The sequence below is a fragment of the Squalius cephalus genome, assembly GCF_949319135.1.
Source record: "Squalius cephalus genome assembly, chromosome: 7".
NCBI lineage: Eukaryota > Metazoa > Chordata > Actinopteri > Cypriniformes > Leuciscidae > Squalius > Squalius cephalus.
Genome location: NC_137128.1, coordinates 29879051 through 30023229, shown reverse-complemented (window position 1 = coordinate 30023229; position 144179 = coordinate 29879051). Strand labels below are relative to the sequence as shown.

The 144179-nt window shown below is 37.1% G+C and overlaps 8 protein-coding genes across 17 annotated transcripts in view; 2 read left to right on the top strand and 6 right to left on the bottom strand.

Moving 5' to 3' along the window:
• lpin2 (lipin 2) overlaps positions 1–23756 on the bottom strand; it is a 28320-nt gene extending 4564 nt beyond the window's left edge. Inside the window, exons 1-17 of one of the 2 annotated variants that reach the window (XM_079875630.1) lie at positions 23387–23756; positions 17497–17697; positions 15288–15383; positions 14824–15128; positions 14636–14743; positions 14338–14464; positions 13624–13963; positions 13208–13307; positions 12894–13081; positions 11472–11565; positions 11299–11368; positions 11098–11190; positions 10448–10533; positions 9288–9438; positions 8446–8594; positions 7392–7478; positions 7117–7269 (exon numbers count right to left, since the gene is read on the bottom strand). In XM_079875630.1, coding sequence (XP_079731756.1) covers positions 7117–7269; positions 7392–7478; positions 8446–8594; positions 9288–9438; positions 10448–10533; positions 11098–11190; positions 11299–11368; positions 11472–11565; positions 12894–13081; positions 13208–13307; positions 13624–13963; positions 14338–14464; positions 14636–14743; positions 14824–15128; positions 15288–15383; positions 17497–17688 — 2339 coding nt within the window. In that variant the 5' untranslated portion in view covers positions 17689–17697; positions 23387–23756. Of the gene's footprint in view, positions 1–7116; positions 7270–7391; positions 7479–8445; positions 8595–9287; positions 9439–10447; positions 10534–11097; positions 11191–11298; positions 11369–11471; positions 11566–12893; positions 13082–13207; positions 13308–13623; positions 13964–14337; positions 14465–14635; positions 14744–14823; positions 15129–15287; positions 15384–17496; positions 17698–20293; positions 20572–23386 lie in introns of those variants that run through there. The other variant, XM_079875629.1, reaches the window with a different exon arrangement.
• A 620-nt stretch (positions 23757–24376) lies between these two features.
• myom1a (myomesin 1a (skelemin)) lies at positions 24377–47316 on the bottom strand. 2 transcript variants are annotated; one of them, XM_079876268.1, is made up of 37 exons: positions 47143–47316; positions 46272–46459; positions 43449–43574; positions 42776–42953; positions 42414–42571; positions 42225–42317; positions 41960–42048; positions 41365–41400; positions 41014–41175; positions 40676–40837; positions 39771–39912; positions 39498–39697; positions 39340–39396; positions 37783–37907; positions 37513–37696; positions 36777–36951; positions 36465–36586; positions 34468–34664; positions 34144–34270; positions 33289–33464; positions 32935–33049; positions 32678–32834; positions 32258–32364; positions 31937–31981; positions 31664–31800; positions 31410–31554; positions 30678–30737; positions 30530–30597; positions 30310–30435; positions 28059–28146; positions 27372–27410; positions 27119–27224; positions 26741–26904; positions 26031–26067; positions 25760–25782; positions 25455–25510; positions 24377–25367 (listed from the first exon to the last, which is right to left on the bottom strand). In XM_079876268.1, exons 2-37 carry the CDS (start codon positions 46403–46405, stop codon positions 25110–25112), a joined length of 4374 nt encoding a protein of 1457 aa, XP_079732394.1. In that variant the 5' UTR covers positions 46406–46459; positions 47143–47316; the 3' UTR covers positions 24377–25109. The 2 variants fall into 2 exon arrangements, with proteins under 2 accessions (XP_079732394.1, XP_079732395.1); XM_079876269.1 differs by lacking the exons at positions 24377–25367; positions 25455–25510; positions 25760–25782; ... (3 more) ...; positions 27372–27410; positions 28059–28146 and adding an exon at positions 28353–28460 and having other exon boundaries at positions 47143–47302.
• Positions 47317–48213: 897 nt separating this feature from the next.
• Positions 48214–51611, top strand: myl12.2 (myosin, light chain 12-2). Its single transcript, XM_079877422.1, has 4 exons — positions 48214–48293; positions 48875–49082; positions 50390–50551; positions 50669–51611. Exons 2-4 carry the CDS (start codon positions 48899–48901, stop codon positions 50839–50841), a joined length of 519 nt encoding a protein of 172 aa, XP_079733548.1. The 5' UTR covers positions 48214–48293; positions 48875–48898; the 3' UTR covers positions 50842–51611.
• An 82-nt stretch (positions 51612–51693) lies between these two features.
• Positions 51694–55313, bottom strand: bag1 (BCL2 associated athanogene 1). The gene is made up of 7 exons (XM_079877421.1): positions 55204–55313; positions 54755–54880; positions 54411–54493; positions 54224–54337; positions 53732–53839; positions 53450–53512; positions 51694–53326 (listed from the first exon to the last, which is right to left on the bottom strand). The coding sequence occupies exons 1-7, from the start codon at positions 55238–55240 to the stop codon at positions 53237–53239; spliced, it is 621 nt and encodes a 206-aa protein (XP_079733547.1). The 5' UTR covers positions 55241–55313; the 3' UTR covers positions 51694–53236.
• A 294-nt stretch (positions 55314–55607) lies between these two features.
• chmp5a (charged multivesicular body protein 5a) lies at positions 55608–58847 on the bottom strand. Of its 2 annotated transcripts, XR_013821864.1 has the most exons (9): positions 58590–58742; positions 58366–58470; positions 57590–57636; positions 57350–57443; positions 56942–57013; positions 56724–56832; positions 56537–56652; positions 56289–56397; positions 55608–55903 (listed from the first exon to the last, which is right to left on the bottom strand). XR_013821864.1 is itself a non-coding variant. In XM_079877224.1 (8 exons), exons 1-8 carry the CDS (start codon positions 58653–58655, stop codon positions 56347–56349), a joined length of 660 nt encoding a protein of 219 aa, XP_079733350.1. In that variant the 5' UTR covers positions 58656–58847; the 3' UTR covers positions 55608–56346. The 2 variants fall into 2 exon arrangements, 1 of the variants encoding a protein (XP_079733350.1); XM_079877224.1 differs by having other exon boundaries at positions 55608–56397; positions 58590–58847.
• Positions 58848–66211: 7364 nt separating this feature from the next.
• oprk1 (opioid receptor, kappa 1) lies at positions 66212–71115 on the bottom strand. Its single transcript, XM_079875250.1, has 4 exons — positions 70958–71115; positions 70469–70716; positions 69409–69761; positions 66212–68345 (listed from the first exon to the last, which is right to left on the bottom strand). Exons 2-4 carry the CDS (start codon positions 70711–70713, stop codon positions 67810–67812), a joined length of 1134 nt encoding a protein of 377 aa, XP_079731376.1. The 5' UTR covers positions 70714–70716; positions 70958–71115; the 3' UTR covers positions 66212–67809.
• A 10738-nt stretch (positions 71116–81853) lies between these two features.
• atp6v1h (ATPase H+ transporting V1 subunit H) lies at positions 81854–122725 on the bottom strand. Of its 2 annotated transcripts, XM_079876402.1 has the most exons (14): positions 122646–122725; positions 121942–122075; positions 118090–118189; positions 117720–117809; positions 116000–116113; positions 114833–114937; positions 108203–108256; positions 107068–107165; positions 105612–105804; positions 97936–98114; positions 97729–97854; positions 94767–94868; positions 90566–90679; positions 81854–82207 (listed from the first exon to the last, which is right to left on the bottom strand). In XM_079876402.1, the coding sequence occupies exons 2-14, from the start codon at positions 122043–122045 to the stop codon at positions 82141–82143; spliced, it is 1446 nt and encodes a 481-aa protein (XP_079732528.1). In that variant the 5' UTR covers positions 122046–122075; positions 122646–122725; the 3' UTR covers positions 81854–82140. The 2 variants fall into 2 exon arrangements, with proteins under 2 accessions (XP_079732528.1, XP_079732529.1); XM_079876403.1 differs by lacking the exon at positions 108203–108256.
• Positions 122726–128936: 6211 nt separating this feature from the next.
• On the top strand, positions 128937–143830 carry rgs20 (regulator of G protein signaling 20). Of its 6 annotated transcripts, none has more exons than XM_079875840.1 (5): positions 128937–129355; positions 139617–139780; positions 140200–140277; positions 141157–141391; positions 141482–143830. In XM_079875840.1, the coding sequence occupies exons 1-5, from the start codon at positions 129068–129070 to the stop codon at positions 141668–141670; spliced, it is 954 nt and encodes a 317-aa protein (XP_079731966.1). In that variant the 5' UTR covers positions 128937–129067; the 3' UTR covers positions 141671–143830. The 6 variants fall into 6 exon arrangements, with proteins under 6 accessions (XP_079731966.1, XP_079731965.1, XP_079731970.1 ...); XM_079875839.1 differs by having other exon boundaries at positions 140188–140277; XM_079875844.1 differs by lacking the exon at positions 128937–129355 and adding an exon at positions 136991–136998 and having other exon boundaries at positions 140188–140277.
• Positions 143831–144179: the final 349 nt, after the last annotated feature.

Genomic DNA, 144179 nt, shown 5'->3' with positions numbered 1-144179 from the left:
CCTTAAGATTACACTCACCAAATTTGAAGATGATCAGATTAAAACTGTAGGAGGAGTTCGTTAAAGTACGAGGCCTGAAAATGGCAAAAAGTGCACAAAAATCAGAGAGGAAGTTGAAAATGGCTGACTTCCTGTTGTGTTTAGAGCTATGCTCCAAGAGACTTTTTTGTAGGTATTAGGTCATTACACATATGTACCGAATTTCGTACACGTACGTGGAACACAGCGGGAGGCGCACTCTGTTGAACTTTTATAGGTGGCGCTATCGAGCCATTTTGCCCCGCCCAATTCTGAAACCTATATCAGATGTAAATTTTCGCCAGTTCTGACGCGTGTGCAAAGTTTCGTGAGTTTTCGAGCATGTTTAGGCCCTCAAAAATGCAATTAAATGCGGAGAAGAATAATAATAATAATAATTAAAGCTGCAAGCAGCGATGAAAGGGCCCTCGCACCCGTGCCATCAACACTCGGTGGCTTTAGGAAGGCAGAGCATGGTTGGGAAATGTACATTTAAGGAGGTATATATAGTAAGAGTATGTCAAAGTCAGTTACAAAATGTTTTGTATAATGGTGATAATAGCATGCTTCATGACTCAGCTAAGTGTTGCTAGCATGTTCAGTCTGTTTCTAGCATGCTTAGTACACAATAATTATGTGGTTAGTACTGCATTACTGTGTTAACCATGTCAGTTTCTGTTGCCAGTAGGTGGCGTTATGACTATAACTGAATATGAGCATGGATGTGTGTTCAGGACAGAACTCTTATCAAACATGTGAAGTTTGGTGCAAATTGGACATTGCCTTCTTGAGTAACAACAAAGTCATGTTTCATTGAATTAGCATTCTTTAGAACTTAGCTAAGCATTGTTAGCATGTTTTAACATGTTGCTAGAACGGCATCAACGTGTTAAACATGTCACTTCCTGTTGCCAGTTGGTGGCGCTATTACTATAACTGAACATTCTCATGTAGATGTGTTCAGGCCATGACTCTTATCAAAAGTGTGAAGTTTGGGGCAGATTGGACATTCCATGCCTGAGTTACAGCAAATTCCTATTTAATTGCAATAATAGCATGCTTTAGCACTTGGCTAAGAGTTTGCTAGCATGTTTTAGCATGTTTCTAGTATGTTGTTAGCATGTTTAACACTTGCTGGCACTTTTTTATATGTTATTAGGAGTCCACAACAGTGTTAAACATGTCACTTCCTGTTGCCAGCAGGTGGCGCTATGACTGTAACTGAATATAAGCATGGTCATGTGTTCAGGACAGAACGCTTATCAAAAGTGTGAAGTTTGGGGCAGATTGGACATTCCATGCCTGAGTTACAGCAAATTCATATTTAATTGCAGTAATATCATTCTTTAGCACTTAGCTAAGTGTTTGCTATTATGTTTTAGCATGTCTCTAGTATGTTGGTAGGATGTTTAGCACCTACTGGCATTTTTTTATATGTTATTAGGAGTCAAGAACAGTGTTAAACGTCACTTCCTGTTGCCAGCAGGTGGCGCTATGACTATAACTAAATATGAGCATGGACATGTGTTCAAGAGATAACTCTTATCAAACGTGTGACGTTTGGGGTAGATTGTACATTGCCTTCTTGAGTAACAACAAAGTCCTGTTTCATTGAATTAGCATGCTTTAGCACTTAGCTAAGTATTGCTAGCATGTTTTAATATGTTTCTAGCATGTTTAGAACTCAATGGCATTTTTAACATGTTGCTAGAACGGCATCAACGTGTTAAACATGTCACTTCCTGTTGCCAGTAGGTGGCGCTATTACTATAACTGAATTTGAGCATAGGCATGCGTTCAGGCCATGATTCTTATCAAACATGTGAAGTTTGGGGCAGATTGGACGTTCCATGCCTGAGTTACAGCAAATTCCTATTTAATTGCAGTAATAGCATGCTTTATCACTTAGCTAAGTGTTTGCTAGCATGTTTCTAGTATGTTGCTAACCTGTTTAGCACTTGCTGGCTCTTTTATATATGTTATTAGGAGACCACAACAGTGTTAAACATGTCACTTCCTGTTGACAGCAGGTGGCGCTATTACTATAACTGAATATTCTCATGTAGATGTGTTCAGGCCATGACTCTTATCAAACGTGTGAAGTTTGGGGCAGATTGGACATTCCATGCCTGTGTTACAGCAAATTCCTATTTAATTGCAGCAATAGCATGCTTTAGCACTTAGCTAAGTGTTTGCTAGCATGTTTTAGCATGTTTCTAGTATGTTGTTAGCATGTTTAGCACTTGCTGGCACTTTTTTTATATGTTTTTATATGTCCACAACAGTGTTTAACATGTCACTTCCTGTTGCCAGCAGGTGGCACTATGACTGTAACTGAATATGAGCATGGTCATGTGTTCAGGACAGAACGTTTATTAAAAGTGTGAAGTTTGGCGCATATTGGACATTGCCTTCTTGAGTAACAACAACATCCTGTTTCATTGAATTAGCATGCTTTAGCACTTAGCTAAGTATTGCTAGCATGTTTTAACATGTTTCTAGCATGTTTAGACCTCAATGGCATTTTTAACATGTTGCTAGAATGGCATCAACGTGTTAAACATGACACTTCCTGTTGCCAGTAGGTGGCGCTATTACTATAACTGAATATTATCATGTAGATGTGTTCAGGACAGAACGCTTATCAAAAGTGTGAAGTTTGGGGCAGATTGGACATTCCATGCCTGAGTTACAGCAAATTCCTATTTAATTGCAATAATAGCATGCTTTAGCACTTAGCTAAGAGTTTGCTAGCATGTTTTAGCATGCTTCTAGTATGTTGTTAGCATGTTTCGCACTTGCTGGCACTTTTTTATATGTTATTAGGAGTCCATAACAGTGTTAAACATGTCACTTCCTGTTGCCAGCAGGTGGCGCTATGACTATAACTGAATATGAGCATGGCCATGTGTTCAGGACAGAACTCTTATCAAACGTGTGAAGTTTGGGGGAGATTGGACATTCCATGCCTGAGTTACAGCAACTTCCTGTTTCATGGCGAAACATCGAAATTTGTAAGGCCGCCGAGGACCCGCCCTTCGACGAAAACTCAAGATCTTCGCAATTTAACGTCGCAAAGGCCTTAAGATTACACTCACCAAATTTGAAGATGATCAGATTAAAACTGTAGGAGGAGTTCGTTAAAGTACGAGGCCTGAAAATGGCAAAAACTGCACAAAAATCTGAGAGGAAGTTCAAAATGGCTGACTTCCTGTTGTGTTTAGGGCTATGCTCCAAGAGACTTTTTTGTAGGTATTAGGTCATTACACGTATGTACCGAATTTCGTGCACGTACGTGGAACGTTGCAGGAGGCGCACTCCGTTGAACTTTTATAGGTGGCGCTATCGAGCCATTTTGCCCCGTCCAATTCTGAAACCTATATCAGATGTAAATTTTCGCCAGTTCTGACGCGTGTGCAAAGTTTCGTGAGTTTTCGCGCATGTTTAGGCCCTCAAAAATGCAATTCAATGCGGAGAAGAATAATAATAATAATAATAAACAGAGCAATTCCAAGAGGGTCCTCACACCATCGGTGCTCGGGCCCTAATAATTAAAGCTGCAAGCAGCGATGAAAGGGCCCTCGCACCCGTGCCATCAACACTCGGTGGTTTTAGGAAGACAGAGCATGGTTGGGAAATGTACATTTAAGGAGGTATATATAGTAAGAGTATGTCAAAGTCAGTTACAAAATGTTTTGTATAATGGTGATAATAGCATGCTTCATGACTCAGCTAAGTGTTGCTAGCATGTTTAGTCTGTTTCTAGCATGCTCAGTACACAATAATTATGTGGTTAGTACTGCATTACTGTGTTAACCATGTCAGTTTCTGTTGCCAGTAGGTGGCGTTATGACTATAACTGAATATGAGCATGGATGTGTGTTCAGGACAGAACTCTTATCAAACGTGTGAAGTTTGGTGCAAATTGGACATTGCCTTCTTGAGTAACAACAAAGTCATGTTTCATTGAATTAGCATTCTTTAGCACTTAGCTAAGCATTGTTAGCATGTTTTAACATGTTTCTAGCATGTTTAGAACTCAATGGCATTTTTAACATGTTGCTAGAACGGCATCAACGTGTTAAACATGTCACTTCCTGTTGCCAGTAGGTGGCGCTATTACTAGAACTGAACATTCTCATGCAGATGTGTTCAGGCCATGACTCTTATCAAAAGTGTGAAGTTTGGGGCAGATTGGACATTCCATGCCTGAGTTACAGCAAATTCCTATTTAATTGCAATAATAGCATGCTTTAGCACTTAGCTAAGAGTTTGCTAGCATGTTTTAGCATGTTTCTAGTATGTTGTTAGCATGTTTAACACTTGCTGGCACTTTTTTATATGTTATTAGGAGTCCATAACAGTGTTAACATGTCACTTCCTGTTGCCAGCAGGTGGCGCTATGACTGTAACTGAATATAAGCATGGTCATGTGTTCAGGACAGAACGCTTATCAAAAGTGTGAAGTTTGACGCAGATTGGACATTCCATGCCTGAGTTACAGCAAATTCATATTTAATTGCAGTAATATCATTCTTTAGCACTTAGCTAAGTGTTTGCTAGTATGTTTTAACATGTCTCTAGTATGTTGGTAGGATGTTTAGCACCTACTGGCATTTTTTTATATGTTATTAGGAGTCAAGAACAGTGTTAAACGTCACTTCCTGTTGCCAGCAGGTGGCGCTATGACTATAACTAAATATGAGCATGGACATGTGTTCAAGAGATAACTCTTATCAAACGTGTGAAGTTTGGGGTAGATTGTACATTGCCTTCTTGAGTAACAACAAAGTCCTGTTTCATTGAATTAGCATGCTTTAACACTTAGCTAAGTATTGCTAGCATGTTTTAATATGTTTCTAGCATGTTTAGAACTCAATGGCATTTTTAACATGTTGCTAGAACGGCATCAACGTGTTAAACATGTCACTTCCTGTTGCCAGTAGGTGGCGCTATTACTATAACTGAATTTGAGCATAGACGTGTGTTCAGGCCATGATTCTTATCAAACGTGTGAAGTTTGGGGCAGATTGGACATTCCATGCCTGAGTTACAGCAAATTCATATTTAATTGCAGTAATAGCATGCTTTAGCACTTAGCTGAGTGTTTGCTAGCATGTTTCTAGTATGTTGCTAACCTGTTTAGCACTTGCTGGCTCTTTTTTATATGTTATTAGGAGACCACAACAGTGTTAAACATGTCACTTCCTGTTGACAGCAGGTGGCGCTATTACTATAACTGAATTTTAGCATAGACATGTGTTCAGGCCATGACTCTTATCAAACGTGTGAAGTTTGGGGCAGATTGGACATTCCATGCCTGTGTTACAGCAAATTCCTATTTAATTGCAGCAATAGCATGCTTTAGCACTTAGCTAAGTGTTTGCTAGCATGTTTTAGCATGGTTCTAGTATGTTGTTAGCATGTTTAACACTTGATGGCACTTTTTTTATATGTTTTTATATGTCCACAACAGTGTTTAACATGTCACTTCCTGTTGCCAGCAGGTGGCACTATGACTGTAACTGAATATGAGCATGGTCATGTGTTCAGGACAGAACGTTTATTAAAAGTGTGAAGTTTGGTGCAGAATGGACATTGCCTTCTTGCGTAACAACAACATCCTGTTTCATTGAATTAGCATGCTTTAGCACTTAGCTAAGTATTGCTAGCATGTTTTAACATGTTTCTAGCATGTTTAGAAGTCAATGGCATTTTTAACATGTTGCTAGAATGGCATCAACGTGTTAAACATGACACTTCCTGTTACCAGTAGGTGGCGCTATTTCTATAACTGAATATTCTCATGTAGATGTGTTCAGGACAGAACGCTTATCAAAAGTGTGAAGTTTGGGGCAGATTGGACATTCCATGCCTGAGTTACAGCAAATTCCTATTTAATTGCAATAATAGCATGCTTTAGCACTTAGCTAAGAGTTTGCTAGCATGTTTTAGCATGCTTCTAGTATGTTGTTAGCATGTTTAGCACTTGCTGGCACTTTTTTATATGTTATTAGGAGTCCATAACAGTGTTAAACATGTCACTTCCTGTTGCCAGCAGGTGGCGCTATGACTATAACTGAATATGAGCATGGTCATGTGTTCAGGACAGAACTCTTATCAAACGTGTGAAGTTTGGGGCAGATTGGACATTCCATGCCTGAGTTACAGCAACTTCCTGTTTCATGGCGAAACATCGAAATTTGTCAGGCCGCCGAGGACCCGCCCTTCGACGAAAACTCAAGATCTTCGCAATTTAACGTCGCAAAGGCCTTAAGATTACACTCACCAAATTTGAAGATGATCAGATTAAAACTGTAGGAGGAGTTCGTTAAAGTACGAGGCCTGAAAATGGCAAAAACTGCACAAAAATCTGAGAGGAAGTTCAAAATGGCTGACTTCCTGTTGTGTTTAGGGCTATGCTCCAAGAGACTTTTTTGTAGGTATTAGGTCATTACATGTATGTTCCGAATTTCGTGCACGTACGTGGAACGTTGCGGGAGGCGCACTCCGTTGAACTTTTATAGGTGGCGCTATCGAGCCATTTTGCCCCGTCCAATTCTGAAACCTATATCAGATGTAAATTTTCGCCAGTTCTGACGCGTGTGCAAAGTTTTGTGAGTTTTCGAGCATGTTTAGGCCCTCAAAAATGCAATTAAATGCGGAGAAGAATAATAATAATAATAATAAACAGAGCAATTCCAAGAGGGTCCTCACACCATCGGTGCTCGGGCCCTAATAAACAGAGCAATTCCAAGAGGGTCCTCACACCATCGGTGCTCGGGCCCTAATAAATTAAATCAACTACTTGGAACTTGTATATGAATTCTGCTTCATTGTTTTTTTTTATTATTATAATTAATTCTGCTTATTAAAGGGATAGTTCACCCAAAAAGGAAAATTCTGTCATTTACTCATTTACAATTAAAAGATATTTTAAAGAATGTTTTGGTTACCACCTACTTCCACTGTACGGACAAAAAACACTGAGGCATTTCTCAAAATATCTTCTTTTCTGTTCCACAGAAGAAAGTCATACCTGTTTGGAACGAAATGTGGTTGACCTATCACTTAAAAACTAAGAAGTTTGTATAATACCTGTGAAATGCCGAGAAGAGGCTACTAGGAGAGAGCATGAGGGGTCCACGGGGCAGGATAATGCCTCCGTCGTTTACCCACTGCAGATAACCTCGCGTCATGTCTGCCATGCCAATTGCCCTTGCTGAGCAGTACAGGAATTTATATCCATTCCTGGAAAACACAAGCACCCTTTTATCAAAACTAGTGTTTCAAGTCTCTTAGTCGAGCCCTTTTAAAACATGTCTTCGAGGAATGCATTTTCATGGGGTTGAGGATTAAGAATGCAAACTCACTCAGCCACGGAGTGGTAGAGTTTAGCAATGCCCTGGTGCGTCCAGTCCTTCCCAAACTGAGGCAAAATCTGCCCGAACACATCTGATCTGAAAACACATAAACATACGGGTGAACATGGCATCTACTAGCAAAAGGAGCAAAATCCTCTGGCGCATATTTGTTCTACTTAGAAGGAAGTCCAAGTCTCATTCAACTGGGTTCCTAAATATAGCTTCTGACATTCTTTTTATTCTTAGAACTAATAGACTTGCGAAGAAGAGAGATTTTTTTCTCAGCTTGGGCAAAACTCTGTGTCATCTACTAATGAGGATCCTCTCCCCACTTTAGCGTTTTATCTCAGACTCTTTCTGAGTGGCATTAAGAGAGAGCAAGATTTAAATTGGCTCATTACGGTGACATCCTCCTCCTAGTCCAACCCTGGTCTGGGCGCACCCCACAGTCAGCCGCCCTGCTTCACAGACTCACAGAGATGTGTCAGGCAAGCAGGTCAGAGAAATAATAAGCGGCAGTCAATCTGCCCGTTTGATGTTTGCCACCCACCAGCCACTGAGGGCACGAGTCTGGAGGCGGAGAGCATTAGTTTGCATAGATGCGTTTATATTACAGCCGGCTTTGCAGTAATTAAAAACCAAAAATGGCGGACCGGTATCACACTAATACTGGAGCTGTGAACTCCATCAAACAGCCAGAAAAACTCAGGGAGACATTGTCCGTTAAATGGCACATTGTCTTCGTCATTGTAAGCGTTAGTGGAGTGGGTTGCGATGCAAGATCATTATTAGCGGTTCATTATTTGCCACATACCCTGAGTACTTGTTTTTGATGAAACAAGCTCGGCCTTGATCTATAAACCTCTTTTGGTTCTGGCAGTAAAAAACCTGGCAGTGAATGAGTCCTTCTGCAGTAACTAGTGGAAATGTTTATGCACACCTCAGCCTTTCCCCTCATTCATGACTACAGTAAACTATAAAAATGAAGAACAAAGGTGGATTTTCAACAAACAACCCAGCAAATGTTTTTCATTAGTGTGATGCATGTCTGTGGAATACATACTTGGTGATGGTTCCATCAATATCTGAGATGATAACTTTGTCATCCCAGTTCCAAAGGTAGATGGTGCCTTCACAGCGGCACGTGCCCTGGTACTGTGTTGTAATGCTGAATGTCACATCGTTGGGTCCTTCTTTGAGTTTCAAACTAGCCTGTAAGTCAATACCACCTGATCATTGCATCTCTTTAACACCACATAGCATCTTTTCTATCTGTATTACCACAATTGCAACAAATTATGGGTTTAGAATTGTGACGATTATCTGTATAGTTAACTAATATTAATGAACTAATTGATACATAATCCTCTGCACCATACACTTGACTGCTGAATCCTGCGAAATATATAAATAAACATGTGCTTTAATAATTGAATAATAGAAACAAGATTAAAGATTAAAATTAATTTGACCCGAGTCCTGAGACTTAATTTTGCAATACAATCAGTTCATCTACACTACAAAGTCTTCATAAATTTATGAAAAGACATAAGCTTTATTTAATGAAGTAGATTTTCTATTGCATAACTGCTTCTCAAGCTGCCAACAGGGGGCGGTCTAGTGCAAATCAACGTCATGACACTACCCTTTCAGAATGAGTCACAGAGCTTTTACATAAATTCCTGAAGGAAGCTTAAGAGGCAGCTTTAATCAACTGACTCACAGAGAGCAGTTGCACTACAGGCAACAGAACTGAACTGGATATTTCAGTCAAAACCACTTGAGCAAGTGTTGAAGATGCTTATGTAAATAATAGTCACTGTGTAAAGTGACTGTTTTAGCATAGATTATGTCTACAGAACTAAATATTTCCGTCTCCTTCTTCTAACAAAAATGTAGACTCACAATCTGGTCGGAGGAGAGGCGCAGGGACTTGCGGTAGGAGTGAGTGGATGTGTGGCCGTGTGGTTCAGAATGGACCTTGCGCTCCATTGATGATGCGGCAGCGCTCACCTCCTTCCCCTCCTCATCGCTGGATGAGTCCCTGGTGTCCACTCTGTACTCAGAGCAAACAGGGAATCAGTGAACTAAATTTGCAACTACATCCATTCCTAATTTAGATTAAAAGGGCACCACAGAGAATGAGACAAAACAGAAAGTAGGCTGGATCGTCCTGATTCACTTCTTGTGTATTAAAGGGTTAGTTCACCCAAAAATGAAAATTCTGTCAGTAATTACTCACCCTCATGTTGTTCCAACCCCATAAGACTTTCGTTCACCTTCGGAACACAAATCAAGATATTTTTGATGAAATCTGAGAGGAAATTTGATGAAATCCTTCATAGGCTGTTAGGTAATTGATATCTGCCAGCCCAGAAAAGTTAGTAAAGACATTGTTAAAATAATCTACAGTGACTACAGTGGCTCAACCTTAAGTTTATCAAACGACGAGAATACTTTTTGTGTGCAAAAAAATAAAAATAAATAACGACTTTAATCAACTATTCATTTTCTTCTGTGTGGGCCTCTGGGTGATTTCACGTAGTGTAACAGCACAGCGCTTCTGGGTTGTACGTCAGAACGTAGGCTATTAAAACGTTTTTTTTTTTTTTTTTGTGTACATAGTATTCTCGTCGCTTGATAAACTTAAGGTTGAGCCACTGTAGTCACTTGGACTATTTTAACAATGTCTTTACTAACTTTTCTGGGCTGGCAGATAGCAATTATCTTGCAGCCTATGAAGGATTGAGCCAGCTCTCAGATTTCATCAAAAATATCTTAATTTATGTTCCAAAGATGAGTGAAAGTCTTACGGGGTTGGAACAACATGAGGGTGAGTAATTACTGATAGAATTTTCATTTTTGGGTGAACTAACCCTTTAAGGGGGGAAAAACTAGTCAACAATCAATCAGAGCAAGGGTCAATGATAAAACTGATACTTTTATCTTTTACTTGTTTTTGTACAACTAAGCCAGTTAACATAGCTGGTCTATAACCTTCGGCTATATTCAGGGACAACAACCAGTTTCATTATTATCTGCACATATTCCATATTCTGACTCACTTGCGGGCATGACTTTCCATTGACAAAGAGGAGCTGCCATCCTCCATTTGGGACTGCTTCATTTCCAGCTTTCCAGTGCTTTCTGACTGTATAACAAGACAAAAAAAGCATTAGTACATCAAATCACACTGCCACACATTTAAAAACTGCAATAACAAATCTGTGTAAACATGTCACCATTTGCTTTTGTTGTGACATGTTGTGACTGACTACATGACCATTTCATCCTCATGCCTCCAGGTTATTACTAATAGTCTGATGAGCTGCCTGGCCTAATTCTAGGCTGTAAAATTCCACACCGCAAAGTGGTGCTAATTACAGAAGTGCCAGATGAGGGCAGCGAAGGAGCTTGATGTATGAGGCCTGAATGACAGCAGAAGCTCTAGAGAGAAGATCTCAGAGGTAGCACAATTCATCTTCTTTACAACAAAGACGTGCGCTTGTCCTTTTGTTAAGGCAATTAGGTGAATGTTGATGCTTGTGTAATCAGATCTGCTGACAGAAGTCTAAAGACTAGTGCTGGAATGCAGTGGGATTAAAAGAACAGTAACTGCTTAAAGGTTTTGTTCCTACTCCCTGATTATAACTTCATAAAAACCTTTATGTTTAAATGGTATACATATCTAAAGGTCACAACGCTCTGGTCTTACCTGTTTAATAGTGCTGTCTGCTCTCTTTCTCCAGAACCACCAACGGCCCGATTTCTTTGGCATCCTCTCTTTCACCCAAGCTTCCTCTGTAGCCTGAACATATAATTGACAACAGCTATTTGACCTACTATTTAAGAGTACGTCACAGCACTTTTGAAGGGTTTCTGAAGTAAAAATATACTATTAGGGAGAACAAAATACCTTAGGTAAATTCTTCTGAAATGCTTGCAAACTTAAGATCAAAGGGGCAGCCAATGTCCAATTGTAATACCTAAAAAAAAAATAAAGCACAAAAAAGGCAATTTACTTACTGATGTGAGCATTATACAAATATATTTATAATATATTTTTCTTTTATTTAAATCCAAACCAACCTGTTTCCCATTTTAACAACTAAATTTGGATTGTCTATGATAGCTGGATTCTCTGCAAATTCATGGTATGTGATGATATGCTCCATGAATTTTTCTAGAAACAAGCAGAAAGAGACATTTAAATCACTTGAATTATTTTCACTAGTGCAAAAAATGCCCGTGCAAAATCAGTTTTTCTGTGTGTTTTAGTAATTGTTGGTTTGGTGTGTGCTCATTGTTACAATTACACAGCAAAAGTTCAGTGACATTTTTATTTGTGCATGGTAAAAAGCACACAGTGAACTCCGAGAAAACGCTATGCTTGAGCAAACAGTTTGTGAATAGGCAACTACAAATGATGCCCGTGAAAGAGACTGTGAACGCATTGAATAGGATATGTTTAGTTGGTGAATAGCATAGGCTACTATTACACAGTAGCGATAGCGTTAAGCGCACCAGAATGAAATATAATATTCAGAAGTAAACAGCATAGCTGACTTACAGATTCAGTTAACATCCACAAATGAATAAGCACCTCGATTCAGGGAGCAGTGCAAAGTGCCCGTGCAAAATCAGTTTTTGTGAGCTGATCGCCGTCAAAAAAGTTCAGGAGATATTTCTTGCGATGGCAATATGATCAAAAATAACTTTATATTGATTCAATGGATTAATTGCATTTTGAAAAAAAAAAAAAGTCATGAATTTATTGCATTTTTGGGAAAAAATAATCCGTTTTTATAATAAATCTTAAAAAATTCAAATCCAGATTTTGATTTTCAATGTTGTTATAACCTAAAGATGCTATGTGAAAGTTTGAAACAGAAAATAGTGGTTTTCACACATTTAGTGGTTATCTCACATTCGAGAGATATGCGAATAACACACAGACAGACAGACGGACGTTTCTGTAATTTATAGATAGATGGATTTATCACGTTCGGGAACCAAACTATAATATTCAGAAGTAAACAGTGTAGCTGACTGAGTGTTTATGTCAGAATGTTTATTTTTAAACCACAACCTTCTTGGGGCTTCTTTGACCGATACAACTCTCTAATGTCAGAATGTTTATTTTTAAACCACAACCTTCTAAAAATGATATATTTAACGATATATTTTGCATTTCTCATCCAAACAATGTCAAACTTGGCACTGCACTTACTCGTGCCCGTGGCGAGACACCTGTCGAGTTTGAAATCAATCGGACTAACGGTTCGAGAGATATGCGAGGAACAGACACACACACAGACAGACAGACAGACAGACAGACAGACAGACAGACGTTTCTGTAATTTATAGATAGATTTGCAAATCTCTTTGAATAAAAGCACGTGCTAAATCCATTCATTATTATAATGAACAGAATTAACCACATCCACTGTTTCCACAGCTACAGCTGTGATTTCCGCACCATGAATGAACACACCAGAAAGATTCAGATACCTTTCGAAATCTCTCCGTTCTCACTGAGTCCTCCACACAGAGACAGAGTGACATCAGGCAGGTCACTGGCAGAGTCAGACAGACACTCAGTGCCACTGTCGGCCGCAGCACTGCCCACAGACTGTGGGGACTGAGAGCCTGAATGCATCCCAGAATCCATCCAGTGCTTGGAGCCGGAGTCTGAATCACTGCGAATACACATAACACATCAAGGTCACCTGACACCTGATAAACTTGTTATGAACTGCTCCAAGTACCGTAATCTAATCTTAAAAGCAATATACTGTAGGTCAGATGTGTGATTCGCTTTCTACCTCTTAGGAAAGTAACGAGCAGCAACATCAGGCTCCAGAACATTAAGGTCATCCAGGTAGATGTCCTCTGGGCCCTGGTGCTGACTTCTTTTTGGGACGCCTGAACAAATTTGCAGTCAGCATTTTAGGTTTAAATCAGTAATCAGAACAGCAAGCTCTAAAGTGCTAAAACAAGCCCTCTGAACTGAGGAGGCATTATCTTGATAGAACTACATTAGATTGATTTAGGTACACAATTTTTATTTCAAGAACACATTGAATTAGGCTTGTTAAACATGAATCAGCCACAACTTTATTTAAACTTTATCTACTCCCACACTTTCACTATCAAATAAAGATAACAGTCACTGGCAAAATCAGTTTATGGGCAGAATTTCCTTGAAAGTATGAAAGGGAGTGGTGCTTAATAGGCCAACCTTTCTTCTTGGAGGGTGAGTCAGTCTTGGGGCCAACATCTCCCATGTCTGCGCCTACATGAGCAGCAGAGGCAGCAATGGGAGCAGCAGGGAGGATGGATGAAGGAGTGGAGGTCAACATTCGACTAGGTACCGTCTCCAATTCCAACTCCGTGGGAGTTTTGGGGGTCACAGGGGTGCGGGGTTCAGGCTTGACTATGGTACAGCCAGGAGCCCCTAAGGCCCGTTCTCTTTCATCCGTCTCCATGGCCTCTGAGCTGAGGATGACTCTGAAGTGAGTGTTCTCTGAAGGCGTTATGGTCACAGTCTTTGGAAGCTCCATCTTCTCTTTCTTAGAAACCTGGGAATCACATTTTTGAGAGTGGCGATGAGCAGAGATTTATTCATGACCTGTTAACTCAAAATCATAGCATAAAAAAAGTATGATTTTTTTTATTCTATATTAACTTATTACTTTGCCTAGGCAGAATTTGCAGATTTAAAAAAAAAAAAAAATAATAAAAATAAAAAATAAAAATTTGGGGGATGGATTTTCAAGCAGAATGGATTTAAATATGATCAAATTTGTTATTTATTAAACAAACAAACACATCTAGAACATTATGAAGAATAGCCATTCAGATTCTATGGAAATCTGGAGTACTTTTCATGTGAATGATATAAATTTAAACAACATGAATTTCAAAGAAAAGAAGTTTGAGACATTTAATTTACCCTGGTAGATTCTGGAAACTCTCCCCATGTCCACTGCATGTGTGACTCCATTTTGAGCAGGCTCTCTGAGGGCCGAACGACCAGTTCAGAGTCACTCTTGGGAGAAAAGGCCTCTGACATGGCATGACTGCTCAAAATATAATAACAAACAGCAACTCACATAAACTGGTAAAAGCAAAAGGGAAAGTGAAAGTAAAAAAAAAAAACAGAAGAGAGAACGAAGTCTAAAACCATATTTGGGGCAGTCCTCCAATGTTATAAGGATCAACATATTTTGAGGTGTGGCAATATAACAAACCTGTTTGATGGAGACCAGTCTCCATCAGAGTAAGGGTAGTTGTCTAAAGAATGACGGACTGTTGGTATCCTGGGTTCAACTTCTCGAACTGTATTGATTGAAGATGATCTGAAAGAAAGATTTCCTTTAATCACAGATGTCCACAACATCAGATATCAGTAGGTCTGGTGCATCTGTGATTTGGTTACCTGGTGTTGGAAGCAGCATCCTCATCAGAACTCAGTTCCATCTCAAATATGTCTTCTGTTGAAGGGGTAGAGCTGATGTTGGTAGGTGGGGTCAGCTCCTCTCGCCGTGGGTCGCCTTTATGCTTCTTCCTCCGTTTCTTCTTCTTCTTGGCTCCCCCTGTGCTGGCAAAAGGGGGATCAGGAGGGTCCTCGGGGTCCAGTGGATCGTCATCCAGGTTCTGACTTGGCCTGTGATCGCTTCCGATCCAAAACAGGTGACTCTCAGTGGGGATGGGGGAAGTGGCCAGGTGAGCTGGTACAATCTCCTAGAAAAAAAAAAAAAGACACCATTAAATAATGGCAGATAAGCAGTCTTTGCAATGCAAATGTTTTTCAAAACAAAATGCCATTTTCATACTAACATATGAAGATGTTTGGTGCAGTGATTAGTATGAGAGACAGCACCTGTGAACTAGGGGACTTACATTCTGCTCCTCAGTTTCCTGCACAAAGAAGGCTTCTCCATTATCTCCCAGCTTCATGTGAAGATCCACTGGCTCCCCGTTGATCTCTATGTCAATCTGAAGGAAGTGCAGTGGATTCTTTTAAAACAGCCTTAATATGGAAGCCATCAAAAGATGTAGCCTCAAACTTTCAATAAGTTACAACTTATAACTTAAGACCTGTGCTTTTCTAATTGTCTGACACTTTGATTCTAAATCAGATGTCTGACCTTTGAAATGTTCATTTATATTTTCATTAAAAAAAATATCTATGTACGGCATGTGTTTTAGATGACCTTAAAAAGCCAATATCCGTTGACATTTACACTGTGATTCCATTCTCAACTCATGACTTTTCACTCTCCCAGAAGTGCACATCCAAACTTGGACAAACAGAAGGTTTCCTCTCTTGCCCACCCATGCAGTTTTAATTGTTTGCTCACAGGAGACACACTACCCATGGAGGAGGATCTTGCCAGTAGCCACCAAACACAATTAGTGAATATGTGCTGCTCTGAGCCAGATGACCTGCAAAGATGATCACATCACACACCTGATACTGCGACCCAGCACAACGGCAGCCTGACATCGAGCTGTTTGAGTCTCAGATGACATCCAGAGAAACATTATCCTTCAGACAGACCTCCAAGGAAATACAATTTATTCCCCTGTGTCCTGTTTTTTTCTGTTTTCTCAAAATTGTTTCTTCGGGCTCCTCTCATACCAACTTGTTTTGTCTATTTTTAGGCATCTGAGCCTCAGTATCACAGTTGCTGGGTGATTTATGTACCCAGCAACCCTGTTGGGTGCAGAGTAATGGGGCAAAATATTAATGTCAGTATAAATTATGACCCTGAGTAAATCTCGAACAGAGAGCTCTCTTACTTGTGTGCTTATGGACAACAAAATCTGGATTTAATTTCACAGCATAGTGAGAAGAGAGGGACGGATGTTTCTGTGACTCTTAATTTACTGTTTTGTATCAGCAATATAATTTATTTAGTTAAACAACACAGATCTATTTCATAATGGTGGTAAGAGAGCGAGGTCAGCTGTCTTTTATCTGCACTGTGGGCGAATGCGTTACACCACAGTCTCTGACAGAAACTCCAGTGAGAAACTGGGATTAAAAATGGCAAAACTGAGCTTGAAATACCTTTCAAAGGAAGTGAATATCTCCAATCACAGAGGCAACCTTGACAAAACTCTTACTCCTCTGCTTCCATTTCCTATCTCATAGTCATAGTCATTTAGTCATAGAAACCTGTTGCCATAGCGACCACTTCTTTCTAAACCTCTTCACACATCCTGTAGATAGTGAGAAATCTTCCATCCCCCATCTACTGCTGTTGCTCATGCACACTGTTAAATGTTTTATGCTAAACACTAACACATTCTGCCTGTGTACTATAGATTATTGAAAACATCAGAACGGCTTCAATATGACCAGAATGCTTTCAAATGTTATTTATTGCCTACAATCTTGTTATTTACTGCTGGAGATAAACACTTAGAATAGAATGCACAGACTGATTAAGTCTACAGCCCATTTCCTCAACAACTACAACATTTCACTGTGTTTAAATGAGAACAATTGTACACACTGCTTCCGCTCTCACAAGACAATAAATAAATCATGAGTTTCCTGTCTTTCCATTCAAGCATTGATTTAGCCTGATCTGTTAACGCTCACAGAGCCTATAACACATGGAAAACTGCCTGTTAATATGCAGTACCCTCTGCAGGAATCTTCTCATGAACATGCCAGCACAGAAACATGTTTATTGAGCTGGTACAAAGACAGTATTTTCAAATGAGCCATCACAGACAGGCACAGATGAAGGCATATCTGAAGATATCAGAATCATGAAGACTTCTGGCAGATTAAAGCTGAACTTTCTTGATTGTATGTGTGTTTGCTCTTAAATTCAGCCATTTTAGTGCTAGACAATAGTGAGTAATATTATCATAATAGATTCCAGGCTGGAAAGCAGAAAAGCTAATATTGTCCAAAGCTCAGATCAATTATATTGACAGTGACTTGTCTGTGGATTTTTCTTTTTTCTTTGTTATGTAAAGTTTCCAGAAACTCAGTTGCTTGAGAAAAAACTATATGCTTTGGACTTGTTTGATGAGCCCACAATTATTTTATTTATTTTTTAAAACATCCTACTTGCACTGCAGTACTCACCACTTTCTCTTTGGAGCGCAGCACACCCAGTTTGCCGAAGCGCACATGGAAAGGGGAGCACTGGTAGGTGCCATCCTTCTGGCGGACCACCACTACATCGATGCAGCCTGAGAGCGTGGCCTGGTTAATGCCCTTATACAGCTCCTTCATGGTCACCAGCACCTGACCTGCCAACTGCCCCACATAATTCATGGTGCCCGCCTAAAAAAGAGGAACAGAAAGCAAAACACATTTAACCATAAAACAACAAACGCTGCAAAACAAGAACCACTCTTTCTTTTTGTAAATCTTTTCCAATACTGTATTTGTACATGGCAAATGTAGCAAAATCACCCCTTTACTCATGTTGAAAGTGAAAGTCTCATTTCTCTTTGGCTGTCTGCCTTTTTAAAACTCTTATCAGCAGACCTGCAGACGGCTTAATGCTGTTTCATGAGCGGTCGTCTGAATGTGTTTCAAAACCACGGTCAAAAAGGTGATCATAGAGAACAAACTTATCACAAACAACTGTGTCATAAGGACACATGATGAGCAAAGAAAATTTTGTTTTTCTGACATACTTTGAATGTAAATATCAATGTACATTTCCGTTGAATTGCTGCAGGCATACTTCCAGTACCTGTTTAACGAGTATAAAATAACTGGTCTGGATCTGGAACTGACAAGCATGTTTATCTATGACAATGATTTAATTGTAAATAAAACTATTTTAAATTATTTTTAAAAAATCATGTCTAAATTTAAGGTTAATGCCAAGGGTACGAGGCGACATGCTAAATTAATTCCCAGTAGATTGTGTTAGTGAAGTTCACAGAAACACTATTTCTGGAATGTATTATTATGATAATGAAGATGAGTAATTCTGATTTAACAACATGGCTAATTTTAGTTGTTATGAGGTCTAATGATGTGAAAATAGGCTTCTTTTTTTCTACATCAGATCAAGGAAATCACAAGATACTATCACAGCTTGTATAAATGCCAGGGGGGTTAGTGAAAGGCAAATAACAAAAGTAGAGCATTCTCTCTAACCATGGGGCAGCCAGAAAGGTCTTAACAGCCTTTGCACCCATGGCTAACCTACTTTCTCTTTGGCACAACAGTAACTATTAACATAAACCATATAAAGCAGGTTTCTGCACACATGCAGTTGCTTTTATTGAGAGAAAGAAAAGGGATGTGCAAAAAGCTGTGCACAGCATAAGAGTAAATAACACTTGGCCTAATAGGAAGTGCACTTAAAGTAAAATGTATAACATGCTGCACATTACTGTTAAAAAACGTCAGTACATAGAGTATGCTTTCAAATGGCAGACTCTAATATTTCAGAGTATGCTCAAAACAGTACCTTATGTGTTGTGTAGAGGTAAAATTGGCAATACGGGGCAGAAAAAAAGTTGTACTAAATAGACATTTAATTAATTTAACCTTATGAAATACTGTTCAAACGTTTGGGGTTGGTAAGATGTTTTTATGTCTCTTATGCTCACCCTAATTTATACCAATAATAACAACATTTGATCAAAAACACAATAAAAAGTAATATTTTAAAATTTTATTACAATTTAAAATAACTATTTTAATACATTTTAAATTTTAATTTATTCCTGTGATGGAAAAGCTTAATTTTAACAGGCATTACTCCAGCCTTCAGTGTCACATAATCCTTGAAAAAACATTTAAAAAATGCTGATTTAGAATTTATTTAAAATATATTTATTGTAAATGTATTTACTGTCACTTTTAATTAATATAATGGATCCTTGCTGAATAAAAGTATTAATATCTTTAAAAACAAAAATCTTATTGACGTCAAATATTTGAATGGTAGTGTATATGAAAACATTTGTTGAAAAGGGACACTGATTGACAAAAAATTTTGATTCTGCAAAACAGAACAATTGACCCCAGTCTCACAATGTATTTGCAGGGTAATTTATAGAGGACACTGTGAGCATGGATCTTAGCTATGACACTCATATCAGCTATCTCCACTTATCTAAATATGTGATTCTCAGAAAACAGCCTTAAATCAACAGAACAGAACAGAACAGAACAACAAACATATGACACCCATGGTCAAGCTGAGTCTTAAAGACTTACTGTGAAAAGTTAAGAGCAAAACACTTAAAACTTTTAATTGCTTCAACACACCATATGAAACTGAACTGGACATAGTTCAAACAACTATAAAAAAAGATCATTATGTAATACCAATCTCTTTTTATAACTATACTTTTTGAATAATTTCATATCCTAAACATAACAAGCTCCTAATGTAAGCCCAGAAGTTTTTGAAGGCTGTGAATGTTTTAGAATGCAAGCAAATAAAAGGCTGAAAGACTAACACAATTCATTTCATTCAATAATTTTATTGTCAAAATCTGTAACCACTCTAACGAAATCATTTGTAAAATCCATTCGGATGCAATCCCCAGTCACTGACAAATAGCATTACGCTAAAAAACAAACATAAATCTTAGACTAAATAAAAATTAGCTGGAAAACAAAAACTCCACTTATTACAAAAGATTTGAAAATAGGTGTGTCAATCTGTTTTTGCATAAACTGTTTACTTCACCTGATAAAAAAAAAAAGTTTTAGGGCAATTACATGACCTAAAACACTGTCATGTCATTAGGTATAATCAGTGCATGATAAATGCGCACATAAATGCACTCAATGTGCAGTCAATTTTGGTGATAATTGCTGATCAGATAATTAAAGCTTAGCTGGAGTCTTTACTCCACACCCAGCCAGTTATCAATGATCTGTCTAATTTGCATTTCTCACTCACCCATGATGATGCCCTAAGGGATGAGGACTCATCTTGCTCACTGTTGTCCTCAGTGCAGCTGCCAGAGAGTTCAGGTTTTGCCCTAGGATGGAGTCTTTTCATCACCGTTTACCTCAAGAGTTTCCTCCCTTACAAAGAATCCATTTACCTCTGTCACCCTAAACACTATGTCAGGTGGCCCACCAACCTGGTTTGAATGACTGAACTTCTAGGATCTTCTCATAAACAAACTACCGTAACCTTTCTGACAGTCCATACAGTTGAATAACAGAAGCTGTATTTTAGGTTCGTCAAATCACGTCATATTAGAGAAGGCCTGAGAAATCAACCAATTAGGTACAAGAACCTACTCTCTCTAGCCAATGAGGTAAGAGTAAGGGGTCAGCAGTTCTGCAACAGATAAGACTTATTTCCGGCGAGGGGGCCGGAGGGGCTGACCACTGATAAGGGCCTTGAAAAAGGGAGCTGGAGGAAAACAGTAGTTGTATTGCACCCGTCTGTGCAATCACATGAGGAAAACGTCCTCCATGCTGATTCTGACAAACATTCGACTTACTTTAGTTAATGATTCAACTCAGAATATCTTCTATAGCGGCATGGGAGCTCACAGAGACACAATAATGAAACTGATCTCATTCCAATTCTGAGTCTATACTAGGACTGCACTGATATTAAAATTCAGATCGATACTTTTCATGTTACGGCTAACAATTAATTAAATGAAAAATATTATAAATATATCAATTTTGTCAAAAGCAAATAAACAAACAAAATTAAAATTAAATCCGTAGTTTTATATGCTACAACCAAACTTATTCATCACAACATTAAAATGTACAGTATCAAGATAGATAACTTAATTTTGAGATCTAATTAAAATAAAGTCATTATTGATAGAAAAGAGACCTATGGGTGCTATTTAGTCTTTAAAAATCCCTGGTTAAAGAATAGTTATAGGTATAAAATAAAATAAATGGGTTTCTTCAAGTGTAGTCTGAAATTGAGTTGGGTAAACATACAATCTTAGGTATAAATGATTATGTTGAAAATAATAATTATTTGTAGCCTTAAGATTAACACAGAATGTAATAAACAAGATTTACAATACTGCATCAAAACTAAAAGGCATGAAGAATAATCTAGCTATATAGTCTTACACTACACATCCATGTGAAATGCAAAAACATGGACACATGAACAATTTCTTTAATAAAAAAAAAAGAAGTTTATTACACATATTATAGTAAGATTTCAGCTGAGTAAACAAGTCATTAAAATCTAAAAACCAATAATCGACCAATAGCCACTGTGATGCAAATATATATTACATCCTGAATAGTCTCTATTGATTTACAATTTAGTCAAATAAAGCACTCTAACCTAAGATGTCCAAAGGTTTGTATGTTCACCTGCTCTGTTTAACTGGCAAACAATACCTAGACTGGATGCAAGTTGGTCTGTGTACCTGTGGTCTCCAGGAACGCCTCTAATTACAGAGGGCACGTGTATTTGTTAGGTACATGCTATCAGTCCTGCTGCTCATTAGAAAAATATCAGGTGTAGTACGAAATGTCTGTTATTTGCCATGACAGACCAAGTAAGCAAAGGCTGCTGACCTTTAATGATGTGCTATTGCACAGTCATATCTGGCTGCACACAAAAACACAATTACAGTTATTCTTTAGCTAGACTCTCTGTTATTATGAATCAAAGTGATCTCCATAATAAACAAACAAACAAAAACTTGCAAGAACTAAAGGCTATTGGGTGGGGATATCCAAATTATTACTGTGCTGTGCTGCTGACACAAAGGTTGCAAGTTAAGACGTGACCAGGGAAAAAGAGTTAAAAAAGTAATTTAACAAAATCACTTTTGCTCAATGACTTTGAGCAGCACACTTCAGCCCATTCTACTGGTTTTTAATGGTCAAATGATGTAGTCAGAGTCATTATGGATGGAGCATGTACTAAATGGCACCTAACTTTTAAGTTCAACCACCTGCTTGCTTCACATTTTTAGTGTTTTGCTGTGTCATGAGATGTGGGGCCCGGCATGAAGTCGTTATTGCATAAAAATGTTCACTTGCATAACATAAAAAGGTGATCCGGTTCAAGTTCAGTTACAAAGGGCAATCAAGTCAGCTGAAATATACTGTCTTGTGTATTCTTTCTTGCTGTAAAAGAGTAGCCTAATAAAGCCAATATAATTTGAAATGTCAAAAAACACTATTACACAGTTCAGTTCCTCAAATATTTACACACCCTTGAGGTTTAAGGTTTCATTTTCAATTCTTTGACATTCAGTAGTAAACAACATGACTTGGTATCAAGCATATATGAGAACAGCAAAGTCATAAGCTACTAAAATATTGTCGATGGTTATACTACATAACTCTCTACGCTATTAAGGGTAACCTAATATGGATGCAGAGAAAAGTTAACATGGTGTCGTGCATTTAAAGGCTCAATAATACTTAGGCCTAGTTAAAATCAAAAGTGCCTTTGCTCGCAGTTGTAAACAAGTTCAGGCAAGTTTGCCTGTTCAGCTGTTTTTATCAGCCCTAATGCTCACTAATACTAAAGTATGAGCCTGTCATTGCTTAACAGCCCTCATTGTTTGTAGCAGTTATTACAGCAAAACAGTTTTGTAATCGTTCTTATTGAGAAGTCTAAAAATCGCGTTCACTTACACACTTAATGCTCAGTGTGCAAAATTCCAGTTGGCCAATGCAATGACATAATGCTGTTGTTCAGTGAAATTGTCGTATTTTGCATACAACTCAGCATATAAGTGACATTTTATCTCAAAATGTAGCCTTAACCAATTCTAAATAAATAATGAATAAATATATAACATAAATAAAATAAAGACATGTCTTGTTTGGTTTTAACGCGATATTCGGTTTCAGAGGATGTTTCTGTCACAGCATCAGCATTCTGGTTAGCTCGACTAGCCAACCAGCTAAACTGACATTTACATCTCTATACAGTCACATTACAACATGTTTATGTCATTAGAATACATGTTATATACGTTTATATGGTATATTTGAACAAAATGGTTAACTCAGAAATGTCTCGTGTAATGTTTACCTTTCAGTTGCTGTTGTTGTTTCGAAATTGGACGTTATATCGCCGTCTGCTTGTCCGCTGCTCTCTCGCGCCGACGTTATTCATTCATTTCTGAACGAGCACGGCTGACGGCACCGAATATTTACACCTCTCAGCGCCGAACGGATCTCTCCTGTTTTCCTCGTGTATCATAACAGAGGGCAGTTTTTCAGAGGGTCACATCAATGGTACGACCACCGCGAACCGGTCATACAGCGGCTCACACAGCGGCGGCGGGTGGCCGTGACGTGACGCGACACAGCCACTTCAGAAACAGGCCTGTCACGTGACCCGCCAAAGCAGAATTCCCCCATGAGCAGTCTAGAACTCACGAGATAACTATCACGTCCACAACCACTTCCTTTTACTTTTGTGAGTTTGTTTGTTTGTGATTGTTTTGTTCACTTACTATTATGCAAACAACCGGTTTAATTTACGAATCCTGACTGACATGTGTTCATATTCATGCACTTGAAGCAAATGTTTAGGGCAGTTCCAGGGCACTCCAGGTTGGGCAGGTTTTCTAGTCAAACACATTTTCTGCATTGTAACGGGTTTAATTTATTGCATACTGCATAGCACTGACTATTGGTTTTACGATTAAGATCTTTGTCATATGAAATGAGCACAAAACAACAAAAGCTTCTTAACAGTAGCTGTGCCAGTGATATCTGAAAAACAACAGATTAAACTACCTTGCAAAAGTGGCAACTTAATTTACTAGGTTTATGTTTACATATAAAGCCACAATATGCATTAAGCAAAATTAAGCAGACATAACAAATCATATAACCAAAAATGAGACTATTTATCCAGATTTTTTTTTTTTTTTTTTTTTTAAGAGAGAATTTGATTTGCTAAAATTCCATTGGTTTAGCAACCTTTAGCCAACTTTAACATTGTCTACTTTTAAATGTGGATTTTAGGCCATTTTTTAATATGATACATTGTCAAAAAACAGTAAATTCACACTGGAAACTACACCAATTTTAATTAAAATGAGATGACAGTTGAGATACACACTAATTTTGCACTACATTCCAGTTTATGCTTAGAAATAAAGCAAAACCCAAAGCTTTTTAATTCAAAACGTATTTTAAATGTTCATATTGTCTTTATTACCTGCAGCAGGTGCATTGCGATTATATAAAGCAATGAGATGCATATATCTTCAGTTGCTAAATGGGCTTTGAACACTTAAAATTGTTAACCCAGGATTAATAAATGGCCGCATTTTATAAGGTTTATACATTAGAAATTCAGACTGCATACCTTTGGTACTACAATTTGAGGTCAACACCTCAATATGTTAATTTTTCCACATGATTTAATAGATTAGCCTAAGTTAGCAATTCACATGGTACATGTTTGGCATTGGCACCACAATTTGGGGTTGACACTTCTGAAGCAGGGCTTCATAACCTTCCTAACCTCCTTACAAATGTGAAACATTGCTTTACCCAGTAGAGTATAGTTAACCCTGGGTTAAAAAAGATTTTAACCCAGGGTTAAGCATAGTGTGAAAAACCCAGAAATAAATCCAGGCATAACTGGCCCAAATTCCTTCAGTTTTTTAACCACAAACAATTTTATTTAAAGTAAAACCATATCATATTGCACTGTGGGTGTGCATGCTTTGAATTAAAATGCTTTGGAAGGTATACTGGTCATTTGTTAAAACTCTCTCTCCCTCTGTGCGTCTTTACTACTTCTTCTCCACTTCATCATCTGGTATGTAGACACTGACAGTAAATGCTCCTGCCTCTGTGCCGTACTTGTTCTTCACCAGCAGGGCATATTTGCCAGAGTCGGTTGTGGTAACAGCGGAGATGGTGATGCTGGCAAACTTGCCATGCTCAAACTTCAGTGTGTGGTGCTCATCACACACCAGCGGTTTTTCGTTCTTCATCCAGCTGACCTCAGGAACCGGATCACCCCACACGTTGCCAGTGAGGTTGAGGGACTATAAAGGGCGTGGAGGGATAAAATGTTAGATCACATTATCAATAAACTCATTAAGAAATGTGATGCACATGATTGATTGTATTACCTTGCCCTCCTGAATGGTGACTACATCGGGCAGGCCACCTACCACACGGGCACGGTCTATAGATACACAAATCATTTAATAAACTGCAGATTCAAGAAGCTTTTTTAAATGTTATGTTTTCATGATGAAGTAAATCGTTATCTGTTCTCTCTAAAGAAATGAACCGCATTCCTAGCTGTCTGAAATATTTATTTAGGTAAATTTATTACGCCTATTAAACAGAATAATAATTCTGCAAGTGAAATGTTAGATTGGATTGCTTGTATAGCTTGCTTTGATATCTGTACACAAAGACAATCACTTACTTCTCTCTGCTATGGCCGCCGCCCTGAGGAAGGAAAGACAGATAAACACACAGTTATTTAGGTCTTTAAATAGTGTCAGTGACTGCAAAGGTAATGCATGCTTCTCACACTTTTCAATATCAGGAAATGCTTCACTGCACGCACTCATGGGTGGTCTATTTTAGTATTGTGATTGTGACAGCTTATGCAAGAAGGTCTTGAACATGGAAAAAGAGAAAGATAACACATCCTTGTCACATTAATAGAATATGATGGTTTAGTTTAAACTTACTTCAGTCTCTTGAATTCTTCAAATGCTTCCTCCCATACTATGGAGTGGAATGACAGGGAAAATATATATAAAAACTTAAAAAATTATAATAAAAATAAATATAATAAATTATAGTAAACTTAAAAGTAATTTGGCTACCCTAGTGAAAAAAACCTGTACCAAAATGTATTTAAAATACATTATTTCATTCTAAGTATATAACATATTTACTGACATTTCGCTAGAGACTTACTGATATAAATATAATTCAACTTTATTTGGAGCACTTCTTTAAGGCACAATGCACATTTCTTAATATTAAGCCTAAAATGTGTTTTATTATCACTATTAGTAAGGATAGTATGATCTCTGTATAATATCAGTCTGCAAGATATTTAAAGTGTACCTAAAGTATACTTCCAAGAGTTCCACTTTAGCACAATCAAATATACTTAAGTATATCTTTAGTTGGACCTCAGCCCTATTTCCGGATAACTAACGTGCATTAAGTACAAAATTAGTTGTTCCAATTTAGCAGACTAAGTATACCAATTTAGTATACTAAAAGTGCAATTGCAATATTAAGTAAATAGATATGTAAATGTATTTGTAGTATACTTAGCATAAAATAAATGTAATTCAAATACATTTTAATTTTTCACTAGGGTACATCCTCTAATGAATGCAGAAGGACTGCAAGGCCCTGTGTGTTGGAACACCTGAGCTCTTACCTTGTCCTGACAGGTCAAGAACTCTCTTGACGCTGCCTTGGCCATCGAAGATATCAATGGCATATTTGCCCTTATCCTTCTCGGTGGGCTCGTTAATTTTGAGCCACAGCTGTTCTCCAGTGACTCCACACTGCACTCTGTCTGAGTGGGAGATCTTTGATTCTCTGGTACCAGTTAGAAACAAAGGGGAAAACATACAAGGTCATTGGCCATAGTTTCATGTGGTTATATGGTACAGTGAGCAAACAAATTGACAAAACTTTGGACTGGATTGGTTTTTGGAAGAAATTATGTTCTTTTAAGTGTAATGTGACACTGAAGTCACATTAAAAAAAACCACAGACACTAGTGGATAGAGAAGGCGGGCAGTAAGCCTACTTGTGAAGCCAGCCAACACGGAGATCTTCAATATAGTGCACAACAAATGAGTAGAGAATAATTCCATGTTCAGTGCTCATAATCTTGACCTCAGTAGAAGAGTTGGCTACAAGAACAGAGAAACAAATGCATGAAAATTACATGACATTCATTGATTCAATCCAAGTGCTTGAGAGCACATTCGTAATGGAGAATCATGTTACTGTACATTCAATCACACTGAGTGGTGAACGATTGATGGCAGAACACTTACCAATAACTCTAAACACTTCGTTCAGCACTGCTTGATAACCTGTTGAGAAAAAAATCAGATCACAAATCACAAAAAAAGCTAAATATACATTTACTGATTATGACAAACAAGACAATGCAAAGAATAAACAATGATAATTAAATTTGATATATTTTCTAAGGGGTTCTCAGAAGCGGAAGTTGGGTAAACTTCTATAGTGGTGAATGGGAGATGACAGCAAATATCATTTTTGCATTTCCATTTGCTTTAATAGCAGAAGACAAAGTCAGTTACAGACCTTCTATGACTTTCCAAAAGAGGGGAAAACTATAGAGAGATTGCTTATGTTGGTCAGAAGAAAGAATGATGTCAAATTTGCCATCACTCCCTCAGCCATTGTATTTGAATCACGCTTGTAACAGTGTTAATATATATATATATATATATATATATATATATATATATATATATATACACATAGCCCATTTTGTTGCAAGGCTGGACTAATGAAATTCTGTTGTGAGTCTGTGCTGAATTTCTTTGAATTGCAAATGAGTGAATTCCACTTCCTGTCATTCCAATTCAAATTCTAATTTAACATCCTGTGTGATGTGGCCAGTTCGATGCAAATTCCATCTCATGGACTGAAAGGGAGCCAATCCTTAAATTCAGAATTTTTATCAACCCTGGTGACAAAGTAGCTCCTACCTGCATCTGTCAGGTTCAGCAAAGTTTTGTCCTTTCCTCTTTCATCCTTCAGTTTAACCTCATACACTCCTGCATCTTTCTTTGAAATCTGTTAGGGGAATTGAGGGAGCAGTCAGGCATAGATACTGGTCACTAGTTTTATCAATACAAATCAGAAGTTAAAACATATTTGAACAACATTTAAATAAACAAAACAGGAAAGACCGAAAAGCCATGCTTTTCTCCTGCGGAAGATGCTGCAGGCCAACAGAGTAAGAGAGGAAAAGACAGCACCATCACAAATAACAACACAGTGACATTGATGGCAACTTATAAATCAACGCTCCAGACTTTTGGCTTTCTTGGACTTTCTTCGGTTTCAGTTTTCTTTTTCCGTTGTGCCTTTTCACTCTTAATAACAAGCTGTGAATTAAACAAACATTGCAGTTAATGCCAGCGCCCCCTACTGGATTGGCAAGGGAGTTTGCCTCTCTTCTGCAGCATGCACTAAATCCACCCCTCTCTCAGTCCATCTGGACTGGCACCTTATTGGTAGTTGAATTCAGTCAAACTAAGATGGCTTTCAATATTTATAACTAATTAATATTGCAAAATGGAGGTCAGAATGGCACATAATGATAATTTCCATTACTTTACAAACTGCCATCCGAATCTGATTGATTTCAGGAACTGCCTTCCCTTTAAACCAAGGTTCACACACGGAAGAACCATATATTTATGATATATGGACATAAATGTTGATAAATATAATACATAAATGAATAGGTTATGCATCCTGTCTGTTCAAAGTACAGGACATGAAAAACATGATAAAATAATATTGTATCCAACATAGGTGCAATATGTATGGGGATAGAATTGTTGCATTTTTCCAGATAAATATATTGAGACTCACAAATAAATGTAAAGAAATTCACAAAAATGTATAAAATTCACAAATATATAAAATCAGATTTGCAAAAAAAAATAAAAATAATAAAAAAGTACAAATGAGTTTCATGTCACAAACACAACTCTGCCTGGCATTAATTTCTGAATCGCTTCCTGTGCATTTGTAGATCCCCGCACGCATTTGTGGATTTTAAGTAGCTGACCAATGAATAATTAGATTCAACCTCATGATAAACATGCAAGTTTATGTAATAGGTGAAATTACTGTCACACAACAGCCAACAGCGTTTCGTACTTCTTCAGTGAAGCAGTTTTAATGACGCATATGCGCAGCTCCTTGGATCTAACGATCTATAGAGCATTATAATTAGTATTTTAAACATTAACTGCATGTAGTATGAATCCCTTTGTGTGTAGAGAAAATATAGGTGGGTTCTTTTTAAACGTATGGCAGGTTGTTGCATTCCAAAGAGATCATATCATGCATTTAAAAACATAATTTCACTTTTTTCACAAAAAAAAAAAGTTTTTGATTGTAAAAGTTACTTACAGCATCCAAAGTAAAAGCAAAGATGTATTTTTCAGCATTGCAAGATTTTTATTTGCATTATCCATTCACAAAACCCCAGTACAGCTGCAGTGATGCTGAGGCTCGTACGGTTAAATCACTGATGGTCATATTTGGAATTAAACATGATATTATGTCCTATATTTTTCACCACGATTGTGCTTTTAAAGGCAAAATCAACCGTTGTGCCATGTCTTACATCATGTCTACCCTGTGTGAGGCTGTATACACTGGACACGTGCAAATGTGCAAATCATTTGTGTAGTCCTTTACATTTATTTGTGATTCTCAATCTATTTATTTGGAATAGTGCAACAATTCTATCCCCATTCATTTGCCATTTCATATTTACCTGGCTATTTTACTAAATAGTAAAAAGTAGCGGAAAATAGAAGTAAGGCGGAGTAAGTTATTAAATTTGGATAAAAGTTTACAAAGATGAATTTCTGGAAAAAGTATGGATGAATAATGCACAAATTAGACCAGGACCATGTATTCAGAAAGTAAATACGGTAAATTTTCATTTCATGTTGATTTTAAACATTAGCTATTACTTTTCATGAAGGGTAACTTAAATCTCTTTAATTCTAGGAAGAGAACAAATATTCTCCAGTACTATGCAAATATCTCATCATTTATGAATCCGTGTGTCAGAGAGGAGAGTGGTTTTTAGCGTAGCAGAGTCTGTAGCATATGTACTATATAATACTGCATCTAGCAAAAATGCAGTCATTATAAAAATCATATGAATGCTGGAATCCCAGCTCAAAAACAGCCCCATAATAGTCTGACCTTGCCAATGTCAAAGGTCAACACTTCATCAGATTTTCCGATCTTCTTAGCATCCTCATCATCCCCTTCAATCTCAATTCCATCCTTAAACCAGGCAATCTCAGTGGCAGGTTTGATGTTTCCAACCTGTAGCATGAGAAAGAATTTTAACAAGTGTCTTTTCAACCCGAAGCACTGACAGGTGGTTACATGTACCTACCTTTGAATCCTAGAGCCTTACCTTGCATTTCAGATGCACATCACATTCTGGGGTGACCTCGAAACTAAGATACTCAACGAAGTGAGGACCTGTGTGTGGGAGGATATTCTTTAAATCTAAAATTTAAATATGATTTCATACAAAAAAAGACAGTGTAAGGACAGCGTACCTTGCCTTCTGACCCACTCTGCTCTCTCAAACTCAGATTTCTTCTGAAGCTCAGCAAACTCTGTAGAACAGCATTATAAAAATAAATGATCAAAGCATGCAGAAAACAGCTTATTTTGAGTGTCGAATACTGTTTAGAGGCCATTCATAAGCATTTCCCAGAGCTAGAACACAACACATTTGCTGTCACCCCACCTGTTTAGATCATTTGTATTTGGAGCTATAAATGGTACTCTTCTGCCCCCTAAAGGACATACTCAAATAAAGCTCTATTAGGTTGGTGTTCTAGTGAAATTGGTTCATGCTAGGATTGCAGCAAAATTATATTTGATCAGGTAATGACCACAAATATATGGTGGGGCCAAAATATGGGATTCAAGCTAATTAATTAATTAATTAATTAATTAAATTATTTAATAAAAACAAATAAAAAAAAACAGAAAAGTCATGATGTGAAATTAATGAAAAATATAAAAAAAATCTGTATGATTGTCACTTATTTTTCACTTAAGTTGTTCTATAATAAAATATTTATTATATTATATTATATTATATTATATTATATACTAATATTATATATTAGTAGTAGTTATGATTTAGAAATTACGATTTATGTAATGGAAGCATTTGGTCTCAGACATTTGCCTATGGTGTTTTTTTTTTTTTTATTAGTTTGACTTTGTACAATTATGCTATAGGCAAAAAAACAAAACAAATATAGACATGGCCTCACCTTCTCCGATAAGCACTAAGCTGGTGCGACCAGTTGCTTTGCCATCAACAAGGTTGAATGTGAAGGTTCCTTCATCAGTAACCTCTAGTGAGTCCATGAACATCTCAATGATGCCAGTAGTCTTGTTAAAGTTCACTGTGTACTTCTGAAGAGTTTGACAAACAAAAGAACATGTTCATGTATGCTGTACAAGACTGTTTGATAAATAATGTCTGTAAAGTCCATTTGAGCTAAAATGTTCTGATATCTCGTACCTTTCCTTCATGGACAATATTATCATTGAAGACATACTCCACTTGGCAGTTAGAAGTGAACTTGGCAACTTCGGCCCAGAAGCGCACACGGCCCTTCTCCTGTAGCTCAATGGCCATTTCACTTTTGAAGGGAATTACTGAAGAAAATTGCTCACAATTAACCTATAACAATCTACTGAGTGGTAAATGCACACGATAATATATACACACGATAATATATACATATAATATATACAAATCTGCAGCTGGTCTACTACTAGCTAAAACACTTACTGGGGAACTGGTGGTCACGGCTGATGTCCAACAAGCGCTTAAGTCCTACAAAAAGTAAACAACATTTCATATAATCAAGCTTATGTTATGTGCTTTTCTCACTGGACCCTAAGAGAAAATTACTGAGGTGAATTATTTGTTGTGTGGAACCATTTGTTTATTGTTTATGGAAAAGAAATCTGCAGCTGCTGTACACTCCAGCTGACGCTGAGAAGCAGTGATCTCCTTATGTTCCCTTCTTAAGCATGAGTGTCACTCAAAGAAATATAATGGGATGGAATATCACCAGCTGTGATTGTATATTAAAGGAAAGTGACTCACCTTCCTCAGTGAGCGTGTAGCTGGCAGAGACACCGTCAGTGTTGGTCAGCACACAGGAGTAAATGCCCAAATCATCCAATGACGGGTCATTAAAGATGGCTCTGGACCTACATAAAGGAAAATTAATGGATCTGTCAAAAATAATGCATAAAAAAATGACTCGCAGATATAGTTAACCCTAATATTCTGTATATAATGTATATAGTATAATATAAATACAAGGTTAAAGCTTCAGTAATATCTATCTGTTGGATTCTGATTGTAAGAGAAACCTGAACGGGGTATTTGTTGTTGTTGTTTATTATTTTTAAAAGTACAATACTTTCAATGCTCAACTCAAAAAGTTTCAATACTCAACAAAACATTGTGAGTTAATAAAACTTTGCATGACTATATTAGACAGTTCAGAAGTCAACATACTTGCCCCCAGCAGTCTGAATGGTAAGACGAGACGTGTCAGTGAAGGCCTCATAGTTTTTAGACCACACAAACTGGGAGTCTTCTTTAAGATCGGAGCACTCAAAGATCAGAGAGATCACACCATCGTCATCCACATCCACCACAATCTCGTTGGTGCCTGTGTAACCATGTGTAAAGAAATCAGAAGTGCAGGTGGAGAGAGACAGATGTTTTCCTCTATGACACAGCTGTATCCATGTCCTTGAATAAATTCTCACCAGGGCGGGTCTCAGCCAAAATTGCATCAGTTGGCTTTGATGGTCCTCCAACACCTGCCAGATTCTTAGCATGGACGCGCAGCCTGTATGAAACACCCTCTTGTAGACCAGATAACTTTATTTAACAGAGAAAACTATTATGAGTGAGAAGCCCTCTGACATTTTGTTATTTCTGTTCTTATGAATAATAACTAAATGTCTCGACACAAAAAATAAAGGCACATAACAAAAACATAATTAAAACTAAAGCCAGTTGCAGGAAATTGGCTAGCAATTACGCCATGAGAACAGCTCTGTCTCCACAAAAATGAGCTGCATAAAACAAAATGACTTAAGAAATTTCACATTTAATACCTGCATGTAAGTATGTTTTGTGGATCTCTCTTGGAAACATCTCCATTTGCCATTCTCTTCCTTATAGTCCACATAATATCCAGTCACAGGACTGCGGCCATCGAATGTTGGCGGTTCCCACAGAAGCACCATGGAGTCTTTACGCACCTCCTGGACACGGAGGCCACAAGGTGGGCCTGGGTTTGTTGAAAAGTAAAATGCACACAAAGAAACACCTGTCATACATCACTTAAGGTAAAATGGACAAATAATCCTGATCATGTAATTACTGTTGACTAAATTTAGGGAGGATCTCAATCAACTCCCTAGCTTCCTAGGTCATGAATCAGTATATCGTGTACATGAATTCGGGCACTGGTAAGGACAGTAAGGACCCTGGCTCACTACACATTGTGACCCTGATCACCCTCAACAACAACTGTTTGTTTTTCTTTGAAGAAATAATGTTCTAAATGTTTTAAAAAACCTGAATGTACAATTTCACATAGTGTGATTTCTAAACCTGTAAAAATAACTCATATAATTTATTTTATAATGAATATTTTATCAGCTTCTTAGCCAGTAAATCGTGAACATCTGAAAAAGTCATGGGGCGTTTAATATTGGTGTGGATAATAGGAGGCATTGAGAGTCAAAAAGGTTGAGAACCACTGTACTAGAGTAAACTAACTCAAAAAGCCAATTTACACTCCTATAGCTCATATAACATATTGAGCATTACGATTTTTTTCTCCCAATTGTTTTTCTACGAGTGGTCTGTCTTTTCCCCATTATAATCTCTCGCATTTACTGATTTAAACAAGAACGTATGTCTAGAAAAGTGTCATTGCCTAATATAAATGCTGACTGGTTTACCTGGAACAGCAACAGTCCATTCCTTGCACTCCAGGCTGACAGTGGGAATGGAGCCTTCACTAATACCAGCTTGATTAAATGCACGCACCTGGAACTGGTAGAATTTGTTTTCCTTCAGGTCTGTCACCTAAGTCAAAGAGACAGTAGGAGAGAAAGAGGAAAAACAGTTATTCACTACCATCAGTGTTGGTCTTCAATCTTCAGCATCATAAGCATTGTCATCCTAAATTTAATTTCATCAAATTTTAGAAGCAAAAATGTCAAATGTGTTGTTTTCCAAATGTGTTTTTATTTCTTAAATCCAACACTGATATCATGACCTACCTTATAAGATGTGCCAGTGACCGCCTGGAGGTTGAGTTCATGCCACTTGCTTGTGACTCCATCCTTCACTGTTCTGTAGTCCAGGTAGTAACCTCTGATGTCTGCTCCACCAGTATTAGCAGGAGCTTTCCAGCCCAGCACCATGTAATCACGGACCCTCTCCAGAAGGGTCACACCGGTGGGAGGGCTTGGGACGGCTATAGAAGGATAAGACTTAGTTTAGCCCAACAACCCATTCACCCACTGACAGTTTTACATGTGTTACCCCAACAAAGAACTAATGCACATTCTTCCCGAAAGAGCACAAAATCTGTTATGTATCTTCATTGCAGGACATCAGCATTTCAAAGTCTGATGACATTTGAAGTTTAGCTGTTGTGTGCTCTTAAAACAAAATCATATTACTTTATACACACATTCTGCATTTTATTTTCTTTGAACAATGCAGTCAAAATAATAACTTCACAACATTTTCATTCACAACATTCAGTCCAGACGAACATTGCTTGTGATCTTCACAAAATCAGTTAGTCTGTAAGCATGCCGCTCTCGTTATGAAAAAATATTAGAGTTAGATTTAGTTTACATATTGCATTAATAAAATTAAGCCTTTTTCACATTCTCAGTATCCAACTGTAATGTGAAGAAATAGCATTTTCTTAATTGTAATGCAAAAATAAATAAGTAAAATAAGTAACTTTACATATTTAAAAAATGTATTCTGTTAATTATTTAACAAAAATATAATTTATTTCATAGATATTACTATGTGTCCATTTTCATTACTGTAATACAGTTTTCACATTGTAATACAGTGTTCACATTACACTAACAAATTGGGCAAAATATGTGCCTAATTATAATAAAAATAATATAAAAGTGCACATTTTAAATATAATAAATTGTATATTTTTGTATTTTTAAATTTATGACTGAGGATATTCTTTGTGAGATTCCCGCCTGTCCGTTACATATAATGATACACATAGATTTTTCAAAGTCTGAGCAGGTTTATACTTACTGTGCTAAGGTCGCACGATGACCTTCGCTCAACTTGTTGTACCACCCAACTTGCTCATGCATGGGTTTGCATCATCACACACCCTGCAGTTATTCACGAAACATACAGCACAGACACACCTGCATGACAACACACAAGGCACACTGTCCGATTTTCAGTCAACATGTGTTTTACATTCTGGGAAAGTTAACGTAATACCCCTATAGTCTATTTTACATGGCTGCTTTGTTAATCTTAGTACCTGGATGTTTGTGTCACGCAGGATACACTCAGGTAATGCTCCTTAAAGGAGTACTGATAGCAGGGCAGGGCATGCAGAGGCAGGACTTGCTTTAATAAGATCTTCATGCAGCATGCATTTCAGGCTTAGTTTTATGTTTTTTTAGCTTGGCAAAACTAATATGCAAAGTATGAGTAGCACAGTCATTATATATAATGGTGACTTCAGGATAGCATTGAAGGCTAAGCAAGAAGATATTCCACATATAGAGTGAATCTGGAGGATGATTTTGTATGGTACAAGGACTGTATGGTGCTAAGTGCCGGCACAAATCGGGGAAAGAATGAAACACAGAAATTAAATGTTTGTTTTAAAAGTGTTTCTTTCCCAAAGCTACAACAATAGACAACATGATATACATACTGAATGCATTTTAATATAAAACATTACATACATGAAAAAATTTAAACATTTTAAAAAACTTAAACTTTTGTTATTATCAAAATTATTATTAGTAGTAGTAGTAATAATTAATATAGTGTTTTTGTTTAATTTAACCAAAGCTAAAATTTAGCTAAATATTTCATTGTGCCTCAGAGCTCAATTTTAAATGTGAAATAAAACAATTTGGATGGCTTTTCAATGTAAACATCAAAACTGAGTTTGTAAATTATATGCCATGCAACTTTGTACCCTGCTCAGTCTCTATATCCACCAAGGAGTACTTGGCCTGTTACTGGCACCAGCAATACTCACCAATGCTCGCTTGCACAATGCAGGCCTCAGATTCTGCGGTGCTTCCACTGTATCCTGCAGCGTTCACAGCCTTCATCCTAAACACGCATTTGTCCTCAGTGTTCAGTCCATGGCACACAAACCTGCACACCAGAAGAAATTGATAAGTTTCAAGACAAGTTATGACCAGTGACAGAACAATAGCTTGGTATAAATATCTACATTAGATGTTTTATTGTCATTTATTTGAAAAACTTCTCTAATTTTAATAACAATGCAAATTTATAGAAATTTTCTATCTCAGAGCTCCTAGTCAGCCCCTGGTTGGCATACCTAGTGCCTTTGACTGGCTTGTTGTTGCAAGGAACCCACACACCGCTGCCATTGACGCTGACCTCAATGTAATAGCCCACCAGATTCTTAACCTCCTTAGATGCCCCCCAGCGCACAACCACTGAAGTGTCAGTGTTTCTGATGGGAACAACAGGCCCTGGGACAGAGGGCAGGTCTAAAAACAAACAAAACAAGAGAACAGTGTTCATTCAATTTTAAGACATGTCATACTTGCGCTTATATTTACAGGATCATGGCAATCATGGAAAACACTTTTGAAATCATTCTAATATGCAGATTTAGTGCTCAAGAAACATTTCTTAAATTATCAGTGTTGAAAACATTTGTGCTGCTTAATAGTTTTGTGGAAACCATAATAGTTTTTTTCCAGGATTATTTGATATTAAATAATAATAGCATTTATTTGAAATAGAAATCTAAATGTCTTTATTGTCACTTTTGATCAATTTAATGTGTCCTTACTAAATAAAATTATGAATAAAACATTACGGACCGCAATCTTTTGAATAGTTCTTTCCTGAACTGTTACTACTAGTATCGTCCAAAATTCATTGCCATGGGTTGTTTCTGAAGGATTAGAATGTGTATAATATACAAGTGTACAACCTTTGAGGCACTTGTCACAGAAGTACTGAAACATACTATTTATCATGCAATCTAGAACATGTGTCACTAACCTATTTTCTTTTTTCGTGTGTCAAGTGCTAATACTCACCCAATCTGTCTCCCACAGTAGTCGCCCCAGTTTCCTCCGACGATTCTCCAACTCCAGCAGAGTTGCAGCTGCGGACACGGAAGCTGTAGGATTTACCCTCAGAAAGGTCAAACAGGGCAAAACGGGGGGACTTCACTGGCATCCCAGTGTTTACCCTCTGCCATGTGTCTGTACCCACCAAACACTGGGAATAAATGTTAGTCTCAAATGTGATAAACATACAAGGGGAAATACAAGGAAATACTTTAAACTGTTTACATTCTGCCTAACCTTTTCCACATAATACATGACACCCTCGTGTCCTCTCTGGATTGGTGGTTTCCAGCTCAGAACCACGTAACTCTTAGTCGCCTCAGTGACAGCCAGGTCAGTAGGTTGACCAGGGACCACACCCACTGAAAGAAACAAGAGAAATAATGCTTCACACAATCACAGCAAATATCCTATTTTATAACATGAAATCAGATTTGGCCAGGTGTGTTTTCTTAAAGGGGTGGTATAATGCGCTTTTCACAAGATGTAAAATAAGTCTTTGATGTCCCCAGAGTGTGTATGTCAAGTTTTAGCTCAAAATACCCCACAGATATTTTTATATAGCATGTTAAAAGTTGTCACTTCTTGAGGGCGAGCAAAAACGCACCGTTTTTGTGTCTGTCCCTTTAAATGCAAATGAGCTGCTCCCAGCACAGGGGGCGGTGTCCTTTTACCTCACACATTGAAGCACTGATATTTTAAAAACTTTTAGCCTTTTATGTTCAAACCGAAGTCAGACAGATGGAGAGACTCGAGAAGAAGTGACAACATGTAGACAACATTTCTGAATGGTTAGTCTGTGAATTTATGTAGCTTGTGTGTAGTTATCTTCTAGTCATTGATTAGCATATTCTGTCTTGATAATCTATAAATCGTGTTCCCGGGGGCGGGGTTTATGTCAATTTTAGGGTTGGTGATGTCACTAACCCGGGAGGAATGTTGTGTAGTCCCTACCAGACGGTTGTTGTAGTCCTTAAAAAACGATTTCTTTAAAAGAAAATATCTCCCTTTGCTTTGAACTTTGAGCGTCATAACTTAACAGATGTTGTTCATGCTCAAACAGCAACATTACACACTAACTAAAGTTAGAAAAGTGAAATCATATTCAACCACCCCTTTAATATATGCTCCATATTAGAGATGCACAATATAGTGATTATTTATTTAAATAACACAGTACATTTAACACTGTTAAATGTAACATAACAAATCTGTACATTATATTTCTGTGATGCTAAAATTTACTTGTAGCATTTAATACAATTGATTTTAGTTTTCAGCATTTTGTTTTTTTCACTACTGTTCAAAATGTATGGTTAAGATTTTTTTTTAAATAAATTAATACTTTTATTTAGCAAAGGCATATTAAATTGATCAAAAATGATATTTAGATCATTTATAACGTTACAAAACGTGTTCTTTTGAACTTTCTATTCATTAAAGAATTCTGAAAAGTATCATGGTTCACACAAAAATATTAAACAGCAATAAGAATGTTTCTTGAGCATCAAATCAGCATTTTAGAACAATTTCTGAAGGATCATGTGACACTGAAGAAGATAATGATGCTGAAAATTCAACTTTGCCATCAAAGAAATACATTAAAGTTTAGAATAAATAAAATGGAAACAGTTATTTTAAATTGTAATAATATTTCACAATATTACCGTTTTTACAGTATTTTTGATCAAAAAATGCAGCCTTGGTGAGCATAAGAGACTTCTTTCAAAAAAATCTGACCAACCCCAAACTTTTGAACAGTGGTTTAGACAAATTGTGTGTGTAATATTTCACCTGTGGGATCTTCCTCCGTAAATTTGATCATTCCCGTCCATGGAGCCGAAGGGCCAGCTGTGAAAAAAAATAATACTCATAAGCAAAACTGACTGTCTTTGTTATTCAGTTTTTATTCATCGCCATTCAGTCTTTATTCTTTTACATATATCCTTCACCTCTAAGACGGGCCCGGTCTGATGGGTCCATGGCAACTACGGTGTCAGAGGCCCGGGACGGACGGCTCACACCAGCATTATTGAGGGCTCGCACCCTAAAGGTGTAGGAGCGGCCCTCAATAAGCCCAGTGACAGGAAAACGGGCATACTTCACCGGAGTGTCATTACACTGGGTCCAATGATGAGTGCCAACTTCCAACCTGTAAAGAAATATTTAAATAAGGAGCACTGACATGGGCTTTGTGATCCCAATGCTGGTGGCATATGACTCACCTGTCAATGAAGTAGCCCATAATGGAACTGCTGCCTTCCACTGCAGGCTGCTTCCAGGTAACAACCACATAGTCTTTATTAGCATCATGACAACGCACATCAAGAGGAGCAACAGGAACCCCCTCCTCCTCCACATCAGCATCTGAAACACAAATCAGCTTGATTAGCGCCCTGCTGTCATATCTAATTATGGCAAAGTAAGATACACGACAACGCCTCTGCTCTGTGAACACAGCTAGCTAATTTCAGCTCTCTCTTAACTTAGGAAGTATTTTAATGATCTTATCATAAGCTTCAAAAAGATACTTCCTAAAAACATTTGTATAATACTTCTGGAAAAAACACATCCCATTTTTGAGCCAACGACAACTCTAAAATCCACTGAAGTGGATATAATTAGATTTTTATTCATAAATAAATATATAAAAACATTAGACATTAACATTTTATTTCTGTTTTAATTACAATTTAAAATAATGGGTTTTTAGTTTTATCTAATTCTAAAATGTAATTTACTCCTGTGATGGCAAAACCATGATTAAAACAAAGTATAAAACAGCATTTATTTGAAATAGAAATATTTGTATAGTTCTCTTTACGGTAAGAGTTGTTTTAAATCTATTTAATGCATCCTTGCTGAATAAAAGTATATATATATTTTTTTTTTTTATGTGACAGGGCCCAAACTTTTGAACGATAGTGTAACTTGTTCTTCACACTGGCTGTCTTTAGTGCCATCAACCAAAGATAGAAGCAACATTCCCAGAGAGAAACCGAACACTGTAGCAACTCACTTCTTAAAGATACAGTGCACACAACTTGAGCACCGACAATAAGACATTGCCTTTCATAGTGAAATGAGACAACTTAAGATTACTCAGCACAAATGTGCAGATTGGACTCACCTCTGACAAACACATAGGCAGAGTGGGTGTTAAAGCCTGACTTGGTGTTGACACGCAGGGTGTAGAGACCCTCATCTTCTTTGTTCAGATGCACAAGAGTCAAAGTGGCTCGCTCACCACTCCAGTGCATGTGCACCCACTTAGAAGGTGACAAGACGACACCTGATTAAGAAAAGGGATCATTACAGACTGTAAACTGCACTTTAATTAATGGGTACTGCAAATAAATAACACAGAGGACGAAAGTGATTGGGAGATGGTGACTTATGCTTCAGTGAATTCGCAAGTAGCTTTTTAAGATGCTCAATAACTGCATGGTGCAATACGTTCATACCTACCATTTCTGTACCACACTATCTCTGGCTGGTAGCGCTTCACAGTGGGGTAAACAATGACTGTACAGCCCAAACTCATGGTTTGTCCCTCACGGCCAAAAGAAACGTCAAACTTGTCAATGATAGCAGCGTTGAAGGTCACACCATATTCGGGGCTGTAACCATCTGAGCAGAATATGAATAGAAACAACTAAAAGGTCAAAGAATTATATTATTATACATTCAAATAAATATATTATTACAATTTATTGTAAAGACCAAAACATTACATTTGTACTCATATAAAGGTTTATGTACTTTATATGAGTCCAACTGCAAAATTAAAGAAAGAATAAAATTGTATGGGAAACTTACGGGGCCTTTCAATCACCTCTTCTCCTTCTTTGAATCCTTTAAAATGAAAGTGCAAATAAACTTTTGGTGCTTTTAAATGAAACTACTAATGCTGCATTGCAAACAGAACCATCCTTTTCCTTATAAATATTGAAATTGATCTTGCCACACAAATGTTACATCTAACAGTATTAAATAATAAAGATCCAGTCAAGACATTTCATAGCATTAGCCTGTGCAGAGGCAGTGAAAAGACGCTCTAGAATAACACAAGACATACTGAGGTGCTGTAAGAGTCTTAAAATAGAATGTCAAGAGGACAGCAGGTGTAAACCAGACCAGAGTTACACACTAGTGTAGTAGGTACACACAGCACGGTTTCTTCATTCAGTATAATAATGTAGACAAAAAAATGCACGGCAGAATGACCCCTTGATTATGACCTTTATTAACTAAAAATATACATCATTACAGTTTTTCTAAAATAATTTAGGTCAATGAATAATATCGACTTATTATATGAAGCCAAGATCTGAGCCGTCAATCCACACCAGTATGACTTTGAACACATGTGAAAAATGTTTTAAGATTTGAAATGCATTAAAAAAATACTCACTTTTAATAATGACAGAAGCAAACGCAGAGCTTTCTCCCTTCACGTTGAGTGCAGAGATCCCGTACTCAGCAGTGTCGCTAAAATTACAGCTGCAACCCACAAGAATAATTACGATATAATTTCAACAATTCAACAAAATAAAAAATGATGCAGTTTGTAACAGCCGTGCCCTTATTGTTTATCATTTTGCATCCCTATGATATTACTACTAAATTAAATCCCACACATTTAGTGTATTATAATAAAGAATCCCAAAAAACTTTACTTCTTAATTTCCAGAGAATGCATGTTGTACTGGCTCTCTGCAAAGTATTTCTCAGGGTGAGCCTTAGCATCGATTAAAACATTGTTTTTGTACCTGAAAAGCAGAATTAGATGGAGGGAAACAGAACAGGGTTAAATTAAACATTGGTTTAATGACTAATGATTATATCTATCCTGAAGTGTTTCTGACCAGGCCACGCGGGGTTTGGGCCATCCAGCCACAGTGCAGTGCAGCGTCAAACTCTTCCCCTCCCACACGGTCTGGCCACGTGGTTTCACAATGAACTCTGGGGGGTGAGTCAAACTGTCTGGATTCATTTTCTTTTGGAATTCTGCTCTCTCATGTATCTTGAGTAAAAAAAATAATAATGAAGACCCTGGGATAAAACAATCATATTAATACTGACACTGTCAGAAAAATCAGTATGAATAACCTCTGTTACAATAATGCTCAAAATACAGTTCTGACATACAAAAAGTTGCACTAACCTTTTTAACATTTAAAGGCACAATGTTTTACACAAGCATCTTGTTAAACATAGAAGGTCAAACCTTTTTCTTCAGAGTCAGGCGTTCAGCAGACTCTCTCATACTGGTCTCTCTGGTCTTCTTCACAGTTTTCATCTTGAAGTCGGTCTCCCTGGAGAACAGGTTCCTCATGACGACATACCCCACACCCTCTTCCTTCACCTCCTCCTGAGTCTCCATCAGATCCTGGGTGGCCAAATGACTAATCCAGAGGATTAAGTTAATGAGCACAGTCTGGACAAAAATTGACTACTACTGTTTGACAAATGAGTTCCATGTTAGATGCAACTGTTCTAGAGGTACTTATTTCAGCAAGTTGCCAAGATAACATTTCTTTTTTCATTAAGTGTAACTTGATGCACTTGATGTAACTAAAACTGAAATAAAATCATTTAAAATAATTAAATATTTAATTAATAAAAATAATATTTAATTTTTAAAAAATAAATTAAAAATGACAAAAACACCAAATATTACTAAAACTTTAACTAAAATTACATATAAAAACAAAATAATAAAATATATAATAGGATCTATAATATAATAAGTTACATTTAAATTAGCAAATTATAAAGGCATGTCCCCTTTAGCTTGTCAAAATTAATTGATAAAATTAGATGACATTTGCAAGCAAACATTCCACATCAACTACAATAACCAAGTAATTTCAGACAACCTAATTGCACTATGCAATCACCTGCTTCTGAAGACTGGCACAACGTATCCAATGACCTCGTCTTCTGTGTCCACTGCCAGGTGTGAACGCTTTTCTTTTTTGGAGAGCGTGCTCAGTTTCTTCTCCTTCTTCCCTGAGATCTTGTGCCTAAACAACAGTTAACATCAGCAATTTCAAAAAACAAACAGTAGGATTATATGGCAAAAAAACATTAAATCCACTTTTTTGTAAATGGATGAAAATACTTTATTCCATTATTCCATCAAAGAATTTCAGTTGTTTATTTTTCTTCACAGTTTCCTAACGCTAATGGAACAAAATGTTCAATATTTCAGCAGGGTTAATGGAATAGGATGGAATAGAGTCAGTTGAAAGTCAATCTTAGTGCGTTAGAGTAAAGTAAATATTAGCACCACAGACACCCACTAAATTAAGCATTTAAAAAAAAATTTTTTTTTGTAAAAAGCCTGAAATAAGCAGCCCTTTAGAAAAAGCAATTAAACCAATATACACAACAGGTGGCAGAGCAAATTTTCTACTCCATAATAGTTATACGTTACATTGTTCCTCAAAAAAGTTTATCTTAACTTAATTTTTTTTAATGTCCATTTTTGTTGATTGTTGGTAAAAGTATGATCATGACCAGTTGGAAATAAACATACTTGAAATGTCATGTCAGCAGGAGATAAATCGTATATGATCCTGGCACTCATTCATTACTGCCAACAACATTATAGGCTTTGGACTGATTTATAGATAAATCATAGAGCTCTGTCTGTGATCTGAGAGACTTAACCTTTTATCTTTAACACTATAACAAAATATTTTAGGATTATAGCAGCTTCCAGCCTATCAGAATATTGTTTCATAAGAAATACAATAATACAAAGTGCTGTCCTATTTTGCAAATTGTTCTCTTGAACAACTATAGGCTAAACAATACAAGATTATAAGTTGATTAATCAGAAATATTTACATATATTACAACAATTCAGAATTGCTGTCAAGAACATTCGACAAGTTTAAAAAATGAAATTAACCATATCAGAGTAAAGACTGTTTGGTTTGTCATACTTAAAGGAGCACAAATAACAACCATCAGAAACAGTAATACATTGTCATAACTGGTAAAAAAAATATGACAATATCAGATTTCAGAGAGCAATAGTGTTCTGCATCATTTTCTCGGTATTCTGCCTAAAAGGTCACCCAAAAGTGAAAATTTGGTCATTATTTACTCCCCCTCATGTCGTTCCAAACCTGTATGACTTTCTTCTGTGGAACACAAAAGAAGACATTGAAGATTGCTCTGACCAACCAACATTGGACCCCATTGACTTTCATTGTATGGACAAATAAATTCAAAACTTTCTCAAAATATATTTTTGTGTTCTACAGAATTAAGTTTTAGAATGACATGACTGTGAGTAAATTATGACAGAATTTTAATATTTGGATGAACTATCCATTTAAAGCAGCTCAAGCAGCAAAGTGTTGGACAGTTTATGTACAGTTACAGTTCAGCTAAACTACTGTGATTTCAATTTCCAGTGACCAAAAATAATCCTTCAGAGACCATTAATAACTTTGGCCCATTCCCACAGAGGCTCAAATTCTTCCTGCCACAGAGTGCAGTCCTCAATGGCACATATGTTCCTCTAAAACAAAAGTCTCTGACCTAAATATTTATGAACATAGTTCAAATGCTCAGAAATATGGGCATGAAGATAGATTTAATCAACACTTCAAACACTTCTGTAATAGAGCACAACAGCGCCAGCACACTCAGCAAGCTTATTTCTTATAAGTGTTTTCCCATTTATGTTCATATAAGATTTAAGCTATGAGTATGAACCAAACCAACTAGAGAAGAGATGAATCACAACATTACAAACTAATATTAGTGTAAACACTGTCAGTCAGTCACAACAGGCTCAACCAATGAAGTAAGCTCGAGGCAGCACATCTGTTTAACTACACATTCTGATACACAATATACAAGTAGTTTGAGAGTCTCTGAAAAATCTGCAAAGAGTCACAGGAGTGTGCGGTTGCTGCTGAGCACTTTAGAATCAATATTCATTTCCATGGCAGCAGCAACTTCTCTGATTGGTGAAGTGATGTTGAAGTTACAACTTTTTACAAACTATAGCTGAAATTACACTGACGTTAAGCTTCTACAAAAACATATATCATCTCTTAACATTGCTTGAAAGGTTTATAAGTTATCATAAAAAAAATCTATTTATCTATGGAGAAAATGACAGATTTTTGCTTCTGGAACTGTTGCGCACTATATCATCCATATGAAACCACCAATGATTATTTTGCCTACTCAGCAACTAAAAAAAGATGAAAACATGATACATCTCTGCAAATGTCATAGAAAAAGTATTTCTGTAGATGATTAGATTTTTTAGAAACTATGTTGTGATTGGCTTTAGTTGTTGTTTTGTTATTGCGATCACTAAGCACTGATGTCATTTGTGGTCATCACAAAGTGAAGCTGATAACAGATAATGAAAGAAAATGCATTAGCGTACTTAGTTCTTTGTGACATAACATTAGGCTCATAGTTCCCAACACAAAAACCACAAAGATGTTTCTGGAGCTACTGTGCTGCTGATCTGTTTTAAAGCAAACAAACATCATAAGGTTATAATGAAAGGGTTATGGTGTTGTTACTTCATTTGATGCACACATTTTCAAATAAGCAGCATGTAATGTGTTATAAAAGCACTGGTATCTATCTAAAAAGCAGTGCTCGTGAGGGGGTTGCTCTACAGGGACCATTCTTCAGGGCAGCATGAGCACAGGGACACTGTCCCCTATATGTCCTCTTACCCATGGCCGCCCACATAAGCAGCGTAAGACTGGCGGCTAACAGATGACAGGGAGCTTTGGTGATAGCTGCTCTCATAACGCGTCTCAAGGTCCCATTGCTGCTGTTCCTTTTGAAGTTTTAAGGATTCTGACATCCTGAGGTGCTTTTCAGATCGTCCCAAGGACAGCTTTTTCTCTCCGCTTGCAGTCTCAAGTACAATTCCCAATGAATGTTAATTCAAAAGCACAAAAAACAACACCTGACTGCAAACACTTACAATTTTGATAATGAATTTACAGTGTCAGAAAAAAGTGATGCGTGCAACAGCTTGTCACTGGGGCAGTACCCTTAAAGGGGCATCTTTGTACCTTAGAGTAGTGATACGAACCCTTAAGGTACTAAGTATGAACCTTTTAGTGGTAAATAAGGTACAATGATGTCCCTTTTAAGGGTAATGCCTCAGTGACAAGCCGTTGTACCCCTAAATGTACAATTTTTGTACATTGACTATTTGGAAATAATGTATGGACCAACACACATATCCAATACATTTGACTATGTATCTTTGTTTGCAGTTTCAAAATAGTAACATAAACGTTCTTCTTCAAATTATAATGGCATAAATCATTAAAAGGACTTAAATAACTAAAATTATTTAACATCATAACAGCATATTATTGTAAAAATTAAAATTGGTTACATGGTGCACAAAAACTCCTAGTATTTAAAGTATAATATCAGACCACAAAAGATTAGCAACTAGTTTTGTCTGTTGTGATGGCAACTAATTCATAAATCCACACTGACCTATTACACACAATTGGATGAATTAAACATTACTTCCCTTATTGAGAAAAGGCTAGCCTCTGTGAGAAATATAAAGTCACTTACCAGGTCAAAGTTGCTTTTTCAAAAAGGAAGGAACAAACTCCAAAAAAATGAGAAGCCAGTGAAAATCCAGGCACGGCGGCGGGTATGGGGCAGCCGACAGGACGGGACTATGCTGAACAAAAATAATGCTGCCACTCTGCAGATTGTGGCGTACAGGCACGACCTTGTATGGCCACTGGGTCTGTTAAATATAGACCCTGACCAGGCGGCAGGCAGTTTTAGCATGAACTCTGAAAACGCGCGTAATTCAATTTCTAAACACAACGTAACATAATTTTAATAAGACTGCTGTTGTAGGCCTCCTCGTGCCGAACGTAATCAGCACTATTCAGTAAAACAGAAGCGATTGCGTGTGATGTTGCGTTTTATACATTAAACAATAGGTTAATTTGCGCTAAAGTACCCCTTTTAACATTTAGTCAGTTGCGTATAAATGTTGTCATATTTTTCCCGGCAAAAGAAAAATAGTTCTAAAACAATCCAAACCACCAAGAGTGGCAAAGCCTTGAACTAGGCTACCTATCGAAACGGCAAGTCTCAGATATAAATGGTTATGATTATTATAACGTTACGTTTATAAGCAATTTGGAATGCTGTCTTCTTCTTCCAGCTAAAGTGAAAGATATCCTCTGCTGTCATATTAAAATAATAAATATGAGCATTTTGTTATTGAAGGATAGCCTACATAAAAACTATTTTTGAGGTTATGTATTTTTTTTTTTTTTAAATAGCTCTATGTAACATAATGCTTGTGGGGAAAAAAGCCAGAAGTTTGACGCCGATATACCATGTTAAATGTCGTTGTTGTTGTTGTTGTTGTTGTTGTTGTTGTTGTTTGTAATTTAACTAAACTTTAATTAAATTTAATTAAACTAAATCTGACCTATAACTAATATATTAAAACCATAACCATAAACACACCCGTAACCTTACTGTAACAATTCACCTTTCATTTTAGAAGTCATTTTGGCGTTTTTCCTATTTGATAATTTGAACCCACCCCCTCAGGATCACTCATGGGCTATTCCAGTCCGTAATGTATTGATAATATGTCGACAGGACTTTCCCATTACACTAATCTAGAGGGGTGCTGTTGTGGTGTTTCAGTGTGGCAGCCGGTGTTTGGGTGTTCTGCCTTTTTACCTGAATAGGTACGTCTAATTTTCTTAATTTACTGCACGAGTATCTCCAATCTCCAATATTTGTACGTGTTGAATGTGACGTTATATAGTTTTATACTTTATGTAGCACACGACACAGACTACTACAAAAAAGCCAGCTCCGTTGCTAGTTAGCTTATTAGTAATTATGTGTTATGCTGCTTCCTGTCAACATTTCAAGCTTTCTTATTGGCCATTAGTGCTCTTACAAAGTCACTAAAGGTGGACGAACGAACTGAAGTGATGTGTGAAAATAAACATTTAAAGAATTTAAGTGCTAAGTTTTTGATAACTAACGTTATTCAGCCAGTAGGCTGATCAGCTAATATTAACGTAACAGTTACTTAGTTAGCTAAACAAACTCATAACCACAGTGTTGTACAGGCCTACACAATAATCCGTTCGTCTGAAAAGTAAGTTGTTTTAAATAAAGTAAAAGTCATTGCTGTGGTTGGCATCGTTGCTAAATGAATTTTAGTCATTCTTCTTTTTGAATAGCTCCTGTAGCTACTCGTATAATCTACGTTAAATGTTTTTGTCTAACAAGCAAAATGTCTTTTTTTAAATTTCAGTTTTAATAGCACAGAACTGTCAAAATGTCTAGCAAAAAGGCTAAGGGAAAAACCACCAAAAAGCGCCCCCAGCGGGCCACATCAAACGTGTTTGCCATGTTCGACCAATCACAAATCCAGGAATTCAAAGAAGCATTCAACATGATCGATCAGAACCGTGATGGCTTCATTGATAAAGAGGATCTGCATGACATGTTGGCCTCATTAGGTAAGGACAAAGTAGTTTTCCAAAAGCAAAAAGGTTTAGCCTAATCTTATGCCCTTCACACTTAATGACCCCGTTTCCATTCCAGTGGACATCACTTTCCCACACTCTTTTCACTTTAATGCCATTTGGTGCCACCAAAAAATACTATATACTGCTATATGGGATTTCAGTTATAATTATCTGTAATTCTCTGGATGCTACTATCCAGATCAATTATTGTCAAGTGTGGGTATCTGCAGGTTGAAATGGGTGTGGGAAAAGGTCTTTATCATTGGTTGTGAAAGCTGTCTGTCTGGGTCTGGGTGTGGGGTAGGGGTTATTTTCTGTTGTAGCAATTCACCTTTCTGCATGCCCATTACTCCGACCTGGAGCTATCCCGGGCTCATTACTTTTGCAATGGACACTAAAATATGAGCATTAACTGAGGTTCATATTTTTCTTGTCATATCTCTACATATGGTCATATTTTTCATAGTATTCTGAAACGGTTAACACTAAGTCATAATAAAGTACAAATATCTCTTTAAATAAACCAGCATTATCTGTTTTACTGTAACACAGTAAAAATCCAAGCAGCATACATTGAAAGAGAGAAAAAACAATACACATTTTTTAAATTAAAACAACAATATAATTACTTAAATAACAAAGTATAGTATTACATAAATTAATTTAAACTTAGGGGGTTAATCATTATATTGCAAGTCATTTAGAGAGTTTAAAGGCATTCCTTTTTCAGCTGCTTAAAGTTGTCGTGACGCCAGTGAACACGTCATACGAGAAGAGCTGTTGTTGCAAAGGGGAGGGGGAGTTATTTTGATGAAAGATTATGAGGGTACATTAATTTTTAAATATAATGACGTCCATAGAAATAATTTGGTCACACTTTATTTTAGGGTCCAATTCTCACTATTAACTATGACTTTTGCCTCAATAAACTCCTAATTGCTGCTTATTAATAATTTGTAAGATAGTAGAGGAATTGGGTAGGATTAAGGGATGTCGAATATGGTCATGCAGAATAAGGCATTAATATGTGCTTATAAGTACTAATAAACAGCCAATATCCTAGTAAAATGCAAGCTAATAATAAGCAACTAGTTAATAGTGAGAATTGAGCTCTAAACTAAAGTGTTACCAATCATAATAAACAATGCAATATTCCATAAAAATAATAATTGCCTATTTTGATTTCATGGTAACTTAAAATGATTTAAATTCAAATCATTTTTAAATGCCACAAAACTTAAAATCTACATTTAATCTGATACAAACTGGTTTTGACTGACAAGTTATTTCATTGTCAGGTAAGAACCCCACAGATGAATACCTCGAGGCGATGATGAATGAAGCTCCTGGTCCCATTAACTTCACTATGTTCCTCACAATGTTTGGAGAGAAACTTAATGGAACAGACCCTGAGGATGTCATCAAAAACGCCTTTGCTTGTTTTGATGAGGAGGGGACAGGTAAGTAAGGGAAGTAAGTAAGGGATTCACCAAAATAAATAGAATATATTCTGTTTTTGGTATACATTTATTAAATTATTTTCAGCATTGATAACCAATATGCCTAATTTGTTCTAGGTTTTATTCAGGAGGACTACCTGAGGGAGCTCTTGACCACAATGGGAGACAGGTTCACAGATGAAGAAGTAGACGAGCTGTTTAGAGAGGCCCCTATTGACAAGAAAGGAAACTTCAACTATGTGGAATTCACACGCATCCTGAAGCACGGCGCTAAAGACAAGGATGATTAGGATGAGGCCGAGCACTACTGAAACGAATGAAAACTACACTAATACTACACACAATTTTCTCCTTTTCCCCCACATTCATCCCCAAATGGGCTAGTGCAAAGGGATTTATTCATCAGCAAGGTGAGATCATTTGACTGCACTGGACCTTCTCTTAAAGGCCGTGTGTCCACCAAAGCGTTTTTAGCCTGCTGAAAACACCTAGCTATGGGCGCTTGAGAGCGTTTTGGCAGCGAAGCATTTTTTCAGTTGAGACACTTTGCTTGTTAAGATACGGAATATCCGCGAAAGTGTTACTAGTATCTTATTTCACACATATTTGGTTTCTGTGTTGATTCTATATTAAAATGTAGATACAATGTAACGTATTTCTCTGGCTCTTGTTTTAAATTAAATTAATGGTCAGTGAGGTATTAGTCCCGCCTCTCCTCCACTGTGATTGGACAGTTGACAGTGATGAGCGCTGCGTTTTACCCAAAGTTGAACATTCTTCAACTCTCAGTGACCGGTAAAAACGCTCATGGCGTTTTAAAACGAAAACAATTGAAAAATACGCCAGCCGCGTGAAAAAACGCTTTAGTGGACACATGGCCAAACAGTCTATGCAGACTTGTACATAACTATGAATTACATAAAGACTTGTAATCTGTAGTCAACCTCAGAGTGAATGAATGCTGTTCTGCTGTAAATGTTGAGAAATAAATTCTGGAATTATTCAATGTAGCATTGGAGTTGCTGGATATTTACACTTTGTAATAAACAATTTAATGTAAGGTAAGTCATCAAGTTTTCTTTACAGAATGGGGAATGTTTTACAAACAAAAGTCAGTTTGGAGTTTATCCCAACATTATTGTGTTAAAAAACAAAATTTTTGAAATCTGTTAAAAACAAGGTATTGTCATATAATATTATTCTCCTGAGACCCAGGGATAGACATTTTTCCTCTGTAGAGGACATTATATTACAGTTAATTTTTTAAGACCTCACACATCACAGTTTTATGTAAAGAGAAATACCAAATGGTTTTTTTCAGGTTTCACCATGACAACTCCCTCTCCTTGGTCTTTAAAAATAACTGACTGACTGAATGATCAAATTTAGCACTCTTATGGAAATATGATGACTTAATATTTCACAATTATCATTTAAATCTAATAAACATCTCAGGAAAATGTTATATGGTTTCAAATCCGAATATTACTTTCTTTTACAAAACCAATATCCATTGAGGGCAACAGGACTTACAGCATGTTTATCAGGCATTTTGGGAGACATGAGTGAATGGGGAAATATTATATATCAACATTCCTATAAAATATGAGATCATTATGTTGCCTCAAGAACACATTAATATGCAAATTAGATACAATATTTAGATACATTATATTGATTGGGACTACCTATTAACAGCCATTTTACACACACATTGCATAAAGGAAAATGAAAAAATCATTGTTATATCTTTCATAACAGTTGAGAATCATCTTTATACAAATTTTTTTTAAATAGCCTGAAACCTACAAATTGGTACTTGAAAAAAAAAAAAAACACTGTTTTTGCCTATACATGTCTTATCATGCCATTTTATTTTCTTAATAAGTACTGGTGTCCTTTACAGAGGTAATTTTTTTTTTTCAACAACAACAACAAAAAAATCTATTTGTTTCATATGCTACAAATAATGTAATGACATTGAAATTTCTTTAATTCACACAAAAAAAAAAAAAAAAAAAAAAATCTGGTTAATTGAAACCTAGATTTTGGATTGTACAGAATAAATAAACTGCCAACTAAGACAACACAAAATCTGTTTTCAAATGTTTAATTTCTCTCAATAACTTCACAACAACATCAGAGACAGAAATCGATGGAGACAACTACCAGTGGTTTGGAGCACCCTGAGATTTAATCATGATATAAACAAAATAAGGACTATCGAGCTACAATCCTTTGCTTTCAAAAAACAATTTCACGTTTTTATATCCAAATGTTTTACTGTACAATGCTGATTTATTTTATTAATTAGATCATTTCATTGGGTCCTTTAAAAAGACATTTTTCCAGCACCATTTTTTTTTTCTCTTTGACCAAAACAAGATTATGAATCCAACATCTGTCAAACTTAGGCTAGGTAACAAAGTTAAACGACAGAACGTTCCAGATGGTCAAAACTCTTCAGTCCCATCCATATCCAGAAGTATTTCCAACACTTAGCATGAAAAATATAAACTCATAAGTAATCAAATGCCGCCCGTTCTCCGTATGACAGGTGCATGTGTAGGTCATGGGGTGTAGGAACTGCAGGACCACCTTCAGTGCCAAAGCTCTCAGTGAGGTTCTTCAGTTGCTCACAGAGCAGCACCAGTAACTACTGATGTCAGGAGTCTTCATTCACGATCACTCTGCTAAGGCTAAGTTTTTTGTCTGAATCTTGGCCAAGTGGTCTGATATTCCAGCTTCAATTTTGTCACACTGAGCTAGGAACCCCTAAGCACAAGGAAAATAAAGAGAACAATATTTATTAAACATCTGAAATCAAATAATGGTCATGGGTATGTTAAAGTCTTAAGTGTTTAATTAAACCTTAATATCAATAAGGCATAATCCTACCTGAACAGTTTTCACAAGTCCCTTTTTCTTCATCCTGCAGTCATTAAAACTCTCAGGCAAGTTCTGTAAATAAGTGCACAGATAAAGCGACTTTACTGAACAACAGGATTTAAATCCATTTAATATACTGTAGTTTTATTTTATCTCTAAAATAATCAATTGGCAATGAATCTAAAGTAGCAGCAGATCTTTTCTTCCTTATTGTGACATTACATCTGAGTGTAACGGGTTTTTAACTTGGTTTTACTTTGAGCAACTTTAAGAAACGGAAAAACAATTTACCAGTGCATCTATTTCCTCTAGGATCTTCATGAACTGCTCGGAGGCTATTTTCACTCTGTGGTCCAGTTTGTTAAGAGCCTCAGCTTGCAACTCCTTTGCAAGAAAACCCTGAAAATCATTACATTATGAATTCAATTATGAGAATGACCATATTGCCAAGCCTCGTACAACCTCGTACAAAATAAATGATGTGTCCCAAATGACATACTATACACTATCCACTACTCAACCATGAATTTCATAAGGTTATTTTGTCATCCAACATCAGAATCTGTTAGCCCCTCATCGGTATGTAATTAAAGCTACGATAGTTGAGTGCGTCCAACATTCCACACTTTTTCGGTTAATTCAGTGCATCATCCAGATATTTGAATCGCAATTTTCACACTACTCACACTATTTATACTATAAAAAGGCATAGAATAGTGCCATAAATACGTGGATTAGGATGCACCTGAAGACTTTTATTTTTTAAAAACATGTCACACATACGTTCTTCAGTCCTGTGAGTTCACCATCCACCTTCTCAAGCTTCTTTGCGGTTTGTTCCACTGACTTTTCAATGTCTTTGAGCTTTTTAAGGTCAGCTTCCTCCTCAGGACTGTTCTGTAAAAATAAAGCAGTTTGTCAGACTCTGTGTAAAGCAATGAATGAATGAACAACACATTACACATCTTACCCTCTTTCCAATCATCATCATTTTACAACCTTGCTTTACTCCAAAGCCAGACAGAGGCTCATCCATCTCCTTCAATGATTTCCCTACAGTCAGAACAATATAACGTTACGATTCCAGTGATCCAGGTTTCTCTTGCAACAGCAATACACTGTAACTGTTGCAATGGCAGCCTAATGATGCTTTTATTTCAAACACTGCATCGTTCTGTTGAGCTCACAAACTTCAACTCATGACAGTTACTGTAGTTAATACGCAAAACACAGACTATTTGCAGTTGAGCGAGTATAAAGACAGGAAGCTGAGAAACAGACCATGTGCCTAAAGCATTGTATATGCTGTATTACCTTTAAATATGACTTTCTGGGATGGTGCTGGTACTCCTGTGGCTTCTGTCAGCGCCTCACACAAATCCTTCAACAGTGGTTCATGTCCATCTTGTGCTGTTAAAGTGATGCTGTGTTTCGTCGTGCCTGAGACAGAAGATCACAGGTTTAATACTCAAAATGATCGAGAGAGCTAACTGGAACTGTATCTGCAAATCCAGCGTCAACGTTCACCACTCATTTAACCTTAAGCAGATTACAATTGACTTGAAAACTCAAGATATAAATTCATAGCCTCGATATTGCCTTAGATAAGTGTCTAAGGTTTAGAGTGATGTTCGGATCATTTACAGTTAACGTTAGCTAGCTTTAACAGCTAGTGTAAAGCTAACCTCAATAAAATAGCGACTACATTTATTTTCGATATATCTTCATGTTTTGAAATTTTAAAAGTGGTCAGTTATCTTTACCATAAGCAACTGTCACAGTCAAGGTGTTCTCCGCCATATCGGCACACTGTTAGCTAAGGCTTCACAACTTTAGAATGTGTACATTATGCAACCGGAAGTGACGCATTATATGCGTCACGCCCCTTAGAAAACCGGGGATGTGCTTGATATTTGTGTTTTTGCACAAAAACAATGCATTATGCAATGATTTATTTCATTAGGAAGATACCATATACGCAAGAAGTGAGCTATTTCAAAGAGGGACTTTGGCTCTTTGTAAATCAGTCGCTTTGGATAAAAGTGTCTGCTAATGAATAAATGTATATGCAAATTTAATAGAAAACAATCTGCTCCTCTTCTAAAATGTGTTACTGCCAAATAAACAGCCCAGTGGTTCCAAAAAAAAATGATCCACTATTTTTTTTAAATACCACCATTTATTGCAACTCTTACAGACTCCAGTGATGCATTTCACATTTCAGATCTTGATGTATTATCATTAATGAGCTTTATTATCAAGAAAACCAGGTCATTTTAATAATTCAAAGAATATTCAGACCAGTTGATGCCTTGCTTTACATTGCTGCTCCAGGCAGATTCTTCATTCATGCTACACAGAACTATAGACGTGAAATACTTGATCAGTGTCAACGTAATTCTGTCAACGTTTCAGCAAGCTTCAGAGTCCAGAGTGAAGCAAGGCCATAGACATTAATATTAACTGTAAAAAAAAAAAAAAAATAGAAATTGCTATATTATTAAATAATATGGGTTTACATGTTTTAATGTTTGTAATTTTTTTTTTTTAAAGTAGCTTGACTTTTGTAACTGTTTGGATCTCATATCATCCAGAATGACTTTTGTTAGGACATGCATTGATATAAAGGTATGCTAAGGAAACAATTGAAATTCTTAGTAGGTAGATTTAAGGTGTATATACCAGATTTCTTCAAATTTCTAAAAACTGGAATCTCATTGGCAATCAGGCTAACATTTTTACATGACCAAATTCTAATTAAAATTGTGCTTCAAACAAAAACAGTTAGTTACAATACCAAGTGCTAGATTGGCAATGAATACAACAAAACATGTTCAATACCATATACCAGCACTAATAACTTCCTCCAACGCATGTAAATAAAACACTGATCAGAGAACAGATTATTATGTGGCAGGGATCTGTGGAAGGCCAAACTCGTCGACCAGAACGCCATCCTGAGGGATACAAATACAAAAACAAAGAAAATGTACTGAACAAATCACAAAAATAAATATTCCCAAAAGATAATGAATATGCAAAAGATAATGATTATGTATATCTTGTCATTGACAATATTATCAATGCAATCTGCACCTTATTGGTTTTAGTGTCACTGGGTATTCCTTCAGGAATGGAGGGTGCAGACGAGGCTTCATCTAAATAAGAGCTGTCATCATCCAGCAGTAACTCATCTCCCAGAGCATCCAGCTCTGCAACAGAGAAAAAAGTGAAGCTCAAAGTTCCAAATACACACACACACACACACACACACACACTCAACCTGCTTCCAGTTCATCCTCATCGATCTCTGGTGTGCCATAGCTGCGACTGAGAGCTTCCTGCACCTCGTTGGCCTCCTCCATCATGTCTTCCAGTTGATCCTGCAGGTCCTATCAGTCACAAACATTGGTAATGAAAAAGTGTATATTATTTACCACTGATCATGAATCAAAAACATTACTAAAAAAACAGTGATATCAAAATGATTAGTGTGCATACTTCAATCTGATCCATCTTCACTTGTTTATATGCTTTCTTCATTTCTTTTGCTCCAATCTTCATAGCCTCCACCTAAAAAAGTTTTTTTTTTTTTTTTTTTTTAAAGTATAAAAGGTTTGTAGAATCTTACAGTTAAAAAAATATAAATATGAATGAATAAAAGTGCTCGGAATAATACACATACCTGTAAAAAAAAAACAAAAAACAATTAATTCTCAGAATGACATTTTAGAAAGTAAAAAACTATACATTATGAAATTATTTATTTTATTAGGAAAATACAATATACGCAAGAAGAAGTGGGCTCTTTGCAAATCAAATTTCTTGGAATTTATTAATGAATAAATGAAATTCAAAAGTGCTGGGAATCTATGGACAGCAGTAAATAAGTTAATAACAAGTCTTTACTGTTGTTTTGGTGTCCCTTAATGACTGGATTGTATAGTTGGCTTGTTCCATATTAAATGACTGCTGGGAAAGCTGATCTCTTTGACCCTCATACCTGCATTATACAGTAAAAAAACAAAACAAACATTTAACATTATTACTAAAAACATCCTTTATCAGTGTGAAATGAAAACAGAATGCTAGATATTGAAATAAACATTTCACACATTTCAAATGAATATTCATCAGGATAAAACTCACATTCTTTTTTGTTTCAGCACTCTCATCGCCTTCTGTTTCACTGTATTCTGTAAAGAGATCGTTCATCTCACGCTTACAGAATTCTTTATGTTTTACGGTGGGATCAAAAAAATCTGAGACCACTCTGAAAATCTGGGATTCAAGGTCTAATTTAAACTTGGAAATAAACACAATTTTAGGATTTTGAAAATATAAGGTAAAAAGAATATAGTCAGGGTCAGTAATCAATTTAAATTAAGTACATTTGTGACCTTGTGAACACTAAAGTTCAGATTTTTTAATGCACAAGATGCTCTTTGGATCATTCTCAGATTATGCTGGATAACATGATCATTAAGTTTTATTGTCATTAGGAATTAATGAAGCTCGAGTCAGGGTTATAGTTTACTAAAACCATAAAAAAAATGTAATTCCTTGAAATAAAATTGCTTTACTAAAACTGAAATAAAAAAGTTATAAAGTTCAAAATTATAAAAGCACAACAGAATGACTACAATCTTAACTAAAATTAAAATAAAAAATAATTCAAAATATTAATTAAACTATAATAATATCTCAATAATACTAAATTGGTGCTGCTGCCAGAAGGAGGACAAAAAATACTAAGGAATGTTAATACTTAAATCCCTAGTTGTTATGCTGATAATATGTGTAAAGCAAAAAAATTATTAAAAATGCAAAATAAAGTGGTCTCAGACTTTTGGATCTCACTGTACAGTAGAATGATATATATAGTTGTATGTAACGTTATATCAAATCGAGTTTCTGATGCTCACTTTTGAGGGTCCATCCCTCATCTTTTTCATCTGGTCCTTATACTTCATTAGCTCTGCGTCGATTCTCGCTATTTTCTTATCGATCGACTCGACCCTCGTATCCACCTATAACGGGAACACCACACAGACAGCATCCACTGTACCCATGTCTGACATGCAAACACCAATCAGCTTCACTGAGGTTCTGAGACTGCAAGACATTCACACAACCATATAGTACTTACATTGCCTATGCAGTCAGAAAGGTTAGGAGGAGGCGTCTGTTTACTCCGACCGAAAATTCTGTTCATTATTTAAAGGGGATTTATACTGTACTTATTTGCTTTGTAGAGGTATTTAAATGCTGACTATCCCAACGGGCTTGTTCCGGTTGGTGGGAGAATTCACACACCATAATAAAAGTCACGGCTGAGGATAGTAAGCTTTAGTATTTCCCTTAAAATCGATACTTCTTATTGCAGTGTGTTTTTCTACTCCTCCTCATTTTTCCCTTGAAATTGTTTTGTCCCATATATTTTTAACCAACCAATATAGGAAATGTAGGCATACCAACGAAAGCTATAAATAAATGGATTGTCTATTGCCGCCACTATGCGGTCTGCAGTGGTTAAAGTGGGATTTGGCAGGTGGAGGAACTCTCAAATTTTGTGTAGGTGCAACAGGGAAAATGACTCACCGTGGGACAACATATTGAGTATTGTAGTATAGCAATACTTTTTGGGACAAGTGTGTCACTGTGGCACCAATTAAGTATCACAATACTTATTTACTTGATATTTTAATGGTTTTATTTTGGTCCATCTACATCTACACTGATATAATGAAGATACTATGTTCAAATACACAACCTTGTTTTTCACAATGTAAATTCAAACATAAAAATGGCTGAAGACGACTATAACAGAAATAAATCACAACCACAATTATGTAAATTTGACATTTAGCCTACATTCAGCCCTGGCACTGTAGTGTAGCCACACACACCCTTTCGTCTGTGTCAGTGAAGAAAGTAAACATAGGCTCAACTGATATTTATATGTTTTATGAATCATTTTCTTAGACAAGTTAATTTACTCAAGGCTACCAGGGAAGCCTAAGTCAGTATTGTCAATAGGAACCTTCTACAAGCTTTGGAATTTGAAAACGTCTGTTTTTAAATGTTAAAAGTAATTTAAAATAAATTATGCGTGAACCGGCGTAGATGCATTCAAATCAGATAGGAGAACCATCGCTGAGAACATAACGTTGGGAAGTGTGTTTGTGAAGGCGTTTGTGATATTACGTTTTGATTTGATGCGGAAGGACTCCTTCAGAAGGAGCACCAGGCTAGCTGCAATTTGACGGTGCACGCAACATTTTTTTTAACAATAGCCTACCATAGCGCTATCATTGATATTAATTAATCTATTTTTTAAAAATTATTATTATTTACCGTTCCGGCCCACTTTAACCCCTGTTCACCAGTGAAATTCGAGACGTTGGTGTCCGTGCCAGAGACGTTGGTGTCCGTGCCGCAGACGGTGGTGTCCGTGCCAGAGTTGTTGGTGTCCGTGCCGGAGTCGTTGGTGTCTTTTCAGGAGACGTTGGTGTCCGTGCCGGAGACATTGGTGTCCTTTCCGGAGACGGTGGTGTCCTTTCCGGAGACGGTGGTGTCCATTCTGGAGACGGTGGTGTCCGTTCCGGAGACGTTGGTGTCCGTTCCGGAGATGGTGGTGTCCGTGCCGGAGACGTTGGTGTCTGTGCCGGAGACGTTGGTGTCTGTGCCGGAGACGTTGGTGTCTGTGCCGGAGTCTTTGGTGTCCGTGCCGGAGTCATTGGTGTCCGTGCCGGAGACTTTGGTGTCCGTGCCGGAGTCATTGGTGTCCGTGCCGGAGTTGTTGGTGTCCGTCCCAGAGACGTTGGTGTCCATGCCGGAGTCATTGGTGTCCGTGCCGGAGTTGTTGGTGTCCGTGCCGGAGTCATTGGTGTCCGTGCCGGAGTTGTTGGTGTCCGTCCCAGAGACGTTGGTGTCCATGCCGGAGTCATTGGTGTCCGTCCCGGAGACGTTGGTGTCCGTGCCAGAGACGGTGGTGTACATGCCGGTGTCTGTGCTGGAGACGGTAATGTCTGTGCACTTGTCCGTGCCGGAGACGGTGGTGTCCATTCCGGAGACGTTGGTGTTTGTGCTGGAGACTGTGGGTGGTGTCTGTGCCAGAGACGTTGGTGTCCGTGCCGGAGACGTTGGCATCCTTTCCGGAGATGGTGGTGTCCGTGCCAGAGACGTTTGTGTCCGTGCCGGAGATGGTGGTGTCCTTTCCAGAGACGGTGGTGTCCGTGCCGGAGACATTGGTGTCCTTTCCGGAGACGGTGGTGTCCGTTCCGGAGACGGTGGTGTCCGTGCCGGAGTCGCTGGTGTCCATGCTGGAGTCGTTGGTGTCTGTTCAGGAGACGTTGGTGTCCGTGCCGGGGACGTTGGTGTCTGTGCCGGAGACTTTGGTGTCCGTGCCGGAGACGGTGGTGTACGTGCCGGAGATCAAGGCATTCTAGATGACTGAGGAGCCAGGACTAAATCTGTAACTCGGCCTCTGACTGGGCCAAAATGAGCCAATCATTGAGGTAGTTCAGAATGCGCATTCCCCGCTGTCTCAGGGGGGAGAGAGCTGCATCTCGTAAACGTACAAAGTGCCAGTGACAGGCCAAATGGCAGGACTGTGTACTGATAAGCCCGCCCCTTGAAAGCGAATCTCAAGAATGACCTGTGATGGGGGGCTATTTGGATGTGAAAGTAAGCATCTTTCAGATCCACTGACAAAAACCACCCCCTGGGCAAACCTGCGAGAGGATTTTTTTGGTCGTTAACATCCTGAATGGCCGTCTCATGAGGGCCTAGTTCAGGTGTCTGAGATCTACAATAGGCCTGAGGCCGCCATCCTTTTTCGGCACAAGGAAGTAACGGCTGTAGAAGCCTGACTCGCTCTGTGAAGGGGGAACTGTCTCGACATCCCCTTATGCTAGCAGGTTTAACACTTCGGTGCGGAGGACGTGAGCCACGTTGCCCCTTACCGATGTGTTGACCACAGCATGAAAGCGCGGAGGTCTGCAAGCGAATTGGAGCGAGTAGCCTTGTTTTATTGTGTTCAGTACCCATTTTGACACATCGGAGATGGCTTCCCAGGCCTTGGCCCGAGTGACTAGGGGCAAATAAAGTATGGGGGCGGGCCGCCATGTGTCGGGGACCTGGCCGCCCAGGTGTTTTGAAGAGGAAAAGTGCTCTTTTTCTGAGAATCTCTGTGCTTTATTTTTGTCGCTGTTGAAACAGCGTTTGTTTGTAAGGGTGCGTGAACGGGCCCTTTGGCTGCAATTAGAACATTTCCAGCCGCCTGAACTGAAAAGTGGGCTGGAAAAAGCACGCAAACTCTTTTTAGGGGTAGTCCGGCCGCAGCGAGACTTAGCCCCCTCCTCTTCCTTTCTGTCCTTGGACTAGGAAGGCTTCTGAGGCTCAGGGTCCAACATCATTTATCTCCTCTGTCCTCTGACTCCGCCGTTTCTTCCTCCGAGGAAACGGGAGAGCGCAAGTGGCGGGATCGCTCTCTGAAAAGAAAGCTAGCCGTGAGCGGCATATGGAGAGGAGAGCGGCATGTTCTCGCAATGAGAACAGCCGCCCTGTGTGAGTGCAGTTTCAGCATGGATTTTGCCCAGACAGGAAACGCACTCACGGTGCTCGTCTGTGCGATGCAGAGTGGCTCTGCTCTTTTAGTCAGTAATTTGCTTTTTTAGCGAATTGCTTTAAAAAGGATACTCTTGCCAGATGGCCGCAGGGAAACGGCGAATCAGCAGACAACGGCATCAGGTCAGGAGCGCTGAACAGGAGGTCGTCGTCCGATGAACTGCTGCTGCAGAGTTCACTGGGTTCCGCTGCTGGGCTATTTCGACGATGAGAAGGCTCACAAGCAGGAGAAGATCAGCGAAGAGGTGAGTCTTCGCTGAAGGAGATTAAATCTGATTCCTATGGCTAAATGGGCAGCTTATATAGTCAGCAGCCATGCCCATTCTGGCTTTGGCGCGCGTGAGGTGGGAAGCGCCCTGATAGGTTTGCGCATACTTGCTGCTTTGCCATAGGTTCGTGCAGTTGCCGCATCCCAGCCAATCAGCGCGCTTAGACAGCCTGCACTGTGCTTGCTGTGCAGCTGCACTGCATTTTAAAATAACGGCTTTAATATTCTCGAGAAAAGGAGTTTTCCCATAGTGTCTAGCGACGCAATACGGGTGAACCGTTCTCGAAAGGGAACACAAATTATCTGACCAGGGCTGCGTTCAGCCCCGACAAAAAGTTTCAAAACGTATTTTAAACAGAAACAGTGGTGCGTTGAACACCCTGTTCTGATGACGCAAGAGTTGCAACTATTGCAGCTGGAAGGCCATTCTTTGTGTTCTTTTTGAAGAATTTTCGGAGCCTGATGAAATCAGTATACACTCACCTAAAGGATTATTAGGAACACCATACTAATACTGTGTTTGACCCCCTTTCGCCTTCAGAACTGCCTTAATTCTACGTGGCATTGATTCAACAAGGTGCTGAAAGCATTCTTTAGAAATGTTGGCCCATATTTGATGATATAAATATATGGCCCATATAGTATGGCCCATATAGTATAGCATCTTGCAGTTGATGGAGATTTGTGGGATGCACATCCAGGGCACGAAGCTCCCGTTCCACCACATCCCAAAGATGCTCTATTGGCTTGAGATCTGGTGACTGTGGGGGCCATTTTAGTACAGTGAACTCATTGTCATGTTCAATAAACCAATTTGAAATGATTCGAGCTTTGTGACATGGTGCATTATCCTGCTGGAAGTAGCCATCAGAGGATGGGTACATGGTGGTCATAAAGGGATGGACATGGTCAGAAACAATGCTCAGGTAGGCTGTGGCATTTAAACGATGCCCAATTGGCACTAAGGGGCCTAAAGTGTGCCAAGAAAACATCCCCCACACCATTACACCACCACCACCAGCCTGCACAGTGGTAACAAGGCATGATGGATCCATGTTCTCATTCTGTTTACACCAAATTCTGACTCTACCATCTGAATGTCTCAACAGAAATCGAGACTCATCAAACCAGGCAACATTTTTCCAGTCTTCAACTGTCCAATTTTGGTGAGCTCGTGCAAATTGTAGCCTCTTTTTCCTATTTGTAGTGGAGATGAGTGGTACCCGGTGGGGTCTTCTGCTGTTGTAGCCCATCCGCCTCAAGGTTGTGCGTATTGTGGCTTCACAAATGCTTTGCTGCATACCTCGGTTGTAACGACTGGTTATTTCAGTCAAAGTTGCTCTTCTATCAGCTTGAATCAGTCGGCCCATTCTCCTCTGACCTCTAGCATCAACAAGGCATTTTCGCCCACAGGACTGCCACATACTGGATGTTTTTCCCTTTTCACACCATTCTTTGTAAACCCTAGAAATGGTTGTGCGTGAAAACCCCAGTAACTGAGCAGATTGTGAAATACTCAGACCGGCCTGTCTGGCACCAACAACTATACCACGCTCAAAATAGCTTAAATCACCTTTCTTTCCCATTCTGACATTCAGTTTGGAGTTCAGGAGATTGTCTTGACCAGGACCACACCCCTAAATGCATTGAAGCAACTGCCATGTGATTGGTTGATTAGATAATTGCATTAATGAGAAATTGAACAGGTGTTCCTAATAATCCTTTAGGTGAGTGTACGTGTTTAATACTGCAAAATACGCTCGATGTTACAATCACTGCCCTTGCCATCCAGAATAAAAGAGAACATCCCAGTCGAGTGAAGGGATTTGTGACAAAACAAGGCAAGGCAAGACAAGTGTTGTGATAAAACAAAAACAAACAAACTAATAAATAAATAAACAAGGAGGCGTTTCTCTGACTGGATGTTCTTCCTCCATTTTTGGCCTTTGCTGGCGCTAAAAGAGGAGTATGAGAAATCCAGTTCTCATTAATATTCATAAACTCATTACCATAGCTATTCTTACCTGTAAAAACTATAATTCTTGATATCTGTAATTGTATTTTCAGTGTCTGCATGGGCAGATTTTTGTTGCTTTTTGATCGTTTTTCTGATGGCAACCCAGACAGCAACATAGTGATATATATTATTATAAAGTATACTAAATGTTTTAATTATTGCTACCGTCTTACCAGTATGATTGATATAATATTTAGTAGCCTAATTATTATATAAATTATGTTTATCTTAACTTTTGAAAATAAAAATATGAAATTGCTTTTAATTTCAGTTATCTATTAATTGTTTAATTAATGAATCAATGAATTAATTCTTTTTTCATTCGTTTAGAATCATCAGATTTCTCATCTTGCATGGTAGATGTGAGTAAAGTAATTTCAGACTGTTTCATTCATAAACCTGTTTTTTTTTTTAGCAAGGTATGTTTTAAATTATCGTGATATTAACGGTAAAAGACTGTAAAAATGCTACAGTGAATAACTGTTAATTGGTTTACAGAAAGTTTCCTTACTATATACGGTAAATAACTGTGATAGATCTAATGGTACATTTAATGTAATTTTAGTGTAAAATACAGTTTTTGGAAGTGAAAAAGACCAAGGCATACGATTTACAGTGAAAAAACGTAAATTGACATTGCCACAATTCCCTGCGTGACACTTCACATTTGATGTATTTTTGTTGAAATAACTATGTTTCTTCATAGTTTTCTTAGATAGCATTTTAAGCTGTCATATGGTCATGTTACAATGTGCCCCTCACATGCCACATTTCACCTCCATTCTTTCAGGGTATATCAAGAAAAAAGTATACACTGTATTAATAAAACAAAACCACATAATTGTACTAGACATGTGGGAAATTAATTTTGGAAAAAATAAATACTCTGAACCCTAAGCAGATTTACACACACTGAGAAAGTCAAAAAGCGTTAGGTTGTGCCCCGCTCTCCCCTAATTTTGTCAAGTCATTTCAATTAACACGCTAAACTTTCAAAATATATTTGTAATCACACACCTCACAGACTCCAAGGAAAGTAGTTTTAGCCTACATGTTCTAGAGCTGCTCTGACAAAACAGATTTTTCACAATCGCACAGATGAGCGACCTTGAAGCACTGTTTATCCATTAATGTCTACCATGGCAACGGCAACACCAAGAACTATTCAGCTGAGTACTGAACGAACTCTGAAAAGTGTTAGTGCCCATAATCTGACAAGGTACTGACAGATCTGTAATAAAAATAAAAAATACTGTAATTTTCTGTTCTCCGATGACTACCATTTTTTCAAGGTCTGAACAAGTAGTATATTGTACATGGACAATTTGCTATATATCTCTTTTGGTGTTCCATGAAAGAAAGAAAGTCAAAGAAATCAGTGTGAAAAACTAAAATCTATTATATTTATGAATAATTGATGTTTTATATTAATTCAATGACTTTTAATGACTATGATAAACTTACTGATGGCAAATCATAGTTTTTTTTTCTTTTCCCCCCCTTATAATTAAGGCTAGAAGCAGTATCCATGTCAAACCCTCATATTGATGTCATCCTCTATGACTTATTTTTCATTTAATTTCAATGAAATCATTTTAAATGATTTCACTGCTGTTCTCAATTTACTGACAAACATCAAAGGTGTGAAAAAAGATTGTGTCTTGCTGGTTGATTATTATGCTATACGATTCATAATAAGTTGCCATGGCAATACTGCCTTTGTTACGTGGTTACGCTTCTCTCATCTGGCTTTGTTGTCACATCATTTAACTGTGATGGATGAAAGCGCCATGATTTCAAATATTTATACCACATTATATTGACATCTGAACACAACATGACTCATCTCAACACTGATTCTTACAGTTCAATTTAATGACAATATAATTTTCAAATACAGGTAATACAAGCTAGGTACAGCTGATTGCAAAGCAAAGCTCATTTCATTCGATTTCAAATGAATTCTTTTTACAATTGCACATATTAAAACAAGAGGGAACAAACGAGAGGGAAACTTTCTAAGACATTCAAAATCTGTTGTTATATACAGTAGTAGTAGTACAAGCACATTACTAAAAGTACAATGGGACTTACAGAAGCTTCTCTCACTCTGCACTTCATTGTCCAATAAAGCATCTAAGATGACCAAAGACTTGCAATAATGTAATTTATATTGATTTCCGAAAAACCAAAAGCATTTTGCAATTAATTCCTAATACTGTTGCGGCAATAGAGCAATGATGATGTCATAATATATCGTTTGATGAGTGAATATTCCAATAACAGACTTCTGCCTCCAGTCACACACACCCAAGGAACAAAACACTAAAAGATTACATTTTTAAGCCATCTTAGGCAGAATGTCTCTGCTCTCTGATAGTATACATACACTGTATATAGAAATACTGAATTAAAATCAACTGTTACGTCAACAATATCAATACAAAACAATGTGTAAGGCACCTGACACATTTGTTTGAAGTGTTTTGCTTGAGACATTTTACTGCCACTCTGCCTTATCACATAAATGCTTTTTTATTTTATTTTAATCATAAGCTGTATTTACATAAACGTCAAAGAAATCAAAGATTTCCACATTTTCATTGTCAAACATGCAATAGAGATGTACATCATTTCCCCCCAGGTTCATAGAAGGGATAATACACTGTATTAAGCAAGAACAACCTGACTGAGTAGATTCAGTCCTTTAGTCGGTTGTTTTAAAGCCCTATGCCCCAAAAAACAGCTCAAAAATCCTTAGACTCCCAAGGCAACTTAGATACATAATCCTTTATCCACAATCATTCATAATCCTTTTCATACATAATCCTTCAATCTAAATCAAATACAGAGAATATAAAGCACATTTCAGACAGTGAGCAGTTCCGATAACACTAACTGCTATAGACTACATACATTTTTATTTTTCCGTCATTAGAGATTTATAGTTTCCTGAGTCATAATTATGTGACACTGCTGAATCTTAATTTTAATTTATTTTTTAAATAGAAAACCGGGCTGTTTTACAATCCAAAATAAACAATCAACAGTACAAACGGATGCAAACATAAAATTGTATCTACATTGTGTTGTATCATATCTACCCAAGGAAACTATATGTTTGAATTAAAATATAGTGGCTAGTAATATGCTATATATCCCAAAGGACTTATAACATTTCGCAATGACATTTTAACCATACAACATCTTTGGTCTATGGACATAAAAAAAAAAAGTTCTACGAATGAGGTGATACTGTAAAAATCGTAATATGGATGGACATACGAAACAAGACAATGATTTCACTAAACGATCGGTTTTTGCAAACTCTAGCAATAGTTATGTTAAAACATAACGGGCACAATCTCTTCCTCAGATGGCGGTGGTGATCTGTGTCAGTCCAAGGTCATTCGAGTCCTCTCGACCATGAAAGGTTGACAGCTCCACGGCTAGTCATACGGGTCGACCGTGGCCTCCGTCCCGTTTGGCCTCCGCTGGGCACGTGTGCTCACGAAGAGTGCTTCTGACCCGACTGACGCCGTGGCCGTCCCCCTTGGCCCGACCTCGGCAGCAGAAGTCCCTGAAGCACCGTTTGAAGTTCTCATCAAGGAAAGCGTACAGGATGGGGTTGAGACTGCTGTTGGTGTATCCAAGCGCCACACAGAAGAAGTAGGCGGCCATGACCGCTGTGGTCTCCGGCACTCCGTGCGCGAGAGCTTTGACCAAGATGAAGATGTGTATGGGCGTCCAGCACACCACAAACACAGCGACCACAACCAGCACCAGGCGGGTGATGCGTCTCAGGTTGCGGTCTTTTTCCCGCGAGCCCGACAGCAGGCGGACGCTTTTAAGGCGTAGGACCATGAGCGTGTAGCAAACAGTGATGATGAGGAGGGGAGCCACAAAGCCGAAGATGAAGACACAGATCTTCATTACTGTGTCCCAGTAGATATACGGGTCTGGAAACTGCAGAGCACACTCTGTCGTGCCTGCAGAAGAAATATAACAACACCAGGTAATTATTAATCAGAAGTGAAGACAGGTTAATCATGCATGCTATAATGAAGCCATGGTGGGAAGGAACAACAAATACATTAGGGTGAAGCAGAGAACTGACAGTCCCATCATTTACTAGAGGACTTTTTTTGGGGGGGGATTTATTTTTGGTCCCACATCAACAAATATTATTTTCTTGACTTTTGAATCTTAAAATTGAAAGGTATTCAGTGCCATGTTTTATGGATGCAGCGAATTATGACTGTTGAGTTGATCATTATTTTCATGTTATGGCCAATAACCAATAATTGCCAATATTAGAATTCTATATACAATTTTTTTTTAATTAATACAAAATCAGAATGTTTCAAAAAAATATGTACATTTAAGCATCACAACATGATAATGTACAGAATGGAAATATTCATTTTGAGATTCACTAAAGATAACTTTTAACAATGTTATTAAATTCTCAGTATTTTTAAAGATTAACATTAACCACTAGGGACTTACCCTAAATATCCAATACTGACACCTGAAAATATTCTAATGTTGGCCGATAGCCGATACACTACTTTTTTTACTTTTTAAAGTTAGGGGTCTGTAAGATTTTTATTTATTTATATTTTTTTGAAAGAAATTGGTCATTTAATTCGGCAAGAATGCAAGAAATTAAAAGTAAAAATACTTCTGAACTTTCTATTCATCAATGAATCCTGAAAAAAATACGTATCAAAATGTACACGAAAATATTAAGCAGCACAACTGTTTTTAACATTGATAATAAGAAGAAATGTTTCCAAATCAGCTTATTAGAATGATTTCTGCAGAATCATGTGACACAGAAAACTGGAGTAATGGCTGCTGAAAATTCAGCTTTGTCATCACAGGAATAAATTACATTTTAAAATATATTAAAATACAAAACAGTTATTTTAAATTTGAATTGCTTTTTGCTGTATTTTAATCAAATAAATGCAGCCTGGGTGAGCAAGCATAATAGACTTATGAGAGACAGAAAAGTCTTACAGTAGTGTTTATATCGTTCATCCCTACCATTGTTTGTCTGAGTGCTCCCAAGGACCATTGCAGGGATCCCAGCAGCCGAGGACAACACCCAGATGAGGATATTGATGATCTTAGCCTTCATCGGAGTCCGGAAGTCCAGGGCCTTGATGGGGTGGCAGACCGCCACATAGCGGTCCACGCTCATCATGGTCAAAGTGAAGATGCTAGTGAACATGTTGTAGTAGTCGATGGAGATGAAAACCTTACACACCACCTCACCAAACGGCCAGGAGTTCAGTAGATAATCTGTGCTCTGGAAGGGCATGGTGGTGGTCACCAAGGCATCGGCAACAGCCAGATTGAAGATGTAGATGTTGGTGGCGGTTTTCATTTTAGTGTATCTTTCAGGAAAATTTAATGAGCCGGAAAGTGTCAAAATTAATGAAACACAACCCATCAGTGTGATAAATTCATGCCTGAGATTGCTTTCAGGTCGTATACTATACAAACTGACAGCAAATTCCCAAATGATACGGAACATTTGTCTTTCAGTGGTTTTCCGGTTGTGTAAAGGCATTATATATCATTCACAGGTCAAGCCCATCTCATTTTTTTCTGATTATATCTGCAGTGGAACAGCTTGTGCTACGATTTATTATTCAACAAGCATGATCTGTGCAGTTTTTATCTCAAATGTTGTCTCCAAAATGAGTCTTTACTCAGCTGCATCTGAAGTGTCATATATATCACAGCCTTGTTTTAGTATGATTTCTATACAGAATGTGGAGCAGACACAGACCCTGCTCAAAGCAGCATATATTTACTATATGTCAAGGTAATTTTGACTGCATTGTGCGTTTATATATTACTCCACCGGGGGGAGCAAAACTGCCGAATTCAACTTGAACCCTAAATGTTTTCCATAAAACAGATATTTCGTCCAACCAACCAATTGAAAACGTTTCAAATGACTGTTTAAAAATAAAGTAGGCTATATCAACAGCTATTACTTTTTTTTTTTTGATAAATATTCTCAAAATGAGATTTAAAGGCCCCCATTTGAGAATCAATGAAGGGCAGTACATCTTAGGACAATGGTATTTCTTACCTGATAATGACATACATCACAAGACAGTTTCCCACTAGTCCGACAACAAACACCACAGAGTACACGGCAGCGATGATCGGAATGATAGGGGACCTAGTTTCCTGCTCGTTCGTCCAGCTTTCATTCAGTGAATAGTTATAAATGTCCGAGACAGCAGACTGCCATGTGAAGTTGGGCAAACACTTCTCGGGGAGAGATAAGGGGCATTTGTCCTCCTTAAAAATCTGCACCACGTTGCTGTCCATCGTCTGTTGGTTTGCAAAATAAGATCAAATGTCGCTGGAAAAGTTCAGTTGCATGATAAAGATTATAAAAAGGGTAAAATAATAAACAGAAATGAAAAAAAATAACTGACATAATTATTTAATATGCATTTGTTAAAATATATACAGTAGCCTATGTATATGCTGACAACTGATACTGTATTGCACTTGACACCTAAAATGTCTGTTGCACAGTTGGCAAAACACTCAAATATAACAGTCTTACCTTATTACAAACTGCAAACCGCTAATTTAATTTGAAAATCCCAATGTTTTAAAACAACAATGATGTCTGTGCGCAATGCGTTGATTTCTTTGCTCCTATTCAATTGATGACTGACTGCCACCTTATGAGAGCAGCTGCCTCTGCCGCGCGTCCCGTATGACATCAGATCTCATGTGACGGTCTCCTTTAACCAGCTGTAGTGTCTCACTGCCACTCTTCGCCTATATCGGCGGAAATAAAGTTGTCTTCAGAATGTCCAAAATGTCTTACGAATCTGAAAGTCTAAGACACTGCTACCGTTGAAGAAGTAGTTTTAGTGTTTTATGAGATGGCGCGCGCCAAACTTCATGTCTGGAGACATTTTACGCGCGCACTGACTCGTGAGAACTCAACCGGCGAGACTGCGGTTTATATACAATATTGCAGTAAAGCCAGTGAAGCGCTTGAGAGTATGTGGACATTAGCATAGCTTTAATTCAAAGAGACATATAAGATGGGGAACATCGCATTAGTTTGTCAAAGAAGGATGTGCGTGATTGTGTGGGGCAGTGGAGGCGAGACGTAGCCTAAATACAGGATTAACGAGTGATGGCTTGTGGTCTTCTGAAATGAAGACAGGCAAGTCCATCTGTCTTGTTTTTATAGCAATATAAATTCACGTGCCTGTTCCATTTGATGTTTGAATGGTTTCTGGGTTAAACAGATACAATAAATCAAGACTGTGTGTGTGTGTGTGTGTGTGTGTGTGTGTGTGTAGATATATTAGCCTGCTTATTTATGTTCAAAACAACATGCTTTGATTAAAGACAAATTGCATCAAGTCATATTCCCACAAAATTATGTTTGACTTAAAAAAACACCTTCTATAATCTGATAAGAAAAGCATCTGATCATTGCAACTAATATGTTTGCATGAGCTCTACAATTCAGCATTCTAGTCACGTTTATTTATATACAAGTCTTTGTACAATAGATTGCTTAAGCAGCTTTACAGAAAAACATTGTCAGTGTAGTACAACTTCGTTTTCTACCATAAAGCAGCTCTTCAGTATGTTCATGTTTTTACTTGCAGACTTCCGACCTTGACGAATTGAACAGGAGAAATGAACCAGAGGAGATTTCCACGTAAAAGATGATGGAGCCTCACATTACACCCCATGGACCAATGGTAGTACGAAGGTGTTTTTGTTAAGTTCTGGGTAAGATTAGGTTTAGGACGTTCAAATATATTGACCCGTCTCTGCAAAATCAGTACGTGCTGGCATGAACCGACATTATGGCAACACTATCAGCGCCAAAATGAATCTGCAGCAGTCAGGTGGTACATCAGTCACGTGGTACAAGTCCAAACTCTCAGAAAATTCAGAGTTTACAAGTTGGAATTACGAGTTCTACAAGGATGTGAATGCTTTTTACAAGCCGGAATCTTGTAATTATGGTAATTCCAACAGTGCATGCATCTATTACATTCGCCATGTTGTCAATATCATGTGACCCACAGCAACATCTGAGTCACTTCAGAACCATTCAAAATGAATACTGTAAGTTAAACCAATAATAATAATAATAACCAACAATAATCATTTTTACAGTGCATAGTTTTTCACCTACTGGATAATAGGGAAGTATGCTTATTTAGATGCAGCCTAGTTGAAGATTGAGAGGGTGTGTCGTTTATTTGGTAATTAGTCCATCCATTTTCACTAGTTTCAGACACATTTGCAAAACTGTATGAACATCGTCACTATTCCACAAACAGCGATCAGCCAGTTACAGCGTCTACCACATGATTTTTCACCTCCCCACAAAGCACAACATGTCCCTGAGTCAACAACTTTGTTGATCCTGGAACAAAATTTCAATAAACCAATCAGATTTGAGGGACAAGTTTACAGTTTATGTCAAGTTTTGTCTTACAACAAGGATTAGGATTATCGTTTCCCTCTGATTTTAGGGTAAAGTTATGATTAGGGTTAGGTGTATCATGGTGATGATCAGAGATGCTGCCTACCTTGTGGCTGCTGGACAGTCATTTTAGAAAAATGGGTGCTTTATAGACTACTTTATCTGATGTTTCATAATAAAGGAGCACTGCCTCCCTTAAACCCCGTGGCAAAAAAAAACCCCTCCAATATGGTGGTCTGATTATCTTGTTACATGATACTACTTTTACATTTTCCAAATAAAATGCTCCTGAAGTTGAAAGGTTGAGAAGAAGCAATAGACTAATGCAGGCTTACTATGGAATATCATTCGGTTGCTAGTACATATTTGTCCATTCTAGATGGCAATTTTAGAAACAAAAATGGAATGAAGCGAAAAAAGAAAAAGGGCTCAGTAAAACCCAAATGGTGTCTTTTATGAAAGTACGTGTGCTTGTTTTTTTCCTCTATTAACAGCTTTGAAAACAAAATACTACATGACTGAGGGTCGACCACAGCAAGAGCTCTAATGGCACCCACTATTTACTCTTCAATATTGATTTTACTCATCTAACCATAGTCTTGTCATACAAGTAATGGACACAATAAACATAGTTCATCAGCATGACATTCTGTGAATGCAGATTCTTGTTCGTTCTTTCTAGGCAAAAATAGGAGAACTTCACATGTTGCTAAGAGACAAAGGTAGGTGTTGTTTGTGTGGTAAGTTTCCTCCTTGTACTTGTGCTTGTACAGTGCTTCATAACCTCAGGTAAAAGGGCTTATAGATAATTACAGCTCCATCAGATGTCACAAAATCCCACTGAAGGACACAGCTGTGTGAAGGGAAAAAATATTTTTATCAGTTATTTTATTCAGTATTTGTATTAATGCTGTTTTCTCTCTCTCAGTCATATGCATAAACCACAATTGAGTGTAAGTTGACTGGATGTATATTAGTGTCACTATTTTTGTAGCAGTACTTTGCCTACATTATTTATTATTTTGTTTGAAGATTGAAGAACCAATTGCATAAACGACATGAAGGTGTGTACAAAATGAATGTCCCCATATATGCCATTTAGACAAATTCCCCAACAATAAACAAGCACACAATTTTGGTCAGAAGTGAAAATGATTAATGTGAGTAATGACCTGACCAAAGCCTTTTACTTGTATGTGTCTTTTTAAACTGCTGATGTGTATAATTACAAAAAGAAGAGAAAAAAAAGTATTTGCCAACTGATGAATTCAACAAGTTATGTTAGAAAGAAATAAAACGGTAAACATATCTGGGAGCAATTCTATTTCAAAGTAAATCAAGTCAAGGACAATAAAAAAAAAACTTATGAACTCATGAGTCACATGAATCTTTTTTATGATATAGTCTTTTAAAATCTCAGCAGTTGAACACATATTGTTGAAGAAGAAACTGAACAATCTGATCATTTCAAAAACAAATATATTAACATACATGCTGTGCTTTACACTAATGAATGATACTTTCTCAAATGTGTGGTATATCTTTAGCAAGGGTAAAGTGAGAAATAACCTGCTGATTTTGACCAGAAAGAAGAATCATGCAGAGAACAATTTATCAATGTGGGTTTTTTTTTTCTCCTTTGCATTTGAAGAAAGAGAGAGGGAGAAAAAGAGAGACGGTGGGATTGTTCTTTCTATTTTCCAGTGCCCTTGAAGAATGAAAGGAGTGTTCTGTGTGAAGGCATCAGTTTGTTTAGAAACAGTTTCCATGGAAACCAAATATTCTTATATATTCACAAAGGTGCAACCGTTCAGAGTGCATGTGTGTGATTTCATGCCAAACTTCAGACCTCCTAGCCTTAAAATGGATTATGGGCCCTTACAGATACAAATTAAGTGTTACAATGACGACTCAAGAAAGTTGCCTGCAAGGAACTCAGAGATGCAATCCTACTCATTCTGCATGCTGTTGTACCAGAGCAAAATAATGAAAACATCAAGGGCTAATCATAAGTTTCTGAAAATATAACGGACAGGTTATCAACACTTTCTCTCACACCTAAGGGACATCTTTCAAGAAGAACAATAGATTTACTTGAGGTCCTTTTAAATCTGTCAGCTTGTCGTAAACCATGTGGCAGGTTAAAAATATAGAGTCTATTACCAGACATACATTCGTACATATCCACAAATGGCCCTATAGAACAAATTTACAACAAAACATTCTGTCTGCCCTTTATCAAACGTTTAAGGGATACTTCACCCAAAAATTAAAATTATGTCATAATTTACCCACTCTAAAGATGTTTGTAACCAAACAGTTGATGGGCCCCATTGACTTAAAATAAATATGGAAGTCAATGGGGTCCATCAACTGATTGGTTACAGACATCATTCAAAATAATTATCTTCTTTTGTGTTCAGCAGGAGAAAGTAACTCTTACAGGTTTGGAACACCTGGAGGGTGAGTAAATGATGACAGAATTTTCATTTTTGGGTGAACTATCCCTTTAACATTTGATAAAGGGCATATTGTGTTGTAAATATTCTTTTTAGTGTCTAGTAAAGACTTTCACATCTATGAGTAATGTGCTACTGCAAAATGACTGCACACTAGGATTATTTCCGCTTTATATCCAGTCTATATTCACCTTCTAATTTGTTGTTGTTCGCAAACACAGTGACCATCAGTCTTTGCTAAAATGGTAGAGCGTTCATCATGCTCATGAGGCTAAAAAGGAACACAAACTTCAGGCTTTCCATTCCAGCCCATCTGAACATTGTTAAGAGCCTCTCCAAATACAGGCAAGCCACAGATGGCTCAGCTGATGGTGCCTATGCTTGATCAAAGTCCGTGTCATGCTAGTACAGGCCTGAAGATTGAGCACTTTTAAACCGCCATTAGTGCTGATGGTGCAATACTGGAGGACAAATTTATGGTTGTGCGCTATTCTCCGTGGTTCTGTATTTTATGATATGAACCAGCAATAAATAGCAACCTGCCTAAACCGAGTAAAAGTCAGTTTTAAGAGATTGCTGGCTTTAGACATTAATATTCAGTTAACCACATAATTTCATTGATGACTATTTGTAATTACTTTAGTAAAAAAAATTTATTTTTGAAAACAAACAACAATAAAATAAAGCAAATTCTAAATAAAATTCAAATTAAACACAAACAACAATAAAAAAGCTAAATAAAACGAAAGAAAAAAGACAAATAGACACAAAGCAATAAAAGCACAAACAATAAAATAAAGCAAATTAAATATCAAACAAAATTAAAGAAATTAAACAAAAAATAAAATAAAGCAAAATAAAAATAAAGTAAAATACAATAAAACGATGAAACAAAATGATAAAAAACACAGAAACAAAATAAAATAAAAACCAAGACAAAAAAGTATAAAAATAATAAACAATTCTAATTCAAACACACAAAAAATTAAATAAAGCAAAAAAACAAACAAAAAAAAAAGATTATGAAAAAATATTTTTTTTCATAAAAAAAAGAAACAACACAAAAATAAAAACAGCAAAATGAAAAACAAATGAAAAGAAAATAATAAAAGAAAAAAAAGACAACCAAACTAAATAAAACAGAAACAAACAAAAAAATCAGCCAACCGTCCAACAATCCAACCGTCTCCATTGACTTTGCATTGCAGAAGCTGCCTCCTTGTAATTTCTGACTTATAATAAACAACAAAATGATGTCTAAAAGCTGCTATGTGATAAGGTGTTCAGCAAACAAGCTAAAAAGACAGAAATAAGTTTTTATAAGCTGTCAACCCCAAAAAATGGACACAAAAGTGGATACAGAACTGAAGGCTTATACATAAGGGAGTATAACCAACAACAGGGAAGAGGTGTTTAACTAATTAACTATGGAAACTAATAGTGACAGGGAACTCAGGCAAACAGGAACAGAACCAAAACCAAACTAAGGGGCTGTTTAAACAACACCTTTTTCAACTAAGGGCGTAAAACTTTGTATGCATTTTAGCCGTTCATTTACACAACAACAGCATTTTGGGTGCCTGAAAACGCAAACTTTTGAAAATGGTCTCGGTGTAAAGTAAACAACAAAAACGTGAACCTCTGAAGACGATGACGTCATGCGTATTACGCATTCAGTCTATAGTGCCATCTAATGGCCTACAGCAGAATACAGCGTTTTTAGGATCCGTGTGAATGGGGATTGTTTTGATAATGGTGTCGTCTGTACGCGGAAAACTTCTCCATTTTAAGCATATCGTTGTCGTGTAAACGTACCCTAAAACACAAAGAAACTAAACCTTAACACTTATATAAAATGCACTCGGAATTGAACATGTGACCAACATGGCGTACCAGAGCTATATCAATCCATTTATAGTTTACAAACCATCAATGAATGTCTAGACCAGTTCTGTGGTGTGTGAGGTGAATCACAAACCTGTAAAATCACCTCTAAAGGAATATCGATATCTTTTATCAATATCTTTTGGCACTTTTCTGATCTCCATTATCATCATTATTCTAAATATTATTTAACAAAGATCATTAACTGACTGTCTACATTAAATAACAAATTCCAGAGAAGTGTGTCCAGTAATTCTGATTTTCATAACAGCACTATTTTAATAAATGAGCTTATTGGCTGATGCCGCAGGGTTAAAGCAGTTTCAGTGCCTGCATGCCATGAAACGGCCCTGACCCAGCAATCAGAAGCTGAATAAGAACTCCTGTTGTTAGTGAAAGGTTCATTGGACAAGTAAAGCTTCCGGCTGCAAAATGTCAAATGGATACAATCGCATACTGATTGCAACAAAGCGGTATAAATGTGATCCAATATCCAAAGACAGTGCAGCCTAATCTGTGCGATTGTGCAAATTTAGATCGTCCACAGAAACGATGCACTGAAAGTACTACATTATGTTTAACAATACACGAGGAGGACATTAGGCTATTTATGAATCCGAATAGTTTGGCATTACAGTGATCTGATGAGACTGAAGCTTGTTGTCTCACTTTGAAAACAACAAAAACGCAATCAGAATTCTTTCCATAAGATGGAATCTGCTATCAGGACGACAGGAGAAATCACCCTTAAATGCTATCTCCTGAGTTTCTCCTGTTTTAATTGTAACCATGGGAACAGGCAATCTGTGACCCATGTCAGCAAGAGCGCATATCCGGTCAATATGGCTAGTCGATAATATTGCACCTGTATTAAAGCCATGTCTTCGACTGACAGCCTCAGTAAGCCAACGCTTCAGCTTTGCAGCTGTAAGCAAGCATTCAAGATTGTTGTTGAAACATACGGAAACCATTTCGTAAAGTCTGAGTCAATTAGAAGTTTTGTCCTTGCTAGAAAATGTTAAGACCATGATTAGAGCATTTAATGTAACTATAAGAGGCATTTATAAAAACAGCCCTTGAAAATGCTACATGAGGCTTAAAAAAGACTTCACAAAAGTCATGGGAGAAGAGTTCTCAAAGCGACATGCCTCCGAGAGCCCTTGCACAAATTCATCATTGATAATGGCAAAAGGACGTCTGAGTCACCCATTACATTAAGCAGCCACTCAAGTGTGGGAAGCGTCATACAAGCATTGGCACGCCATACAGCGAGATGTGGGTTCACTCGAGTCAATTCGTTCTTGACACAAAAGGCTGCATCTAAATAGGTCGGAGGTGTGAAAGAAAAAAACAAGTTTCCCAATAAGGTTGAATCAAACATCTGATAATGCCACTAACAACATTGTTTCTCAAGAGCCCAAGATGACCCTATTAGAATTCAAATGACCCTCGACACATCTTGCATGAGTTGATAACACGCTGTGGATCTGTCAGATAGTCTGGCGGTAATAGGCTTTGAAGGTTATCTCTATCTGGACATCCACAAAGCACACGGAGTATGCCGGGCTATTTGCTAACCGATAGTGCTACAGCTACAGCTTGATTTCCATTTGGAAAGAGAGATGAGAGAGAGAGGGTGACTGAACACAAATTACCCAGTGGCTGCATCTGCTCTCGTCTGATGCTCTGACCAGCCGTGTATGGAAAAGGTTCTGCGAGGTTATTTAAAAAATGGGATGCACAAGAAATGCTGAAAATTGGCAAATGGGTTTGTATTTATGAATGACACTGGTGTGATTACCTGATCATAAATGGTGTAAAAAGGCCTGCTGTGACATGAAATAAAATACATGAATCTGATTGTGAATATTCGAGACGCTGCTGTGTTTTTAAAAGTTGAACAGTTGTGTTTTTTAAACACATTAGCTATTTTTCCATCCGAAAGAGCCCATTTAACTTTAAATTGGAATATCACATAAAACCCATCCCATGTGTTCAAGAGAACAAAATCTTCACTTCTTATGAGATTGGTACAAAATTATGGTGGAAATGGGAATTTTCAATGCTTTCGCTATTTTCTCACAGCCACATTCTAGTGAAGCTCAACAATCTTTTGCTGCACATCAGAACATACAACTTCCCTGGTCATGAAATGTTTTGAGAAGATTTTGAAGGACATAATCATCCCCCTAACTGTAGACAAATTAGATCCACTACAGTTCGCATATAAAGCGGTGCTAGATGACCTTGGATAACCATAGCAAGGGTGTAGAGGATGCAAAGCTTTTTATCCTTGACAAAGTGTATAAACATCTTGAGAAACCTGCATCACATGTAAGAATTTTATTTGCTGACTTTAGTTCAGTTTTTAATAAAATGCAGCCTCACATTCTGATTGAACGATTAGCCTCATATTTTAAGTTACCTGAGCAGATCCTATTACTCATCTTAAACTTTTTAACAAATAGAAGGCAGCAGGTCTATGTAAATGGATATATGTCATCTGTTATCGTATCAAACACAGGCTCTCCTCAGGGCTGTGTGCTCTCCCCCCTTCTTTTCATATTATACACTGACAACTGCAGGTCATCTTGGGAGAACAGTTACTTAGTGAAGTTTTCAGATGACACAGCCCTGTTGTCCCTTTTAAAGGGCAATCAACCTGATCATAGCAGTGCCCTTGAGGAGTTAGTCGCGACGATAGTCTCCTTGACTTAAATGTGTCAAAGACTAAATAATTGATTATAGATTTTAGGAAGGTTAGTGACGAACCAAAACCGAGTTTAATACACAATGAAGGCGTTCAGGTGGTACACACATATAAGTATTTGGGCACAGTATTTGACTCACAATTGAAATTCAGAGAGAACATTGATAGTATTAGTAAGCGAGCAAACCAAAGAATATATCTACTGAGGAAGCTGAACTCCTTTGGGGTTTGTAAAAGATTCTTATGTACATTCTATCAGGCATTCATTGAGAGTCTATTAACTTTTTCTTTCTTGGGTTGTTTTAATGGTTTAGCTGTGAAAGACAAAAAGAGTTTGAGCGACATTGTTAAAGTATGCTCAAAAATCACTGGTACCCAATTAAATGATCTTGGTTCTCTCTGGGAAAAAAAAGAGTGGTCCAAAAAGCAGATAGAATACTGTGCCAACCAGATCATGTGCTCAGGAATGGATTTGTTCTCAGGTCGGCGGTATTATGTGCCAATACGGAAAACGAATCGCTATGCAAACTCATTCATTCCCTCTGCTATAAGATTTTTAAATGATAACTCATAACAAAATGGCTCTTGTATTCCACTGCTGTTCTGTCACTGGCAGGTGAATGTGTGTGTTGTGCTGTGTGTGTGTGTCAGGGTGTGATCGTTTTGTATACATTTTTTATATTTATTGTGTGCTAATAATCTTAACTTAACCCTTATTGGATGGGTTGGCTGTAGAACTGAATTGCCCCCTTGGGGACTAATAAAGATATCTGAATCTGAATCTGAATCATAATCTTTGGTTTTACTCATTGTGATGATCGATGATTAAGGGAATTTGGCCTTTTGTGTTTCCTCATATTTATGCTCCTGTGAAACAAGAAGTCATAGCTAGACAATTTCATGTTCCTAGTCACCTTGGTGCGCTAAATCTTGTAATATTAATGGGAATATACTTGAGAGATATTTTATTTGTATATATCTATATCTAAAAAATTCTAGGGGTGCCAATAATTGTGGCCAATGTGTTTTGGAGAAAAACACATCATACATAATGTGATTTCCCCCTACTTTCAATTCTTTTACTTCAAAGAAAGGTTAGATTAATGAAAGATCAAAAGAATAAACAATTCAGATTTATTTTTACAGCCATCTTTGATCATATTTACCAGGGGTGCATATGTACTGTATAAGTAGCGTATGTAGTTTTTCATAAAAAATATGAAAAACTACACGTCATTGTAAAATAGTTAAAAACCACACAACTTGATTATGTTTGTAGCTTTTTATGACCATAAAACCTAGTATAAAAAATATGAAATCATATTTCAAGATCTGAGGTTTATAGTGTTGTTACAGGAAACTTTAGATTCTGTGTATGGAGACATTTGTAATTTCAAATAGACAAAGCTGCCCTAAAGTTTTATAACAATATTCCCTTGGAGAAAAATCTGAGATCTTTTTACAAGCAAAACGTTAAATAAAATGATGACTTGAATGTGGTTATATTGTGCATTACACTAAAGGAATGATATGATCCAGGGACCTCTGATATTGAAGGATTACCATATAAATCTGATATTTGAGTGAGACTGGAACATCATAAGTGCAAATAAATTTCCTGACAGAAACATATCTGAGATAACCAGATATACTGTGATTCTATCTATCTATCTATCTATCTATCTATCTATCTATCTATCTATCTATCTATCTATCTATCTATCTATCTATCTATCTATCTATCTATCCATCTATCCATCCATCCATCCATCCATCCATCCATCCATCCATCCATCCATCCATCCATCCATCCGTCATTTGAAGTTGCTTTGAGAGTCATTTGAAGTTGCTTTGAGAGAAATCAACAGCCTTACAACTCAACCATTGATTTTTCAAATCTTGAATGAAAAATGAACAAAAACACTTCATTCAGATGCATTTGTCGTAGTAGACTCTTTATTGGAATGCATACTCATTGTTTTACATTTAAGACATAAATAACATTTCATAATACTCAGACCTGTTCTGATCACCTAATGTGATTTTACTCAAGGACGCACAACTTTGCACAACTTTACACAACAAAGAGCAGCTAAATGATAAATTTACGGTTTAATACATCAACTCGTTTTTTATTGAACCTGTTGATTATATATAGCACGGATTTACATTCACACAGAACACGGGATCAGACACTCTGACTCACACACAAGCACATGGGCAGTTCAGCTTCGGGCAGCCACAGCTGGAGTCGACTGCTCGGTGGACTGCAACTGCTTCCCCAGGTACTCCCTGAAAGAAAACACCAAAGACCGATTATGCCAATTTATCTTTTTGAACAGCTATGATGTGCACCTCTTTGTATTTCTAGATTTTCCTTTATGCGAGTAAAATTTAAAACTGTCAAGCACGCTCAAACAAAATGTTTGATCAAAGCATTTCCCAACAGCTCCACCACAGCCGATTCTCCAATCTAACTATATTCCATCCAACCTACCTTCCTGAATAATCTTCATGAGGTTCGATTCCCTCCTCTTTGATTACTGAAAATGTCATTTTACCAAGGCGAGTTAATTCTGAATGACACCTGTGGTTTCTCAACTGTTGGGAAATGCTATCGGTCATTTAAATCCTTTCAAAGTGCCCACCGTCTTGATGTCTAGCCAAAGCCGTCAAACCTTATTAACAGTTTCTCCTAAACAGTGACCTTTTTAAAGTGTTTTGCTTTACTTCAGGCCTCAGGTGCTTCCAATAAGATTGCACAGCTAATAGAGGAGCATACAATTCAGAAAGGACACAAAATAGATCCCATCTGAATATGCATTCAGTATCCAAGAAATCAATAACCGCATGACCTACCGCATCCACTGAGATACAATATGTGAACGGTCAAGAAGTCCATCAGTTTGAGTACACGTTCTGAAGTTGTCAGATGGAACTACGCGAGTCGGATCTTCTTTTCCTTTCTTGGAAAGTTGACTAAATTAGCAGACACCTGCCATTCATTAACTGTCATTTCTGGCAGCTTGTCCAACAGCTACTGGGTTCGACTTGCCAGACTTCAGCACATCAGCTGATATTTGCATGGAAACAAGGCAGATAAGCACCAAGCTATTGTACATCAGCAGACAGTCAGAATCACAGAAGGCTGATTCATTAGGGACCCAGCAAAAGAGATAAAACAGCATAAAATATGAGGATTAATAACAGCTTGACTTCCAATTTGAGTATTAATTGAGCTAATATGTTCATGGCTAGGAAACTAAAACTGTAGAGGAGGGTTTCTCAAGCGGGAGTTCATGAGGGAACTGCAGAGGGTTTGTGAGTTGATGAAAACACACGATAAAAGGGTATCTTTTCTATATGAATCATAGTTTTGCAATGGCAATACGCAATGATTCTATTTTAGAAATGGTTTCTATTACTGAGACGTCGCGCCTTGAACAACACCATATGACAATGATAATCTCAGGTACAGATTATGTGCTTTATTTAATGTTAAAAGTGTCTAATGTGAGTTTGAATGCCATACTGAAAGTGACATTGGATAACTAATAAATTAAAGGAAACAAGAACGTTCAAACAGTCAACTCAATGTGAACATGACAAAGAATATTTCAGTCCCGCAGTATGTATTTTTAATATGGATAGACTAATTGCTTATTGCAGGAATCTTATTGCATCGCGTCTGGTTAGGACACGGTGTAATGTGCCGCATGTTTCAGAGTGAAGCACAGCACTGTATTCATTTCACCAGGATGACTTTTTCACATGTGCATAATTGCCAACATTTTCTAGGATGTACGTTTTTAGCATTGTACTAAATGTGTAAACAAGAAGGGTATATAAACCTGTTGTCAGCTAAACACAGATTAAAGGTCTTTCTGCAGTTTCTGCAAAAATAAAAGCCAAACTGCTTTACGTTTGAAATTGAAGAATTTAAAAACATGTTGTAATGTTTTTTTTTATTATTTTAAAGTACAATAGCATTATTACAATAGCATTATTACAATAATATATTTTTTGTCTTCATTCATTTTTTATAAATAGAAATGAAAATAATATAAAAACAATAATTGGTTACACTTTATTTTAAGGTAACGTAGTTACATAACATTGTACTTACTCAAGTAAGTATTGAGTAATATTAAGTTAACTATGTGTACTTACTAAAGAGTTATGGTTAGGGTTTGGTTTAGGGTTAGTTACTTGTAATTATGCATAATTTACTCTTATTACTATTGTACATGTAGTAACATGTAACTATGTCACCTTAAAATAAAGTGTTACCCAATAATATATTATTATACAAATTGACTGGGTTACTAAAAACAACAGCGTGAATATAATGTGGACTGAGACACCATCACATCTAAAAGGAGCCCTATACTACAAATAAAAATGAAAATAAAAACACTAAAAAGGTGAAATCTGCATGTCATGTAATCCTTAACTGACAGTGCATGTGTTGTTAAATTATTGAAATATGAACTCAAAATTTCAGGGGGGGGCACTTCAAGAAAATATTTTATGTTAGGGGTTTGGCTGACAAAAAAAGCTTAGGAATTCTAGTGGTAGAGTAGAATTTGCCTGAAATATGATGTCCTTGGTGTTAAATTTATTCTCACTTTAGCTTAAGTTTATAAAATAATTGGAAAGAGGTCAAATGATAGCAGGTTTGCTATGAACTCCAGTCAGAAGAGGAACCTGAGCTAAATGGGCAATATCAAACGAGTAGGAGTGCGACATGGCTCTATATCAGCATGGCTGTGATTAGATCAGTGGCCTTGTGTCGGAGGCAATGACAGCCGTGCTGATATAGAGCCATATTGCACAACTACGAGTGTTTTATTGCTTTTAAACAACAGTTTGATTTAGGGCTGCACATCATTTTAGAATCGATATTGTGATGTGTGCAATATCAAGTATAGGGATCTCAGTTAATCTGTATGGACCAAACACCACAGTTCGAAATGCATGTGATTCTCGGGTTAATTGCAAAGTTTAACCATAATAGAGCGAAAGTTTATCATTTGCACATTGTAGGTCCTGTCAGTTTAAACATTAAAGCGATTTCAAACCATTTGAGTGCAAGAAGACGTGCAAGAGAACTGAATTCAGAACTCACACATGGTTTTCTGTGTACAGACATAGCAAAACAGACAGAAGGTGAACACCCAACTACATTATTGCCTAAATAACCCTTACAACTACATTTATGACACAATAATAGTAGTATTTTTAAGATTATAGTGAGTTCGCTACGCCGATGAGAAATGCTACCAGTATAGGTCCAGTGGAAACAAGAGGAGTGATACAAATTGTGAAACGGTTTCCGTGTGATATTTGTAGATTACCGCATGGCTGGAAAAGGCTCTCAGCTAATACGATTTGAGAACCAGAACTAAGTTTATATACTACAGATGGGTCATAAAAAAAGTGAATATTAATGTCAGATTAGTTGTACTGCTTTGTGCTAATTGAAGTAAAGCTTCAAGCTAAAATAAAGATCAGGAGTAGATGACATTCATATATTAAAAAGGCCTATGTAAACTTGCGTGAAGGTCTTAATTTAAAGGTCAAAATGGACCTTCACTTTATGAATAAAAAAAGAAATACCTTATGAATAATAAAAAAAAAACTTTAGTGCAGTAGAAAATGAGTATGCAGAGAAGCACATTAAATCGAAAATGAATCATTACACTGAAATCTATTTTCATTTACCAATAAAAAGCACTACTGATTCATCTCTGAGGTATAATTTTGTACGTTTTCCCAGGTTTAAATTAGATTTTGTATCTCAGCGTGGTCCCAGACTTTTGGACTGAATGGCATCAAACACAACCTACACAAAAATAGTCCTCCAGAACAAACAAGAAGCAGACAACAATCACACTGTTGACACTGAAGCATAGACTCCACTGGGCTTACTTCACATTCAATTTTCTGCCAAACCTGCAATCGACCCAAACCGCAAGATGTATTTGAGGGGCACGGTGTCAACGTGATGACTTCAAGAGACTCTTAACTTTTTCTTCACTGACTTCAACTGATTCCTTCATTTTTTTCAATGTCAAGGTCCAATAACTAATAGTGAGAAAAGTCAAAGGTGAGTTTTCATCCTCATTCATCCCGTATATACAGCGAGACGTCAGACTCATCTTCTGAGCGTGGCTTATGAGACGCTTGACTATGTCTGTGGCCTTATTCATTCAACCAGTGGTAAATACGACTATGACCCAAGGTTACCTTGTGTTTGAAGAGCTGTGGCTGGTTTTGATAGCAGAAAAAAAGGGACGACTCTGCTGTGGCAACCAGGCATCAACAACACAGTGAATTTTTCAAAAATGAAGAGCTGATTAACAATCTACCTGCGTCCTCAGGTGTCTAAGACTTTAATGACTAAGATTTTCCTATGAATGCTCTATTACTCTGTGGACTGTTTCTAAAATTACCTCATTAAAAAGTTTCTGAGTTCAAGAAATGGTAATAATAATTTATCAAGGTATGTCACCACTTTCCCATGATGAAAGTTTGGGAAAATGATTAAAGACTTCAGAAATAATAATAATAATAATAATAATAATAATAATAATAATAATAATAATAATAATAATAATAATAATAATAATAATAATAATAATAATAATAGCACTGTATAAATATTCAGTCCAACAAGCCCTTTCTCATTGTGTTTTATATCTTTGCTTATTTTACTTTACTTCAGTTTGGAATTAAAGGGCCAGTGCACATTAATAGACATTTCTGTAAATGTGCCAATTTAGCTATTACAGCAAATTTTTAACTGTAGTACCTTTTCACAAAAAAATACATAAGAGTAAACCAAAGCATTAAAACATTTTAAACAAGACTTTATCACATAATTGTGTACATTAATGACAAGCATAACTCAAGTTTATTCAAGACAAACATAAAAAGAGCATGTCATGATCACACTGTTATATTTTTATGATTTTAGGGTTACACTAAATGTTTTACAGTTTTCATTTTTCTCTCAAGCACCTTTAGAGCCGTCATTTTAGAACTATTAACGGAGGCTTGAGCCATTGATAGCAGACTAAAGCAGCCATTAATGTTGTTAGAGAGAGAGAGAGAGAGAGAGAGAGAGAGAGAGAGAGAGGGGAGAGGGGGAGAGAGAGTCAAAGCGTGTGTGAATTACCCGAGTGCTCCCATAAGTGTTCGGCAGCAGCGTCTCTACTAATAGCAAAACTGTAAGTTTATCTCTTTCAAGAACAGTGCCCTTATTACTTTGGTAATGAGAAATGTCATGTACCTTTTAAGTTGCTAAACTATTTTACAAAAATAAAATGGTCAGAGCACGGCGTCAACAGCTTTGTGGGCAATGTGCCGACGTGTAGCGCTGGTGTGCTTTGGGCGACCCGAGTTCGAGTCTCGGGTTGCGGACCTTTCCAGATCCCATCCCCCTCTCTCTCTACTGCCTCGCTTCCTGTCCACTCTTTACTATCCTATCATAATAAAAGCACACATCCATGTCTCTTGTATCATCGCAGACGCTCGCTCTCGTTTCATTCAAATGCAACTTGCATCTGTTTTGGATTGTATTGAAAATGAACTACTATAAAATTGTTGTGATCATCTTGTCTGGAAAATTGTTTTGTACACTGTACAAATGGATTTATAAACAGCTAATATTTTAAAATATTAATCTCAATTCAATATTTCATGTCACCGTAATTATTTCTGTGGTAAAAAATCTGTGTAATAAGTGTACAACGAATATACATTATAACAGTTGGTTCGTCTTGTTCGTTCTTATTGGCTTAAAGCAACTTGCTGCAAACTTTTCTTTTAATTTCACGTTAATTACAAGTAGATGATAAAATATTTCAACTCGAAAAATATTTTGTGTTCAATTATTTACCCAACTTAGTTTGGGTATTGAGGTCAAAGTTAACTTGCCTTGTGTTCCCTATACAACAGTGGGTGGCGGTCACGAAAGTGACTCTGCAGATTTGTGTTTCCCCCTTTTGCAGTGGCTTTCTTTTTGGATGTTCTGCAGACAGGGTGACATCCTTGATTAAGTTTCCCTAAGGATTTTTGTAAAAGCCAAAATATGACCACACCTCAGATTTGGTCTTCTTAGAAAGCTGTAAAATCTTCTGAGCGCGGTCACTGCCTTCCGCCATGTCTTCTCGTACAAAAAACAACTGGCTGAACAGGATTTACCACGAGTTTTAAAAAGCACGCTAATCAAACATGGTTTTAATGATAATTACATTTTAAACGATAATCCTAACCATCAGGACATTTTATCGTGGTTTTTCATGAAACCGGTAATCGTTTCATCCCTACCTCAATGTATATTTCTTTGGATTTCTATGCAATTTCCCTTTACATTTTCCCCCGTTTACTGTATGAATTATTTCTTTCCTTCAATTGTTATGACGTACATAACATAGCAAGGTTGTGATTATCTTTGGTCTTGTTTTGCAGTTGACAATAGCTTAATATTCTTTCAGATTCCTATCATGACTTCATTTCCGAATCAAATTAGGTTTTATAACAGTGAAGCACATCAGAGATTTCACGCTAAGCTGCATCAGAAAGTGGACGAAGTCCTTAAGTGAGTAAGGGCTTCCACAAAACAAACATGAAAAAAAAAAAAATTAAACACTGTCACCATCATCTCAAGACTGTGGAGCCACTGGCTGAATTTCTACACACGCACAGCGGCACACCTCCAGGGGTTAACCCAGATGGTACAGATACAATAAGCTAACAGCGTGCGAAGTTGGCCAGCAGGAACTGTGCCAACTCAAACATCTACTCCTACTGCTGTTGCCATGACACCAAACAGTCTCTTTGGGGTGAGAATGGGAAAAAGCGACAGCACCACAACTCTCAAGGGAAAAATAAACTGTACACACAAGGCAGCTTCTTATTTTAGTTATTTTCTGTATCCAACTCTGAGTAAAAATAAGTCTCTTCACCAAAAACAACAACTTAAAAAACCTGTAAGTACTTTTATACCGGAAACCATGAAGACAATGTGTGACGCAATCAATGCCACGGAAGCGAGATGTTCCTCTACGAGAACATCATATCAAAACCATTATAGATGAGAGAAGACATACCTCTTGTATATACCACTCGAGAAGATTGCAGCAAATGGATTGCAAAGAAGGCTTTTAAGAAGATGCCATGAAAGGCCATTCTTGTATGGCTCTTCTTAACAGCACCTTGAAAACCACGTTCACCGAATCTTAACTCAATCATCCGGCTATTACATCCCCTGTAATTTCCTCCTCCAATTAAGAACCCAAATAAGAGTTTGCCTTCACCTCCCTTCAGATCTTCAAATAACACATGCACTCTGTGTCTCTTCAGCCCAAGTGCCATTTTTAAATAGTTCCCTTAACTCTCGGTTCGTATTTGAGAGACTTGAACCAAGATGCAACCATTACATTGTTCACGAAAACAATCAAAACTCACTGCTCTGCTTGGTTCTTTTCTTCTTTTTTGCCACTGACATGCTAAGCTTCACGTCAAACCGCTGCAAAATTATGCACAATTAATCCTGAAAATTACATGCGAGTCATTTAGCTAATGTCTAATAATTGCCACGATACACTGAGTCAGACTTTGCAGACGGAACTATTTCCAAGCAAGAAAATGAAAGAGATTGTTATATGTATGTTATATATCAATGTTATACTGGGTTCACAGTATAAATACTAACGTATACATTTCTCCCGGAGCATCTGCCTCCATAAATTTATTTCTCCTGCAGTGGGGCTGAAGAAAAAGATGAATTATTCGGAGATACTTTATGGAGCGTGTTCCTGCTTTCTCTCTATGCAGAATTGATCTATACCACTAAGGCAGCATTTAAAGCGACTTGTATTCTGCTCAATGTGACGCTAAACTTTAAATTTGAAGGCTGATTTGAAGGCCACTGTAATGAAACGCTGACAGTGAACAATTACTCTTCATGACATCACTCCAGTACACATCTATTGTGTTTCAAACACACATGCTATATTCTGGGGTCTTTGAGGTTTTTATCATCCCTGTTGAAAGAGTAATCTGAAGCTCATAAGGATGAATGCAGACAAAATAATAGGCTACTTGTGTTAGGTCGTATACCTGAACCTGAGCGCTTCGCCGGCTTAATTCAACAGTTCGCTGCTCTCACAAACACATCGAACATGCATGGAGAAGTTAAATGTTTTTTCCCCAGTTATTTTGTGCCCTGGGTTTTAATCAAAGAATAATTAACGCTGAAAAGACACAATGGTCCACTGAATAATTCACTAATTATGTAGTGCTGAAGTGAGAAAACTACTTCTACGTGGCAAAGAGAAAGCTCATTTCCAGAACAATATTGAGGACAATGGTGCGTCAGGCACAAACAACATGCCTATTTTGCTTTAAGAATAAATACCAGAATTGCGTACCAAAAAAAAGATGATGTTAGGTTAAAAAGATTAAAACTGTGTGTGTAAATATCCTGTAAATAAATAAACAAATAAATAAATAATAGTCATAATATTAATAATAAAAAAATAGTAATAAATACATGAAGTTGTTTGTACGAGTTCACTGGAAAGCAAAGCAAATGCTGAACATAGATTATGGATTCATTAATGCATTTGAAGTTAAACGTACCAGTTATGCACCATGAGCTTCTGGACGGCCAGCAGGGCATTATAGCGGACGAGCTGGTCTTCATGATGCATGTGGTTCATCACTAGTTGTTTACCACCCAGCTGTTCGATCACCCTAAAGGATAGAGAAGCACAGAGAAGCAGTTCCTGATTATTATGTTTTGCAAGATGGGTAATAACACAGGGCCTCTTGCCTTTCAATTTAACTATGGGAATAACAAAGAACAACAGCTATACACACTATTTTGAGTTTTTGAAAGAAGTCTCTTATGCTCATCTAGGCTGCATTTATATTAGAAATAATCAGAAAAAATATATATTGTGAAATATTTTTACAATTTAAAATAATTGTTTTCTAATAAAAATAATACTTTAAAATATAATTTATTTATATTTCTAAAATACTGGAAGAAATTGATTGATTACTGTAATGTAAACAATCAATGACTACTTGCCCCAAAACAATGAATACCCCCTGTTCTATTGTTTGCTCTATTGTGCTGCTTAATATTTTCTTGGAACCGGTGATACATTTTTCAGAATTCATTGATGAATAAAAAGTTAAAAAGAACAGCATTTATTTAAAATAGAATTTTTTTCTAACAATATAAATCTTTATAAATCACTTTTTATCAATTTAACACATCCTTGCTGAATAAAAGTATTCATTTCTTAAAAATAAAAAAACCTGACCCCAAACTTTTGACCGGTAGTGTATATTGTTACAAAAGATTACTATTTAAAATAAATGCTGATATTTTTTACATTTTTATTTGTCAAAATTCCGAAAAAAAAGTATCACAGGTTATAAAAAAATATGTTTCAAAAAACTGTTTCCAACATTGATGATAAATCAACATATTGGAATGATTTCTGAAGGATCAGGTGTCACTGAAGACTGGAGTAATGATGCTAAAAAAGAAACTGTATTTTAAAGTATATTAAAATTGAAACCCATTATTTTAAATTGTAATAATATTTCACAATATTACCGTATTTAAAATTTATTTTGCAGCCAGTGTAGTCTAGCAACTCTCTGTTGACATTCGAGCTGGAAAAACCAAACTCTAGTCAGGCCAATCAAATCGTGTATAGAGTCGGTGGGCGGACTTAACATAATGACGACAGAGTTGTGACGGTTCCGTGTGAATACCCTGCTACTTGAAAACAAAGAAGAGCTGCTGCTGGTGAACAGCGGTCTTTCGAATCGGCTTTAGCCGCGACTCTGGAGGCCTTGGAGTTAAGCTTTTCTTTGAGAAAAGAACAAAGAACGGCACTTAAGTCATTCTTAAAAAAGATGTATTCGTAGTTTTGCTGCCAGACGGCAAAAGTTTAATCTACTAGCTCCGCTGGTGGGAAACGCTCTGGTTGGTTGTAGCACTATCCTATTGCGTGCAGTCCCAGCGGGAACCCTGCTTGATGTAGGTCTGGCTTGCCAGGCTAGCAGGCTTGATGAGCATAAGAGACTTCTTTCAAAAACATTCAAAATACACACACATTTATATGTATATGTATATGTATATGTATATGTATATGTGTATATATATATATGTATATGTATATTTGTATATATATATATATATATATATATATATATATATATATGACACACACACACATAATACACGCATACATTTGGACACCTAACCATTATACCAACAGGGACAGTAATGATGTTGCATTCTAAATACATAGACGTTAATATGGAGTTGATCCCCTCTTTGCTGCTATAACAGCTTCCACTCTTCTTGGAAGGCTTTCCACAAGATTTTGGAGTGTTTGTGTTTATTGATGACATTTTTGCCCATTCATCCAGTAGAGCATTTTTGGCACTTTTGCTGGACAAGGTGGCTTGGCTCACAAGCTTCATTCCCAAAGGTTTTCAATGGGGTTGAGGTCAGGGCTGGCCAGTCAAGTTCTTCCACATCCAACCTCATGTTTAGCGCTTTGGGTTTAAGAAAACCGCATTACAAATAAAATGTATTATTATTATTAACCATGTCTTTATGGACCTTGCACTGTGAAATGGGGAACAGTCATTCTGGAATAGAAAAGGGCCTTCGCCAAACTGTTACCACAAAGTTGGAAGCATAGCATTGTCCAAAATGTCTTGGTATGCTGAAGCATTAAGATTTCCCTTCACTGGAAGTAAGGGGCCAACCCCAACCCCTGAAAAACAGCCTCATAACATTATCCCTCCTTGACCAAACTTTACAGTTGGCACAATGCAGTCAGGCAGGTAATGTTCTCCAGACTCAGACTCGCCAATCAGACTACCAAAAAGAGAAGCGTGATTCATTGCTCCTGAGTCCAGTGGCGGCGTGCTTTACACCACTCCATTCAATGCTTGACATTGTACTTGGTGATATGAGGTTTGCATGCAGCTGCTCGCTCATGGTAACCCATTCCAAGAAGCTCCTGATATTAATGCCAGTGGAACTTCTGCTATGGAATGAGCAAAAAAATTGGCGACTTTTACGCACCATGCACCTAAGCACTCTGTAACCCTGCTCTATGAATTTACGTAGTCTTCTGCTTCATGGCTGAGTCCCTGCTGTTCCTAAATGCTTCCCATTATAACACTTACAGTTGACAGTGGAATATCTACATGGGATGAAATTTCACAAATTGACTTATTGCAAAGGTAGCATCCTACCACAGTACCACGCTTGAATTCACTGAGCTCTGCAGAATGACCCATTTTTCCCCACAAATGTTTGTAAATGCAGACTGCATGGCTAGGTTCTTGATTTTATACACTGGTGGCAATCGGTCTGATTGAAACAATTATGTGTAGAGCTAGTTTACAAGTTTTTTTTTTTTTTAAATCAGGAATATTCATTTATTCTATAGACCTTATGAGCCAGAGAAACAAGCGCGCAGCCATCTTTAGAATTTTGTCTATGAACTTCCGTTTTTGCGGTAACCCTGTATATTTCTATGGCATCGATGTCGAAGATTATTTAACTGGTGAAGTTTCTAAATCTAAAAATCACACTCTGTCAGTTTAAATCTAGACTAAAAACACATCTCTTTAACCTGGCATACACATAGAAAATTATACATTGCTATTATTCAAATCAGTAAAATGATTATTAAGAGATAATGCATAGATTAGGTCAGCCGGAACCGGGAACACTTCCTATAACACCCGATTACATCATAAGAAGAATGGCATATACGCTAACGTTAGTCTTTCTGCTTATTCCGAGGTTTACTGTAATCAGCCGGATCCAGGCCGTATCCAGATCAGATGGTGTCATAACAAATGTCACTAGAAATCCGTAAGATCGTACCTTCATGTTGTGGAAATGCACAATAACACAACGAGCGCAGAGCTGAAAAGGGGCGGGGCTACACAAGATCTATATTTTCGCTCGATGGTGTTTTAAGCCCCCAATGGCTCCTTAGAGGCAGCTAACCCTACCCTCAACCTTAAACCTACCCATCCCCTCGCTGCCTGGAAGGCGCCGTTGGGGGCTTAAAACACCAAACACCTATATTTTCATCTCACATTTAGCCACAGTTAAAACAAAATCACTGCTTGGAGGACAACAGATGGAAAGGCAATAACTTGGCACTTATCGCAAATGAGTGCAATTCTTTTGGCCTGCAGAAGCTAATTTGTTCTAGAGTGGTCTAATTACAGGGTTAGAACCAAGGCTAATTCAGACCAACGAGTCCCTATAGATTCACTGTGGTTTCTTTGAACGGTGGGGGCGTTCTAAAGAGGAAAGTGAGAGTGTGTGTTCTAAGTGGCCAACCTCAGGGGGAGGGGAGTCTGGATTAGAGAAGGTATTAGCCATTCACAGCAGAGTTGGAAACAAGTGGCGGATCACTCTACTTTTAGAGGGAAACTATATGCAATCTTCTTAGGTCTAAAATTGATTGGCGGATCATGAATGCTACGTGCCAACAATATGGCAAAGCTTGCGCAACATCTTGCAATAGGTTTGCCTGGAAGAGTTAGTATGCTGCTCTCTTTGAAGTGATGCAAGTTTAAATTGACACTGATATCATTACAGGCAAGCGGGCGGAATAGACGGTAATAACTCTAACCTGGGCGATTCTGAGCCCTATAATCATAAAAAGCTACAGAATATTTGGGTATTGAGAAATAGTAAAAAAAAAAAAAAAAATGCACAGCTGCAGAGTCAGAGAGATGGTAATTTAAAGATGAAGGATGAAGGATACTCGCTCACCTCTTGCCACGAGGGTAATGTCTCACGTATTCCCCCACATCGTGAGCTGCAACAGCAATAACCTGAGGGTCATCAGACACTTCCAACAACCTGGTCAGTATCCTGGCAGGAAGCACAAACACACAATCATTTCAGGTCCCCAAAAGCAATCAGTAACACCTCCAGGGCAATACTAAACCCATGCTGAGCAAATATATCCCAGGGTACTGTACAGCGGGAGATGTGGTGTCTACCTCAGTCCAGGAAAATATTAGCTTCTGTTAGTTCAGTAAGATACTAAAATGGGGAAACATGTAACACTGGAAAAAAATGTTTTCTTAAACAGTATTTTGTCTTCTTTTCCAGTAAAAATATTTAGAAATCAAAAAGATACATTTAATAAAGAAGAAAAATGTTGTGTTCTTAGAAAATATACAGTGGGCCCAAAAATTACTTAAGCATTTACACTACAGTTCAAAGGTTTGTGTTTTCTATTTTAATATATTTTAAATTTTAATTTATTCCTGCAAATAGCAAACCTGAATTTTTTTGTCATTAATGTCATTAAATGTCATATGATCCATCAGATATCATTCCAATATGCTGATTTTCTGTTCAAGAAACATTTCTTTTTATTATCAATTTTGAAAACAGTTGTGCTGCTTAATAGTTTAGTGTAAAACATGATACATGTTTTTTCAGGATTCTTTGATGAATAGAAAGTTTTTAAAAAACAGCTCTAATATTAACTTCTAACATTATAAATGTCTTTACTGCCACTTTTGATCAATAATGTAATAATAACTACATTTCATTGCATTACAAAACATAATATCAAACCAAATTCTCAAACCAACTAACCTCACTTTTCTAAGCCAAAAGTTTTTGTTTTTTTTGCATTAGACTTTATTAAAATAAATTTCACTTAGTTGATATATACTGTATGCAAATCAATGATATTTATACTTTTTTAAGCAACCAAATACTTTTTGTGGCCATTGCTTCTTGAATGCATCTCAAAGTTTTATTGGGGTAAATTACTAAATTTACAGTATATTTTCGAAAACACGTCTTAATAAACAAATTTGTGCTGTAATGTTTTGTAAATGTTTCGTTTAAAATTTTTTCAACAAAAAGAAAAAGTTGCTTAAGAAAATGATTTATTTTGCAGCAAGCAAGAGGTTTAAGCTTAATTTCAATCTATTTCTGCTCACAAACAATAGATCAAGCATGAGACGGAGACCTGTACCGCATGAAAGCATGAAATTATAACACTCATGCAGAATGGAGAGAGGTTTCAAGCACTACCAATCATCTGCACACTGAGCAAGAGATGGAGGGAAAAAAAGAGAAACAAACTGAAGTAAAACACAAATTGCTGATGGCTGAAATGGAGCCTCTGGGCTGATTGCAGAGAGGGTGGTGATGAGAGGAATGAGATGAGTAAATTAGGATTTAAACGGAGTTGTCAAAAGGGTCGAGCTGACACATGATTAAACTACTGAGAGACAATGAAAATTAGAGTTTCAAATGCCGATATTCGGCTCTGATTTCAACTAGTGTACCCTTTACCAAAGAGAGGAGAGGAACACACACACCCCTGTGATTCAGACAGTAAAAACAACTTGTGTAAAAACAACTGTATGTTCAAAACAGTCCTTTAACCATTTGCTCGATACGGCAAAAAATCATTTCAGTCCCTCTCCGAACACTTGACCCCCGCTAACATCTTTTATTATAAAAGCTGAGAGAACTGAAACCACTCATTTTGACTATTCACACTTGAGTGTAGTATTACTTCACACAGCATGTATGTTTTAAAACAGCCACATTCATATTACAATATTTTTAATTATTGTTTTTTTTTTCTTTCTTTCTTTTTTTTTTTTTGGCCTTCTGGGAAATAATCGGGGGAACAGAGAGGTGAATAGAGAAATCATATTGGGGCCACTGTATCTTTCTTTGGGTTTGTTAATCAAATGGATTTTTGTTTTTATCTTAAACCATAAATTAACACAATTTTGTGAGATTTATGCTTTGTAAATCAATATATAGTTTTGAAAACAAGTCTTATTACCTTAGACAATTTTGTTCTTCTCAAGTAAATGTGTTTTGTTTCAAGGTTGCCAAGTTGTTTTACATGATGACAAGACAAAAATATATTGTCACCTGCAACTTGCACCACAGCCAGTAATAACACTTAAAAGAATGTTAAAAACAAAGAAACTTAATTAGTAAAAACAAATATTATAAAACAAATCACTAACTGTAAATTATGATTGGTTACTTGTTCACAATCTTTGCACACCTGTTAATTAATTAATTAATTAATTAAGTAATTAATTAATTAATTGGATTGGATTGAAGGCTGTTAGGAAAAATAAAGTCAACATTTTTTTGGGCTTTGATATTTTTGAAAAAAATCTCAACATTCAAATGATCATTTTATTACAGAATTCAAATAATAAATGTGGTTCTACAGTCTATGATGTGGTGTAGAATGGAGAGCGAGCGAACCGATCATCTCTTTCTCTTTCTTACTAATAGCACATTTGCGACCCTGGACCACAAAACCAGTCACAAGTCGCACAGGTATAACAATACATTGTATGGGTCAAAAATATAGCATTTTTTTATGCTAAAAATCAATAGGATATTAAGTTAAGATATTTTGTAAATTTCCTACCGTAAATATATACAAAAAAATATTTTTGTGAGTGAATGCAGCAATATCAGGAACAGAAATTGACAACTTTAAAGGCGATTTTCTCAATGTTTCGATTTTTTGCACCCTCAGATTCCAGATTTTCAAATAGTTGTATCTCAGCCAAAAAATATTTACCCTTGTGACTGGTTTTGTGGTCCAGAGTCACATTTGAGAATAGTGTTACATTTTGAATGTGAAGAGCATCAATATCTACCGATGCATGTCATGCATCAACCCACTGCCCAGCCCTAGTCCAAAACAGCAGGTGCTTCTTACTTCAGCAGCTCGTAGTTCTTCTCGTTCAAGCGAACAGCGTTTTCCCTCCAGAACTTCTCCGACTTGTGCACTGGACTCCACTCCAGACGTCCAGACTTCAGCTCAGAGCTGTACTCATCAAAAGAACTGCAGGAGGAAGAATGGTAAGCACTATCAACATGTGAGGGGAAAAAAACAGGTTTAAAACATACTGAGAGAGGGCTTTACCTGAGATCCTGAACGCTCTCTCCCAATTTTTCCAGGAGGAACTTGATGTCTTCAGTGATATCCTCATCATCATATTTCTGCTGGTCCAGGTTCTCCAGCTGTTTCAGCACTTTGCATTGGATCATGGCAAGAGCGTATTCCTGACGGGTCTCTCTCTCAGCTGACTTCTCCAACAGGTTCTACAGCAACGAACAACCATCAATCATGTTAATGCCGTTATTGTAAAATATAATTAAGTGGATAATTAAGTACTAAGAATACTGAAAATAATTTAAGCACCATTTATTCAGATCTCTAGAACAAAATCAATCATATTTAAATATTTAATTACAAATTCACCTTGTTATGAGTGCAATTATTCAAAAATAGATATTTGTGACTACTTCAATTATACTGTTACCATGGTCTGTAGTAATAAAGACAACATTAAAAATCAAAACAGACAAGCATTGATTGAATGGTTGGATCTTAAAGAAATAAGACCAAAGATCTGTCCTTGGCTTCTTCAGTCAAATGATTTAGTAAATTCAAGACTATTTCCCAGAAGGAGAAATAATGCACAGCATTGGAATAAATTATAATTTGAATTACAATTTTAATTAGAGACTGTTGTAAAGTGAAAGTGAGGGTTTTGAAATTTTAAATATGCACTCAGCAAGATTTTTCCTTTTCCTTGAAAGTTTCTTCTACTTTTAAAATGGTAGAAATGCTTTGTGCATCAACAGTGCTCAGTGAGGTTTTACCGGCACCCGTTTGACACGGCCCTTTGAACAACCAAAATGTTGAATACTATTCAAATGCTATTGAAAAATGTGACTTGAAGAGGAAATGAACTTGTCAAATTACAATAAGAGTGCTTTTATTTCTCAGAATTCATTACACTCTTAATGGTTATGGTTCATTTAGCAGTGAATGCTAACATAAGCATTGACTTCCTTTTTAAAACCCTTTGCTCCAAGCTGTACTAAAATTAGGTGTTGCTCTTTGAAAACTCACCTAAAAGCCTTGAAAACATGCCCTTTCTGGCATTAAAGGAACATTCTTCTTTAGTTGTTATTTTAGATGCTACCAGTAGTCATCAAGTTAAATTGCTTAGATTAAATTGGGTGAAATATCAAATCAACTCACAATGCCACTCTAAGAAAATATCATCAGTTAATGGACAAAAGGATGCTTCAGAAAAAAAAAAAAAAAAACCAGAAATGAATACATGAAGCATATTTTTCTTTCATGTCTGCTGGCTTAATAAAGTGGGGCTGTAGATTTTATGAAAGACTCAAGGTGGTTCATAAGTTTCTTTCCTCTCAAGCAGCCAAGAAGAGTTCTCAAACAAGTTAAGTATTGACTACTGATGAAACAGAACCATATGCCATTTTGAATGGACCTGAATCACTGTTACTGAGACACTTCAATTAGAAGCTAGTGGAGTAAAAACCAAGTAATTATTAGGCATCTCACTGCTTTCCAGAAGCGTTTAATCAGAATTGTGACATAATACAACAAAGACAAAATTGAAAAATTATAGTCAGTGAACGCTCAGCTGTCCAGCATGAAGGATGTCATGCTGTTACATGTATGAGAGACAACAAAGATTTAAAAGAGAAGTAAGTAAGCTTGCAAAGAGTTCATATTAGGAAGCAGTGGCAGAATCTTAATAGAGCGATAGCTGCAGCATTGAATTACAACAGTAATGCATATTAAAGATGTGATGAGCAGCGCTGGCGTTTTAATTTGCAGCAGCCTAACGTTTTATTTCAATGCAGACTGCTGTAAGGCAGTTTGACAGGTCTTGATTTTGGCAGTCTTGCTGCAAACGTACATTGTTTATGCAGTTCGGACACATTTATCATCTTTGGCAAAGGTTTCATACCTATTCTCATTTTGAGGGAAGACTAATTATAATAAGATGAACAAAAAATTGTAATGTTCTGTTTGAGTTATATATTACAGTAAGTCAAATCCTTTATCAGATCCTATTCCAGATGCACCCATGACATGCACCCATTCTCTGTCCCAAAAGAGGTCTCCTTCATACATTTGTAACACAATTTCGGGCCATATTATGTATGTAATGGAATGGCCTCAGAAGAGGTCAAAAGGGTATTTCAACATGGAATATTTCAGAAAAGTGCATACTAAGGATGCTCAGATCAAAGTCCATGTATATACACATCACATGATCAAAGAATCTAGACTTACCCAAAAAGTACACAGTTGAAACAGTAGAATGATTAGCTTAGATCATTACAAACTAATCATCAGATTAGTATAACATTAACAGTGAAGAAGACTTGAGTCACACTGATTTGTACTCAACTGCAAGGTATACATGTACATATATTTTTCTCTTGGTTGTTGTGACCAGTGAGCTCCCAGTCGTGAATAAAACTTTATTCCTGCAAAGAGCAACTTGGGAGCCGGCAGGGAATTTTACTTGAGAGGCGACCACAGCAGGGACAGTGATAGTGTTGGAAGACCATAGACCCGCACTCGGGGTGAGGCTGTAATACTCAGAGTTAGTATTAATGATCCTGTGTCGGACCAGTGTGTATCTAAGAAGGGAGGTGAGAGTGTATATACCAGGGCCGGAGTGGGGCCACTTTTCAGCCCTGGAGTTTCAGGCCCAAGACCGGCCCACTTTTTCCATGGTGGAATTCCAAATTAACGCTTTTTCCAAATTGGATAAATGAAGCAACAGTTCAGCTCTTACTATTGTGTAGTTTGTATTAATACCGTGGTTCAACAAATAATGTAAAGGTTAAATAATAATTCACTTAGACTTTATAAGAAGCCATTGCGACTTTATTTCACGCAATTCTGACTTTATAACTTGCAATTCTGACTTTATAACACGCAATTGCGACTTTATTTCACGCAATTCTGACTTTATATCTCGCAATTCTGACTTAATATCTTGCAATTCTGACTTTATATCTTGCAATTCTGACTTTATAAGAAGCAATTGCGACTTTATAAGAAGCAATTGCGACTTTATTTCACGCAATTCTGACTTTATATCTTGCAATTCTGAGAAATAAAGTCAGAATTGCGAGATGTAAACTCGCAATTGTGAGATAAAAAGTTGAAATTATCTTTTAAAATGTTTTATTCTGTGGCGGAAACAAGCTTCCATACCTCCTGGCCTCTTCCTCCCATCCATCCTCCCTGACGCCGCATACCGGGGGTCAGCCCAGCTATCGGTAGGCGGTGCCGCGGTAGCCTACCTGAGAAAACTTTTTGAAAAGACGGCTATGGACCCAACCAACTCTATAGGAGGGGAGGGGAGAACTCCATCACATGGTACAACCCATGCAGAGGCTGCGCGCTGCGGTGTCAGAATGCGGAACGTGTGTAGCCTAATCTAACTAACGTGACAAATTTGAAAAAAAAAGGAAACAAAATCCTCGACCGGCCCAAAAGTGAAGCGGCCCACCGGGAGTTCTCCCGATTCTCCCGATTACCCACCCCGGGCCTGGTATATACCGTAGTATTATATCGTGTTATTTTCGGGACTAGAATTATCCCAAAGATGCTGTAGTATTGTATTGGTGCTGTTGTATTATATTATATTGCCAATTATGATGATGTTTGAATTTTCCGTTATTAAGAAGTCAGATTAGTAGGCTGTATTTGTATTAATAGAATTTCCACGACATTTGGCAACACATAATAAATTACGGTGAACAGGTCAGAAATCTGATCAGCCCAACATACAGCTCTAGTTAACAAGATGATGGATTGTTAGCATAGTGCTGTCCTACATCTTCCTCTTTGGCATTCAGCATCTATGCATACTTAAACACTGCTTTCCCATTCAATAGAAATAAGACATTGATGAATGAGCAGTAAGTGCGGCTTGCTTGCATGAGAGTAAATGAACATGTTAAAAAGAGACATTCAGATGGGGAATTGAAAAATGGTACTGTAGAGTGACATAACAGTGCTAGAGAGAAAGAGATACTGCCCTACAAAGGCAAAATACCTTAACTCGCTAGTATGGAACTGGGAAAATGAATTTAAAGATTTGTAGTTGTCCAGCCAAATTAATTATAGGTAGGATACTGGAAATCTGGCAAATAGATGTTTTAGTAATGACAATTATATATATCTTATCTATATCTAAAATCTTGAGCTCAAACTTGACTTTTGACCACTTTTTGAAGTTTCTGTACTCTGCCTTTGCATTGTAAAAAGCGAGAAGTCACACTAAGGCAAATGGCAGTAACTTCCACATTATCAATATTTGGTTACTGATCACCATTTACAAAATCATTATAGTAACACCTGTATAAAATCTAGTGGCATTTATTTTGGATGATTTACAATTGCTTTGTTAAATCGAGCAGTTTGGTAGCCTATTCATTTGATAGCTGACTAGCCTACTTTGGCTGCTAGCTAGCTAAATTAAATAGAATGTGATCTATCTAGTTTGTTTGTCTAATGCATCTTGTGTGTTACTTCACCTTGATGTCTACGTTTCAAAGCCATCTCAACTATCATTTTCCTTCGAGAGCAATGGACCATCCTTAAATGCTATTAGTAAAAACAACCACTAAACTATTTGCTTTACCTACACTTTTATTCAGGTATCATATGTGTCAAAAGTGCTTAAGTGACAGATGTATGACAGTACACAGGCTATACTGTAATTTAAATGCAGCAAACTTTAAATGGACAGTAAAACAAAGGCAGAATACCGTAACTCCAGGCCGGCACAGTAACTTCTAAACAATAGCAGAATAATCTAACTCAATTTGAGCGTCCAAAACAAAGGCAAAGAAAGGTAACTCATGTTACGGTGTTCTGCCTTGGTTTCTCCTGTGCTTTTGTAAGTTACTGTTAAGACAACCCATTATTTTCTCGAAAAAAACAACGGAATTGACTCAAGATACTTATCTACATGATAAAGGAGGACCTGAATGTCCCAAAAATATCAATAATTCATTTTCAAAAATTAAGTTACTGCCTTTTGCCTTTGTAGGGCAGGATAGATATAGAAATAGAGATAGAGAGATATAAAGGAAATATACTTTATATACAGATTATAAACAGACTAAAGAGAAGGAAATTACTACATTATGCTCATTTATATTGTATGCATCCGTCATATTTGTGTTCTTTTGGAGAACTGACTCAGACCAAGTGATTTACCAAATCATTCCTATTTAATCACATCTCTATACTGAGAACAGAGAGACGGAGCTGTGCAGTTAATTTATTACGTAACATCAATACAGAATGTTGGCTATATAAGAATAGATATAGAGAGATGGAGAGAGTGAAAAATAGATAGAGAGCGATAGAGAGATCAGTGGACAGATAAGTAGATAGACAGACAGACAGATAAATTCTATTGTTCCTTGCTGGTGGAATGATCTACCCGCCTTCATCCGGAATGCAGAATCCCTGACAACATTCAAAAGACAGCTGAATACTCACCTCTTCCATGAGCACTTAATCTCATTATAAAAAAATTCCCTATTGTAGCTTATGCTACTCTAAGCAATGTCTGAAACTTTGTATTTTTAGCACTTCATGTATTTGTTTGCCTCTTCACGGTAAATCGCTTGCTGCATTTCCTCATTTTAAGTTGGTTTGGATAAAAGCGTCTGCTAAATAAATTAATGTAAATGTACTATGCACTATGAATAGACTATAGAGAAGGAAATAACTATATTATGTTAATTTTTATTGTATTAATCAGTCATATTTGTTGTCTTTCATTTAATTTAATTGCATCTGTTCTTTTGTGGAGAACTGACTCAGACCAAGTGATGTACCCAACATTCCTATTTAATCAAATCTCTATACTGAGAACAGAGAGACAGCGCTGTGCAGTTGATTACATACTATTGATAAAGAATGCTGGCTGTATAAGAATAAAAATGCTAAACTACAGGCCAATATCCTCAATCTTGAGTATTTCAAGTATTGCTTTAGACCTATATATATAACAGTGGTGAAGAGTGTACTAATGTGAAACATAAATAATGGCAAATATGCAGAGGCAGATCCATTGATAGCTGCAAAATGGAAGCCATGTAATCATAGACAGGCACAGAGAGAGAATGCCTGGTCAGGACAACTTAATAAGCTCTTGAGCAGGTGAGATGAATGAAGCGCTGCACTCTAATTCAATACTGTCAGCGACATGGACAATGAATTCATTACACAACTCTAATACCAACAGAGCCCAGCTTTCAGGGTTAATTTGAACATTAAATGTAGCCTGCACCAAGAAACGCCATGTGTGGGAAAATGAAATGCAGAATAAGAGTAACAAGCAGCCTGTTTTTGTGCCTCGGCTATGTATTAAACAAATATGCGCCGGCAGAGGAAAAGTAATAAGCCCGATGGAAGATAAAATGCCTTAGGACTACATTTGGTCTAGCACTATATTCTAATTCAAATAATCAACATGAGCAGGAAGGGCAACGTCACTGAATGGGCAATGACGCGAGAGTGTGGAAGAGATTAAAATGAGCGCTTTTGTCAATCTGCAACCTTAATAAGGTAATAATGGGGTTCTTAGTATATTCACCATGAAAGCTCTGGGTAAATTAAATCCTTTCAGAATAAAAGAGTGAGTGATCCGCTAATGGACTTTGAAGAGGACACCTTCTGCTGAGCGATGCCCTGATCTGAAAAAAGTGGAAAAAAACAGACACACCCTTCCATCTGAAATGGATTCAGCACATGCACTGCTTCATTAACTGTTTGTCACGAAAAAAAAAAAAAAAAAGATGAATATTTTACATTAGACTTAATGAGCTTTCATTAAGCATTTTTAGAGATACATTTATATGGTGCCTTTACTTATTTTCATTCAGCAAATGCTTTGTATTCTATTTCCACAGCGACAGTGCTTAGTAAATATGTGGGGTTAAGTGTCTTTCACTTAAGTGTCTTTAAAATGAAATGTTGTGGCTCTGAGAAATGGCTCACGTTTTGCGAGAGGTCACGGTTCAAATCTTACTCTAATGGCCTTTTGCCCCTCCCCAAATAAACAGCACTGTTCACTAGTAGATATTCAGCGGGGTTGAAAAAAATCACATTGAAAATCTGGAATTCATAATCAAATTTCAACATGTAAATAAAGGAGTTTGAACAATTTAGAAAGAAAGAAACATTAAAACTTAATCAAAAATATTTTGGACTATTTATAGGTCTCTAATCAAATAAGACAATGTGTGTATAATAAAACAAAATACTAAGAAAACAAAAATAAATTGTTATTCTAATAATATCATTTATTAAAAATGATTAAATTGTATAACTTAAATTTAAAAACATGCATAATAAATGCATTTTAGCTGGTGGCCTCAGATTTTTGGACAGTGGTATGTTTAGTTGCACATTATTTTGCAAGTTCAATGTAATGGAGAGCAGACGAATGAGTGATGGAGTAGGAATGCGTGTCTGAGAGGATTCAGTGTGAAATGGTCTATTAGTTTAATGCATCTGAGTTAGTCGCAGAATTTTTAGGGGGGCTGAAATAAAAGCCCCACTAAATAGGGTCTACAATCACATAATGCTATTTTTAAAAAGCCACAAGGCAGATTTTAAAAAGGAAATTTGATTGCCACTACTGCATTCAGTTGCATTCACAAAGTCAGGAAAGGAGACTGGGTTCCTAACGAGTCCAGTTTAAAGCAGACGCTTTTCATGACACATACCCTGAAAGCAGCCAGGATTATGCGAGTGACCTTCTCTTTGACAGACTCTTGAAGGATGTCGGAGAGCGCTGGTACCACGTTGTAGCGCCGCAGCTGTTCACAGAGTTGAGGGCTGAATGCCAGGAGCCACACGCAGAAGATCATCTGATACTGCAGCTGGAAGCCACACTTATTGCTCAGCACTGCCGTGATGCTGAAAGATGCACAAACAGAACAGTCGAAGTTAGTAAACAGTGGGGCATCTCACCCCTACTGGTCTGCTGAGAGGATGCTCTTCACAAAGTTGGTCTTGATGGTTTGATGATGGTGGAGGGGATAGACCACATAATGAGACCATTACATGAAAGAAATTTTACTTGAGAGGCAAGAAAAAGAAAATTATCTTCAGAGAAGCCTCATTATCCCTTTTTTTCTGTACACTACAAACAAAATAACCTCCATGATCACAGGGCTAAAACCTGCTAGGACATTGAGAGATGCTTTCTTGTTCAACACGATTTGTTCTTCATAAAAGCGAGTAGAGCACATAGTTAATTGTGTGCGGTAAGCATCAAAACAAATTTAAAAAAACGAAAGAAATTACAGGGTTTGCCCTTCTTTTGACCAATCAATTTACATAACTTTTCCATGAACTTTCCAGTTGTTTGTTAAACAAAACAAGTGGTTACAGATTTCACTCAAACGTAGCAATTCCTAGCCAATGAAATATTTTAAATACATTTTTAATAAAAATTAAATGATAAAACATATTAAATAAATACATTTAAATACATACTACCATTCAAAAGTATGAGGCCAATACTTTTATTCTGCAATGATGCAATAAATTGATTAAAAAAGACAGTAAAGACATTTATAAAGTTACAAAATATTTTTATTTTAAATAAATGCTGTTCTTTTGAACTTTCTATTCATCAAAGAATCCTGAAAAATGTTTTTAAAAATATAGCACAGCTGTTTTCAACATTTATAATAATTATAAATGTTAATAATAAATGCAGCAAATCAGCATATTAGAATGATTACTGAAGGATCATGTGGCACTGAAGACTGGAGTAATGGCTGCTACACACAGCTTTGCTATAACAGGAATAAATTACATTTTAAAATACAATATAATATTAAACTGGTATTTTAAATTGTAAAAATATTTCACAAATTACTGTTTTTACTGTATTTTTGATCGAAATCTTTCTGACTGCAAAATGGAAGTGTATTTGTTTAAAATAAAACATAATATTAAAAATGATTTAAAAAAAATTCTGTTGTAAATAGAATTAATTTCTATGGTTTCTCCAGGCCTAGAAATGAAACGATTATAAAATCCTCAAATACCTCTAGATAACCATAACCAGATTTCCATAACTATGGGAGCTTAATATCTCACATGTATTGTCTACTAAGTGCAATATTACACAAAACAAGACCTACATATTAGTGTGAAAGTGAGTATTACCAGTTCACTCCGTCAGCCTCCACCCAGGCGAATCTGTATTCATTCACTCTCAGCATCAGCTGCAGGCAACCAGCCACACACTGAACGTACTGGGAGCTCTGCGTGGGTCCGAAGGAAAAATACACATACACGACACACACGCACAAATTAGCATGCACACAAACACAAAAGGACAACACGATCAGAACACGAAGAACAGAACAGTTCAGAGAAGCAGGAAAATGGATGCATGAAATAACAAGCCCGTCCTTTTCCGGTACTAGCAAAGGAACACAGTGAAACTAGGCTGCTCAAGCAGCATTTACACAATTTTGCATTCACTTATGCACGTGCAGTACGAATCTGACTTTTAAAAAACGCCTTTTGGGTAACATGCTGGATCAAAGAGACAATCCCACAATGCAGCAGAGAAAAAGCAGCAGCCTTGAAACCTGGACAGAGTGAGTGAATCATAGAAAGATGTTAGAGGAGATGTGGCTGAGAGGAGAGAAGAGACTCAGTCATTAACTGGGGGAGATGATGCTGTATATCAGCACCCAATGCATAAAAGCAGAGTGGTCCAGAGAATAGAAGAGACAGGGAGGCAGGTCATGTAGAATAGAAAAGTGGAGACATCTAAAGTGCCATGAGGGGAAATTGAATTAAAATGTGTGCCCGCTTGCATTGCGCCAGCAGATTTTGACTCGCGACACATGATGAAAAGATTTTATTTTTTCTAATGAACTCTAAAAAGCACAAAAAGAAATGAAAGAGGAAGATTGCTATAGTACAAAACAAAAGCCTTCTGGTCCTTTCAAACTATCAATTCTAGTGGTGTCTCAGGAAGAAAAGAAAAAAGAAGAAGAAAAAAAAATAAAAGCAGCTGAAATATTGGAATTGTGACCACTGGCAAGAGAGGTCACAATAATAATAAAAAAAAAACTTATGGGTGGACAGACAAAAAAGGTGTACAGAAGTGCAGCTGTAGGAAAAAGTGAAAAGATTCAGTGGATATGAGTGGAGAAAAAAGCAGTAGACAAGAAACAGCATGTGCTGTTCTCGAAAAAGCGAGGGGTGAAGATCCCAGCCTCTGAAAGGGAATGGAGGCTCGTTCACACAGCTGCACATCCACCTCCTTCATCCATGACATACTCACTTCAGTGGGGGAGATGGTCCCTGTTCCAGGTTCAGCACCTGTACCATGTAGTTTCTAACAAAAAAAAGATAGAAAAAAAAAAAATCTGTGATTTTGGGTTGGAGAGCTTGAACTTGAGCGGTTATGCTCGGACAATGATGGCAGGAATATAGATGACTCCTGCGTGGTGAGTGAAAAGGCTTGTTCGTGACAGGCAATCGTCTAAAATTCTGTGGGAAAGCGGCCCTAAATTCATTTCAATCTCAGCAGCACTGCAAAATGAAATGCTTAAGCCTGTTACAAGAGCCAAGTCACAATTTGGGTGAAAAGACGTACAACAGGCATCTAAAATGAAAACCAAGACAAGACATAATTTAACTGGTATATATAGTCATTTTTGGCTTAGAATAGACAACATCCCCGATTCATTGAAAATATTTATTCACGGCTTTCGCAGCTTAGCTACAATGAACCGAATTTATGGAGTGCACTGTGAATGCTAATAAACATGAACTGCTTTGAGAGGTCTTCTATTTATGATTTTCCACATTCATTAATGCAAGCTAAAATATGAAACCGCATGCAAAACGCAACATCCTATTACCGCAAGGTGATTTGTAGGGGAACTTAATATGAAAGCTGGACTTTATCACTTCATCTATAAGTAGATGCATTCACTAAAAGCCAACATTTACTATTTGAATACAAAACAACTTGTATGAATGACTGACTTTACAACTAATACCTTGAACAAAGTATCTGTAATGCCTTAAACAATAGTTTTTTCATTTTAAAAGGCATTTCATTATACGATACTATTCATTCACTATTAATATATTTAATAAGAACATAAAAAACCTAGCCTAATTTATACAGATTTTTTTTCAAATTCATACAAATCGTAATAGTCATGTTTTCATTCATTCTTTTCACTTTGGCATCAAATCAAGTTGTTATCACTGTGCCGTTCACTTGAGCTCAAAAATGTATTTCAAATCATTTTTCTAATAAAAAGCAAAAGTGCTAGTAGGAAAAAAAGAGGGATGTTTTCAGTGATTAAACCAAAAGCATAGCTTTAATTTCTTTCATTTTCCAAAAAAAAAAAAAAAAAAAAGACTTATTTTTATTAAACCAAAAATTGCATCTGTACTTTAAAGGGTGTACCCTACCGTTCAAAAGTTTGGGGTCAGTATGTTTGTTTGTTTTTTGCAATAAAAATTTGACAGTGAAAAAATTACAGTAAAGAATTTTACATTGTTACAAAAAGGTTCTATTTCAAATAAATGCTGTTCAGTTGAACTTTCTATTCATCAAAGAATCCTTAAAAAAAATGATCAGGGTTTCCACAAAAATATTAAGCAGCACAACAGTTTTTGCCATTGAAAATAATAAGAAATGTTTCTTGAGCAGCAAATCAGCATATTATAATGATTTCTGAAGGATCACGAGACACTGAAGACTGGTTAAATGGTGCTGAAAATTCAGCTTTGCATCACAGGAATAAATTACATTTTAAAATATACTAAAACAGAAAACAGTTCTTTTAAATTTTAACAATATTCCACAAAATTACTGTAATATTTACTTTAGTTTTGCTTAAATAAATGCAGCCTTGGTGAGCGATATATACTTTCAAATCATTAAAAATATATTTAGTGCATCAGACAGTGTATATCAGTAGTGGGGACACATTTTTTGTGTTTTCACTGGAAAACATATCAATTTTAGCTATGATGGTGGAAATAAAATCCGCCATGGCAAGAAGAGGTGGGGACATGTCCCACCCACCCCCACTGTAAATTATGCCTACGAGTGAAAACGAGATTCTGACATATTGACGCAGACTTTAAATCTTTAATGCAGTCAAAACACTTTAACTGGTTACTGCGTGTGAATGGAGGGTCATCTTAAAACATGTGCATACAAATCACATCTTTACTGCACTTTAATGTAAATGGATTCCAGTTCAGGCTTGTGAAACAACACAAAAACAACTTTGAAGGTTATCTAAAATCAAATAAGATTAAGAACACACTCAAATCCAAACAACAAACACATACTCTCACTGCCTACAGGTACTAACTAGGTGGCAACATTAAGTTTCCAATGAGGAGCAATTTTTATGTCCATACAGAATGCTCTCTAAACACACTAAACTGTTACGTGACACAATCACAGCCACTCAGAAGATATTTGATGTTTAATGTACAGTTGTGAGTTGTGACAAAACATCCTGCCAAACTGGTTAGGACAAAACTCAGATATATATGGAAATAGGTGTGGGCGAGATGACCAAAATCTTATATCACGATTAGGAATGTGCGCAACGACTAATTTCATTAACGTTTAAACGGAAATTTTTCAACTGACTAGTCGATTAGTCTAACCCCCCAGGAAACAGTCTGTGTATGCGACCCATTTCAAATAGACTACTTAATCTATGAACAGTCAAATCCCAAACTGAATGGCGCTAAAAATAGGTCAGACACATGCTATGTTGCCTTGCAATATGATCATTGTATATTAACCTGAAGCGTTCTCTTAAAGGAATAGTTCACCCAAAAATGAAAATTTTGGTCATCATTTACTCACCCTTATGTTGTTCCAGTATATACAAAAGAAGAGATTTTGAAGAATGTTGGTAACCAGACAGTTGATGGTAGCCATTGACTTCCATAGTAGTAAAAAAAAAAAAAATCCTATGGAAGTCAATGGGGCCCATCAACTGTCTGGTTTCCAACATTCTTCAAAATATCTTCTTTTGTATTCAACAGAAGAAAGAAACTCATACAGGTTTGGAACAACATGAGGTTGAGTAATTGATGACAGAATTTTCATTTCTGGGTGAACTATCCCTTTAAACATTGTTAGCCATATTTATTTAAATCAACTGAATGATTAGGCAGCGCAGGACCAATAAGTTCGAAACTAATAGCCTATTATAAACATATTTCCTCAAATAAAAGTTAGTCCACACAAGTCAGCACGTTAAGGTATTGTTGTTCATTACCATGGTAATCAACTAGTCAAAGTCTCGCATAACTTCAAGCACTAGAAATAAGAAATATTCAAGAGCAGAGTGACTTTTTCTTTTATTGTCTGATTAACATTAATGACAGATAGCAGCAGTTATATTAGGCAGCTGTCATTTAAAAGAGCAAATGACAGATCCAATATATGGATACACATGCGTTTTCTTTCTCAACCATTTACGTTTCTCAGACTGTGCAATGCTTAAAAAATGTATGCAAATGATAAGCTTTCATGAAGGTAACATCACTTGATTTAACCGCAAAAGAGATGATAGTCCAAAATCTACCAGTTGACAAATTTCTACCGGTTAATTATCTCTACCGGTATACCGTCCAGCCTTACATGGAAAAGAGCTTTTATATCTTGATAATTTATAACGTCCCTCCTGGTACACTGACAGCCTTGGCATGACACATATATCAAGCATATCTACACTAAAAACGTATAGTGGGGCATAGAACAAAAAAAAGTGTCAGAAACATAATACAAGATGTTGTTTCACCAATTCTCTCAAGCAAGTAACACAAACAAAACCTCTATGCTGCATTATCATATCTTGCAGTATTATTATACTGCAAGAATACTATATGCTGAACCGGCACATCAGTTTTTTTTTTTTTTAAAGCAAAGAAGTTGGGACCACCACAAGTAAGGTCAACCCCTGTATCCCATTTGAGGGTGGTAAATGACTCAAGGTAAGGCACTTAGCAGCACTACCCACTTGAGTGGATGTCTTAATCTGTATCTGTGGCTGGCCTGCTGCAGCAGAGCTCACAGCTCAGCTCATTCTGAGTCAGGAGGATCCAAGTTCAAATCGTGCTCTATGCACTTCTCGGTTCATTCTTCTTGTTGTGCCCTTTATATAAAGCACTCTGCTGCATAGTGCCCTGGCACGGCTGTCTCTGCAGATCTCGACCCCCAACTGTGTACATGCAGGATACGAGGAGTGACACAGTACATACAAATTCACTCGTTCCTGTGCAAGTGCTGCTTGACAAATGGGTGGGCACCAAAATTCTGAGATCATTAGTGAAAATGCTTGTATTTTGCAATCAGTTTATTATATTATATACCGTAAATACACAATTACATTTAAAAAAAAAAAAATATATATAATGAAACATTTTCAGAATTTTCTTTAATCAGACTGACTGTCTATTTTTTCTTTACCAATTCTCCAATGATTTTTTCAGGCATGTTGTGACTTCTAGATAAGTATTTTTTTTATATAATGTAAAAAACCTATTCGCCAATGACTCATTCAGACAAATTTGTGAACCGGTTAAAACAATTCAGTGAAAACTAATGACTCAATACATGCTCAAATGCTCACAAACTGGACATCACTATGGCTTGAAAGCAAGTTTACTCTAAACAAAATCAATAACTAGATGATTAAATACTTTATAGCAAAACATTATTATTAGTGCTCTCAATCGATAAAAAAATGTAATAAAAAAACTACCGGTAATTAAAAGTGATTAATCACACCTAACAAAGTTTTTAATATATTTTGATATTGTAATACTTTCACACTGAATAGCCAAAATAATGTAGAAACAACATAAAGACAGTTACTCATTTAAGACTGTGCTTACGAGAATACTCAACAAAAAAATAATTTTGTGTTTTTTTTCCCATTCAAGTGTGAAAGAGAACTCAAAGCGGCACTGTCTGAAGTGGCTTTCTGTGCGCACGTTTCGTGTGTTTGTTCACAGAGAGCCGCTTCACATACAGCACACCAGTACAGATTTTAGCTCTTTTTTTGCATCTTATCGCTCTTGAATGATTTAATAGCACTTAAATGAATGATGGATAACAGAAAAAAATGCGTTAACGCATACATTTTGACAGCCATAATTATTAGGCTACATTAGAATATTAATATATCATATCATGTCTGTCTGTCTGTCTGTGTGTGTGTCTGTTATTCGCATATCTGTGAACCATTAGTCCGATGGATTTCAAATTTGAAATATAGTTGAAATGCAAACTATATTGTTAAATATATAGCACACATTGGCTTTAGCCGCTCTAGCCGCTGACCACTCCCCCTCTCACACTGCACACTGAGTGAGCACAGCGCAGGACCAGAGACAGAGAGGGTCGAAGAAAGCAGCGGAGCTTAAGTAGCTTTTTCTCAGAGTTCACTGTGTAGCCTGCTCCCTGAATTGTCGTGCTTAGCCTATTCATTTGTGGATGTTAACTGAATCTGTAAGTCAGCTACACTGTTTACTTCTGAATATTATATTTTATTCTGGTGCGCTTAACGTTATCGCTACTGTGTAATAGTAGCCTATGCTATTCACCAACTAAACACATCCTATTCAATGCGTTCACAGTCTCTTTCACGGCCATCATTTGTAGTAGCCTATTAACAAACTGTTTGCTCAAGTGTAGCCTGGTCTTATTATTTTAAGTTATTATTACTGTGTCATGCGCGCTGAAGTTAGCCAGTAACTATGTGATGTTGAATATGCTATGTTAAATAGCTGCCCTGCCTATACAACAGGATAGCTCATGTAGGCTACGCAGGCTTAAATGAGGTTAACTCTCCTCTTACCGATCGTGACGGCAAATCCCCATCTTTCCCGTGTAAGCCATCCTTACTTTTCATAATTAAAACAACCAAGTTAGCTGTTTATGTGTTCTCCTTTGTTGTGCTTAACATTGTTTTATCGGTCAATGCTAAAACTGGCTATCATGCTCTTATTAACTGATTTTGCACGGGCACTGGACTAGTAATACTGTAATAATGCAAATATTCATGACTTTATCAGACCTAGAAAAGACGATTTTAAAAGTCCTTGATATTTCCAGGTTTTACATTCAACCCAGTTTAATAACAAATCTATAGTGCTCAATCCAATATTTCTTATTTGACGTGTTAGAAGTTTCTCTTTATTTTCAGGTATAAATTAGATTTTGAATCCCAAATTTTCAATGCGGTCTCAGACTTTTGACCTTGATACAACAGAAATATTTCATTTGTAAACTGATAAGTTAATAAGCTAAACAACTGACACAAACAGCCTTCTTCCTTTCTTTTTAAAACCTAACAAAAAACTTAAAAGTACAACAGTACATGGCCAGTGCTTTGACACATCACAAATTCTTTTATGTCTCTGCTTGCCTTTCACACTCCACTGAAAGGAAGAAGATTGAAAACAAGAAAGGGATGGCATCTTTTGAAGTTTCATTGTATAGGAAAATTTACATCATAAGGCACAGAGGCAACAGTGGTAATGCACAAAGATCCAGATACAGTAGATTATGTTCAGTGACTGACAGTAGAAGCAGATGTTTTAGATAAGGTAGGGTAAGATAAAAGGTAAGATAAAAATAGAGAGCTGTCTGTGTAGCAAGAGCGTCCTCATTTGAAAATAAGAACTTTTTTAAAAAAATCAAAAAAATGTTCAAATCTTCAAATGTTATGTAAAGAAAAATCTTAAAATGAAAATTCTCTTGTGTGTGTCCCTTTTGTGTTCCAATGAAGAAAAAGTAATACAGGTCTAGAATGACACGAGGGTGAGGAAATGATGACATAATTGTAAAACCTTAAATTGGTTGGAGAGAGAAGGTCTGCTGAATTTAGAATGGAATCTATTTGTTTTTTACCTGAGAGCTGAGCTGGGTCTTAATCCAGTTGAAGTAGTAGTTCAGGTCACTGCCCTCCATCAGGTCACGTCCCCAGGCAGCCAGCTTGGCTATGATCCTCGCAGCCTGGGGGGGAAAAAAGAGAAATGTCGCATCACTGCTTGGAAAAATGTATTTCTGTTAAACGTGGCTTTCATACAAATGCTTGAACATAAGAATATCAAAAAATGCCTTGTTGGGGCTGTGGACTAGTGGTTAGCACACTTGTTTGGGCACAATGAGCAGTGGTCATGAAAACAAATAGAGTTTGAATAGAGCTTATAACATTTCCCAATCCTGCTCTCGTTCTCTCTCCCCATCATTTCCTGTCCTCTCTCTGCTCTTCTCTGCATTAAGGACAATTAACAGCTCTAATTGTGATAAGTAATGGCGACTGTTGCTCCGTCTCGATCCGTCTGAAACGTTAAACCTCAAATTAAACATCCTAAATTAACATTTCAGCCAAATGAATATGCAACTGCTGCAGAATATGCTCAAATGATTGGACAGATGAAGTGATTCACTGAGGGCTCTTTCGCTCCCTACATCTGTGTGTGCACCATGGTAATGAATGCATTCAGAGCCATTCTGATGTTTCCAGAAGACATGACATTTACTCTGCTTGCCATACAAAGGGGAACTTCAGAGTGTTTCATTAAGAGCTGAGGTGAGGATGGCAAGGGGAATCAATACCATCCTTATGAAGTTTAGCACCCTGCGACCGCCGTCTGCCTGAAGGGTAATTAAACTGTGACGACTTCATGCTGTTCTGCGTGTGAAGTATGTATCCTTAAAATGAGAGTATCCTGGGAAATTGTTTTGCTTTGGAGTGAATGTTCAAAACTAAGCATGGAAATGTCTTTGATGAATTATTGATGGACCCATTCTACCTATGGGTAGTTTCACTGTAATGACAAATAATTTAATTAATATCTCTGCTGTTTTTTTTTTTTAACCATATTTGTAATAAAGCACTTTCTTCAGTAAAAAAGTTGACTAAATTATTAAATACTCTACCTAGAACAGCTGTTTAAAGTTTGGGGTATGAAAATGTGAAATATTTCTCTCAACAAGAAAAAAAAAAATGCTACTGACCTCAAACTTTTAAACAGTAGTGTATATTATATTTATTGTCTGATAGCAACTTACCATGTGAACAGTAAAGAGGTCTTGACGGTTCAGCATTGGAAGGAAATATGACCAGGCTGTATTCTTAGTCTTCTTGGCATAATCAAAGAAGATATTCACCCTCTGATGATTTTCCTGCATGGTAGAGCAAAAGACCCATTATTGCAACAAATTAATTAGAAAAGGTGAGTGATTATAGAAAAATTATCCCAGACACATCTTCTAATATAGAAGTTGCACAAATGGACATTAAGTGATGGTACAAAAAGTAAGTGATGACACAACAGTGCATTTCATCAGTTGTATGTTTTTTTTTTTTTTTTTTTTTTTTTACTTTTATATGAATAAATAAAAATAGATTTAAAAAAAATAGTCAAATTATTTTAGGTAATCTGATTATTTTCCATTGTTTACCTCCATTTCACTGGTATTACAGCATGAGCTATGCATGGTAGCACTGTTGTGTCCTTGAAAAATAATGTAAAAGATACTTGACAAAACAGCACATGCAGGGTGAGACAGACTGTTCATTTCTTCCATTTCCCCAGACACATTTATAAAATGAATTGATATTTAAAATGGAAAAATTAGCCTTTTTATCATGGTTTTAAAAGTATAACCACTTTGCATATGAATAGAAGATGTCATCATCGAGGCAATAGGCTAAATGAGTTGTGAGATGACGAGTCAATGTATGAATACAGAAACACTCAGTATGCTGCAGTACACAGAACCACAGGCTCCATATGCAACTGAAAGTGGGTTTTATGAAGGCCATCTATCAGCACAAACTTAACAGATAATATTCACAAAATATACAGGGAATAAGCAAAGCTAAAGGAGGATTGACTGAATGACATTATAAATCAAAATCAGCTCAAGGACTTGACATTTTTTGCAAGACCAAGGCTGTGAAGAGACAAAAAGCAAATGTCATAGAAATATTCATGCAATTGTCTGCATTTCTCATTTCAATACACTTTACACCTTTTAACTGAGATAATACAGGGTCAATTTATGTGTTATAAATGAACACTCCAAAGCTTTTAAAAATCCCCCTGTAGTCAATAATTTTATCCCTTAAAACTCATCTTTGATCACCAAGATGACATATTTAAAGTTTTTTTCCTGTGAAAAAAAAAAATGTCTTCATGCTTTAAAAAAGCTTGAATATAACTCTACACCCTTGCTTCATTTAGTATACGTGGATCCTATGAATATGCCCTGCCTCCACTCACTCAAACGAGCTCAGAGATCCACACGGCCAACTGAGGTAAACCTGCACAATCGTATTGCTCTTTACAACGTCGGACACATACCGTTAATTAACATGATTAGCCTTTTGCTTGACTATTATCAAACAGCTAATAATGTGTTGCTAATGTATTAAGGGGAAACCTGGCTTCTCTTGAGACTTCCCTGCATCAGAGTGGTAATAGTTAATGATATGCTATAGCCCGCAGGCACGTTGAAGTAATTGGTCACAAGGTAGTTTGTGATGTCAGAAACACCAGCGATATAGATTTGCAGCTGCCATTAGATCGCTGCAGTTTTAAAGAGAAAATACTCGGCAATGGTGCTGACTTATGAATGTTTATCTTAAAGCATATTAAAAACACCACATAGACATATAAACAACATTAAAAACCACACCACAGGGGGACTTTAAGTCTGACGGGCTATGAGAAAACAGACATTAGATTTTAACTTTTTACATCTCTGAAATCGTGCATGTTTTTACCTGCAGCGTGTCATCAATCAGGGTCAGGATGTACTGAACTGTTTGCTCCTTAGATATATGTGCCATAAGGTTGAGGAAGGTCTTTGCACACTACAAGAAAATATGTTAGAAGAAAAAGTTAAATCTATAGAATTGCATAGAAATACAACAACATGTGAGCCTATGTGAGTCTAGTCATTTTCACAAAGCTTTAATTTATTTAAAAATGGTGTCTACGGTCTGTGTTCTCAAAACTAACCAAAAATAAAAAATACAAGCAATGATCTAAAGCTCTGTCGTTCTGTTATGCAAAATGAATGTGGTACATTTCTTCTTTCAAGCTAAACAGGTGTGATGGGCAAAACAAATCCAGGAAAAATGAGATATGAACCTGATGTCCTTCTTTTGTCAGAATTGCTTGCTTGTCTTCAGACATGGCAACCTCAAACTTCTTGATAAACTCACAGTCCTCGGCTGAGATCATTTGGCCCCTGAAAAGCATGAAACTCACCAATGACTAAAGGGAGGTAAGCTCAACAAAAGGCAATCTAACAAAATGCATCAATTATTCACATTTGTTCAGCATATTCGCTCTCACCTGCTTTTTACATTGTTTTAATCTATCCAATAGACAGATTAAAACACTGTATTCATTCTCAAGAGCCCACAAAAGTACACATGTTTCTCTCATTTGTGGAGAGTTTGCAGGACTTAATAATAAGTGTGGGCTGATGGTCGGTGCTCATTGATAAAACTGTCACTTGTCCTATTGATCATGTACATGTGTCATTATGTATTAAATATTTCAGTATAATTTCTGGCTATTACAAATGAAAAATATACTCTTCTAATAAGATCCAATATAAGAACTGTAACTGTTTCCTCTATGTTGCTAAAACACATTTTGTTGAGCTCTGCCTTGTTCCTTCAAAAACTATATGAAGCAATAAAATAAGAAAACCATGAAACTCTCTGAACTGTAAAAAATTCAAACAACCAAGTATACTTGTGCAATTGCCTTTCTATAGACGTATTATCATAATATCATGTTATGTCTGAGTTTGAGTGGACTTGGTAGTTGGTATGGTTTTTCATTGTTAGATTATTTTGATTTGCCTATTTCTAGTTTTCTCTCTTTGTTAACGTTTGTATATATAGAGCTTGATTTCAGTTATTCCTTTGTTCCAATCTCGTCAGTGTTTAGTGGTTGTTCTTTTGATTTGTGTAATTATTCTGGAACTTCTGAGTTTTTAATATTTTGAGTTTGTTCAATAAAACAACTGCTACGATTAGGTCTTTCTATTTTTTCTTTGCTGCATCCTTGCTGTGACAGAAGATCGGAACTGACTCTCACAGGGGGATCCTTCCCTTGAGGAACACACACAGGACTTTTTAGATCTGGCCCATCTCGTCCATTACGACGACAACAGCCTGTGTGTGTTTTTCAAAGTCACACCTACACAAGGACAGTCTTCGAGGGACATTTAAAGAGTTTGTGGATTGGGTGCTTTTTCAGTGTGGATCCCCCTTCACCATTATTATTATTTATTACCGCCAGCGCCGCAGTCTACCCAAGGCACGTTGCCCAGCACCAAGTCTGTTTTGTCGCCAATGTTCCGACCCAGCCTCCCACTCCCTCTTCCTCTGCCTATGCCATTCCGTTCTTTGGCTCTGTCTCTGCTGGCTCCCTTCAGCCCTTCTTCGCTGGCTCCACCTAGCAGCTCGGATATGCCTTGGGTTCCATCTCTGGACCCAGGATTCCACCTCATACTGTCAACCCATCAGCTCCATGCTCCCTCGGCTCCACCATGGTCCGTCATCCCTCAGGCTTCGCCAGGCTGCCTCGTCCCTCCAGCTCCGCCTTGGTGAGTCATCACCCTGGTTGGGCCATGCACCTTGTCCCTCCACTGGGCTCTTCCTTCCTTCCGGCTCCATCTTTGTCCTCGCTACCTACCTCTGTCTGCTGAGCCCCGTGTCTCCACCTCGTCCATACGAGCCTGCGGTTTCGCCTTGGACCTCCAGTTCATCGTGTTGCCCTGGGTCTTCTTCTCCTCGGCTCTGCATGGGTCATCACCGTGCCCGGTTTCACCTCAATTGGTGGGGCTCCTGGCTACACCCTGGCTCTTCCCTCCTTCAGTTCTGCCGTGGGCCTGTATCCTAGTGGCTCTGTTGAGGGTTACTCCGTGGCTGCGTCCAAAAACTGATAAATGCTGCATTCCAAGGTCGGAAGGCATTCAAGGCATGTCCAAATGCAATGTTTGTTTCACTTCCTGTCTCCTGAGATACTTTCATCTGTTAGATTTTTGAAGGCAGCACCTGTCTCCTCTTGCTGTCATCTCCTCCCTGGCTCCTCCCTCCTCCTGTATGTTCCCTTTTACCAGTACCTCGTCCTCCTCCAAAGCCCCATCCCGTGCTATTCTGTGGCATGTTTAAGGCACATGTTCGCGCCTTTTTTTTGGGGGGGGGGGGGGGATGTCTGAGTTTGAGTGGACTTGTAGTTGGTTTTTCACTGTCTCCTGTTTTCCCTTTCCATTTCCTTTGTTTGCATTAGTTTCCATGGTTTTTCATAGTTAGATTCTTTTGATTCTTTTCATAGTTTGATCCACCGGTTTCTCATTTCCTACCATTATATCCTGCTTTTTGCTGCTACCTAGCTGTGACACATACTTCATTTATCATATTTAATTATACTTCATTAACTGAATTTTGAATGTCCTCACATTCCTGTAACTATTCAGTTGGCTGGTTTATAGCAGAATAAAATAACCATAATACAACACAAAAATATAACACTATCATTCAAGTGTTCAGGGTCAGTAAGAGTTTGTTAAAACAAATTTTTTTGAATGAAGTCTTTTATGCTCAGCAAGGCTGCATTTGTTTGATCAAAAATACAGTAAAACAGTAATATTGTGAAATATTATTACAATTAAAAGGAACACGCCGACTTTTTGGGACTTTAGCTCATTCACCATATCCCCCAGAGTTAGACAAGTCCATACATACCCTTTTCCATCTCTGTGCGTGCCGTAACTCTGTCTGACGCACCCACTGCTAGCCTAGCTTAGCACAAAGACTGGAGGTAAACGGCTCCAGCTAGCATACTGCTCCCAATAAGTGACAAAATAACGCCAACATTTTCCTATTTACATGTTGTGATTTGTATAGTCACAGCATGTACAAATAACAAGGTCACATGAGTCACAGCCATCTTCTAACCGTATACATACTGGGAACTATATTCTCAGAAGGCGAGGCACTGCTACTTCTGCAGAGTGATTTACTCCAACTCTGAGCAAACTCTCTGCTCCTCACCACAGGCCTTCTCAGGTGCTGCGAGCAAATCACTCCGACCAAGTAGCAGTGCTTCGCCTTCTGAGAGTATAGTTCTCATATATGTGTGAGAATACACACACACAACCTTGATTAACTGTCACATGACAATGACACAGTCACAGTTTCCTTAAAGGATCTAGACCTTGTTCCTGTTTTAGAGAAGTATTACACTAAAGACAATTTTAGCAAACATGCAAAGCCCATTTTATTTGTATTAATGAAACCAAGATGTGATCCAAGTTCTGAAGATACACATATATAGATATAAAAACTAGTGAACTAGTGAGCATATTAAGTATCATAGGATTCAAAAGTTTAGATTTGTTAAAACAATCATTCATGAATGAAACAAGTCTGTTTTTACTTTACTGGGGACTCCATAAAGAAGGTTTAAAGTCGGCATGAAACGGAAGTTGCAAAAGTATTTTCTTCCCCATTACGACATATATTCAAGTAAAACGGACTCTAGAACAAGAAAAAATGTAGGGTGGAAGTTGATTTTGTCCATCGGGAATTGATTGGATCGTAGTGGTTTGCTACTGCTGTGAACTAATGTGAGTGACAGGTTGTCCCACCCTCGTGCCAGTAAACATATCAGAGAAGAGAAGAGATGTCATTGCAAGCGGGAGGGAGAAATTATTTTGATTAAAGAAGGCCAGGGCACATGAATTTTACAAAAAGTATTGATGTGCACAGTTTTAATCATTTATAATAAATACTCAAAAAACAAACAAACAAGAACCGTCAAATTTGGTTTGTATAATGGTGACTTTAAGCATCATAATACTTTTACAACAGCTCAGTCTCTTGTGGCAGTATTCTATGAGGACAAAAAATCTTTCAGATTTCAGAATTAATTGTCTAGGAGAGAAATATAGAAGCAGAAGTGATGTTCAGATGTACTCACTGCAGGTAGGACTGCCAGTTGACCTTGTTTGCTCGGACCTCTGCGGCCTTGGCTGCAATGATGTTGGTAGGAACGGCAGCATCCACTGCCCCTCGGATATCCATCTTGAGCTCTTAGATATTAGGACCTAAAAACTGAAAACAAACAATATCAAATCGTGATATGCTATCCCTGGAAAGGCCACCATGAAAAATACTGCAGCATCTGTACTCGTTCCAGATAGCTCCGCTCGAAAGGAGGTTAGAAACATAGATAACACGGTAAAAATATGTTGAATAAATATTACATGAGATTACTGCTCAAAAAGGACTGTGTGTTGTTCACACACACTATAAAACTGAATTAGCATCGTAGAAGGGGTCGTGTAACAGCTAGCTAACGTTAAGTTGAACGGGTAAAAAGGCGAATTACAACTTTAGTTATAATATAAATGAGATTAACTAAATTTGTAGGAGGTCTGGGCACGTCATTTCGAAATAATATGATCATATTTGTTAACGTTAGCAGCTACATGTCTTCTAAACAAAACTACTACTGAATGGACTAAGCCACTGACAACTGCTAGTGCAAGAAAACAGCGGGCAGGAAGCGCCTTGCGTCAATGTTCAATAAGACGTTGATACACAGTTATCAAGCAATCAACTGTAGAGCCGATAAGCAATATTTCTAGAAGAAATATTAGAAATATATCTGACTTCACGTACCTGCTGGCTTTTGCTGTCAAATTGCTACAAGACGTCACGGGATCAATGTCACGTGATGCTGTCATGTGAGCGGGCCAACGAATTAACCCTTTAAAGAGTCATTTCAGTGGTAAGGATTTTGACTCGCCTCAGTGACTCGAATCACTTGTCTCTAGGGCCGTACGCAGGGTTTTATAAATATATAGCCTAGGTCCCAAAATTGAGTTTGCTAGCAGGGTTCGGGGGCAACACACCCAATGATCTACATAGCCTACAATTTAAAGGACAAGTTCGGTATTTTACACTTAAAGCCCTGTTTACAGATCGTTTCTGATGAAATAGAACGGTTAAGATTAAAATTTGGTCACATGCTGCTGTCCCGAGAATTTTAGGTTTATTTCGCTTTCCCCCCCACCTACAGAATGGCAGGGCACTGGAACAATCCTTCATAAAACGCATGAAACTTTCGTTTACAAAGACATGAATCTCACCGAGTGGTCAGGGGTGTCCACTGATATGCTCACACAAAAATCGCTGCAAAAGATGCTTTCCAACAGGTGTTTTACCATTCGTTGTAAAACTGTGGACCTATTTTTCCAAACGTCTCACACCCGTAGATTCTTCCGTTGAGAGCTTGAATAATAAACACTCCAGCCCAGTTGGTGGCGATAATGCACCTTTGCCAATTGCAAGCAAACCACTGGCATTTAATTGAATACACAGAAGAAGCAGAAGAAGAAGCGGCGGAGTAATACCGTACTGCACACAGCCCATCCAATTCAAGTCAATGGAGTTGGACAAAAACTACGATAAAACCTGTTGGAAAGCATCTTTTGCAGCGATTTTTGTGTGAGCATATCAGTGAACACCCCTGACCACTCGGTGAGATTCATGTCTTTGTAAACGAAAGTTTCATGCGTTTTATGAAGGATTGTTCCAGTGCCCTGCCATTCTGTAGGTGGGGGGGAAAGCGAAATAAACCTAAAATTCTCGGGACAGCAGCATGTGACCAAATTTTAATCTTAACCGTTCTATTTCATCAGAAACGATCTGTAAACAGGGCTTTAAGTGTAAAATACCGAACTTGTCCTTTAAGACGTTAGAAGGAGAAAAAAAAAAGGGGATAATATTCACCTTATTCCGCCCCGCCCACTTTTACTTCTGTCCAGTACTTCCGTTGTAAACCAACTTCCGGTTTAGCGGACCCTCATTCAATTTCGAGGAGAACTGCAGAGAAGTCTCACTGATAAAATGTCACATAAGATAAGCTAATTTGTGCCAAATGTGCTATGTACGTGTGTACCAACAGCACAGCAATGCACTGTTTCTCGGGGTAATTTTTAAACGACTTTTAGGTGTTTATATGACCCGTCTGCCTGTCTGATCGCAGCCCGGCCGATGTGTAACGTTAGTGTTTAGCCTACATTAGCCACAAACATCTAATGTTGTAATGGTCTCACTACAGGACACATACACATGCTATACCTTGTTTGAAAGCTATGGTCCTCTAGAATTCAGTCGCTGGATTTATTTTACAGCCATTACTTGTGTTAGAGATCAAACCATAAGAATTGCAGCTAGCAGTTAGCTAAGCTAACGTTACCCTCTTGTTCATCTAGTTGAGGCTCTACTTTCTTTCTACACCAGTTCGTGGCTATTTTTTTCTCATCTGTTGGCAAATGCAAATGTATCTGGTGATTAAGCAAACAAACTGTGGTGTAATAATGTTTCAAACTTTACATGTAGTAGTGTTTGTGCACATCTTCATAACTAAGTAATAGCTATTAGAAAGACACAGCTATTAAATAATTTGATTGTGGCATTGTTTCAAAAGCTTCAAGTGAAATGTACTTTAGTACGTTGCAGCAGTTGTTAATAACCATAGGCCAACGCATTTGGCTATAATATTATAGTCTATCTCAGGTGTCTCCAACCCTGCTCCTGGTCCTGGAGGGCTACAGTCCTGCAGATTTCAGCTCCAACCCCAATCAAACACACCTGGACCAGCTAATCAAGCTGTTCAGGGTTGCTTGATAATTACAGGCAGGTGTGTTGGAACAGGGTTGGACCTAAAGTCTGCAGGACAGTAGCCCTCCAGGAGCAGGGTTGGAGACCCCTGGTCTATCTACTTATATCAAGACAGATAACAGATTGGACCAGGGCAAACAAAGCGCTAAGTAGCTAAACCAGGAAGTGAGATTACGCGGATGGCGCCACCCAGTGCTACTTCCGGAATAAGGTGAATAGCATAGTCAATACCTGCTCTTCCTCTCTCATCTCCATCACCTTCTCTCTTTCTTTTTCTCTCAGTCTCCATATCTGGCCCTAGCCTACTCTTCCCTTCCAAAAGCTGAGCTTTGATGAATACATTTACATCCGTGTCAGTGAAGAAAGTAACCATGGATCGAATGATATGTTTTAGCCTATCATTTTAGACAAGTGAATTTACTAAAGGCTACCAGAAAAGCTAGGTAACTAAGTTTATTAAATTAATTCACAATATGTGCCTAGGCCTTATAAATAATATAATTTTCTAACGTTTAACAATTCTTCAATAATTATTTTAAATGTTATTTATTTTGTCATGCATTAGAACTCTAATATTAATAAGAATATGCTAATTCATCTCATCAGTCAGTAGTAGGCTAATAATAGGCTTGTTCGACTGCGCAGACCGACCGGCAACTGACTTGAAGCAGTGCATGCTGGTTAGAAATTCTGTCCGACTTGAGACAGCTCCGATGCTACATCACTGTGACATATGGCATCAAAGTACCGTGAGAGCAGACGACTGACTCAGCCATTACAAAAAAATGGCTTGAAACCGTTATCTCACATTCAAGAAACAAACACGTCTAGACAAAGATGACAGGATTCCGTAACAACTTGACACTTCTGTCTTTTGAAAGAGAACTAACAGATAATTTATGATACCACGTTGCAAACATTTTTGAGTGGAAGGAAAAACACGCTTGCATGTATCTTTAAATGCAAATGAGCTGCTGCTCCCCACCCCACTTTCCAGAAGAGGGCGGAGCCTACAGCTCCTGCCTAAAGATACTCTGCCAAAAACTAAAACATCTATCTGGTTTTGATTATCATCTCTAATGTGGTCACGCTCACGTGACTGCAGTTCTACATCATGAAAGTTTATTATCATTAAAGTTTATTATCTGCATAAAGCCATATCAGTCTAAATTTCTGATATATGGTTTCCTTGAGCGCACACATCCGAAGCATTCGCACAGAAAGCTGGATGTCAGACGGCGTGAGTATTACATTCTTTTTCATGTCTTATTGCACTTAAAGGAGAACTCCGGTCAATTTTAACATTGAGCTCATTTTTTTGTAAATTTGGAGTGCTGTCAGTACAGAGAACAATGACAAAAATCGGTGTTGCCTACATCGTGTTATCCTTTTTTTAAAATTTGCACCCTGTTGACTTCAATGGGGCAAGTTTTAAACCTGCTTTTAGCCTCTTAACATCCTTGATGTGTCATTACAAGTGCACCAGCCATGTGAGTGATTCCTTCAGAGTGAACACGGGTGAATCTGACTGCAGTAGATGTGAAAGATATTAATAAAAGGGATGTTATTTCAGGCAGCGCTCATACCTGTATTTACATCCTGTTTTCGGCTGAAGTCCACAGTGGTCGATTGTCGAGTTCGGGCGCATGATCGTACGTACTAAACCTATGCGCGTGAACTCGACAATCGACTACTTTGGACTTCGACCGAAAACAGGATGTAAATACATGTAGTTAGTATGAGCGCTGGCTGAAATAACATCACTTTTATTAATATCTTTCACATCTACTGCAGTCAGATTCACCCGTGTTCACTCAGAAGGAATCACTCACATGGCTGGGCACTTGTAATGACACATCAAGGATGTTAAGAGGCTAAAAGCAGGTTTAAAGTCAACATTGAAGTCAACAGGGTGCAAATTTTAAAAAGAGGATAACACAATGTAGGCAACACCGATTTTTGTCATTGTTCTCTGTACTGACAGCACTCCAAATTTACAAAAAAAATGAGCTCAATGTTAAAATTGACCGGAGTTCTCCTTTAAAGTGTCAAATACACACAAGGTTATGTCAAACAAAGTTCACATAAACACAGTTGGTTATGTCTGTGAATGTAAACAGCAAGTAAAGAAATCACATGTGTATATTAGATAAGCACTAAAATGTCAGAAACTATTCTGCCTTTTATGTTTAAACTGGAGTCGGAGTCGACAATGATGGAGAGGCTCAAGTAGAAGTGACAACATGTAGAATGCAGCAGGATGTTTCTGAATGGTTAGTTGATGAATTTATGTTGCTGATGTGTAGTTAACTATCTTCAAGTCATTGATTAGCATATTTTGTCATGATAATCTATAAAATCGTTTGTGTGGGAACTGTTGTAAGATGCCTACAGAGTGACATGCTATTGCATTTGTATTAGGCTACGTACTGTATTGCATGTGAAAAGACAGATGCGACGGCTTGAGCAGACTCACAGATGTGCTCTACTACAACAACTCTTCCTCTTCTCAGCATGGACTGCATGTTAACGGGGGCGGGGTTTATGTAAATTTTAGGGTTAGTTTACAGAAACTGCCCGACGGCCGACCGTCGGCTTGGTGTGTTCCAGGCTTAACCCGAGAGCAATGCCATGTAGTCCCTACCAGCCGTTTGTTGTAGTTCTTAAAAAACTATTTCTTTATAAGCAAATATCTTCCTTTGCTTTGAAGTGAACTTTGAGCATTGTAACTTTTCAGATGTTGTTTATGCTGAAACAGCAACATTACACACTAACTAAAGTTAGAAAAGTAAAATCATAATTAACCACCCCTTTAATACATTTCTAACTTAAATGCTGTTAAATGCTCAGGTGAGGAGATAAACATGACGTATAGTGTACAGCTCACTTGGGGCGGGGTCTATGCTAATAGGGCAGAGTCTGTCAGCAGTCGTGGGTGGGGCCTAAACTAGACACTGATTATAATGTATGGGGATTAAAAAAGAAGAGTGGGCGGATTTGTGCCATTATAATGTGGTTGTGTACACCCACTGCCGACACACATTTATGTTCAAACACCATGTAAAAGTGAATTTTGCATAATAGGTCCCCTTTAAGGTATGATGACATAACATAGTTCTGTAAATAAATGAACATAGTTTCATTTAATATAGCCTACATGTGCATTTAATACATCCATGTGTATTTATATCAGTGGTTTCCCACAAAAATCACAAATCTTTTTAAAAAATGTCAAGAAATCATTCAAAGGGAAAAACACTTGAAACACATTGATATATTAGATTTGATACAGACATAGGTTTGTATCATGTAGTGTGTCATGTCATCATGTATTTCATGTAATGAGATTTCACTCCGTGTGAAACTCCAAAAAGCAGTTCTTCTCTGCAGTGAAACAGAGGTGTACATAACACTTTTTGCACATCTCTTTGGGTGTTCCTGTGCACCCTGGAACCCTTTATCTTCCCTTTTTGTCACATATTATTTGCCAGTGTGAGGTATTGTCCAAGACATCTTTGAAAAACTGAATTTCTGAACATGCAAAATAAAATAAAAACTTCATAAAATCTGCCAAAAGGCTTCTCTACACCTTCATACACACACACACATATTTTTTTATTTTTTTATTCTTCTCACACCATGTGCTTCTGTGACCATGTGTCAGAAAAGGACGTCCCAAATGGTGCTTGATAGTGACTCACACAGCTTATTGGACTGTTCTTTTATACTTTATTAACCATTCTAATTGGTTACAATCATTTAAAGAAACAGGCATTGAACATAGGACTTAAGAAACCTGTGCTGTAGAGGGTTAAATGGTGTAATCAAACAATTTAAATAATTTAACTAAAATTTCAGAATTCCAGAAGTTTTAAGCACTGAATGGTCTTCAGGGATCCCACTATTTTTTATTTTATTTTACTTTATGTATTTATATATTTGGACTTTCCAGTCGCTCTTGGTTTTCTGGATAATGATTTTTTACTTACGATTTCTACCTGATAAATTAGCTTGTCATTACTAAAAATGTATAGCCTATTCTTTATGAAAATAGATGAATTCACTTGAGTTTAATTTACAAAATTTTAGAGCATGGAAGTGAATGAAAGAGAGCATTAAAGTCAACCACATTTGACTGGTGAAGCTCATATACATTGAACTCTAAAAATGCATCTAATTTATTCCAAACATTTCTCACACCACATATACTCAAGCTGTGAACGACACACATCCTGTGTTTAATCTGTCCTAAGCCTTTGAAGTGCACTAAACCACTAGGGGATCAGACTCGATGGGACATGCACAAGTAATCCCTTTTCTGCCCTGCTCACCGAGTGCTGTTCTCGTTTGTTGTCTTCTGTTTAAGTGTCTTTTTAAGGTACCTGCTTACCAGATATGTGAAACTGCCATGGATCATGAGAAACCCCATGGCTTTGGATCTTTGTGAACATGATGTTTCTTTGACAACATGGAAAGGCTTTAGGCGAGGAATGCCATGTAACAGAATCGTATTGAAGTGGGAGGTCTGGCCCTCTTCTGTGGAACAGAGTGTTCAGCTTTCTTCTTACTTGATGTGGGGACAGCTACGGCATCTTCTCTTGGCCTGTCGGCACGACGAGGGTTACTTAGCGACAGGAAGTTATGAAAATGAGGACGAGAATGAAAACACGGAGGACAGATCAAAGGATCCCATATACATCCAGGTACATCAGATATGTATAAGAGTCAATTGAAGTTAGTAATTGAAGTTGCTTAATGTGATATTAAGAATTCAGAATTTTGAAGTTTTGGTTTCAATTTATAAATTGTTTGTGTAGTGACAAATGGAATATTATGTGATGTGTATCGCTGCCATATTTAAAAGGACACATAATAGGGTTTAAGTTTTTAGTCATATATCACCCACCTGGGGGTCTGTGTGGCTCTTGGCATTGGAAAACATAACTGCTAACTTGGATCACGCAAGGCACCACAGCATCACATAATGGCAGTGACGTCAGTAGCCAGCATTCAGTTTTATAACAGTGACAGTTTACGTTACACGCACTTTCTTTGGATCTCTCTGGATTAGCGTGTTCGTGTTGTGAATAAATATTCTATATTTGATGTTGATCGTACTGCCATGTTTGTGGAATGTGCTTTAACTGGTCACTCAGCCTGATCTCACGGCAATTAGTACGAATTCTACGAGGTGGCTAATTCGTACGAATTCATACGACCTGACTCGTACGATTTTTGCTAAATCGTACATATTTTACGAATTGCCCAATTCGTATGAATTCATACGAATGACCTACCCCTGACCCTGCCCCTAAACCTACCCATCACGTGGGTTTAGACAAATCTTACAAGTGAGGTCGTACGAATTCGTACGAATTAGCCACTTTTTTATGACTCGTACGAATTGGTGTGCATAAAACCACAGATTAGATTTGAATCTGTTCATTAAAAAAACAGATTTATGGGGCATTCATCTCAGTGATAGTCACTAAATGTAATTGTAAATGAATTGTTGAAATCTGAAAGCCATAGAAAGAATACATTTATTTATTAAAATCTTCATATTTTGTTTAACTTCATTCACTAAAAAGCGTTATCATTATTAGGCATATTAACTGTCATAAATCATTACAATTCAAGTCTAATTTATTTGTTGAAACTTGGAAGCCAAAAAGAGAAAACATTATTGTATTTATTTTTTCATTGCACAACAATATAATACAATATTTATAGTTAAATTATAAATTTTCTCTTTATTCATTTATGCATCATATCAGCATGTCAGTCATAGTCATTCAAGACTTATATTATAATTGGTAAAACATGAAAGCCAAAGAACGACAACATCTATATTGTTTATTTTCTTTAGACAACATCACTCAATGCTGTAAAAAAGTCCTACCTGTAACGAAATTTCCTACTCTGCCTTCTCTTAAAAAAATGACATTTTTATCAAGGTAAAATCTACATATAGCCTAGTTCCCAAAAAAAGTATAGTTTAGAGTAAAACATGTTGAAGATTAGAATCTTTTCATTAAATGATAAGCTACAGTATTTCCTCACAAAAGCTGTTTATTCAGCGCAGTGAAGCCTCTCCTCCACCGATATCGATTAAAAAAACGGCCTTGTCTCATTCACTGCGTACCGACAAAGTCGCAGTGCTAGCTTTAGCTGTTACACCTTTTTGGCTTAAGGTTGCAGGCTTGCCTTCCAGTGGCCATATAATACTTCTATCTTTAGTCCCTAATGTGCAAGCCAAAGACAACTGTGGCAAAGAAGGAAAAACTCCATTTGATGCTCTATAATGAGGAAAAATACCTTTGAGAGAAACTAGGCTACAGCTACAGTTTTCCTCTGGCTATAGACCTTATGCCCCAGAGAAACAAACGTGCAGCCATCTTTAAAATTTTGTCTTTGAACTTCCGTTTTTGCGGTAGCTCTGTATGGCATCGCTGTTGAAGATTAATTACTAACTGGTGAATTGCATTTACTTATTGTAGAGTTAACAAAAGTTTTCATGAGCATTATAATGTTGTTACCTTCATGCTGTGGAAATAGCTATGCTACTATATTGATTGAAAAAAAAAAACAGACTTCCTTGAATAAACAAAAAAGAAAAAAACAGATTTCATTGAATGTGTGCATACATAACTTGTTTCTATTTATAGGAACATGGCTCTTCAATCTGTGTTAGTTTGCTAAAGTATTGCACTAAAGTCATGCTTTTTCTTTTGAAGTGGTTGTTTACCAAAAAAAGATTAAATGTCCATGGTGTTCCAAACCTATGAATTTCTTCTTCTTCTTCTTTTACTTCTTCCTCTGTGGAACACAAAATTATATATATATATATATATATATATATATATATATATATATATATATATATATATATATATATATATATATGAGGTCCAAAACAACATTGGACCCCAGTGACTTTGTATAGATAAAACAAGTCATACAGGTTTGGAATGTAAATAAGTAAATGATATCAAATTGAATAATTTTCAATTTTATGTGAACTATCCCTAAATAAATCTTATAAGTGATTGCAATAAATACAATTTGCATTTCTTTAAAGTAAGTAAAATTTTAAGTAAATTTAAGAGTTCAGACACAACAGCTACACTGCAGATTTGCAAAATCCATTTCCTTTTTAAAATTGTTTTGTGTTTAGGCTTTTGGTGGCAGACTTTTCAGAACCTAAACAAAAGAGTTCAGGAAATATATATTTTTCTGAATTGGCGGTACTGATTATAGTATGACCTATTGCACTCATCATTGTGAAACATCTGAGTAAATGTGACAGGTTTTTCTAGACTGAGCCCTACACAGTTGCCCTCTGACATCTTCAGCATGTTGGATGGAAATAGGACAGTCTCTTTTAGTTATTTTAATGATGTCAGAGGAAAAACGACAGTTTCCGATTCGCTATCTTGTTCTCATTTAATGGAACACTTTCTATTAACTTTTAATTTTAAGATTAAAAAGCTCTTAGATGATTTCATAGACAGTTTGATATAACAGACCTGACTTGCCTTAAAACTTACAGCAGTGGACATGTGGTGCATTTTTTAATGAATGTCTTAAATTCACATAAGTAACTCTAATGACCTTCGTGGAGATCAATTCAAAAATGTCATGAACCTTAAAATCAGCTTCTCGTCTCCTAGAGAGTTCTCGGTTTCAAAGGTCAGAAAGAACAGTTCTGCACTGCTATTGGTGAATGTATTTCAGATCAAACCTTTCACTTTTCAACATGCATGGGAGCTAACGAAATCCAATGCTTTGTCACTGAATGCCGGTCTTATAAACAGTCAAATGAGAAATTGCCTACACTATTGATACTTTTGAATAAAATACAGTTAATTTATAGGCTGCCTTTAATATATATATATATATATATATAAGCAAATGTTCCCCGTAGGTAACTGTGGACAAAATTCTACAATAAATAAGTAACAGTGAATAAAGTCTCATAGTAGATGAGTTACAGTGTATAAAGTCTTATAATACATAGGCTACAGTGAATAAAGTCGAATAAATAAATAAATACTGTTCACATACACACACTCCAACACTGCAAGAGACACTTCACACCAAATAGGTTGTACACACACACACACTAACATGGCGTTTCACACTTCACTCTAGTGAACACTGCAAAATAAGCACTGTCCCCCACAGGAGGTATTGCACAATGCCCATAGGCCGAATACGGTAGTATAATGATTGCCAAACAAACAGACAAAAAAAAAAAAAAAACATTTCGGTTTGCAGGCTACCACTAGCAGGCCTCCACCCTAGGGTCCACCCAAAACAGTGGTGGCAGATTTCCGAGGTACGCACATGCATCCAAAGAAATGAAAAATAAAACAGAATGATTAAACCCAGGAAAAACAGTGGCTAGTTGGACAGACGAAGGCAATCCTCCTGTAATCAAAAGCATAAATGATTTATTATGCTATGTTTGGTAGCATCGTGGAAATTAAGACAAGATTAGATCTCTGATTGAAAGACTATAACTACAAAAAGGGGTTGAATGATCTTACATTTTTGAGACCAGCCTAGATGAATTAGAAGCTATATGCACCGTGCCAATGAAGTTTACCGGTGTGGATGACTAATAGCTGTGCACACTCTTGCCACGTTGCTTCTGTTCATAGGCAATATCAGAATTGTTTTTTTTTTTTAATGATATTTTATTCAAATGTTATGCTATGTCCTCTCTAGTGGACACCAGGACTCAGTTGTTTAATACAAAACAATGGGATCTTTTTTTCAATCACCAATACATTTTGGGGTTTCAGGATTTATTTTAACTAAAATTTGTATAAAGATGATTCTCAACTATGTTATGAAAGATATAACAGAATGAATTGATACTTTATGCAATATGTGGGTAAAATGGCCATAAATTAATATTCCCATTCAATACTATGTATCAATACACAGTCTCTAATGTGCACATTAATGTGTTCTTGGAGCAACATTTAATGAAAAAAGAAGTGTAATAATTGGAGTAATAATTAGCAACATTTTAATAATAATATCTAATATTTCATAGGAATATTGATGTGTAATTTATTTCCATATTCACTTGCTGTGTCTCCCAAAATGCCTGATCAACATGATTTAAGTCCTGATGTCCTGTTCTGTAACAGAAACTCATTTTTTGATTTGAAACCTCATAACGTTTTCCTGAGATGTTGGTTTATGAAATACAATTTGAAAAGTAGTCTGATTTAAATTATAATTACAATATATTATCATATTTCCACAAGAGTGCTACATTTGATCTCTAAATGAATGTCAGGTATTTTTAAAGACCAAGGATAAGTTGTTTTCATGGTGAAACCTCCAAACATTTAGTATCTCTGAAAAGCCCTGAATGTGCTCTTTACAGGACACCCAGGTTGTGACATGTGACATGTTTGGTGTCAGAGAAATTCACTAAAATATAATGTCCACTACAGTGGACAAAAGTCTATTCCTGGGTCCCAATAGGATATATATATGTCGTCTCTGGAAGGCGCAGGATCATAAAATGTTCGTCCAATCATTGAATTCGGTCCGAATGTCCTACCTGCCTGTCAAAGTATGTATTTCCATATGTTTCATTCTATGCAGACATCAATCACCAGTCACCACAACCAAAACAGCAGCCATCTTTTACATTTCCTCCTGAACCAAAACAACATGCTTATGCTGTGTTCACGCCATAACTACTGTAATTGGGAAGAGATGGAAACCTGTGATGTTACACTTGGAGCGATACATGACTCAAATTTATGCATTTCAATGGCAACACTATCAAGGCCAAAATGAATCTGCAGCAGTCTGGTGGTATCTACAGGTCACTGCCCTTTAAGGCCTATGATTGAAAATTCTAGCTTCCGGCCAAACAGCCATACGCAGTCTACTAAAGCGCAACTCACGCAACTTATGACGTCAGAAGTAGCGTAGTGTGTCATGGCGTAGCGTAAATATCAGCAGTATGTTGCATTACTCACACTTTAGACTTAAGTGGAATCCGTATGTTTATTTTACTTTATAAAGTAAAAATACATAAACAATTTATTTTAAAAAAATATTAAAGGGGTAGTTGATTATGATTTCACTTTTCTAAATTTAGTTAGTGTGTAATGTTGCTGTTTGAGCATAAACAACATCTGAAAAGTTACAACGCTCAAAGTTCAAAGCAAAGGAAGATATTTGCTTTAAAATAAATAGTTTTTTAAGAACTACAACAAACGGCTGGTAGGGACTACACGACATTCCTCCCGGGTTAGTGACATCACCAACCCTGAAATTTACATAAACCTCGCCCCCGGGAACATGCAGTCCATGTTAAGAAGAGGAAGAGTTGTTGTAGTAGAGCACATCTGTGAGTCTGCTCAAGCCGTCGCATCTGTCTTTTCACATGCAATACAGTACGTAATACAAATGCAATAGCATGTCACTCTGTAGGCATCTTACAGCAGTTCCCACACAAGCGATTTTATAGATTATCATGACAAAATATTCTAATCACTGACTTGAAGATAGTTAACTACACATACACATCAGAAACATAAATTCATCAACTAACCATTCAGAAACGTCCTGCTGCATTCTACATGTTGTCACTTCTACTTGAGCCTCTCCATCATTGTCTGACTCCAGTTTAAACATAAAAGGCAGAACAGTTTCTGACATTTTAGTGCTTGTCAGGTGAGGAAATCGGAGCTGCTAAAACACACACACACACACACACACACACACACACACACACACACACACACACACACACACACACACACACACACACACACACACACACACACACACACACACACAAGCTCTTGAAGCTCTGCCCTCTGTGCTGGGAGCAGCAGCTCATTTGCATTTAAAGGGACACACACGAAACGACACTTTTTTTACTGACCCTCAAAAAGGGACAATTTTAACATGCTGTAAAAAATTATATGTGGGGTATTTTGAGCTAAAACTTCAGTTTTATTTTGCATAATGTAAAAAGGGGCATTTTACCACCCTTTAAAAATAAATGAAGACATCAAATAGACGTCTCCGAGATGTACTTGTGCTATCAGGGTTTTCTCGCAGCACATCGGTTATGCCGTGATGCGCTGTGAAATTATTGCGGGGCAAATGAATAGTAATATTAATTTAAGAATAAAAGTAGGCCTAACCCCAAAAAAATGATCATTATTATAATTTAATACATAAATTGGAAATGCAAAATCCTCTGGATATCAATAGCTGATGCTTTTGACGATGCTCATATTTCATATGCAGGCCTTGAGTAGTCAAGTTGCAGCTCGATGACCGTATAGTGTGAGGACATAAATTGTGAGCTTTGTCTTTGCAAACTCTGCTGTGTGTGTTGTTTACTGTTCATGTGTTTGGAAACACTCTGAAGGGAGGGTGGGATCTCATGCTTTCAAAGCTAACTTGCTATTGCTAGGCACTCCAAAAATTGCCTACCCTACCTGTGAGCACATTTTAAAATAAGCAGTTAGGCTATATGTTCTCTTGTCTATATATTACGATTTCCATCAGGAAGGCTAGCTTACTGTTTGCATAGACACACACACACACACACACACACACACACACACACACACACACATTTTAAGTGTAATTCCGGATACCTAATGTTTGTTAAAGCATTAAAACTTTTCATCTGTCATGGATACAGCAGCCTGAGCCACTGTTTGCATTTTTGGAAGGTGTACAAACTGTAAGATAATGTTCTTGGTGCTTGTTTGGCCTGTCATTCTCTGTTTCTCAGTGTGGTGAGAGGAAGAGACATTTTTTTTATATTTAGTCTCAGACTTGAATATATTTTTCCAACGTTCCTTAAAAACAGGTAGTAATTTAAAATCTATAGAGCAAACTAAAATAATTAACATATTTTATGGTATTTCGTGATGCAAATGATATGCAGGCATAGCAATTAAACTCTGTAAAATGTTATTTGAGGGAAAGGTATAGGCTATAGATCTAAGCGCTCAAACACTACCACCTAGCGTTTGCATTGAGCTGTGCCTCTCCCACTCTCTTTCCCACACAGTGGTAGGATGTCATTACACTCTTATGTCTATATATATAGGCTATATCTATCCAGCTCCAGTTTCACGTTTCTAAGCATTTCCGATGGATACGAATTAGTTTAATCGCACATCATGCGCTTTAAATACACGACATTTCTGATATGCAATGCAGGCTCGTCTTTATGTCTAGCTCAAATTAGTTGTTTTTTTCCAGCAGTTCCTCGCACTGCTCCAGCAGATGTCAGTAATGCACTTATATCCCAAATAAAGGCCCTAGACCAGCAAAGATGGTAATCACGACTGTATGCAATTGCTAATTATGTCAGCAAATTAATACGTCATGTTGTTCGGTTAAAGTCGTAAACGTTTTCATCAGGATCAGCCGATGGTCCTCGAACTTATAACGTAACGAGTTACAATTAGATATGTGAGATTTCATGTGAGGTTGCTAGAAAACGCAATTTCAGGACCATGGACAGAGTCATCGGTACTGCTATCCGCCTTCATTCTTCAGTCAGGATTTGTCCAACCAAATAATGTTAATGTTTTCTAATCTCCATAGGCTATAGCTAAACAAGAATGCACACAAGATATTTATTATACAATGTTTTAAAATTGACCTCTTTGGCTTTTTAAACCTAACAGACTTAACATAATTTAGCCTACTTCTAGGGAATAATTTTGTTTTTCTTTGGAGAATTTGGTGAATGCTTATTATTGTGACATTCAGATACACTAATTCGATCCAAGAGGCTATAGCCTAATCTATTATGTCACCCCGACCAGGCGACCACACATAAGTGAATCTTAGGAAGCCCTGGTTCCTGGCGAGAAAGGGAACCTCCGTGTGATGTTACTGTGCTTAGGGCGGGGATCTTCCTCACATTTTCAAGCCCATGGTCCATCATAACCCTGTCATTCACATTATACGACACGTTATTGACATCTCAAGTGAGGCACACAGGGACACAATCGGTCTGCATTCTATCCATCTGCATTAAACGTTTATTGACCTAACGTTTGCGACATTGCGTAGGCTATCGTTTTTTTTAAACCACATGCGAATGCTTCGCGTTGGTTTTATAAATAATTTTAAAGTCACTAATCGCATTTAGTCTTCCAGGAGTGTATGAAAATATTTCACTGTGTTAGATGTTCATCATGAATCAGTGACATCCAGAGGATTTACGTTACCTTCGCCACAGCTCGCGAGAGACACGCATGCGCATTGACACAAACAGCCGGTCTTTAAGAAATCCTTATGCCAACGGATGTAATCAAGGCAAAGAATAGCTATCTCTTATCTCTGGGCATACATGGTGAAATTGTAAGTATGGGGATCATAAGTTGTTTTTAATATACAAGGTGTCTGTGGATAAAACGATATTTGAGTTTGATTGTTAAAGATGGCATGTCATATTTGACAGAAATGTCTTTTCGATGGTTGTCCTGGGCGATAAAGAGATATTGGAGCTGTGCTTCATGGTGGCACTTTTGCAATGCGAGGATATGCGATGGAAATTCTGTTAGTCCTTTACGGGTTTTTTGTTTTTTGCTTTTCACAAGAGTAGAATGCGCGGTGTCTTTTTATTTTTCGCGTGTGCCCCATCTTTAAGGATGCGATTCATATTTAAAACGATAATATTCATTGTTTCGTCAATTCTGCTTCGATGAAATGAAGCAGACCATATCAGGCTTTTTTTCTGTCAGCCAATCTAATCATCAACGTTGGCCAATCGTTAAATGAAGGAGATGAAATACTCCGTAAATGTGTATGTCTGTGTGTTTTAAACCCGTGTTTATTATCATCAATCACGGCTCGAGCATTTCTTATGCACCGCGGCTGTGAGATCCGACTGCAGCTAGAAAGCGTGATGCGCCCCCTCCTCCTACCCCCAAATATTCCAACATCTTCCAGCTCAGAATTTGATGCCACAAATTCTTTGCAAATAACACAGCAAGATCTAGTAAGATTAAAACAATAGATCCGTAGTCTCTTAATAATTATAACTCTCATTAGCATGCATTTATAAAGATAACTCAATTCAGGACCCCTATACATTTGCTTCAAATAACCTTCACTTGTTATCCATGAACGGCGTGGTTTGTTTGAGCCCCAAAGTAATGTTGTTTAAATCAGTACAGACACCAAAGCTTGAAGAAATAGAGAAAACCCACCCACATGGCAACACGTCTAAATTTATTGTGCTGTTGGCTTAAGCATGTTTGCAGAATGAGAAGCACTGTAACACTGAATGTGATAATTAGCCTAATAAGCTATTTCATCAACATGCTTATGATTCAGATATGGAAGAAACTGGAATACATCAGTTATTAGATGTAAAGTTTGAACTTTTTTAATAAAAACAAAAAACCCCTAGTACTTTTCCCATATGGAATTCTTGAAAGTCTTTGCAAAAAAATGTTGCCACTGGTGCGTAATTTCACATTATGGCCAATGTTTATGAATGGGAAGTATACATGTATTCAAATCAGATGCAGAGAGCATTCTGAGATAAGAATGACATAACATGTTAGGTCATGTTAGTGTTTGTGACATGTTAGGACATTCTGGTTTCTGGTCAAGTTAAAGCATGTCTTGTTCTCCTAATCTATGTGCGCATTTAACGGTTGCCGTTCCCATCATTTTATTTTCCAGCATAGTCAGTTAATGGAAACCACTTTTGTGCATATTTGGTTGACCGACCTTTGTTTTTCTTCTGCGCAGCTTGTTTAAAAGCATTATTTTCTCCATTGGAAACCACAAAATGTTTAAGTGGACTTGAGGAAAATAACTTCCTTTGATATCTACACCCTACAATTGCTTGTTGAACCATTAAATCGTCCCGTTGATCTCTGTGGCTGCAGTTGTATTGGCTCCGTCTCAGTTGCATCCTGTTTCCTGCAGCCCATGGGATCAGAGCGGATGGAGATGCGAAAGAGGCAGATGTCGGTGCAGCAGGAGTCGGTGGCGGGCACCACAGCACCGGCGCAGAGCGAGCTGCCCGGCCAGGGGAACCGTGGATCCAACGCCTGCTGCTTCTGTTGGTGCTGTTGCTGCAGCTGCTCCTGGTATGAGGTTTTTTTTCATCATTTACACTGCTAATGTGAGATCTTATCTAACAAGGTTAGTTTTGGGCCAGGAAATCACCTTATTATAAGATAATAACTACATCTGACAAGACTGTTACTTATGCTTACTCTAGTAAATGCATCTGGAATATGGCTCATATAAGATTTAAATGCTGTTTTTGCTCATTGTGCATGTATGTAGTATGATGCAATTTTCACTGAGGTGTCAGAGATCCCAAGACATCTGCTTTGCAAATCAGCAGAACTCATGGCGTCCTGGCTGTGAGCTTATAATGAGCACCAGTAACAGTGCTTAACTGAATATTGAGCAGGTGAAAGCTACTCCAAAGCTTCCTAATGCTGACTGTTAGGTGTCTTGGGATCATGATATGTTTACTACCTTGCAGTCTCACTGTTAGGAATGAAGACAGAGAAGAGAGGAACCGGAGAGCCTCGTATGATTTTAAAACAGAGGAGAATGCAGACTTCGAGGAAAGGTCAGTCATTCCTGCTTTTTATTGGAAGAGGTTTAGTAAAACTTAAAAAAAAGTCAAACTTACACTTTATTTTTATGTTAAAAAATAAAACAAAAAAACTGACATCTTTGATAGCTACAATGTTGTTAAATGGGTGTAATTTGATATTTATCTGTAAAAAAATAAATAAAAAATAAATACAAGCATTTTCTGTTTAAAATTGAAACCAAAAAGGCTTTTATAGCTTTATAATCCAAATTGTTTGCCAAGTTGTGTTTTAGATTTTTATTTATATTTAAATGAATTACTATAGTTCTGTGAGATGCAAGTTCCTGTGAAATTATACCTAAAATATTCTTTATTTTTATTTAAATTGATTACTATAGTTCAGCGAAATGCAACTTTCTAAGAAATTACACCTAAAATATTCTTTATTTTTATATACATGTTCTTCAAGATGTAACTTTCTGAGAAATAAAGAGAAATATATACTCCTAAAATATTCTTTATTTTTATTTAAATGAATTACTATAGTTCTACAAGATTCAAACTTTCCGAGAAATTACACCTAAAACATCATTTTATTTTATTTGAATTAATTACTATAGTTCTAAGATGCAACTTTCAGAGAAATTACACCTAAAATATTCTTTATTTTTAATTAAATAAATTACCACAGTTCGGCAAGATGCAACTGTCTGAGAAATTAAACCTAAAATTTTCTTTATTTTTTAAAAAGTTATTACTTTAGTTCTGCAACATACAACTTTCTGAGAAATTACACCTAAAATATTTGTATTATATGAGTATTTCCTTAGAGAAAACATCAAGAAGAGAGCAAAAACTGTTACTGAGACCTTTGTTGCCAAAACTGACTAAGACTTCTCTGTTTTTTGGCAGTCCGAAACCGACTGCGGAGGAGATACACTTGTGGGGGCAATCCTTCGACAAACTAATGCAGTGCCCCACTGGAAGAAGTGCCTTCCGGCAGTTTCTGCGCACCGAGTTCAGTGAGGAAAACATGCTCTTCTGGTTGGCCTGCGAGGAATTTACTAAGGAAACCAATAAAAGCTCCATCGAGGAGAAGGCGCGGATAATTTATGAAGACTACATTTCTATTCTCTCACCCAAAGAGGTGTGTGAACGCATCAGCACGTGTAGGAAGAGCCTAATCGCATTTCCTGTATAATCAGAATGATTCATTTTTGTGTGTGCTTTTTTTCAGGTGAGCCTCGACTCTAGAGTTCGGGAGGTTATAAACAGGAATATGCTGGAGCCAACATCCCACACGTTTGACGACGCCCAGCTCCAGATATACACTCTAATGCAAAGAGACTCGTATCCGCGATTCATGAACTCCCCAGCCTACAAAAACATGCTTAAGACAGTCTCTGAGCTGTCGGTGGAATCATAGATCTCTGTGATCCCGGTTAAATGCCCCCTCCCTATCTTTTATTTGTTAGCTTTTCTTGTGTAGAATATGTTTAAAAGGACCTCAGCGTGGGTCCTTGCAGGGATTTTACTGCTATATCGATCTGTACCTGAAAAAAGACGCTCAGGTCTCCAGGTCACTGGATTTAAAAAAAAAAAAAAAAAAGTCTCAAATTTCCTGAGGGCTCAACACCACAAGTACTGCTACAGATCAGCATAGAAAAAGATGCTCCAAAGGATTACCAGTGCGTTTCGATGTTTTTAAGAAAACAGTCTATTTGATTTGTTTGAAAGTTTTTATTTATTCTTTCGAATTCTTTTTTTGTATCAATGTTTGAAGGAAGATGTGATACAAATTGTGGGCTATAGACAGTATATACAGTAGATATATTTATGAATTTGTATTACATTTGTTGTGTTACAATATTTAAAGAAAAGGGAATTATGGGTAACAAGTATTGCCCGTTAATGAAAATGCGTATGAGAATCAAAGCTCAAGTCAAGGCAACACTTCGGCTCTACTCACGGGATACCCTGTTGTACACAGTATTGTTTCAGCTACTTTTCTAACTACTCCCTGTTATAATGACTTGGCATCTCCAATGAGAAATCACAATTATCAGAAAAATTATTCATATTAAATAAAGTGATAATTATTATAAGGGGGAAATATATTAGTTTAAAAAAGGTGAAAATGTACAAATGCCATGGATAATAAAAAGATAATATCATAATAGATATTAAAAAAAGCAGTATTTAAAATCAAATAGCATATCTCAGACAGCTTAATATTATTATTTGCTCTGCTTTTTGTAATATCAAGAATTTATTTACAGAAATATTATTTACCCATAAGTGTTTTTGTGTATCATTGCATTAATTTATTCCCATGCTGCGCCCAAAATGAGCAGCTAAGAAATGGTTGGACATGTCAAGTATTCCTTGCATGTACTCAACTCATTTGTGTACAGTATCTAGAGGTAGTGATATTTTTACGAATGACCTCTAATAGAAGAGATTTAACATTCAGGCATTTTACTACAGTATCAAATGTGTTTTAGATCTAAACATGTGTTCTGAATGGAAAGGTGCAGGTTTTATTGTTAGGACCCTCATAAGTAGATGACACCAAAGCAGCCAAGTCCAGTAAAACTGTGTGATTAGTTTTCTCTCCAATACAACTGACTAGAATTGGAGCTGCCAAGTTTTTACTTTTAGTTCTGTGAATTACTTTGTTGCCTGACTTTCATGTCACTCAAAGACAATATCCTCACTTGGGGAAGTGCCTTGACATTCAATTTTGTGGCATCTCTTTTTTGGCAATAGTTGATTTAAACTCTTGCCACACACAGTACGTAGACTCTGGGCCTTTGATCAATTCATGAGATGACTTGTCCTGCACGGTGACTTCTGAACTGAACTATTGCACTTCAGTTGCCTGTAGTTTTGGAGCGAAAAACACCATTGGTTTTGTCAAGTGCTGAAGTCGCACATCTAAGGAAGTAGGTCTGTTTGTCGGTTAGTCCGGGACAATTCATTAAGATTGTTGATCTGAGTCCAGATGTACATTTACCAACATGTATTTCATGGTGGTGCTTCTACTTGTCTTAGACTAACTTAATATGAAATGTGCAATTGATACGTGCAATTTGAGCTAATGGATTCACCACATAGATCAACCTCAAACACAATCTAAACCAATGGTTTGGAGTTATACTGCCTATAAATCTTTCTTTATTTCTCTCTTTTTTGTTGTTGTTCTGTAAAGTATACAAAAAAGTGTTATTTTCCAATCAGTTTACATAACGATTATAATACTTTTTTGATTAATAATATGTGAATGTTTACAGTAATCAGATTTTTTTTTTCTGTTTTATTGAATTGAGAAAAATAATGATTTGTGGGCATTTGGAATCTTTAAGATACAATAAAGCACAATAATTTTAAAACGCGTGGTTGTTGTCAAAGCTGTGGAATAGCAGATTGAAGTATATGCCATATATGGACTTGTGGGATCATGGGAACTCAGGTTCGAATCCATCCGGGGTCTCTCACCCCTACTCATAGGCCCGGTTTTACAGACAAGGATTAGGCCTGAGTTCAATAGGAGGACATTTAAGTAGCTTAAATAAACGTGCCTGAGAAAAAAAAAAACATTACTGTTGTGCATATTGCGACAAATCGAAGGCATTGACATATTTTAAGATATGGCAGTGCAAGTTGCTTTCAGTTAAAACAGCTCAAACATGCATTTTAGTCTGGGACTAAGCCTTGTCTGTGAAGCTGACCAATATTGTTCAATAAATTGCCAGAAAATTCCAAAAATACATTGTTAACACTTTACAATAAGGTTTCATTAGTTAGTTAACATGAACTAAGAATAATCAATATTTCTACAGTACTCAATATTCCTTGTTAATGTTAATTTCAACATTTACTAATACATTATTAAAATCAAAAGTTGAATTTGTTAACATTAGTTGATGCACTGT

Excerpts from the sequence above, each read along its gene's own strand:
- rgs20 (XM_079875839.1), top strand. The coding sequence starts at position 129,068 with ATGAGAAACCCCATGGCTTTGGATCTTTGTGAACATGATGTTTCTTTG. Across the intron at positions 139,781-140,187 it reads TGTTGCTGCAGCTGCTCCTG|TCTCACTGTTAGGAATGAAG; the intron begins GTATGAGGTTTT and ends ACTACCTTGCAG. Across the intron at positions 141,392-141,481 it reads CTATTCTCTCACCCAAAGAG|GTGAGCCTCGACTCTAGAGT; the intron begins GTGTGTGAACGC and ends GCTTTTTTTCAG.
- chmp5a (XM_079877224.1), bottom strand. The coding sequence starts at position 58,655 with ATGAACAGAATTTTCGGTCGGAGTAAACAGACGCCTCCTCCTAACCTT. Across the intron at positions 57,444-57,589 it reads GTGCTGAAACAAAAAAGAAT|GTATGAGGGTCAAAGAGATC; the intron begins GTGAGTTTTATC and ends TGTATAATGCAG. Across the intron at positions 56,653-56,723 it reads TGAGGATGAACTGGAAGCAG|AGCTGGATGCTCTGGGAGAT; the intron begins GTTGAGTGTGTG and ends TCTCTGTTGCAG.
- atp6v1h (XM_079876402.1), bottom strand. The coding sequence starts at position 122,045 with ATGGATATCCGAGGGGCAGTGGATGCTGCCGTTCCTACCAACATCATT. Across the intron at positions 98,115-105,611 it reads TAATCCTGGCTGCTTTCAGG|AACCTGTTGGAGAAGTCAGC; the intron begins GTATGTGTCATG and ends TCGTTGCTGTAG. Across the intron at positions 82,208-90,565 it reads AAGCTCATGGTGCATAACTG|GGAGTACCTGGGGAAGCAGT; the intron begins GTACGTTTAACT and ends GTTTTCTTTCAG.
- bag1 (XM_079877421.1), bottom strand. The coding sequence starts at position 55,240 with ATGGCGGAGAACACCTTGACTGTGACAGTTGCTTATG. Across the intron at positions 53,840-54,223 it reads AACTCACAGGACTGAAGAAC|GGTTTTCTTGCAAAGGAGTT; the intron begins GTATGTGTGACA and ends AATGATTTTCAG. Across the intron at positions 53,513-53,731 it reads TAGAGGAAATAGATGCACTG|AACTTGCCTGAGAGTTTTAA; the intron begins GTAAATTGTTTT and ends ACTTATTTACAG.
- myom1a (XM_079876268.1), bottom strand. The coding sequence starts at position 46,405 with ATGTCAGAATCCTTAAAACTTCAAAAGGAACAGCAGCAATGGGACCTT. Across the intron at positions 27,411-28,058 it reads GCTGAACCTGACAGATGCAG|GTTATCAAGCAGTGCTGAAC; the intron begins GTAGGAGCTACT and ends TTTTCTCAACAG. Across the intron at positions 26,068-26,740 it reads TCTTGACCTGTCAGGACAAG|TATGGGAGGAAGCATTTGAA; the intron begins GTAAGAGCTCAG and ends TCCACTCCATAG.
- myl12.2 (XM_079877422.1), top strand. The coding sequence starts at position 48,899 with ATGTCTAGCAAAAAGGCTAAGGGAAAAACCACCAAAAAGCGCCCCCAG. Across the intron at positions 49,083-50,389 it reads TGACATGTTGGCCTCATTAG|GTAAGAACCCCACAGATGAA; the intron begins GTAAGGACAAAG and ends TTTCATTGTCAG. Across the intron at positions 50,552-50,668 it reads TTTTGATGAGGAGGGGACAG|GTTTTATTCAGGAGGACTAC; the intron begins GTAAGTAAGGGA and ends AATTTGTTCTAG.
- oprk1 (XM_079875250.1), bottom strand. The coding sequence starts at position 70,713 with ATGGACAGCAACGTGGTGCAGATTTTTAAGGAGGACAAATGCCCCTTA. Across the intron at positions 69,762-70,468 it reads GTGATGTATGTCATTATCAG|ATACACTAAAATGAAAACCG; the intron begins GTAAGAAATACC and ends TTTTCCTGAAAG. Across the intron at positions 68,346-69,408 it reads GAGCACTCAGACAAACAATG|GCACGACAGAGTGTGCTCTG; the intron begins GTAGGGATGAAC and ends TTTCTTCTGCAG.